Here is a 143,494-nt window from a genome sequence, read left to right on the forward strand (position 1 = left end):
TTTTCCTTCATCAGTGCCAGGGGGACAGGGATGGGGTCACTGCTAGTAACCACTATAGCCAATTACCCTCTTCCTCATCCCTCTGTTTACTTCCTATCTAGCGCTTATCAGTGTTATGGTTGCTTTATTTACTTATTGTTATTTATCTTTGCTAACTCACAACACCCAACATAGTACCTGGTATAGTTACATGCCGGAAGGGTATGTGCAACTGCCCAACATGTTGCTGACACCCCACGACCTGACAGTGCACCCCCCGTCTGTGACCTGTGCACTCATCCGCAGTTGACTGGCTCTGTCTGGCTTCCCGTAACCCCTGGTTTCATCTTCTTACTTCTACCCGAGCTGCCACAGAAGCCCATTGCAGGGATCCTGGGTGCCCAGGTCCCAGGTGACTCCTCAACTGCCACACACCTGGGCTTGCTGTCTCTACTCACTTCTGACATCTTGTGCGGCATCTCCAGACCCATCCCAAGTCCTTAGCCTAAAAAAACCTTTAAAACTAAGGCACTGTAAGCGAATGCATGTTTTTGTTGTTGTATCAGACCCATTACACACGGCCCTAGATTTGTGCTCCCAGATTTCCTGCTTGAGGACACTGTGACCTCTAGGAAGGTAGCCAGGCAGCGATTAAATTCTCCTGGGCTGCGGAGCGGAGATTTCTCTGCTCCTTGGAGGAAGGTGTGTTGAACTCCATGACTGTCATATGTCGGGTAGTTCCACGGTGACCCGGCAGCTGACAGCACCCCCAGCCAGGGGTTCTCTGATGGCAGAGGTAAAGGGAGCTGTCCTCGTGGGGAGACTTGCTGGCCAGCGAGAGCGCCCGCCCCCCTTGCTGGCAGACGTCTGGAGGAGCGCTGGCCGCAGGGGGCCGCTCAGAGGCTTCCAGGTGACAGACTCCGCCGCTCTCCTGCAGGAGGCGAGGCCACCTTGGGCGGGCATGTCCTGCATTTGTTCTTCCCAACTCACACCATTCTGCTCCCCCTGCCTCGTTCCTGGGGATTCCGTTGTGGACCTGAGCCTCAGCTTCTCTCCCTGGAACTTGGGTGAGCACCTGCTGCTGATTTTGGTAGTGAGGGGTTCTTAAGTGGGACCCTTTGTAAGTAGAGCTTGGGAGTCCACACGCCCTTTTGCTGAGACAGATGGGTCATCATATTGTGGTTACTGCTGAGTGTTGTTGATCAAGAGAGTTTCAAGCCCTTCCCGGAAGGTGAGCTGCGTGTCTTTTAGGTCAGAAGAGTGACCACCTACAATTTCCCAGAGAATCACTTGCTTTCTATCTTGATACGCACATTTCAATGAACAATTACGGAGAAGGCTATCACATTTCTTTCCAAATGAAAGGAAGGAAAGCTGTGGGGGACCTTCTGAGCAGCTCCGGGGAAAGTGATAGAAGTGGGCACATGCAGCGCACCCCCCCCCCCCCCCGCCCCTAACGTATACATTTCCTTTGTTCCACTTGTTGCTTAGTTTCTCTGACAGCGTAGGGGACATGCTGAGGCTAAACCCTCTGTAGTCACACCCATAGATGCACAGACACACTGGCTCAGTGGTGTAGGACTGCTGTGACTAAAAGTAGGACCTGTAATTACATGCTGCTAGCAGTGCATTTGACAAGAAATAAAGGGAAACTGAAAGCTTTGAGTCTGTCTCCGTCTCTAGCGGAAGATAGCTGCCAAACGTGGACCATTCTCAAAAAGAAAGCAAGTGTGTCCCCATCCACACCCTGAGGTAGGCGGCCTCCTGCAGGCTCCACTCCCCGTCTGCACACCCCGTGCGCTCCGGCCCCTGAGAGCAGACCTCTGATTCCTTCTGAAAATTGGACATAGCTACTGGGAGGTTAGGCTACAAAGGACTGGGACGTCCACCCTACTGGCATTTCCGGCCTGGCTTTTGTGCGTATTTGTCCTGATGAAGGGGCTATCTGTCAGGAAACTTAGGGTGTCTTGAAGTCAGCAGCTGTGGAGAGCGAGGGCCTGGGACAAACAGCGTTCAAGAAGCTGAATTTTGCCCACAGGCAGCCACATGAGCAAGCTCGCACATAGCTCACTCCCCACTTGGGCCCCGGAGGAGGCCGAGGCCCCTGTGGTCACTTGCCTGCAGTTCTGTGAGAGATCTTGAAGCAGAGATCCCATCCCCAGATTCCTGACCACAAAAGCTGTGAGATGATAAATGTGCATGTTTAAGCTGCTAACGTGTAGGGCAATTGTTTACAGCAAGAGATAAATGAGACACACATCAAGGGTCTCAACATTTCATGATGTAATAGCAAAAATATACCAAGCAAGCGGACACACAACTATATGAACGAGATGATGGGTGGCCATCCTGAAACATGTCAGAGACAACTGGGTAACTGCGAGCGAGATCATGCCAACCACAGCGAGTCACATGGCTTGACGCCCTGGTTGTGTGAGTTTACATGGAAGATTTTGCCTCTTGGGTTGACTTCCTACTATTTCTGTAAATTAACTGTAAATAAATAGTTTGCTGGACCTGACCTTGTCCTCTCATTTTAACTTAACCTTGTTATGCTGTATACCAAGTGTATTCTTCAGTGGGATACTTGAACTGAATGCAATGTTTACGGACCTGAACTTGCAAAGGAAGGGAAACAGGTGCTTGGCGTTTTGGGAACTTGGTTTGGATGTGCCGCTCTTCCCAGGTCTGGTAGCAAATCAAGAAAACGTACCATTTTGATCTCCTTACATGTGGCACACCCTTTTTGATCTGACGCAAAGCCAGCACAGAGCTCTGAAGGGAACGTGGTGTCCCTGTCGCCTGCATTTTATCATTCTAACCCTTTTTGGATGAATTGATGTCATTTGTATAAAAATACCACAGTTGAAAACAAACATTTCCCAGCCCTGAGCAGAGTGCTTCTGCGGACCGATTCCTGGCCGGGAATGACGCTGCCCTTTCTTCCCACTGTCCGGAGAGCAGGAGAGAGCATTCCAGGGCCTTCCCCCTCAGCACTGGGGAGGGACATTTTGGACCAAATAACGACTTGTCCTGGGGCTTCCGTGCGAGCAGGCTGTGTAGTGGTGCCTTCAGGTCGTGACATCCCAACTCCCCGAGGGAAGTCTCCCAGGTTGAGGTCCATTCACATATCATCCCCTGAGAGTTTGCCTCCACTCTGATCTGACAACCAAGAATAGCAATGGCTATAACCCAACAAATGCATCCACAATTGTATTATTTATTATGCATGTTGTCTATAGGTTTTTCTGAGAATTCATATTTCTTCTTTAGGGGCAAGGGTAGTGTGTTTATCATATTTTGAGTTAGTATTTCAAGCAAAAAACAATAAACAAAAATTTGGAATATAACTTCAGTGAAGGAGATACAGAAGTCTCTTTATAAAATGATATTTTAGGTCTTTTACAAAGTTTCAAGAATCCCATGTTCCATGCCCACGGGAGGCAGAAGTCTGCCTGTGCTGCTGGCTGGCAGGAGCGCGTCTGGGGGGCCTCGTGCAGGAACTGGGTTCCATCCGACTGAAATCATTGCTTGGCTGGAGGATGGTTTTCACATTATAGCTTTAAAAACTTAAAAATTTAAGCCATTGCCATTTAATAGTTAAGTAAACAGATATAGGTAAACAAAAATCGATGTGTAGTACATTTCTCCCCAGTTTTTCGTTCTTCACTTAGTTCATTTTTGGTTTGCAGAATCAATGTATACTCTAAGGAATTTTGCCTTTTCTGGTTTGCCGTGTGCAAGTTTTGTAAGATTTGTCACGAAGAAGACATGGGGGTAATGGAAAAACACGGGCTTCCACGTCACCAGACCTGGAACACACTACTCGACTCCCCTATCTGTGAAATGGGACAGTACCGCCTTCCTCCATGTTCCTGGGGCCTTAATGGAGGCCCAGCCTTTGCGAGGTCACCTCTGACCTTGCCATGCTTTTGTTTTGGTGGTAAAAACCACTTTTAAGAGAATAGGGCAGCATTGTTGGTTATATGCCTAGGGTTGTACAGCAGATCTCTAGAATGTATCCACCCTGCATGGCTGAAACTCTGCAACCCACTGAACAACAGCATCCCTTCCCCCAGGCAACCACCATTCCACTCTCTGCTTTACGAGTCCAAGTACTACTCTAAGTGCCTCAGATAAGTGGAATCTTGCAGTATTTGCCCTTTTGTGACTGGTTTATTTCATTTGACATAATGTCCTCAAAGTTCATCCATGTTGTAGCAAGTGGCACTATTTCGTTCCTTTTTAAGGCTGAATAATATTCCATTGTATGTACACCCCACATTTTGTTTATCCACTCATCCATAGAGGGACACCTGTGTTGTTTCCCCATCTTGCCTATTGTGAATGAGGGAGATAAGAACATGGGCATGCAAATATCTCTTTGAGACCCTGGTTTCAACTCTTTTGGATAAAATACCCAGCTTTGTCTTACTTTTAAATTTCATAGTCTTCTGAACATAATTTAATGATAGAATCTCCTCTAATGCTTTTTTAATAAGTCTCTCATGAACTGAGCGTGGCCCGAGGTCAGGGCCTGTGTCTCACGCATCTCTGTGTCCCCAGCACCGAGTGGTGGTCAGTACAGAACATTGCATGCCTGACAAGTTGGACCAAGAAAATACGCAACCGATGAATGTCAATGGAGATCTTGGCACAGAGGAGGCATTCAATGAACATAACGTTTTCTCCCGCTACAACCTAAGATGGTGAATACAGGATTGCAACAAATACAATACACAGGCATCATTCACTAATGTGTTCTCCACAACATGTAGGCTACAGAGACCTCCTGTGTCTGAATATGAGGGTTTAAAACATAGCAAGCCATATTCTGGTAAAAAGACCACTTCTGTTTAAAGATTGCATGATGATGGTCTTTTTCTCTCAGCACTTCAATCGGATAGTAAACAAGGGGGGAGCAGTTCGAACACCAATGTTTAGTTAAAGCAAGACAGGCCACGCGCTGAGGTGGGGTGTGCCCGACCAGCCGAGAGGAAGCTCCTGGCAGCGCCTCTCCCACAGACACAGGGCTGAGGTCCCAATGCAGACGTCCTCAGAGAGCTGGGGACCCGCCTCTCCTTCTCAGTATTCACTCGCCCACGCACCAGGCAAACGTTTGTCCAGCACCGCCCACACACTTTTCCCAGCCGCTGTGCCTTCACAGCATTAAATGTCAGGGGGATGTCCAGATGATTTCCAGATGTCTTACGCAACAGGAATTGATTTCTTCTCTGAATGGAATCCGAGCCAGGTTTTGAGAGAAGGTGGCCTCCACACCCTGCTGTGTCTGTCTCCCTGCCTTTGGTGGTGTATGTACGTGGCACTGCCTGGCACACCGTCAGGCGCTCTGCTGCTGTGGGGTTGATTCCCAATGGCTTAGCCCATTCCTCCAGAAACATTGTCCTGAATTAGCTGTGGCCTCCACCACATGCAATTAGCAGACAGCAGCCCTGGTCTCCATCTGCCCAGAAGCATGGCATGGACCAGCGAGCCTTTGTAATTACAGCCTGGAAACCAGGGAACTGCGCGGGCCTTTGCTGGTGGCGCGGAGCACATGCCGAAGCCTGGTGGGTGCCTCCCGGACAACGGAGGCCCCCGGGGACCCAGGCTGGTAGACTTTGTCGCACCCTCTTAGTAAACATTCTAGAAGCTGGCATGGACTTAACACGTGTCAAAGTGGCTTTCCTATCTCATCCGATGCTCACCACATCCTTAGGAAGTAGGTTCAGATCTCAGAGGAATTAAGTGACTCAGTTTGCACTCTTTTCATACTTGGCTGTGTAGTGTTTGGGCCCAAAATCACCCACCAGGGCAGCCTGTTTGTGACGAGAGCAAGGCCTTTGGCTCAAAACAGACCCGAGTTCCTGTCCCTGTTCAATTGCTCAGTGGCTCTGTAACTCTGGCACTTTCTTAATCTCTCTCTGCTTTAACTTCTTCATCTACAAGTTTGAAATAAAACAGCAAATCTGCAGGGTTTTTTTACTTTGAAATGAAATAACATCCATCAAGTGCCTGCTCCCACTGGGGACTTACCGGTGCTGGCTCTCTGCTGCTCATAAAGGGTGGAGCCAGGACCACCGGGTCCCCTGGTCGAGCCCATTCCTCCAGAAACATTGGCCCCAGTGAGAAATTAAGTGTCTGTTTAATAAGTAATGTTGTTTTTCTGGTCAAGATGACAGAGCAAGAAACCACTTTGTTTGCCTCTTCCTATGACTGCATCAAAATTACAAATAAATTATCAAACAACCGCTCTTGGATGCCACCTGAAGACTAGCTGAAGAGAACTCCTACAACATGATATAAAGCAGAAGCCACGTTGAGACTGGAAAGAGGGACAAAGACGAACAATAGCTGGTCCCCCACACACCTGTGGCAGGTAAGAATTGGGAGGGATATTCCAGCTGTGAAGGTCCCCACTGAGGAGCGAGGGGTTTCAGCCCCAAATCAAACTCCCCAGCCCATAGTGTCAGAGTCCCTGTCGTGAAAATCAGCAGGGACTAAGTCCCGGTGAGATGGAGGGCTGCTATAGGCCCAGGCATCCTCCTAAAGGACTTGAGCACAGATACACTTGCTCACCAAAACTCGTCCAAATTCCAGCAAAGGGTCAGGAGTTTGAAAGGCACCAGGGACATGTGGGGAGGGACTGAATGTTCTGGCTTTAGGGAAAGGGTTGGTGGACTAAAGTGATGGCAGGAGCCATTGTTCCTTTGTAGGTCCTTTCCCTCACTCCCCCCCCCCCCACCCCCCAACATATACACAGCCTGCAGTTGAAGGCCGGTGTCAAATGTGAGTCTCCATTAACCTGCATAGCGCAGCTCTCATCCCACACTGGTGATTCTCTTGCCCCACCCAATTCGTAGGCCTGCCAGAATCTCTTTCAGAAGTTAACCCACACAACCTGGGCCCACACTATGCAGTTTTCTAAAATCTATCACAAGTTCATAAATCCCAAACAAGTAACAGCAGATAGCAGCAGGCCCTGTACCTTTTGCTAAGCAGCCCTAGAAGTAGCCAGCCTCGGTTCACAGCATAACCACTCCCAGGTGCCGCTAAACCCAGCACAGGCAGCAACCAACCACAGATCATGTTGCATTGCCAACCACGTGGCCCCAGGCCAAACACAAATAGGGGCTGACCTGAGTCTGCACCAGAACCCCTCCCAAGAGGCTTTAATATCAATATGCCTGGTGGCTGTCTTCAGACCACACTGAAAGGAAAAAAGAAACACCAAAAGGTGAACATGGCAGGCACCAGCCATGCTCAAATGAATCCTACTCACATTCCACACAACAGCTTATAGCGATGACAAGTCTTCACAAGCAGTAACCCTGAGGGTCAGTTCCACCGACTCATGTGCCAACAGCAATCAGGGCTCAACTACAACAGGAGAGCACACGAAATCCACACATGGGACACCCCTGGGGATTTGCTTAGGAAATCAGGAAGCCTGTGCCACTGGGCCTCACAGGACACCTACTACATACGGCTACTCTGCCAAGATGGGAGACATAGCAGATCTACCCAATACATAGAAAGAAACACAGGGTGGCAACCAAAATGAAGAGAAAAAGAAATATGTCCCAAATGAAAGAACAGGACAAAACTCCAGAAAGAGAACTCAACAATGGGGACAAGCAATCTACCAGATGCAGATTTCAAAACACTGCTCATAAATATGCTCAGCAAACTTAGGGAAAGAATAGATGATCTCAGTGAGAACTTTAACAAAGAGATAGGAAATGTAAAAAGGAGATAGAAAACATAAATGAGAACCAGTCAGAATACATAGGAATCAATCAACAACAGATTAGATGAAACCTGAGGACTGAATCAATGTTATGGAAGTCAAAATAACAGAACACACCCAAAGAGAAAAGGAAAAAAGAACTTCCCCCTAAAATGTGGGTGGTTTCAGGGACCTCTGGGGCAACATGAAGTGTAACAACATTGACACCACAAGGGTAAAAGAAGGAGAAGAGAGTCAATGGATTGAAAACCTACTTGCAGAAATTACAACGGAAAACTTCCCTAACCTGAAGGAAATAGACATACAAATCCAGGAAATGCAGAGTCTCGCCCCCCCCCCCCCCCCAAATGAACCAAATGAGACCCACCCCAAGACACATCATATAATTAGCATGCCAAATGTTGAAGACAGAGAATCTGAAAAGCACATTGAGAGAAAAGCAGTTAGTTATGTAAAACAGAGCTCCCATAAGACCATCAGCTGATTTCTCAACAGAAACTTTGCAGGCCAGAAGGGGTTGACACAAATATTCAAAGTGACAAATACCAAGGACCCACAATCAAGATTACCCAGCAAGGCTATCATTTAGAATCAAAGGAAAGATATAGAGCTTCCCAGACAAGAACAAGCTGAAAGAGTTCATCACCAACAAACCAATATTATGAGAAATGATAAAGAGGCTTCTTTAATAATAATAATAAGAAAAAAAGAGGTAAAAATATGAATAATAAAATGGCAACTACATACCTATCAATAACCCTAACTCATAAATACAGAGAACAAAATGATGGCTGCCTGTTGGGAGAGGGGTTGCATGGAGTGGATGAAAATGGTGAATGGATTAAAAAGCACAAATTGACATTTATGAAACAGTCATGGGCATGTAAAGTACAGCTTAGGAAATACAGTCAATAATCCTATCTAATGAAAGAGTAATATGCAGATTGACCATCACTCCAACACACAAGATGGCTGCCCCCATGTGGTCAAAGATCCTGCTCCCATGTGGACACAAGATGGCCACCACAATATGGCCAGCAGGGGAGGGCAGTTAGGGGTGACCAGGCTGGCAGAGGAGGGAAGTTGGGGGTGACCGGGCCTGCAGGAAAGGGCAGTTGGGGGGGGACCCGGACCTGCGGGGGAGAGCAGTTGGGGGGACCTGGTCTGCAGGGGAGGGCAGTTAGGGGTGACCAGGCCTCTAGGGGAGGGCAGTTAGGGGCAAACAGGCTGGCAGGGGAGCAGTTAGGCATTAATCAGGCTGGCAGGGGAGTGGTTAGGGGGTGATCAGGAAGGCAGGCAGGTGATCAGTTGGGAGCCAGCAGTCCTGGATTGAAGAGGGATGTCCGACTGCCCCTAAACGGGCAGTCGGACAGGGCAGTCGGACATCCCCCGAGGGGTCCCAGATTGGAGAGGGTGCAGGCTGGGCTGAGGGACACCACCTCCCCATGCACGAATTTCGTGCCCTGGGCCTCTAGTATTGTAATAACTAAATATGTTGTCAGGTGGGTGCAGCACTTCCCAGAAGGATCACTTTGTAGGTTACAGAAATGTCTAACCACTATGTAATACACCTGAAAGTAATATAATATCGAATATCAACTGTAATCGAAAAATGTTTAAGTTAAAAATGAACAAAATAAATAAATACTGTTGTTTAAATCACTCAGTCTGTGGTATTTAGTATAGCAGCCTGAGCAGATGAAGGCATAGAGAATACATAAGATGGTACAATATACATATCTTTGGCGTTGTGAGAGTAGAGACAGGAGAAGATGAGGAGATGCAACATTGAAAAGATGATACTATGTTCGAGAGTTGAAGAAGAATGTGTATTGTCAGTTAATGAAGCAAAAGAGATCACGAGGCGGATAGAGGATTTTTTAACCTGAAACTAGCTACACTTCTTAAAACAGTAGAATTCAAAAGACAATCTTAAAATCAGTGAGCAAGTAAGATGATCACCTACAAAGTAAGGATTATTAAAATGATGGCATGATTTTCAATAGCAATTACAAAAAGCATATGACATGCAATAATTTTTAAGGCCCTTAAGTGGAAAACCTTTGCATCTAGAACTGATTATTCTGTAACATTATAATTCATAAAAACTCAACAATATTATAAATTATTTTGAATGTGTACTTAAAATGCAAAATTATGAATAATTCAAAAGTTAAATGACATCTAAAATATATCACTTTTATTACCCTGAAGTCAGAAAGACTAAGGCAATATAAAAACTTATACAATATGACACTACTAGAGGCCCAGTGCACAAATTTGTGCACCAGTGGGATCTGTCGGCCTGGCCTGCAGGATCGGACTGAAACCAGCTCTCTGACATCCCCTGAGGGGTCCCAGATTGTGAGAAGGCGTAGTCCAGGCTGAGGGACCCCACTGGTGCACAATCGGAGCCGGGGAGGGATGCGGGAGGTTGGCCAGCCAGGGAGGAACTGCAGGAGGGCTCCAGGGCATGTGTGGCTGGTCTCACTCAGTCCTGATCGGCTGGACCCCAGCAGCAAGCTAACCTACAGGTCGGAGCGTCTGTCCCCTGGTGGTCAGTACATGTCATAGTGAGCGGCTGAGCAGCCTTAACATATCATTAGCATATTATGCTTTTGGTTGGTTGAACGAACGACTGGATGGTGACACTTAGCATATTAGGCTTTTATTATATAGGATATATAACCCCCAAAATTATCACTATGTATAACTTTGATTACCCACATCTGTAATAACAACATAAACACTTTTATAAGATGTACATACACCAAGTTGGAATTTTCTCAAAAAATTAAAAATATAACTACCATGTGATGCCACAATCCACTTCTGGATATGTATCCAAAAGAATTCAAAGCAGGATCTAAAAGAGATATTTCCTGGGTTTGATTCCTGTCAAAGGCATGTACCTCGGTTGCAGGCTCCTCCCTGGCCTGACCCTGTCCGGGGCTCATGAAGGAGGCAACCAATCTATGTGTTTCTCTCATATTGATATTTTTCTCTGTCTTTCCTCGCTCTTCCACTCTCTCTAGAAATCAATGGTAAAATATCCTTGGGTGAGGATTAAAAATAAATAAATAAATAAAATGAGATATTTGCACACCCACATTCATTGCTACATTTTTTTTGCAATAGCTAAGAGAAACCCCAATGTCCATCAGCAGATGAAAAGATAAAGAAATGTGGTCTATACATACCAAGAGCCTTGAAAACAAGGAAAGTGAGTCGCAAGGAGGATGAACCTTAGGACATTATGTTAAGTGAAATAAGCAAGACACAAAAGGACAAATACTGTGTGATTCCACTCATACTAAATATTGAAAGTAGCCAAAGTCAAAGGTAGAACATAGAAGGATGGTTGTCAAGGTCTGGGGAAGAAGGTGGGAGAATTAGTGTCTAATCTGTGTAGAGATCCAGGGTTGAAAAATGACGATTTTCTGGAAATCTGTGGCACAGCAATGCAAATATAGTTGACACCACTGAAGGGTACATATAAAAATAGTAAAGATGGTTTAAAAAAGGAAGAATCATAAGCATACATTTCCATGACATAGATTGTCAACAGATTTGTAGATATAACACCAAACACAAAAGCAACACAAGAACAAAATAAATAAATTGGGCTTCATTAAAAGGTAAGACTTTTTTCCTTCCAAAGACACTCTCAAGAAAGTAAAGAACAACCCACAAAATGGGAGAATTTTGTGGAAACCTTATCTCTGGAAAGACACTTTTACCTAGAATATATAAAGAACTCTTACAATTCAATGATAAAAGCCAAACCAACCAAACGGTGGCAAATGGTGAGGACACATTGCTCCAAAGAAGATGCACTCATGGCCAGAAGCATACGAAAAGATGCTCAACGTCAGGGAAACGCAATCTCCATCCGCAATGAGATGCCGCTCCCGGGCCACGAGGGTGGTGACCGGACTTGCTCCTATGTCCTGGCATTTCCCCAGGATGCCAGGGCTTCCTCCCGGGGATTTATTCCTCCTGGAGGAGCAGGAAGTCTCTGCAGCCAAACCTGCGTGGTGCCTCCCAGGCTGTCCCAGTTCCTGGAGTGTGACCTGCCCTCAGTCCCCTGACCTCCCCAACCCCACTTTCCCCACAGAAAAACGGGGGAAAGGAACGAACTCCTAGGCTCTGTGTGCGCCCGCCCCCCCACCCCCACCCCACCCCCGGGAGCTACAAGGAAGTGGAGCAGCAGGGAGCGCTGAGCACACAGGGACACAGGGAGCACCTTCTCCGGTTGAGCATCGTGATTTCCCTGGAGGAGTGATGGGAGGGCATTGCCCTTCCCACAGATTCCACTTCAGTCACTAGGAGCCCGTCCTGCTTCCCGCCTGACGCACTGCCCTCCAGGGTGTCCTGTCAAGTTTATTTTCCGGTGATAAAGAGGGTTGGCTGCAGGGGAATAGGGAACACTTCTTCCCTCTTCTTCCCATTGCACCCAGCTTAGATTTTACAGACGCTAATGTGCCAATCTCTCCAGGACTCCACGGAGCCGTGGACTTGGCCTCGCCCACGATTGAAGCAGCGATGGGCCTCCAGTCAGCCCCCCTGTACAGGTTCCAGGGAGATTTCGGGGTTCCCAGGGCTCCGAGGTGGGGGCAGCCCAGGCTCTGCCTCCCCCTGGGACCTGTTCATCCAAACAATGACTCAAAGGCAGACACAGCAGGCAAGTGAGGACGGGCGCAGAGACACCCGGGCCAGGTGTGAACCTGATGATGGGGAAGGCACACAGGGCGGAGCAAGTGTGTTCCCTTCAAACACACTCAGTGTTCCTGACAACCTGGTGGTGGGGGTGTGGGGGGTGGTTAACCTGTTTCACCACCGAGACCCTGAAAGCAGAGAAGTCGCAGGACTAATTCGCACCAGTGAACGAGGGTCCAGGCTCTGTCCCTCAGCCACACACTGGCATCCAGGGCCGGCCACCCCAGCACATCGGGTGCACATGGGGAGGATGCTGACCCGGGAGGGCTGGCAGCTTCTGGACCAGCCCACGACACACACAGAGTCTGGCACAACCGCCGAGCCCGTTTCTCTGTGTTGAGGCCCAGCTGGGCAGGGAGGGGGCAGCGGCCGGGAAAGACGGGCCCAGGTGAGAAGTCTCCTTCACAAAGTGCCCAGGGGGCCGGGAGAGTGGGTGCTGCCCGCCGCAGGGACAAGGGAAGGCAGCGGAGGAGGAGGTGAGGGCTGACCTGCGATTTTGTGGGAGGGGGAGGCCCTGACATGAGTCCATTCCCGCCCGAGCTCTGTGTGGGGGCAGCAGAGGGCCAGGCCTCCTTTGGGACTGCCCGGCCTCAGCCCTCCCATCGCTGCTGCGGGGCCACCGCCCGGGCCACAGCTCTGCATGCTGGGTGGGCTGGGGCCCTGCTCGGGAGCCTCAGCCTTCCCACCCAACCTGAGCCCGGGACGGAATCAGAACTTGAACATGGGGAAGAGACATTGGCAGGAGGCAGGGGGTGAGGGCCAGGGCTTGCATCCTCCCTTCCTCTGAGGTCCCCTCTCCAAGGAGCAGCGCAGACCCGAGTATGGACACAGCAGCCCCAGAGCATTTTCAAACAAAATTATCTTTATTCATAACTGACCCACAATGCCCCAAAGGTGCTAGTCCTAACCCCCCAGGCCCACCCCCACCCTAATGGTTCTGCCCTACCTCCTACCCCCCCCCCCAGGCCCACCCCCGCCCTAAGGGTCCTGCCCTCCCTCCTACCCCCCTAGGCCCATCCCCGCCCTAAGGGTCCTGCCCTCCCTCCTACCCCCCCAGGCCCACCCCCGCCATAACAGTCCTGCCCTCCCTCCTGCCCCACCCCAGCCCACCCCCACCCTAAGGGTCCTGCCCTCCCTCCCTGCCTCCCATCCTCCCATGTCAGTGGAACAGCAGGATCAGCCCTGCGATGACAAGGAGCCCTTGGCTCCTCTGGGGGACAGCCAGGTCCCATGGAGTCTGGGCCCCTCGGGGCGCTGGCAGTGGGGGGCACCCCCCTCCGCTCCATACTGGCTGCAGTGCCGCTTCCTCCAGCTCCCTGGGTCAGACGGGTCACACTTTCTCTTGTGAGGCTGTGAGGAGGGAACCAGCCCCGGAGCCAGTGCTGGCCTCCCCCAGACCCCGAGCTCGGCCCCTGGGCGGGGGGTCTTCTCCGCATGGGCGGGGCCTCCCCCCAGAGCGCGCTTCCCAGACTGGCCAGCTGCAGGGGGAGCGCGGCTGAGGCCTGGTCTCTGCAGGGACCGGGACCGGGCAGCGCCCCGGGGCCCCCGACCTCCAGGGCAGGCCAGGCCCGAGGCAGGGACAGGACTCAGAGAGAGCGCGCAGGGCAGCAGGCGGCCGGGAGAGGCCCAGAGGAAGGCCAGGCTGGCGAGGTCCTCCTCGTCCCCACGGGGCCTGTCCGCTGGCCCGAGCGGCTCCCTGGCCAGAGAGGCCTCTCTGGGGACGCAGGCGCCCCTGGGTCCCCGTGCACAGTCAGCAGGCCCGTGGCCCTGGGGAGCAGCGGGGGGGCACCGAGCCCGGAGCGGTGGGTGCTCCTCACGTCCCGAAGAGACAGCAGCAGCCGGGGGCCTGGAGCGGGGGGCGTGTGCGGGGCCGCGCCTCTGCCCGTCCGGGAAGCCAGTCTCTGGCGGGCAGGCTGTGTCACTGACCCCCAGCTGGGGGCCGGGCTCACGCCTCCGGGCATCTGGGCTGCTCGCAGACTCAGAAGGACTGGAGTCCCACCGGGGAGCACCGTGACTCGGGGGTGCCTGCACGCCCCCCTCCTCGGAGGCCAGGAGTCGCTCCTCTGCCAGCTGGAGGAAGAAGGGGACAGTGACTGGCGCTGCACACGTGTGAGAGGAGGAGGTGGGTGATGGGACAGTGGCACTGGGGGGAGGAGCGGAGGAGGGGACACCGTGACTCGAATCCACGACAGTCATGTGGCTCTGCTCCGTCCCCTGTGCCATATTCCCAGCTTTGTGCCCTGCCCTTCGGGGCTCCCATCCCTCCTCCTCTCTGTTGTCCTCTCCTTCTTGTCCCGGCTGCTCCCACCCAGGGCTGGCCCCTCGGCATGCGCTGCCTGCAGGCAGGGGTGGCGTGGACACAGGCATGTGCGCCCTGGTTCTGGGTTGCTCCCTGCCCTGGTTTACGTGGGTGCTCCCTCTCATGGCTCCCTGAACCCCCAATCTACCTGGAGTTCCTCCCTCCCTGACTCACTAGGGCTTGTCCCTCCTCTAATTCTCCTGGGGTCCCTGGTCCTATGGCTCACTTGGGGTCCCCCCCCATCTCCCTAAGGTCCCACCCTCCCCTGGCTCACCTGGGCAGCAGTGAGCCCTTCTTCCTGCTCCAACTCCTCAGCCAGGGCCAAGGGGTCCTGCTGAGCGTCTGGGGAATTCATTTGCTTCAGGAACTGGGGGTCAATGACCTCCTCCACCTGGGACAGAAGGGAGCGGCCGTGAGCCCCTTGGCAGGGAGTGAACTGGGAGTCAGCGGGGCCTGGAGGACAAGTGGGAAAGCCAAGACCCACCCCGTCCTCCGGCACAGGTGGGTGTTTCACTCCATCACGGTCATCAGGTACACACACACACACACACACACACACACACACACACGCGCACGCGCGCTCACAGACACACACTCTCACTCGCCCAGCTCAGCAGCAAAGAGCAGAGCCCAATCCCATCAGCCTGGGGGAACCCGGGTCTGGGTGCAGCAGCGCCACCCTCTGGGACCTTGTGGGCCCCGAGCTGTGAGCCAGCCCACCTGGGTGACAAAGTCTTCCTGGGAGCACAGCTGGTCCAGGTAGCTCAGGAGACCCTCATCCTGCAGCCACTCCTTCACTTCATCTTCCCATCCTCCACCGGGCGCCCCCAAGGGCAGCTCATCCATGATGTCCATGTCCTCTTGCTCGGCCTCAGGGGGGATCCCGTCGCGTGACTCGGTCTCCCAGGGCGGCTGGGGTGTGTCGGTGCACTGGGCGCTGGGTACAGCCTTCCTGGGGGTGGGCGCTGGGCAGAGAGGGAAGAGGAGGGAGCGTGAGGGGATAAAGCTCCCACCTCCAGGGCATGCGATGCTGAGGGCAGTGTTGGGGCATTAATAGGGGTGCGGCTGGGTCGGGGCCACTGACGCCTTGTGAGTGTGTGAGGAGAGCCCAGAGGGGAGCACCCAGGAGAGTCAGCTGTGAGGACGAGTGGAGCCACCGACTCTCCAAGGGAACCCGCAGCCAGCCCGCTTCTCAGCAGACTTCATGTGGGGCCTTGACAGGGAGCGGGGCGAGGGGATGAGAGGGTGGACCCGGTCCAGACCCCATGGGGACACAGGGCCGCTGAGGCCCGGCTCTCAGGGCTGTTTCCCTTGAAAGACCAAAGCCCCCTGAGGAGAAGGCTGATGTGGGGGGACAGTGGCCTGCGCTAGGCCCTGTTGCCTTTGGCCATGGGCTCCCCTGGAAACGTGCTGGCTTACCTGGCTGCGTGTCCACCACTGGGGCTGGGGGCCCCCGAGGATCAGGTCTCGGTGGGGCAGGAGGAGGCTGGGTCTGCGCCCCCTTCTTCAACTGCAACTTCTGAACCTGCATCTGCTCCTCCGCCTCAAACGCCATGAACCTGGGGGTGAGGGCACAGGCTGTGCTGAGAAGGAGGCCGCCCGGAGCCCCGCAAAGGCAGCAGCGGATGGAGGATGGAGAGCAAGGGCCTTGGGGCTGCCAGGGCCCGGACACCGGGGAGGCAGGAGGCTGGCTGAGCACATTGCTGCACAGCCCCTCTGGCTGGAGTCTGGCCCCCTGGGCGGGCACCTCCTCCCCAGCCTGTCCTGAGCCTTCATGTCCCGCCCAGGACGGGTCAGCGTCAGAGGAGGGGGAGCTCCCGGGGAGGTGGGACAGGAGCACCCACACTCTGAAGCTGAGGAAGAGACGCCCCCAGGAGGAAGCGCCTCTGGGCTGCGGGGACCCCGTGCTGACACCCTCCCACCCCCCTCCTCTCTGATGAGCCCTCACAGCTGGACCCTGCCCCGCAGGCAGCCCCCCCGCCCCCAGCTGTGGGGACCCAGGACCCTGACTCACTTTTCTGCCATCTCGAAATAGACCCTCCGGTCACAGGTGCTCTTGCGCTGCCATTCCTGCATGGCCAGCCCTATTCCCTCCTCCAGCGTCATGGTGGGCTTCAGGCGGGACAGGGGCCGGAGCGCTGGCCTGTAATGCCTCAGGGTCAGTCACGGCCCAGCCTGGCCTCCACCCGCCTGGCCACCCCAGCTCAGTGGAGCCAGTCCCACCCCCACCCGGCAGGACTGAGCACCCACAGGTGAGGGAGGAGGCGTCTGTGTGCAAAGACACGCCTTCCAGCTGCTGCTGTCACGGCCTCACATCCACACCAGCCTGGGAACCAGGACTGGAGGTGACCCCGCACTCGCACCCATAGCTGGGACCCCACCCTCAGGCCTTCCCGCCAGCGCCCCAGGATCAGCCAGCCTGCAGGCCCTCCCACCTCCTCTGGGATGGGAGAGCTCCGGGCGCCCCCTGCCCTGCCCAGTGCACTCACATGAGGAAGCAGCAAAGAGCTGCCGCATCAGGACTCTGGGGAAGGTGCCCCCGGGCCAGGGCCTTGAAGCGCTGCCAACGACGGAAGTCCTCGGACACACTCTTGGGGTTAGAGGCGTCCTCCAGCGAGGCCCTGGACTGGGAGGCGGCCAGGCCACCCTCCCTGGAAGCCCCATGTGGCCGTGTTCCAGGGTCCACTCGGAGGACGACGGGGGCCAGCTGGGCAGCTGGCGGTGGAGCTTGAGGAGGAAGGCCGGGACACCAGCCTCCATTGCCGGCCTGGGTGCCCCCAAAAGCCAAGGCGGGCATAATCGTCTCCACAGCAGTAGCTTCCAAGAAGAGGGGTGCAGGACACACAGCACCCCCACAGATGGCACCTGGAGCACTGCCGTAGAGGGGGGCCTGAGTCAGGACAATGGTCTGAGTCTGGGAGGGCTGTGGTCCTCTCCCTTCTGACCTGACCTGGTCCATGATGTTGTCAGCCCCAGTCCCAACGGGGCCTTGACCAGCATCTCCTGCCATCAGAGGTGTCCTGGGCCAAGCCGGCAGCACCAGGGGGCGGCCAGGAGGGAAGGACGGGGTCCTGGGGGGCAGCAGGTGCTGCTCCCCAGGGGGCCGGTGTGCGGGGCCAGAAGAGGGCGGGGGACAGGGCTGGGCCATGGAAGGAGTCATGGAGGCACCGGGCTTCAGGCTCACATCCGCTCCCCGCGCTGCAGATGCTGTTGAGACAAAGGAAAGGGGGAATGGAGGAGGGGAACCAGCACACAGCACTGAGGCGCTCTGGGCCTCTTCAGCCACTGGGGAACCAGGGCCGTGAGTCTCACCAGGGAGGGCCATTTGGATGGGCAAACTGCAGAGGTGGCAAATGTCCTCAGGTTATTGTCACGCTCTGACCTCCAGTTGGGAATTATTCCACTGGAGAGCTTGCTCCCCGTTCACCAAGGCTCCCTGACCACTGTCTGCGAAAAGCAACAGCCCCAGCCAGCGCTGACCCTGAGAGCCTCCTAAGGATTCCCCGGCACCGGCCCTGCCAGCCTCAGAGGCATGGCCCTGGGCAGACGTCTGCTCTGGGGCAACGACCCTAGGCAGACCCACTAGCGGTAGTGACCTTGGAACTTACATCTCCGAGGTAAGTTCTAGGCACCAAAGGGCCTCTGAGAACAGGCCGTGTCTAACATATTAGGGCCCATCTGCTCCTCAGTACCAATCACCCCCTTTCTGTCCCGGGCTTGCACAACAACACAGAAACACTGGAGTAATGTCTCTCCACAAGAAGGCACAGGAGCCCTGATCTAACCCTTCAACACACCGCCCAGCATGCACATGTGTGCCGGAACCAACAGTGAACACTTAACACGGGCCAGGTCCTGCCACTCGGCCCCAGCGCTCAGACTGATGGCCACCCTCAGGAGCTCTGTTGTTTCACAGCCAGCAATGGCTGCAGCGTTAGAGGAGGGCCACGGAATGGGGCAAAGTGGGGCTGGCGGTAGGGGTTTCCAGAAACTTCCAGAGCTGCTGTCCTGTTAGATGGGTCCTGGGACTGCAGACGGGGTGAGGCCCTTCCCCCTCCAGCTCCCAACAGTGGGAAGTGAAGGCACAGGAGGAAGCAGGTGTGAGCGGTGACAGTGGGACACAGTTGTCTGAACACGTCCCCGCTCAGAGGGACTGGAGCAGACCTCGTCCAGGAGAGCACGCTGCACACCGCGCCCTCATTACTCAGGACAGGCGGCCTTGGCCGTTTACTACTGACACCGACCATGGTCTTCCTGCCCCTGTGCTCCCTCCCCCTTTAAAAAGGAATCCGCCTTCGCACACGTTCCACGGAACACCACCCACCTCCACATCTGTTTTCTGTCCCTGAAGCAGGGACGTGGACTCTCAGCAAAACCCTCATCTCAAAGGTAAAGGGCGGGGCAGAGGGTGCGCCATGAGATGCGGGACAAGAGGGAGTCGGTCTGCAGACCTGGGTGGCACGGGGGGACAATTCGGGACAGCTCAGGGAACCGGCCCCATCTCGGTGGGAGTTTCCGGGCCGCCCTGCCCGTGTGGATTCCCAGCCAACAAGCAGCTCCCTGGGCTGAGGAGCAGTGCGCTCTGGGCTGGCAGCAGGGGAGAAGCTCTGGGCTGCAGCAGGCGGAGGACCTTCCAGCCCAGCCCTCGGGCGGACATTTCATTGTGGACGTGGCCACACACAGCCCCACTGGACAGCTTTCTGGCTAAGACCACCCTCCCATTGCCCCATTCGCTCTGGTGCACTCAGCTCAATCCCTTAGAAGGATGCTGCGGGGCCAGCTCCAGGCGCCCGAAGAACAGCCCACAGGACTGGGCTTTCCCGTGACCACCCTGTGCCACCCCCACGACATCGCCCACCACTCCCCCCACACACGTGGAAGTGGCTCGTCTCCCCTCTGGGAAGAGCCCACGTGCCTGCTGCCGTCCTTTCTCCACACCCAGGCATGTCCCTGAGCCACCCTGACCCCCTCTGAGGAGCCCTCCTGGCCAGTGCCGTCACAGGTTCCCACTGGCTCCCAGCCGCCCCGGGGACAGGTCCTTGGAGGTCCAGTGCTCTCTCCCCCTACTTCACTCAAACCGAGTTTCCCCAGTGTCACATTTCAATCCCAAGTTTTGAGGGACAGCTCAGTGTTTAAACCATCCCCCCCCTCCAATCTATAGGCTTACCTCCCACTGAAGCCATCGCCGCAGGCTCATTCACTGACCACCGCTGCCTAGGAGCCTCCACAACGAGAAAAGTCAAGTCGAGGATCCAGAGAGTGACCTGCTCCAACAGCTGCTCAGCATCCAGTGGAGGGAAGGTTTGGATTTGAACGGTAGAATGTGGGACTCCAGACATTCTGCAGCGGGGGAGGGGCAGAGGACCATAGGCTGGGGTTGGGTGGGGGGCATTCCATGGAGGGCTCTGATAGGTAGGCAAGAACCAGCAGTTCCTTTCAAATTTAAAGTCACAAATTTAAAGACACACTAGCAGTAATGACCTTCTCCAAGGTAAGTTCTTGGCACCCAGTCATTGATGTGCCCTTTATTTCAGTTCTTGATCCATAACCCTAGTTCTGGGTCCCTCAGCCTGCTTCCTATCTGGTCTTGGTTTACTTCAACACAGGCTACACTTTCTGAAAATTCAGAACATGTGGCCTGAAGAAATAATGGGAACTTATGGCTCACGGATCCCAGTGTTTGAAATTAGGATTGACCCCGCCGAGGCAGCATGCTCGGTGGCTGTGTGCACCTCATTCCTTAGGAAGCAGTCCTGTGGCCCCTAGTCCCGCCCAGTGCTGGGAGCCCTGCAGATGCAGCCGGCCCAGCCTTACAACCCATCCCCTTTGCCCCAGTCCATCAGGGCAAGGCCCTGCAGCCTACAGGGCAAGGCCAGAAATGACCACTTTTTGTTTCTCAGAGTATTGGGTTGTTCAATGTCTAATCTTTTACCTGTTGAGTGATTTTAATGTAATGTTTTAAACAAGTAATGCCTTTGCATAGTTCACAAATTGTGCAAAATGGTAAATGCAGTGATGCGTCTTTCTCCTGCCTCTTTCCTCTCTTGCAAATGACCAGAAAGGGGATCAGATTATTTCAGTTTCTTTGGAAAGTATGACAAACTCAAGTTAGTAAGTTGATTCTGCTACTATAAATATGTTTTATTGACGACTGAAATTCTGCAATATAATACAAAAATGGAGGGCGGGCAGGGTGATATTGTTCCCATGCTACCTGCCCTGTCAATGGAACCTGGCTCAGACAGTCACGTTTTGATCAATGTTTGAACAACAACCTTGCAACGGAAACATCTGTGAAGCAACATTTATTGAAAAGCCTCCACGTAATAAATAAATACAGGAGGAACGGGGTCAGGGGCAAGTGTCTCTTAGGGTGTGTCCGAGGTCTAAAATTCTTGGCCAGAATTGTGCGATGGAACGCCCAGACTTCTAGGAGGAAGGACTGCTCTTCAGAAACCACGGAAATGCAGTCCAAGGGTATGGAGGCATTGCCCCTCCGAGGACAGTGCTTCAGGCCCGCCTCTCCCAACCTCTGTCCCGAGGGGCAGCTAAGTGCATGGCCTGCACGTTTGCAGCTTTAAAACCCAAGTGCTCCCTGCACACGCGCTGGGAGGTTCTGAGGAGGAGGGCCTGCAGGAGGCTTCCCAGGCGCCCCCTCCCTCCACCTCCTTCCTCTGCTGCAGGGACAGCCTGGGCCTCTTCCCAGGGGGCCTCGCGGCAGGACGCAGGAGCACGCCCACTGGGGGCGGGGCTCTGTCTTACAACTGCTCCCAGCGTCCGTTGCGGCGGTTGGCTCCCAGAGGCGCGCGCATGCGCTAACGGCAGGGAGGGTCCCCAACTGCCGCCCAGGCTGCGCGTGGGGCCTGGCATGGCGGCCTCCGGAGTCCGTTAGGTGAACAGGGAGGTAAGGGGCGCGCGGCCTCCTCACCCCTCAGGGGTCCCCCTCTTCTCCGCTGTTCACCACGTGGGCTGTTTGCCCCCAGGTCTGTGTTCACCCCCACACCGCTCACTTCCGGTGGTGTTTCCCCTGGGAATGGATTGTCACTGGCTGTGCTGGGGCGGGGCGGTCAGGGATGCGGGGCCTCCACTGGGCCCAGTGATGCCTGTGAGCTGTCCCCTCGGGCCCCCGTGAGGCCACTATTGCGCACTGTCCACTGGGGCTGAGGGTCTTCATCCCAAAGGGGGGGCCAGGGTGGCCAGTTGCTTGTGGGAGACACCGTGGGAGCGAGGACAGCCGCCTGCCGCAGACCTCGGCCCTGAGGTCCCGACCACGTCCGCGCTGGGAGCCGGACAGACACGATGCCTCTGCCGAGTCCCTGTGACAGGTGTTCCCGACTCGGGCAGAGGAGCGTCGTCATGAAGGTCAAAACCTGGAAAGAAGATCTGGACGTGTCTGGGCACGCGCGGGAAGTGTTCAGACGGAGAAGCTGCTCCGTTGGGTGCCGTGGACCTGGGATGGCCGGCCGCAGAACCGGGCCTGATCTGCCCCGTCCAGCCCCGCCTGTGGCGCGGAGCTCCCTGACTGCGTGAGTCCTCCTCCAATGTCCTTCCTGGGAGCGGGGTGAGAGCAGCGACTCCTGCTGGTCTAAAGCCCAGGGAGCTACCGGAACGTGAGGTGCTGCGAGGCCCACAGGTCAGAAGGCGGCTGCCATGGAAAGGACAGCTGGTCCAGCTCAGGACTGGCCATGTGAGTAACCGCAGTGGGCGCTGGGCACAGGGGTCGTCCTCGTCCGGTATCTGTCCCCGGGGTGCCGGGGCGGGTGGACAGTGGACCAGCGTGCGAGAGCTGACGGAGGAGGTGGGTGTGCGGCTCCGGATGAGCCGGTTTGATGTGAGGGGTGTGTTTCCAGGCAGAGCCACATCCTCTCCTCTCTCTGGAATTGGCTCCTGGGAGGGGCAGTCCGTCCAGAGTCAGAAAGGCTCCGGATGTGGCAGCGTCAGAAATACAGGAAACAAAACACATGGTCAATGCACTGGCCAAGTCTTTATATCATTTTTGCAAAACCATCCAGAGTGGGTCGCCTTGCCATTGTCACCATGGGGCTTCGTAAGCATCAGATCATCAGAGGGCATCTCCACTGGGCCTTTCTGGGGCACACGTGGTTGGTTTAAGGGTTCCACATGCGGCTGACTTAGCAGCCAACATCGTAGGGGCCCCTCTGGGACGGAGGCTCAGCCGAGCATCGCGTTGGGGCCTGGTGGCAGATTCTGACGTTTTAGATTTAATTGAGTTTTGGTCAAAGCAGTGAGCTATATAAAACATGTCACATGCACTCTGATTTCAGAAGCATCTGTGTGTCTGTTTTATGAAGATATTAAATTATTTTTTAAACTAAGATTTTTCTTTGAAAGCCTTCTCATGACTTTGTTAATCCAGAGCTGACTTTTAATTTTTTCCTTTTTTTTTTAAGAGCAGAAGAGCAATGACAGGACCTGCATAGTAAATATTTTAAAATACTAATTAGGCACAATTCAGATAATCAAAAAGTATTCAAGAAAAATACACAGTTTTTTTTCTCCTCATCTAAAATTAATACTATCTGGGGCTTTCCCCTTAGTGTTCAGGTTGGGTTTCCCTGTGTGGCCGGGCTCTCGCCATGCAGTTACACAGCAAGCCTGCTCTTTGCTCACGCAGTGGTCCGCGGAGCACACCAGTCACGGCAGCGCATGGTCTTCTCAGGTGACACACAGCCAAGGGCCCGGGAGCTAAACTGCTTCTTGGGACAGGATATGAACAAATGATGAAATGTGAAATTCAGAATTCTACTCCTGTGTTTATCAAAACTCTTCATATATATTTTAAAAGATAATTTAAAAAATTGACTAGACAATTCATTTTATAATAAAAACTCCTTAAAATTAATTATTTTGACCAGACTGACAGAAATCTCTGAATCAAATTTGACTTCTAAATTGTATCTTCTTTAATACTTCCAAGATATGGTTTATTTAAGTGATAATCACCAGGATGCCACCTGAAAACTCAGAGCAAGGACCAACACACTCTCCGAGCTGGAGGAATCTTTCCTCATTCTGCTCCAGATCCTCTTCTGCGGGAACCCGACTTGCCTTCCTCCCCTCCTCTACTTTTCTCCAACCAAGAAACATTTATCGAGCACCTACTACATGCCAAGGCCTCATTACTTGAGGAGTTGGGGATACAGCATTAAACAAGGCAAACACAAGTCCTGACCTCATGTAACTCAGAGTCAAGGGAGAGAAAGGCAATTATGCAAGCAGTTTCAGTCTATTCACCACAGTCAGTGTCAGGTGTAGGACAGTACATTGTTCAAACTAGGGAATACATGGCGTTATCTGTTGTGGACTTTTTGGAACTCAAGTTATTGCTCATCAATGGTCAGTGACTTATGGCCCCACCAGAGGGAAGCCCTGTTCTTTTGTGAAATATTTAAAAAGAAAGACGCTGAACCACTGGACACGATAAGGGAGTGTGTATCCCTGGTTTGCTGGCACCATTCTACCACCATGACGGGAGAGAAAGTGAAACGGGAAGTGGGGGTGGGCCGAGAGAGGGCAGGCATGGCATTAGATCAGTGGGAGGGTTGGGCTGATGTGACTTAGGGAAGAGGAAGAGTTGCCTCCTTGGGTTTCACTGATAATTGAATACAGGAGATAATTAGTTTTGGACAAAACAAGGTGGATTCTTTTGGGGATGTTTCAATTGGGGTGCTTATCAGACATTCCAGAGGACATGCATATGTGGTTCTGGAGCTCATGAGAGCTCTTCCTCAAGGATAGACTTGGATTGGAAGTCATTAGCATATATACTAACAGTTAAAGCAGAGCGTAGGTGAGGAGCCTGAGGAAGGGAGAAGATAAACAGCACTGTGAGATGAAACGTGTAAAGTATTGGCACTTAGGGAACAAGGAGGAGGAAGAGGCACCCCAAAGAAGATGGAGATAAAGAAAAACAGGAAGATGCCATATCATGGAAGGAAAGAGATGCTTCAAGAAGAAGGAAGTGGCCGGTGGGGGTGTGTGCTGAAGATGGTTAAGGAAGACAAGAACCACCGCGCCTGCTGAGTTGGGAGCATGGACACACTGTTGTTGCTGGCAGAGCATGGTGGAGGAAATGTACAGTCAGGATTCTAACTCCTTCCCTCCCTCCCTTCCTCTTTTCTCCCCTCACACCCCACCTCCCATCTTTCATCCCACTTGTCTTTATTAAACACTTGCTGTGTGTCAGCCATATCTTATTAATATTGTGGGGAAGATAGAGAATAATCAGGTAAACCAATATATGTGCTAATGATCCTATGGTAATTCTCAAATGCATTTAAGGTAGAGAAGACAAATTCACATTCTTTTATGTTCATTGCTCTTCATTTCACAATGCTGTCATCTTCTCCCCCTGCAGATTTTCCTTAAGATACCTCACCTACTCTCTGGCTTTATCTATCAGCATATATGCTGATAGAAAAATCAGAAAACCAAACACTTCTGAAACTCATTTGGTGGCAAAAACTATAGTAACATACTGTATTACCCTCTTAAATTCTGAAAGCTTCTGAATTCTTTTTTTTTAATCTTTATGGCTGAAAGTATTACATATGTTCCCCTTTCCCCCCACATTGACCCCTTCTAACCTGCCCCGCCCCCCCAGGCCTTCACCACACTGTATCCGTGGGTTATGCTTATCCTATCTAATAAAAGGGTAAATGCAAATTAACCGTCACTCCGTCACAAAGATGGCAGTGCCCATAGCCACAAGATGGCAGCACCCAGTCCTCTCAGCCCTGCCGGAGTACCCAAGTCCCAGGGGCGGCCGCTGAGAGTAGGCAGCGTGAGTGGCCTGGTGGAATACTTGCTTCGTCACCGTGATGACTAGGCAAGCGTTCCGCGCCTGGCCGCGGATGGGCCTCTGGGCTGCGGAGAGCCTCTGGGCAGCGGGCGCGGAGTGGCCAGTCCCCGCAGAGAGCTACTGGCGCATGGATTCGTGCGCAGGGCTACTAGTGTGCATATAAGTTATTTGATCGATCTCTTCCCACTCACCCAGCCACTTCCGCCTTCCCTCTGAGATACTACAGTTTGTTCTATGTTCTATGTCTCTGGATCTATTTTGTTCATCAGTTTACTTTGTTCATTAGATTCCACATATGAGTGAGATCATGTGATACTTGTCTTTCTCTGACTGATTTCACTTAGCATAATATTTCCCAGGTCCCTCCATGCTGTCTCAAAGGGTAAGAGATCCTTCTTTTTTATTGCTGCATAGTATTCCATGGTATAAATGGCCACAGGATTTTAATCCACTCATCTGCTGATGGGCACTTGGGCTGTTTCCAGATCTTAGCTATTGTAAATTGTGCTGCTATGAACATAGGGGTGCATACATTCTTTCTGATTGGTGTTTCCGGTTTCTTAAGATATATTTCTAGAAGTGGGATCACTGGGTCAAATGGCAGTTCTGTATTTAATTTTTTGAGGAAATTCCATACTGTTTTCCATAATGGCTGTACCAGTCTGCATTTCCACCAGCAGTGCACTAGGGTTCATTTTCTCCACATCCTCGCCAGCACTTGTCATTTGTTGATTTGTTGATGGTGGCCATTCTGACAGATGTAAGGTGATACTCATTGTCATTTTAATTTGCATCTCTCTGATGATCAGTGACTTTGAGAATTTTTTCATATTTCTCTTGACCATTTGTATGTCCTGTTTGGAGCAGTGTCTATTTAAGTCTTCTGCCCATTTTTAAATTGGATTGTTTGATTTCCTTTTGTTGAGTTGTTTGAGTACTTTATATATTTTGGATATTAACCCCTTATCAGATATATCATAAGCAAATATGTTCTCCCATAGAGTGGGATCTTGTTTCATTTTGTCAATGGTCACTTTTGCTGTGCAGAAGCTTTTTACTTTGATGCAGTCCTATTTGCTTATTTTCTCCTTAGTTTCCTTTGCCCTATGTATCTGTAAATATATTGCTATGAGAGATGCCTGACATTTTGCTGTCTTTGGTTTCTTCTAGGATTTTTATGGTTTCACGTCTTACATTTAAGTCTCTTACCCATTTTGAGTTTATTCTTGTGTATGGTGTAAGTTGGTGGTCTATATTTTTTTGAATGTATCTGTTCAATTTTACCAACACAATTTATTGAAGAGACTGTCTTGATTCCATTGTATGCTCTTGCCTCTTTTGTCAAATATTAATTGAGCATAATGGCTTAGATCGGCTCATGGGGTCTCAGTTCTATTCCATTGATCAATATGCCTGTTCTTGTGCCAGTACCAGACTGTTTTGATTACAGTGCCTTTGTAATTTAACTTGATATCTGGTATTGTGATCCCTCCAACTTTGTTCTTCTTTCTCAGGCTTGCTGTGGCTAATTGGGGACATTTTTGGTTCCATATACAGTTTTGGATTATTTGTTCTAGATCTGTGAAATATGCTGATGGTATTTTAATAGGGATTACATTGAATCTGTAGATTGCTTTGGGTAGTATGGACATTTTAATGATGTTAGTTCTACCAATCCGTGAAGATTGGTATATTCTTCCATGATATATTTTCCTCTATCTCTTTATTCAACGTCCTGTAATTTTCCAAGTACAAGTCTTTTATCTCCTTTGTTAAGTTTATTCCTAAGTATCTTAATTTTTTTTTTTTTTGCTATGGTAAATGGTATTTTTTTGGTTTTTTGGTGTGTGTTTGTGTGTGTGTGTGTGTGTGTGTGTGTGTGTGTGTGTGTGTTTTAGTTTCTCTTTCTGAAAGCTCAATATTGGTGTATCAAAATTGATTTATGGGTGTCAATTTTGTATCTTGCTACATTGCTGAATTCACTTATTAAATCTAGTAGATTTTTGGTGGAGTCTTTAGGATTTTCTATGTACACTATCATGTTATCTGCAAATAATGACAGTTTTATTTCCTCCTTTCCAATTTGGATGCCTTTTATTTTTTTATCTTGTCTGATTGCTGTGGCTAGGACTTCCAGTACTATCCACACTAATAAAAGAGAAAGATGAAAATTGACCATACCTCCGCGACACCCACCAGCCAATCAGGAGTGAGTTTGCAAATTAACCCAACAAAGATGTTGGGTTAATTTGCATACGCAGGCACGGAACAAAGACTGCAGGCTCCGCTGCGCCAGAGCCAAGCCTGAAAGCTGAAGACTGAAGGCTCCGCTGTGACCAGAGCCAAGCCTAAAGGCTGAAGACTTGGCTCCACTGCGGTCCGGGTCCCAGGTGCCAGAGGAAAACTGGTGCCAGCAGCCAGGGGAAGGAAGGCCTATTGCATGAATCTTCATGCAACGGCCCTCTAGTGTTGAATAAGACTGGTAAAAGCGGACATCCTGTCTTGTTCCTATTCTTAGGAGAAATGGTTTAATTTTTGCCCATTGAGTATGATGTTGGCTGTAGGTTTGTCATATATAGCCTTTATTATGTTGATGTATGATCCCTCTATTCCCACTTTGCTAAGAGTTTTAAAACAAAAATGGGTGTTGAATTTTGTTGAATGCTTTTTCTGTGTCTATTGATATGATCATGTGATTTTTATCTTTCAATTTATGTGATGTATCCCATTTATTGATTTGCAAATATACCAGCCTTGCATCCCTGGAGTAAATCCCACCTGGTTATGGTATATGATCGTTTCATAATATATCCTATATAATAAAAGCCTAGGTGGCGTTGTGCGACACCCTCGCCTGATGTCATCACAATATGGCCACCACAAGATGGCCTCCCTCATGTCGTCACAAGATGGCTGCCACAAAATGGCTGCCACAAGATGACTACCACAAGATGGTCACCACAAGATGGTCAGCAGGGGAGGGCAGTTTGGTGCAACCAGGCCCGCAGGGGAGGGCAGTTAGGGGCAACCAGGCCTGCAGGGGAGGGCAGCTGGGAATGAGATCAGGCTGGCAGGGGGAGGGCAGTTGGGGGCGATCAGGCCAGCAGGGGAGGACAGTTGGGGGCGATCGGGCTGGCAGGGGAGCAGTTAGGCATCAGTCAGGCTGGCAGGGGAGCAGTTAGGAGCGATCAGGCTGGCAGGCAGAAGCGGTTAGAGGCAATGAGGCAGAAGAGAGATTAGGAGCCAGCAGTTCCAGATGGTGAGAGGGATGTCCAACTGCTGGTTTAAACCGGCAGTCAGACATCCCCCAAGGGGTCCCAGATTGGAAAGGGTGCAGGCCAGGCTGAGGGACACCCCCCCCCATGCATGAATTTTGTGAACTGGGCCTCTAGTATATATATTATATATATTATTGATTTCAGAGAGGAAGGGAGAGGGAGAGAGAGATAGAAATATCAGTGATGAGAGAGAATCATTGATCAGCTGCCTCCTGCACGCCCCCACTGGGGATAGAGCCCACAACCCAAGCATGTACCCTGACCAGGAACCGAATCGTGGCCTCCCGGTTCTTAGGTAGGCACTCAACCACTTAGCCACGCTGGCCAGGCTGTGATCTTTTTAATATATTGCTGGATCCAATTTGATAATATTTTGTTGAGGATTTTAGCATCTCTGTTTTCAGGGATGTTGGCCTGTAATTCTCTTTCTTTGTAGTATCTTTATCTGGTTTTGGAATTAGGATAATGCTGGCCTTATAAAAAGAGCTTGGAAGTTTTCCTTCCTCTTCGATTTTTTGGAATAGTTTGAGGAAGATAGATGTTAGTGCTTCCTTGAATGTTTGGTAAAAGTCTCCTGTGAAGCCGTTTGGCCAGTTCTCTTGTTTGTGGGAAGTTTTTTCATTACTGCTTCAATTTCATCAATTGTTATTGGCCTATTGAGGTTTTCTGATTCAATTTTAGAAGATTACATTTTTCTAGGAATTTGTCCATTTCATCCACATTGTTTAGCCTGCTGGCATAAATTTGTTCATAATATTTTCTTACAAGTCTTTGTATTTCTGTGGTGTCAGTTGTTCTCTCCTTCTGTTTTTGATTTTATTTATTTGGGTCTTCTGTGTTTCTTGATGAGTCTGGCTAAGGGTTCATCAATCTTGTTTATATTTTCAAAGAACCAGCTCTTTGGTTTCCTTGATTTTTTTTTTTTTTTTTTTTTTTTTTTTTTTTTTTTTAGTCTCGTGTCATTTATTTCTGCTCTAATTTCTGTTATCTCCTTCCTTATATTTACTCTGGGATTTTATGGTTGTTCTCTTTCTAATTCTTTAAGTTGCAGGGCTACATAGTACTTCCCTCTCAAGATTGCTTTTGCTTTGTCCCAGATATTTTGGGAGGTTGTGTATTCATTTTCATTTGTTTGAAGGAAGTTTTTGATTTTTTTTCTTGATCTCATTGGTAACCCATTCATTGTTTAATAACATGCAATTTAGCCTCCAGGTGTTTGAATGTTTTTGAGTGTTTTTACTGTAGTTGATTTCTAATTTCATTCCATTGTGATTTGAGAAGATGCTAGATATGATTTCAATCTTCTTGAATTTGTAGAGACTTGTTTTGTGTCCTAACATGTGGTTTATCTTTGAAAATGACCCATGTGCACTGAGAAGAATGTATATTCTGAAGCTTTGGATGAAATGTTCTGTAAATGTCAATTTAACAATCTGATCCAGTGTGTCATTTAGAGTCACTGTTTCCTTGTTAATTTTTTTGTCTGGAAGATCTATATAGTGAAGTCAGTGGGGTGTTTAAGTTCCATATTATGAATGTATTGCTGTCTATCTCTCCCTTAAAGTTCTCCAGAAGTTTTTAAAATATATTTTGGTGCTTCTAATTAGATGCATATATGTTTACTAGGGTTATATCCTCTTGATGGATTGATCTCTTTAGTATGATGTAGTGCCCTTTATTGTCTCTTGTGATGGCCTTCATTTTGAAGTTTATTTTGTCAGATATGAGTATTACTACCCCAGATTTATTTTTCGTTTCCATGTGCTTGGAAAATTTTTTCCCATCCCTTCATTCTCATCCTGTGTGAGTCTTTTGTTCTGAGGTGGGCCTCTTGTAGACAACCTAAATTTGGGTCATATTTTTATATCCATTCAGTTACCCTATGTCTTTTGATTGGAACATTTAATCCATTTACATTTAAGGTTATTGATAGGTACTTATTGCCATTTTATTTCTTTAAGCATACGTTTCTCTCTCTCTCGCTCGCTACTTCTTCTCATTAGTATTTCTTGCAGTGCTGGTTTGGTGGTGTTAAACTCCTCTAGCCCCCCTTTTTTTTAAAATCTGGGAAGCTCTTTATTTCATGATTTTTTTGAATGATAGCCTTGCTGGATATAGTAATCTTGGTTTCAGATCCTTGCTTTTCATGATCTTGAATACTTCATTCTATTCCCTTCTGCACTGTAGAGTTTCTGATGAAAAATCAGCTGACAGCATTATGGGAGCTCTTTTGTAGGTAACAAATTGCTTTTCTCTTTCTGCCTTTAAGATTCGTTGTCTTTAATTTTAATTATGATGTGTCTGTGCATGGGCCTGTTGGATTCTTCTTACTTTGGACTCTCTGTGCCTCCTAAACTTTTAGACTTTTTTCTTCACCAGGTTAGGGAAGTTTTTTGCAATTACTTCTTCAAATGGCTTCTCTCTCTCTTGCTCACTTTCTTCACCTTCTGGCATTCCTATAATGTGAATATTGTTATGTTTCATGTTGTCCCACAGCTCCCATAAGCTATCCTCCTTTTTTTTTTTAATTGTTACTTTCTTGTTGGATTTCTGTTTGAATGACTCTTTCTACCCTGTCTTCTAATTCACTAATCCATTTTAGGCTTCTTCTAATCTACTGTGTATTCCTTCTAATGTGTTCTTTATTAGTGCTATGTTATTATTTCCAACTGGTCATTTTTTATTGTTTCTATATCTTTTCTCATGTTCTTGAGCATCCTTGAAATTATTATTCTGAACTCTATATCTGATAAATTTCTTACCTCTCTTTTATTTAGTTTTTCTTCTGGAAAATTTTCTTGTTCTTTCACTTGGGGCTTGTTTTTCTCTCTCCCCATTTTGGGTGACTTTTTGGGTTTGTCTATGTATTTGTAGATCTGCTATGACTCCCAGTTTCTAGTGCAGGCCATTGTCTATCTTCTGAATTCTTAACAAATCCATGGGTAAGAGATCATGGACATATACTGTCTTCATTTTACATATGAGGAAATAAGACACAAGAGGATTAAATAACTTCATGTTCACATAGCCACATCAGACTCCCACACCAGCTGACTCCCTAGTGGGATATCGAATATCAAATAAAGTAATACATCTTTTTATTCATGCATATATCCATGCACCCACTTTTCCATACATAAATCCATGCATGCACCCATCTATTAACCTATGCATCTATTCATGCATCTATCTATCTATCTATCTATCTATCTATCTATCCATCCATCCATCCATCCATCCATCCATCATCCATCCACCCATCTATATCAGAACATCTACTTGAGGCTCCAACATATCTCAAGCTCTAAAACAGTGGTTCATATTACTAAATATTATTTTTTCTAATAATAAAAAAATATTATTTCCATAGATGTTATTCAAGGTCTCTAGGAACTCAAGGCATGATATAAATGCTGAGATGAGTCTTCTCAGGCATTTGAGGTATTAATTAACATTCCTTTCACCATTTACTCAAGGGCAGGGACCATATCTCATTTCTTATATCCATTGTGTTATCCCCACAAGGCCTCTTTTAGTGTCTGGATATTGTGGTCTCTAAAAAAATGACAGGGAAAAATTTGATGATTCATATATTTTGTGTTGCAGGAGGCAGCAGGATAAAAACAGAATAATCCAAATGCATTTCCTACGAGCCTCCAAAGGTATCACAGAAATGTTTTCTGAAAAACAGAATAAGAGAAAGGATGCCTTAAAATTTCATTAGAGAAAACTGCTCAGAGGGAAAGGAAAGGCTGTGGGAAAAATATATAAAAATAGTCTAACTGAGTATCCTTGCAGTGTGGGGCCATTAGGAAAAGTATATCTAAGCATTACAGAGCTGACAATGAACTCACGTAGTTCTAGCATTGTATCAGGAGATGCACATCACTGGCTGTGTTCTGAGAAACACATCCCTGAGTGCATGAAGGGGACAGCAGATAAGAATATTTAATGCAGAAATGAGGGCGGGGTGAAATTGCCACCCAAGACAGAACAGAATGCCATCCACTAGAGGGATGGGCACAGATTCTGATGCCTGGGAAGTACCCATACCATTTCTGGGAACTTGGGCTGAATCCTGTGTGGAGACTTGAAACTGAAACTTCCCACAGCTGTTGCCTGGGAGGATGGTATGTTTTAGACTTGACTCTTAGAATAACTTCGTGACATTTGTTTAACCTGCCTGTTCTTAAGAGGTCGGGAATTTTGTAAGAGCACATGCGAGCCATTGTTAGAGGAGATGGCTTTAGATAGACTCTAGTGCTGGCACCTTGTCCATTTTTTGACTCCTGACCAGCAATGCCCCACACATCTGCCTCTGGAACATGCCCTGCTTCCAAGTCAGGGCCTCCTGCCCACATTGGGCCCTGTGTTCTTTCAGGGCCCTTCTGGTGAGCTCACAGCTGCCTCTGGCTCTTGGTTCAGGGTTTCTGCCTGGCCATGATAGTGCACCCCATGTTCTGATCTGTGGACATAAAGGAACCCTGAACCTCAGGGCTTTCATTGAGGAACTTTTACAGAGAAAGAGATTGTTACTTTGAACTTTTTTTTTTTTAAAATTAGCAGGACCTTCTTCCCACCCCTCACAAACAAACTCTAGTGCCCAACCACAATCCTTCAAACAACCCTCGTGGTGGAGGCTGAACTGTAAAAGGTGGGAAGGAATGAGTGGAACCCCACCCACTCAGCTTTCCAGCACAGGGGCCTGAGGATGCGGCCACCTGGTAGGTTACTTTTTTGTTGACTCATGGGTGCTTCATTTTGTGAAAATACATCAAGGGTATTCTTTTATGATATATGTACAGACTTAGGGTACATACATGCGTTTGAGATACATGTATTGTTCTATACTGTAGATTATCTACACTAATAAAAGAGAAACATGAAAATTAACCATCACTCCGTATGCCAAGCCACACCCACCAGCCAATCAGGAGCAAGTATGCAAATTAACCCAACCAAGATGGCGGCTGGCCACAGAGCTGGAGCAAGCAAGAGGCTTGGGTTGCCTCGGCGATGGAGGAAGCCAAGCTTTCCACCGCCCTGGCCGGCCCTGGCCTCCGCTCAAGGCTACAAAGTTTCAATTATAGAAGATAAATAAATCCCAACAAAATGGCAGTGGCCATGGAGCTGAAGCAAGCAGGAGGCTTGGGTTGTCCCCGCCGCTTAAAAAAAAAAAGAAGAAAAGGAGGGGTTGGGACCTTGGGTCGTGGGGGGGTGATCAGGCCAGGATGGGACGGCAGGGGCCATTGGAGGTAAGCAGACCAGCAGAGGGGCCAGTTGGGGGTGAGTAGGCCATCAGTGGGGGTCAGTTGGAGGTGATCGGGACAGTGGAGTGGGGGCAGTTTGGAGTGAGCAGGCCAGCAGGGGGACAGTTGGGGGTGAGCAGGCCAGTGGGGAGGGAAGGTGGGGACAAGCAGGCCAGCAGGGGGTGCAGTTGGGGGTGATGAGGCTGAAGGGGGGGCATTTGGGGGTGAGCAGGCCGGCGACGGGGGGCAGTTGGGGGCGAGCAGGCCGGCAGGCAGAGTGGTTAGGGGCAATCAGGCAGGCAGGCAGGCAGGCAGGTGAGCAGCTGGAGCCAGCAGTTCCGGATTGTCCGACTGCCGGTTTAGGCCCAATCCCTGTAAACCTGCAGTAGGACATCCTTCGAGGGGTCCCAGATTGGAGAGGGTGCAGGCCGGGCTGAGGAACACCCCCCGCCCCCATGCACAAATTTCATGCACTGGGCCACTAGTACTTCCATAAAAGATTGAAAAATTTCATTGATTAAAAGAGAAAACAAAGAAAGAGATCATGAATATGTACTGTGTAGCTGAAAAATTTATAATCTGGGTTTTCAGTATTGTTTCAGATCACACTCTACTTAGAGACATTAGAATCATAAAGTTGAACCTAATCAATTTGTGTCTGAAAACATTATTTTAAAAATCATGTCGCATTTCTCTCAATTCTGTAACTATTCTAATGAACTAAAATGAACTCTAGAGACCACCCTCCCCCACTTTAGAATAGTTGTTGAAGGGATTGTTTAAGAACTCACCATTTACAGTCACCACTTGTCTGCTTTCACCATTTTTCCTTACTGAGCGTGAGAAATGAAGCTTTATAGATGGAGGCAAGAGACTCAAAGGAAGACTGCAGAGACCACAAATCCAAATCCAGAAGATAAATCCTCACCGCGTATTCCCATTTTACATCACTCAAGGGGAAGGAGTAGGTGCACAGTTGGAACAGACATGCACAAACCCTCACAAGACTGCTGCAGGCTCCTGGGTGTTAGTAGTGTCACAGATCCCCAGGAGCAGAACATTCCTGGTGCTTACTTAGTGCCTGCCAGAGAGTGAGGAGGTGTTATAAAGTGATTAACAACCTTCCTCCTTCCCTCTTTACAAACCACTTGTAACTGGGACACCCAGATCCTGCTCCCCCATGAGGCCATGCCAGGAGAACATGCTTAGTCATGGTGGGCTTGCCATCTCATGGGTGCCACAGCTGGATTTTGAGGGCGCACGCATGCTAAAAGAACTTGCTTTTTTTCTGTAGTATTGCCAGGTTATAGGAAACATGGATTCTGTGCCTATTAAAAGAAAACAAAGTCTTTACTGCGCTAAGACTTTTATGTGGCATAAAATGTCATTCCACTGACTTCTGTTTCCATTGTCTGTCCTGAGAAATCAGCTATGTGTCTTATTGTTGCCCCTTTGAAGTTTATATGTCTTTTAATTTTTTTCTGGCTACTCTAAAGTCTCTTCTCTTTGTTGTTGGTTTTTGGTAGTTTACCCTGATGTTCCCTAGATATGGTTTTCTGTGTATTTCACCTGCTTGGGGTTCATGGAACTTCTTGAATTCGTGGGTATCATGACTTTTGAGAAACTGTCTTCAAATATGGCTTCCATCATAAGAGAAATGCTTTAGAATTGTATCCAACTTTTCCAATGAGACATCAGCAGGCTAGGCTGCTACAAATAGACAGAGCCAAAAGAAGAAGTTTTCATAGCCATCTCCCAGCACTGCTTTCTCCCCAATTAACCTCCTTTCTTTTCCTCTTTTTCTCTTGAATACACAAATTCTGCTAGAATATATCTTCCAATGCAAAGCTTTCCAAAGTGAAAATCAAATGCCTAGCATTCTGCTAAAGGCGAGGCTTCCTAAACAGGACCTGCCCACCCTGCCCTGCCAGCTTCCAAGGGAGGACCAAGATGGGCTTTGCTGGGAACAGACACAGGAGTTCTCACATCAACAGCTGCATTCTTGGCTTTTGTTACACTTGCTTTAAAGATTTTGAAGCTAACCTTAAGCTCATCTCCATGTTATACAACTTTGAGAGCTAGAGTGAGTCCAAAGTTACTTGTTTATTATCTCTAGAATGTTCTTTCCATTCTAAAACCCCTCCCAGTATGACAGTGACCATTCTTGCTGTCCAGGTCAACACTTAAATATTCGTAGACAAGCAGTGATCTCTGGTTCAGGCCAGGGAGCATGACCATGACTTAGTGTTACGCTACACTTGACAAAAGCTAAGTGGAGAATGAGGATGTGGTTCCGCTTTTCTCCTAGTCACTGAATCTTGGAAGTGGCATCCGTTCCTTTTGCTGTATGTTATTCATTAGAGGCAAGTCACTAAGTCCAGTCTATACCCAAGGGCAGAGGATCCCCCAGGGCATGGATAGCAGGATGCACGGGTCAGTGGAGCCATCGTGGCGCTGCCCAGCTCACCTCCTAACATGCAAAGCTGAGTTGGCTCTACGGAAAACACTGTGGTAGCTGCAGGCTTCCCGAGGCAGCTGGGAGGGGCCTGCGGCCACAGCACCAGGCGCACCCTCTCGCCTCAGCTGGATAAACTCCATCCCCATCTGTGCTTTTCGAGAAGGAAGAAAACGGATTCCTCTTACGTTCATCTTTTCTTTGTCCCAGACGAACTTATCCAAAAAGTGTGAAATGGGAAAATTTCGCCAGAGTAAAGTACACTCCAGGACTTGCTCCCTGATTAGTTTACAGTTGGCCACAGCTGCACTGCAATGAGTAGAAACAATGAGAACGGTTAGCACTCATGACTACAGGTCAAGCGCTGCTCAGAGAACTTACTTGATTAACTTACTTATTCTTAGAACACCCTGTGCACTTGTTGCTCTCAGGTCACAGAGGCTGCGCAGAGAGGAGGGCTGGGAGCCGCGCTGGGGGCCTGCGTGTGGCCTCCGGCCCCTGGGCGCAGGCAGGTAACTGCTGGAACCGGGCCTGCCTTCTGCCTTCACAGCGTCCCGCACAGCACCTCCTGAAACAGCTTTTGTCGACGACTTTAGGCAACACGTGGCATTGTAAGAGAAAGGGCGGAAACACGAGTAACAAGTTGAAATATTTTTAACGTGTTTTGGTATTTCATGAATTTGATGATATGAGGAGATTTTGTGTTGTTTATTTTACATCGTCCCCTAAGTAGTCCTTTTGGAACAAGGACATTAAAAAAAAAATAAGTTCCTTTGGACACAATATTCTGGTGTAGGAGGATTTTTCCAGAAAGTTTTCAAACTCATTTTTTTTTTCTTTCTGAAAAATATAAACAAGAAGAGTTGCTGGGAACTGACCTCCATTGGAAAGTTCTGCCATCAGTGGTCTGTACAGGGTGACCAACTTTCCTTATCTTGTTCTTTTTCATTCATCTTAGCAGCTGTAATTATATTTTTGGGATCCAGTCAGGTAATTTCCAGCCGAAGGAGTGACAGTGAGACGGGCTGCTGTGGGTTCAGAAACCCCCTTACATCGGGGCCAGCCGGGGGCCCGCAGAGAGAGGCTGTCTTCTGAGGGTTCCCAGGCAAGCGGTCACTCTTGGGGAGAAAGTTGGAGAAATGCATATGCCCATTGCTAACTCCAGATTTCTACAACCCAGTAGCCTTGACTCCTTTCCCAACCCAAATTCGAAACCAATTACCATTAAGATGACTTCAGTGTGGTCTGGGAGGAAATTCATGCTTCCTTGTTGAGTATTAGCCTGCACATTTTTCAGAGAAGAATGTCTCAGAAAGATCTAGGTCTTTGATAACAGCACCGCGTGGGCTCAATTATTCCAAAACCCAGTTTTGTCCTTTGGGCTGGGAGCACCAGGATTTTCTGGCATTTGCAGCTGCACAGTCTCAGCTTTTAGACAAAAGTTTCTCCTACTGGGTATTACATTTTATGTATCCCACTGTGCCCCACCCAATCCAAATGTTGTAATGTCTGCGTTATTAATGGTGAATGATTTCAGCTAATTATCCCTTCTTTTACCGAACCATAAACGGGAGAAAACCAAACCACACTTGTCCCTCTCGAAGTAGCGTGAGTGCAGACAGCCTCATCAGAATCCAAGTGGCCCCTGTAGCAGTGAAGTCCGGCTCGCTGCTCTCCTTCCTCAGGCAGGGGGTTTATTGTCCCCGCAACACGTTTTTCAAGGGGCTTTAGGACGCTCATTTTATCAGGGACCAGACAGGCACTTTGCCTGGGGAGCCTCAGGCCAGGCAGCCCGGCTTTCCTGCGATGACTCAGCACTTGCTTGAGTCTCATCTTTCTCTTTCTGATGGCAGTACCCCAAGGGCTCAAAGGCCAGCCTTGTCTGAAGCACTATTCCCCTCTTGACCATCTTGGCCTTTCCTCGCCCTCCCACCTCTTAGTGGTGCTCTCTGTGGAAAGGGATCTGCTAAAACCTGTTTTTAAAAAAGTAGATTCTGCCCTAGCTGGTTTGGCTCAGCGGATAGAGCATCGGCCTGCAGACTGAAGGGTCCCAGGTTCGATTCTAGTCAAGGGCACATGCCAGAGTTGTGGGCTCAATCCCCAATGGGGGTTGTGCAGGAGACAGCCAATCAATGATTCTCTCTTATCAGTGATGTTTCTATCTCTCTCTCCCTTCCTCTCTGAAATCAATAAAAATATATTTTAAAAAATTAGATTCTTACATACCTCACTGTGCTTTGAAAAGTGACTCTTGTGAATCATGAGAAGAAAAATAAGAGAGACACCTCTAAGAAGGGCTCCTGATGGCCAACTGGGCGCAAATCAAAAAAAGCAGAGCTTAGCGCCCATTTCTGCACAGGGGCCTCTCACACCAACTGCACTCTGTGGAGAAGCTCAGCGCTGGACTGCCTGGCTGCCTCTGCCCCTCTAACCTGCCCTCTGCACTCTTTCTGCCTTGGGAACTAGCCCTTACAAAGGTTTCCTGGAATCCTATTTCAACCAATAGGACTGAAGCTTTCCCCATCCAATCAGAATTGTGCAATTCTGACCAATCAGAGTGGCTCAATTCTGACCAAGCAGACAGTGTTTTTGGACCAATTAAATTGTGAGGATTCACACCCTCATTTATATGAGACAGACCAATCAGGGACCAGGGACCAGGGACCAGGGACCAGGGACCAGGACTTCTGTTCGTATAAGCCAGCTCCCTTCTGGCTGGGGAAGCATTTTCCAACAGAGACGGCGTACTGTGTATTCCTGTCTCTGGTGGCCACACAGTCTAGCTGTTCCGCAGCAGTGCTCTTCTTAGGCTGTGCTATCGTTGAGCTGCTTTCACCGAATAAAGTCATCACACCCCAAACTGGAGATTCCTGTTGGCATTGAATTGGTGCTAAGGACCTTCTGTTGACACCCATAATGTCTGTACGTCCCAGTTTACAAAGCACAGTAATCCCCACTCAAACTAGTGAAGTCAAGGTCAACCCCTCCTCTAGAAATAAGGAGAATTGTCCAGAGATGTGTCCCTTGGATGCGGCAAAGGCATCGATGGTAAACAAGCGCAGTCCACTGCACACAAGCCATGTTCAGGAAGCAGAACTCACTCGGCCCGGGTTTTACCTGCTGGCTGAGTCGTTGCTGCTCCTGTGTCTGTGGGTCTCGCTGCAGCGCTGCCTCTGCCGTCACTCCTGCCTGCTCCCTCCCCACCGCTGCCGTGTCCAGGGCCCCGCAGTCCTGCTTCTGGCCATCCCATGTGGGAGGCGTGGCAGCTCTGGGACCTGTTCTTGTGCCAGAGGTGAAGGGCCAGAGGGATGGAATGGGGCGCTGGCTGTAACTAGCAGAGCTGTAACAGCTATATAAATGCGAACTTACATAAGAAAGTTGACGTAGAGTGAGAAAAGAAGTCACAGCAGATTACACATTTTTGAAAGTTGACCAACGCCATACATGTCATAATATCGTAAACTAGCATATTTTTAATAAGTTGACACTGTGAGCCGTCTCAGGAGTTTTACTGCTTGGGTAGCAACTTGTACGTTTCCTCCGGGGCTGCCTGCTTCCCGAGGGTAAGAGCGGCACACCCTCCCGTCTGCGGGGCGATGCGCTGTGACTCCGCAGGCAGCTATTTGCGGAACTGCTCCTGTTTTGCCAGACAAAACAGTTGTAAGTTCCATTGCACATGGTTTTCATCAAAATGAGAGAAAAATGCATGTTACATTTGTAGTACAATGTACTGCATTGTAAACATTGTGCTGATGAGGGAACACGTCTCTTCAGTGGAAGCTGCGCTTACGGGAGTTTTCAGAGGCGAGCTCGGCTCCGGCTCCGGCTCCGGCTCCGGCCTTTCACACCGTGTTTCTCCCTCTGCTCCCTCACAGCTCTGCAGGGAGCGATCCACCTCTTGTCAAGGCGCCAGGGCTGGGCACAGTGTGGTCATTCCAGCACCGGAATGCTTAGCAGTAAGCTAGCCATACACAGAGGTGACTAAAACCACAACAACATTGTCACCGAGGCTCCAATTAAACAGCTCCCAAGTCACTTCCCATGGGCTGGACCCCCGATCACAGCTACACAGAGGCCTCCCACCCAGCGGCAGCGAGCGGAGCCTGGGAGAGCTGTCATACTGGTTGCCACTACAATGACCTTCCTTTCAAATCTTAGGGAAGCATGACCGTGAACACATTGCCTGGGGGCATGTACATGTCCTGGGCTCCACAACCTTGCCTCCAGGGGGACAGTGGGGGCCTGAAGGGACACGCTGGACAGTGTCATTGGTGGGGTCGGGGTCATTGCTCGGGTGTCTCCCCAAAATGTTGAAGCCCTAACCTGAGTACCTCGGAATGTGATTGTGCCGGAAATGGGGCCTTTAAAGAGCTAATTAGGGTTAAGTGAGTCCTTATGAGGGCCTAATCCAGGCGTCCTCAAACTACGGCCCGCGGGCCACATGTGGGTGCTTTTGCCGTTTCGTTTTTTTACTTCAAAATAAGATATGTGCAGTGTGCATAGGAATTTGTTCATAGTTTTTTTAAACTATAGTCCGGCCCTCCAACGGTCTGAGGAACAGTGAACTGGCCCCCTGTTTAAAAAGTTTGAGGACCCCTGGCCTAATCCAACCTGACTGCTGTCCTTATAAGAAGAGAGTAGGCCACACGCACCGAGGGAAGCCCACGTGAGGACACGGGGAGAAGATGACCACCGGCAAGCCAGGGAGAGAGGCTCGGGAGGGACCAGCCCCGCCGACCGCGACTCAGACTCCCAGCCTCCAGGACTGTGAGGTGGGTGTCTGTGGTTTAAGCCCTTGAGGCTGGTGCTTGCTGCGGCAGCAGAGCTAACATCCGGTGGGCCACCTGGGTGTGACCGCAGTGCTCCGGTTGGAGTGGATCGTGCTCATTGAGTGTGGTGCCTCCAGAGTGTGCACTGAGTGGCTGCTGTCCACACTGTTCTAAGTGCCAGCCATGGAGCAGATGCAGCACTGAGAAATCATTGCCTCCCGCTTTAACGTATGGTGCAGTGGGAGGACATAGATACACGTAGAGCAAAGGCATAATTTCAAGTAAAATGGGTTTGCAACACATTGACGGCCCTAGAGCGTGGGGACGGAGACCATCTGCAGCGAAGGCTCTCTACGCTGGTGCCAGGACACCTCTGCAGGTCTGAGGGCCGAGGCAGGCAAGCATCCACATCCCTGAGCGACACTGTCCACCGGCCCTTTCCGCCTGGCTGTGACCCCGGCATCTGCAGGACCAGGAGCTGTGGGGCCGGTTTGCACGCTGGACATGGAGGTAAGTGAAGCTTTTGTTAAGCTAGAGTCAGCCACGCGAAACTGGTAGTTTTCTGGGACCTGGCACGGTGAGGATAGCAATTTTGCTATAGTATCAAGTTCATATGAAACTGCTCATTTTTCCTCTTTCATGATCAGAAACACAGTTTTAGTGCCAAAAGCCATTCAAATGCTAACCTCGTGGATGTTGTAGTCGCCGTGGATTATGGTTTCATGGGGTTTCAGGGGTCTTTTTTGAGAGTAATGATTTCTAAAAAGAAAAAAAGAATAATGATTTCCTTTAGGAAAAAATGACAAATTGAGTTTACCAACAGTGCTTTTTGTTCTTTTATTAGGTGCTTTCCATATTCTTCACATTGTATTTACTAAACATGGCTAATTTTTATCATCAGAGTAAAAGGAAGTTTAAGTGAAAAGGGTGTTAGATTGCGTAAATAGGAGACATGCCTGTTTGGCCATTCGTTACTTTCAAAATTCCATCCGGGGAATTTGAATTTTTGTTTAATGCAATAAAGCAACAATGCTCTTGCTTTTGACACGTTTCCATAATGTAATAGAGAGTAATGAAAGTAAAACAAAACAAAACAAAACAACGAGGCTCTTAACTAGTAGGAAACTACTAGTTATAAATTCTGTCTGGGCAAAGCAGCCTTTGTTTGAGTTTAGACAATTTAAAAGAGCAAGACAGTTTTTTTTGTGTTTTTTTTTTAAAGAAAGGGTGAATAGAAACATGGGCCCTGAAGATCCTTCAGAGGCCGCGGCACAGGGGCGCGGGGGGCGCTGTTTGCCGGGCAGCGAGGGCTGTGCTGGTCTGGGAGCCGCATGTTTGATTTGTTTGCAAACCTGCCCCAAGGAGACAAGGAGGCCCTCTCCTCTCGGTTTTCCAAAGCCACCTGTGTCTTAGGAAGGAAGCGGGACCGCACGCTGTGCCCGTCACTGCTGGCATTGAGGTGGCACACCCCATCAAGCTTGGGGGGTGATGGCAGAGTCCCTGGCAGCCCCCCCATCCTGGGTGGGTGCAGCTCGCAGAGAGGGACCCCCGGGGTTGGGGTGACTGCCTCCGGGAAGGGTCTCCGGACTCCGAAGGACCGCTGCGGCCCTCGGTCAGACAAGAGGAGTCAGACGCTGGCTCTCACTCTGCGGGCACTGCAGGCCGGCCATCTGCTGCAGCGCCCCGAACTAACACGGTTCTGCGTGCAGCTCCTTCCCGCCCTTGCAGCGGTGCTGGGTGTACCGCGAGCGCTCCAGGCCGGCATTCGGAGGGGCGGGTCCTGAAGCGGAGTGGACACCCCTTGCCCCACACAGGGCCGCCCTCTGCCTCACGTGTGTCCTCGGCTGCCGCAGAAGCTGGGACGGCAGAGCGGCAGGGCGCCTGAAAGCAGACTGATTGAATCTTTGCAATTTAATTTTTCTTAAAAGCTTGTTGCAAAAGCTTAATGGTTATGTTTTATTTGTGCTTTCCTATTCAATGGGGAAACTGCACTGGGCAAATGTCACCTCTGAATTCAGGTCTGGCCTGTCCAGGGATTGAGACCTTAAAACGAGAGATGCAAGTTGCATTACTTTCAGGTCAGCTGAGCGGGCGTGGCTGACTCCACTGGCGATCCCCAGGGAGGTAGAGGTCGCCTTTGCAAAGCGGCGACAGTGTATTCACTGCAAGCACGGGGTCCCGGAGATTGCCAGCTGGCCCAAGGCCACCCAGCTGGGCCCCTGGCGTGCTTGCATCCCTATGGATATTCTTTATGCTGCACTGAGCTGACTGATCATAGAGATCGTCCAGAAACGCATTTCTAACATTTCAAGTAGAAGTTGCCAGATATTTCCGTGTCACAGAAGAATGCAGCTAATGGATGAAATCGAGGCTCAGACCTAAGGTTGGGAAGAGACTGCTGAGCCTGAGCAGCCATAAAGGACTCAAGTGTAGCGCTCTGCATTCCAGCGCAGCCCAGCCCCCGCTGGCCACATCTGGCCTCCATTAGGCCGCAGAGCTACAGAAATCCACGTATGGTTTATAGGGTGAGGAGGCCCTATCGACACAGCCGGACTTGGTTTTGTGGGCCCGGCAGACGGGGCCCGGAGGCTGCTTGACAGCCCCAGGCCGTGCCCTCCCGAGGGACGGGGCTCTGTTCCCCTCGTGCAGCGGGGCAGGAATGTATCTGTCTGCTACGTGTCCATCTGTCCCAGCTGCCTGCAATCAGGTCGAACACAACCGATACCCAGCTTTTCAATAGAAGTGATCTCACATGTGGAATCAAAATAAACCGATGAATGGAGTGGATCCAGAGACATGGAAGCATGGAACAGCGTGCGGAATCTTGGAGGGGAGATGGGGGGGGGGTGTGCATAGGTGGGAGGTAATCAACCAAGGACCTTGTATGCATGGCCCATGGACACAGACAATGGGGCAGTGAGAGCCTGGGGCAGGGGCAGGGGGCAGGGGCGGGCTGGAGGGGGTCAATGGGGGAGAAAGGGGAACACCTGTAATACTTTGAACAATAAAGAATTATTTTTTAAAAAAAGAAGTGATGCTGGTGGCGTTCCAGAAGCTAGAGAAGAACACAATGCTTTAATGATCCTGTGGGCCTCACCCATCCACCTGTCCGTACATTTGTCTGTCTGTCTGTCGGTCTGCTCATCCACTCACACACCCATCACACCCATGCACTCACCCATCTTCTCATCACCCCCCTAGTCAGTGAATACAAGCTCTTGGCACAGGGAGCCTGTCATGAGCTGGCCCTTGTGCCACATCCAGAGTGAGAGGGGGACATTAATGATTCCAGCGTGCCGATCCTCTGCGGGAGAATCCCGGGTGCTCCAAGGGGGTGTCAGGGAGACGCCTCCTCCCTGAGGGGCCAGAAAGGACTTCCAGGAGCCGGAGGACGTGCCGTGGGCAGCCTGGGCCGGCTGAGGCCCGGTTTGACTTGGGCCCCTGGGTCTTTGGAAGGTTGGTTTGCTTCCTCCCAGTCCTACTGGTCTGACTGTCAACTCTCCCCAACAGAAACCTCCATCACCAGACTAGCCCCTCTCTGGGCAAAACCATCAAACCTTCCCAGCATCACTTCCCCGGAATCCAACTGAAGGACCGAGTCTCATACAAGCAAAGTCCCTTGTACCCAGCAGAGGAGGGGCGAAGCCAGGATTCCGGGCCTCACTGTCGGGCAAGGCCTTCGTCCTTCGTCCTGAAGCTCCAGCTGGGCCGAAGGCACGGGCCCTGGCCACGGAGCTGCTGCCACAGGGGCCATGGCCACGGAGCTGCTGCCACAGCTCTGTGAGGGTTCTGCTTTATAAAAGGGTGAGCACCCAGATCTTCACTCCCACCCTCCCCTGCTTCCTGCACAGAGCCCTCGCCTGTGGGAGGTGTTTCCTCCTGGTTTCACTCTGATTTCACAGCTGCTGCGTGCTGTCCTGACCCAGAAAGTCACAGAGCTCCTGGCTGTGGAAGCCCTGTTCCTACACAAACTCCACACGCTGGCCGCCCTGGCCTCCGGCTCGCGCCCCTCCGTAAAGGGCCGGGCGTGAGGAGCCTGGCGGCCCGGCCCCCTGCCCTGCAGGGAGTCCCATGCTGCTTCTGTGGCTCCCCTGGCTCTGCGGCCTCTCGGCGGGGCGGCCTCTGGTTTTGGGCTACAGTGCAATTTGTTTGTAGGGACAGGGCTTTCGGCGACTCCCAAACTGCTACCTGTCAGCCTGGCCGCTCATTTCCTCTGAGCACAGGGTAACAATTACACAGCCCGAGGGGAGGGCGGCCGCTGGCCTCTGCTCTCTGCCCTGTGCATCTTGGGAGATGGAGGAGAAGCCCTCTGTCTGCTGGAAACAACTCTTAAAATAAGGACAGCAGAGTCCTCCAGGTTGCGGTGTGGGACGAGGGAAGTCCCCGAGGCCACGAGGAGCGAGGCGAAGGGCAGCCTCGGGTTGGTCCGCAGGGAGGTGCCAGGGCCGCTCCCAGCCAGGCACCAGGGGAGCCCCCACCGGCGTGTAAAGCTCCACCAGAAACGACTTCGTGCAGGTGTGTGCCTGGAGGCGTCTGCAGGACCTGGGGTCCCAGCACCCGCTGGAGCCGGCCGGGGCCTGCCGTAAGAGAAAGTGGGTGGGAAGGCACTTGGGCCCCCACCCTGGTTGAGAGGGAGGGGCTGAAGGCCGTGAGTCAGCTGATGGTCCCATGTGATGGGTCCCACCCCCAGGCCCAGCACCCCTCTGCCCTCCTCGCAGGTGGGCTGCTCGGCTCAGCCCCAGGGGGCACTGTGGCTGGAAGCCTGAGGGCGGGACGAGCCTGGCTCTTCTCTTCCTGCCCAATGGCTCACCCGAGGGGCAGCCTTCCTCAGTGTCCCCTGGGGCCTGCGGGGTGGGGGCTGCGGGGGGCTTGGCTGTGCTTGCTCTGGGGGTTGCGGGGGGCTTGGCTGTGCTTGCTCTGGGGGTCGCGGGGGCTTGGCTGTGTTTGCTCTGGGGGTTGCGGGGGGCTTGGCTGCGCTTGCTCTGGGGGTCGCGGTGACCAGTTGGGAAACGAGTCCCTGTGGCTGTCCGGCGCGGAGCGTGTCCTCGGCCGGTGAGCGCGATGAGAGTGGGACCCAGGAAGGCTCTGCTCCCGGGAGGAGCAGGCAGCAGCCGGGCCTCAGTGTATTCACAGCTCTGTCTGCTTCTTCTCAGGGCAGCGTAGTGAACGTGCCTTTGAACCCTCAGCTCTCTCTCCTCCTGGTCCTTCCCTCTCGGCCTCGATACCCTGTGCACGGCAACATTCGCTGCGTTCCCTGGCCTTTCTGAAACTGCAGAGACTGTCATGAAAAGGAGCCACATATTCCTCCATCAGTTGGGACTCCCCCATCTCTGGGTAAATGCCAGTTACTTCCCCGGCAAAGGAAAGGCATGCACATAGCCATTGCTTAAACCCAGCACTCGTTTTGTATCTGGATACTGACGGTCAACTTTATCTTTTCTTCACGGTGCCCTTTGGGTTGACTTCCCACATCTCCATGTCGCACTCCACGCCGCCATCGGTCAGCGCTGCCTCAGCCCACGCCTGGTTTTGCGGGGCCTCAGGTCTCCACTGGCCCAGCGGGCGCCGGGCTTTCTGAGAGACGCCGCGGGCTGAGCGCTGGGCTGCTTCACCCCCTTCTGAGCGCCAGGGCCTCAGCCGGGAAGGCTCTCCCCCTGGCTCCGCCTCCAGGACCAGCCAGGGAGAGATGGAAGGAGAGAGAGAAAAGAAAACCGGTCTTGACCCAGGACTCAGGCAGGGACACTCGTCCAAGGGTGTGCAGGCCGACCTTGAGAGGGAGCCCCTTGGAGAAGAGGGCTGAGGCAGCGTTTGGCCGTGCAGTGCTCCAGCCAAGTTCAGAGCAGTCCCACCGTAACCTCCAGCCATGACCTGGGCAGTGGGCCAGGCCTTCTGAATCCCAGGCGCCAGCACTTGCTCCAGGTGTTGAGCCATAAGTGACACGCAGCCCTGCGCCATCGTACCTTCCATCGGCCGTGAGGGTGACCGCGGGAAGCTCAGGCACCAAGGTCAGCGATGTGTACAAGGGCGACGCCGACGACCACGCTGATGCTTATCACCATCGCCAGTTCCTAAGAGAAAGGACAGTGTATTGAATGCCCCACATTTCAGGAAGTTCATAATCTCGGAACGATGAGTAGTCTGTACGTAGATAAATGTGTCTGTGAAAAGCTAAGATGCTGTTCAGACTTTTCTGGTGTTGTTATGGAGGCGTAGAAATTCGTGCCGGCCCTGCCCGGACCACTGGCCTGAGCCAGGCGTGTGGAGGGGTCTCAAGTTCAGTGCTAATTCCAGGCGATGGCCAGTTGCGGACGGCACACCGCGTGGAGGACTCGGAAGTAGGCCAGGCGCTTCCTTGCTAATTAGCAACATTTGACCAGGACAGTGTGGGGACTTCCAGACTGTCCACAGTCCTTTCCGCCTCTCGTTGGAAGGTGGGATCTGCTCCCCTCCCCGAGCGGGGGCCCGAGCCACGGGCTCCTGACAAGCAGAACGTGGCCTTGGACAGGGACACGCAGCGCTTCCTGGGGTTGGCGCCCGAGAACCCAGCCTGGGGCGAAGTTCCCAAGTTCCGAGAGCGTCAGCACTTAGACGGGAAGAGTACCACAGCCAGACCCGCGGCCACTCAGCCTGACCTTGTAGAGGCGGCTCAGCCCCGCGTGAGCCGTCCTGCTCTCTGCGGCCACCCTGCCCTCTGGGAGCCGTGTCCAGCGGCATGAGATGACCTCTTGGGTGTTTACTGACTCGGTCAAGTCAGACCGGGCCTGGGCCAGGTGTTGCTTGGTGAGGGCGCCGAGGCAGAGGCCCGTGGCCAGGGCACAGGGCAGACGGTCAGACGGTCAGACATGAGCCGCCCGGGTGAGTGTGCGGTGGGGAACCAGGGAGAGCGTGCATCTGGGTGCCTTTCTACCTGATGCGGCAGGTCTGACAGGCGCCGGGGAGGGTGGGGACAGAGGCCGGCAGCTGCTCGGTGCAGCCAGGGTAGGGACGGCCAGGAGGCTGACCAGGCCAGAGCAGGCTGTAGAGAGGCTGCCGGGCCGGGAAGAGGGGCTGCGGATTCCGGGCGCCCCCCGTTTCCTGCTGGACTCCCACTCCCAGCCCGGGGCTCTGAGAGGAGGGCTGGCAGCTGCGAAGGGAAGAGCCCCAATGCGCTCAGCATTTGTTGGCGGATGGACGTTGAACCTCTTAGTCCAAATTTCTTATTTTATTTTTCCCATCATCACTTATCCCCCATGCCCACTCCCACTGCTCCCCCCGCCCCCCGCCCCCCGTAGTCCAGCTTGCAAAGCCCTCCCAGCCTGAGTCCATGGTGAGGCAGCTGTGGGGTGAGGACTGGGGGACCCCCAGTGCCCAAGCTCGCTCCTGAGTCCCTTGGCCGTCTGATAGAGATGAGGCCGTGACTGCACCCCCCAACCCTCTTCCTTCAGCGCATGCTCAGGTCTGAGGTCAAAGGTCACATCTTTAGGGCTTTCCTCCTGGATGCCCCCGGGCACACATCCCAAATAAATTGTAATTAAAGTTAGTGTTCTACTTAACCGTTCCCTCTGAATCTCAGCTCTGAGGAGACGCCTGGCGCGCTGGAGCAGCTCGGTCGGAAGGGCCCGGAGAGATCTCTGCTCGGCACCCTTTAGAGCACGCACCCTCCTCGGTGAGGGGCCGCCGCCCTGCAGACCCCTTGGTCTCTGTGTCCCAGCCCCTGTGCGGCCAGCGCCGGGGGGCCCAGCAGACGCTCCCTGAGGACAGTCACTGGTGTCCTAGCCTTGGTGGCTAGAAGAGGGGTCACAGCAAAACCCGGTGGCTGGAAACACCAACATCATTCTGCCCACGGCCCTGCCCTCTGTACACTAGACGGGGTGGGAAAAATGGGTCCCTGCTCAGGCTGCCGAGGAGGCGGGCGGGTGTGGGGGGGCACATCCAGATACGGGGCTTTCGGTCAGGTCAGAACAACTGGCATGTGCCTTGCACTTCCTCAGGCTGCCACAAGGGCGGGTTCCAATGTGAGTGTGGAGACAAATTGGGGGGAGGGGGGAAGAAAGAGGGAGAGGTACAAGGAGGGGAGAGGAGAGGAGAGGAGAGGAGAGGGAGAGAGAGAGGGAGAGGGTGAGGAGAGGGAGAGGGAGAGGGAGAGGGGGAAGAGAGGGAGAGGGAGAGGGGGAAGAGAGGGAGAGGGAGAGGGAGAGGGAGAGGGAGGGGAGAGAGGGGGGCGAACTCAGTGGCATTAGTACATTCACACTGTTGTATGACCATCACAACCAAGTTCTCCAAAACCCTTTCCTCTTCCCAAACTGAAACTCTCTGTCCATTAGACACCAGTTTCCTGTTTCCTTGGCCTTGGCCTCCCCTGGAGCAGGGAGCTGGGAGGTTCTGGAAGCAGAGTGGGACGGGGCTGGAGCTACCACTCTGGACAAGGTTGTGAGATGCAGGCTGCCTCATTGGACCCGTTCCCCGAGCGGTCGCTCCCTCAGTGGGCCCTGCTGTCTTGTGGGGCAGAATGGGACGTATGGGTCCTCGTTCTTGGTGCCATGGCCCATGCCAGGCTCTGAGGACTGTGATGCTCAGGCATTTCGTCCTTTGAAAGAAGATAACGTCTCACCCTCCTGGTCATAACATTCCAGGCTCTCCTTCCCATCCCATCCCAAACGGCAGCACATTCTGGGAGTATGTTTTGCTCTTAATTTCCTTATCGGAGAGCCTAAGGCCACTCTCCCATTGAGAACCATTTTCAGAGGTTTGTGTTCATTAAAATGCTTAACACTTTGCACTCGCTTGCTTTTTTCTCGATTCTTTAATTCTAATGTTAACCGTGTCAAGTCACTCTCGACATACGAGTGCAAAAGGTTAAAGCAAACATTCCGGGCAGGTGCTGTAGGCCTCTGGAACTACACACTCATTTCCGATGCTGGCTGTGAGGTCCCCTCCCCTGCCTGGCCAGGTGTGTGCCGGCCAGAGCCTTGCCATCCTCGGGAAGGTTGCTGTGGACCATAGGCTGAGCCATCCTGCAGAGGGAGGACCCTGTGGAGGAGAGACCCTGCAGAGGGGAGACACTGCAGAGGAGAGACCCTGCAGAGGGGGGACCCTGCGGAGGAGAGACCCTGCGGAGGGGAGACCCTGCGGAGGGGAGACCCTGTAGAGGGGAAACCTTGCAGAGGGGGGACGCTGCTGTGGAGAGACCCTGCAGAGGGGAGACCCTGCGAAGGGGAGATGCTGTGGAGAGGAGACCCTGAAGAGGGGAGACCCAGGGAGGAGAGACCCTGCTGAGGGTAGACCCAACGGAGGCGGTACCCTGCAGAGGGAGACCCTGCAGAGGGGAAACCTTGCAGAGGGGGTACCCTGAAGTGGAGAGACCTTGCAGAGTGGAGACCCTGCGAAGGGGAGACGCTGCGGAGAGGAGACGCTGAAGAGGGGAGACCCTGCAGAGAGGAGACCCGGCAGAGGAGAGACCCTGCGGAGGGGAGACCCTGCGGAGGAGAGACCCTGCGGAGGGGATTCCCTGCGGAGGAGAGACCCTGCGGAGGGGAGACCCTGCGGTGGAGAGACCCTGTGGAGAGGAGACCCTTAAGAGGGGAGACCCTGCGGAGGAGAGACCCAACAAAGGGGAGACCCTGTAGAGGGAGACCCTGCAAAGGGGTGACCCTGCGGAGGGGAGTCCCTGGGGAGGGGGGACCCTGCGGAGGGGAGACCCTGCGGAGGGGAGACCCTGTGGTGGAGAGACCCTGTGGTCGAGAGACCCAGCAGAGGAGAGAACCTGCGGAGGGGAGACCCTGCAGAGAGGAGACCCGCGGAGTAGAGACCCTGCGGAGGGGAGACCCTGTGGAGTGGGGACCCTGCGAGTGGAGGCCCTGCGGTGGGGAGACCCTGCGGAGGGGAGAACCTCCATAGAGGAGAATCTGAAGAGGAGAGACCCTGCGGAGGGGAGACACTGCGGAGGAGAGACCTAGCGGAGGGGAGACCCTGCGAAGGGGAGACTCTGCGGAGGAGAGCCCCTGCGGTGGAGAGACCCTGCAGAGAGGAGACCCGCGGAGTAGAGACCCAGCGGAGTGTAGTTCCTGGGGAGGGGGGGCCCTGAGGAGGGGAGACTCTGCAGAGGGGAGACGCTGGGAGGGGAGACCCAATGGAGGGGAGACCCTGCGGTGGAGAGACCCTGTGGAGAGGAGACCCTTAAGAGGGGAGACCCTGCAGAGATGAGACCAGGCGGAGGAGAGATCCTGCGGAGGAGAGACCCTGCAGTGAGGAGACCACAGGAGTAGAGACCCAGCGGAGGGGAGTTCCTGGGGAGGGGGGGCCCTGCAGAGGGGAGACCCTGCGGTGGGGAGACCCTGCGGTTTAGAGACCCTGCAGAGATGAGACACTGAAGAGGGTAGACACTCCCGAGAGGAGACCCTGAAGAGGAGAGACCCTGCAGAGAGGAGACCCTGTGGAGGAGAGACCCTTGGAGGGGAGACCCTGCAGAGGAGAGAACCTGCGGAGGAGACCCCCTGTGGAGGGGAGACCCTGCGGAGGGGAGACTCTGCAGAGGGGAGACGCTGGGAGGGGAGACCCAATGGAGGGGAGATCCTGCGGTGGAGAGACCCTGTGGAGAGGAGACCCTTAAGAGGGGAGACCCTGCAGAGACGAGACCAGGCGGAGGAGAGATCCTGCGGAGGAGAGACCCTGCGGAGGGGAGTCTCTTCAGAAGGTGGACCCTGCAGAGGAGAGACCCAGGGAGGATAGACCCTGTTGAGGGGAGATCCAACGGAGGGGGTACCCTGCAGAGGGGAGACCCTGCAGAGGGGAAACCTTGCAGAGGTGGTACCCTGCTGTGGAGAGACCCTGCAGAGGGGAGACCCTGCGAAGGGGAGACACTGCGGAGAGGAGACCAGGCGGAGGAGAGACCCTGCAGAGGGGAGAAACTACAGCGGGGAGACACTCCGGAGGAGAGACCCTGCGGAGGAGATACCCTGCAGAGAGGAGACCCGTGGAGTAGAGACCCAGCGGAGGGGAGTCCCTGGGGAGGGGAGACCCCGCGGAGGGGAGACGCTGTGGAGTGGGGACCCTGCGAGGGGAGACCCTGCGGGGGGAGACCCTGCGGAGGAGAGACCCTGCAGAGGGGAGACCCTGTAGAGAGGAGACACTGAAGAGGAGAGACCCTGCAGAGAGGAGACCCTGCGGAGGAGAGACCCACCGGAGGGGAGACCCTGCGGGGGAGAGACCCTGTGGAGTGGAGACCCTGCGGAGGGGAGACTCTGCGGAGGGGAGACGCTGGGAGGGGAGACCCAATGGAGGGGAGACCCTGCGGTGGAGAGACCCTGTGGAGAGACCCTTAAGAGGGGAGACTCTGCAGAGACGAGACCAGGCGGAGGAGAGATTCTGCGGAGGAGAGACCCTGCGGAGGGGAGTCCCTTCAGAAGGTGGACCCTGCAGAGGAGAGACCCTGCTGAAGGGAGACCCAACGGAGGGGGTACCCTGCAGAGGGGAGACCCTGCAAAGGGGAGACGCTGCGGAGAGGAGACCCTGAAGAGGGGAGACCCTGCAGAGAGGAGACACTGCGGATGGGAGACCCTGCAGTGGAGAGACCCTGCAGAGGAGAGACCCAGCAGAGGAGACAACCACCGGAGGGGAGACACTGTGGTGGAGAGAACCTGTGGAGGGGAGACCCTGTGGAGGGGAGACCATGCGTAGGGGAGACACTGCGGAGGGGAGACCCTGCGGTGGAGGGACCCTGCAGAGGGTGGACACTGCTGAGGGGAGTCCCTGCAGAGGGGAACCTTGCAGGGGGGGACCCTGCTCTGGAGAGAACCCTGCAGAGAGGATACCCTGCGGAGGGTAGAACCTGCGTAGGGGAGTCCCTGCAGATGGGAGACCCTGCGGTGGAGAGGCCCAGCGGAGGGGAGACATTGCAGAGGGGGGACGCTGTGGAGGGGAGACCCTGCCGTGGGGAGACCCTGCAGAGAGGAGACCCTGAAGAGGGGAGACCCTCCTGAGAGGAGACCCTGAAGAGGAGAGACCCTGCAGAGAGGAGACCCTGCGGAGGAGAGACCCACCGGAGGGGGGACCCTGCGCGGGAGAGACCCTGTGGAGGGGAGACCCTGCAGAGGGGAGATTCTGCGGAGGGGAGAACCTACAGACGGGAGACACTGCAGAGGAGAGACACTGCGGAGGGGAGACCCTGTGGAGAGGAGACCCAGCGGAGGGGAGACCCTGCGTTGGAGAGACCCTGCAAGGGGGGACCCTGCGGAGGGATGACCCTTCAGAGAGGAGACCCTGCAGAGGGGAGACCCAGCGGAGAGACCCACTGGAGGGGAGACCCTGCAGAGGAGAGACCCTGCGGTGGGGAGACTTGCAGTGGAGAGACCCTGCAGTAGGGAGACCCTGCAGAGAGGAGACCCGCGGAAGGGGGACCTTGCGGAGGGGAGACCCTGCAGAGGGGAGACCCTGCAGAGGGGAGACCCTGCAGTGGAGAGACCCTGCGGAGGGGAGACCCTGCGGAGGGGAGACCCTCAGTGGAGAGACCCTGCAGAGAGGAGAGGCCCAGCGGAGGGGAGACCCTGGAGAGGGGAGACCCTGCGGAGGGGCTACCCTGCGGAGGAGATACCCTGCGGAGGAGAGCCCCTGCAGAGAGGAGACCGTGCAGAGGGGAGACCTTCCAGAGAGGAGACCCTCAAGAGTAGAGACCCTACGGAGAGGAGACCCTGCGGAGGAGAGACCCACCGGAGGGGAGACCCTGCGGGGGAGAGACCCTGTGGAGGGGAGACCTGCAGAGGAGAGACCCTGCAGAGGATAGACCCTGCGGAGGAGAGACCCAACAAAGGGGAGACCCTGCAGAGGGGAGACCCGGTGGAGGGGAGACCCTGCGGTGGGGAGACCCTGCGGTGAGGAGACCCTGTGGAGGATTGACCCTGCGGAGGGGAGACCCTGCGGACGGGAGACCCTGCAGAGGGGAGACCCGGCGGAGGGGAGACCCTGCGGTGGGGAGACCCTGCGGTGAGGAGACCCTGTGGAGGATTGACCCTGCGGAGGGGAGACCCTGCGGACGGGAGACCCTGCAGAGGGGAGACCCGGCGGAGGAGAGACCCACTGGAGGGGAGACCCTGCAGAGGAGAGACCCTGCGGTGGGGAGACTTGCGGTGGAGAGACCCTGCAGAGAGGAGACCCTGCAGAGGGGAGACCTTCCAGAGAGGAGACCCTCAAGAGTAGAGACCCTACGGAGAGGAGACCCTGCGGAGGAGAGACCCACCGGAGGGGAGACCCTGCGGGGGAGAGACCCTGTGGAGGGGAGACCCTGCAGAGGAGAGACCCTGCAGAGGATAGACCCTGCGGAGGAGAGACCCAACAAAGGGGAGACCCTGTAGAGGAGAGACCCAACAAAGGGGAGACCCTGTAGAGGAGAGACCCAACAAAGGGGAGACCCTGCGGAGGGGAGACCCTGCGGAGGGGACACCCTATAGAGGGGAGACGCTGCTGAGGAGAGACCCTGTTGTCGAGAGACCCTGCGGAGGAGAGACCCTTCAGAGGGGGGACCCTGTAGAGGAGAGACCCAGGGAGGAGAGATCCTGCTGAGGAGAGACCCTGCGGAGGGAGACGCTGCAGAGGGGAGACCCTGCAGAGGGGAAACCCTGCGAAGGGGAGACGCTGCGGAGCGGAGACCCAATGGAGGGGAGACCCTAAGGTGGAGACACCCTGCAGAGAGGAGACCTGAAGAGGGGAGACCCTGAAGAGAGACCAGGCAGAGGAGAGACCCTGCGGAGGAGAGACCCTGCAGAGAGAGATCCTGCGGAGGGGAGACACTGCGGAGGGGAGACCCAGCGGTGGAGAGACCCTGTGGTGGGGAGACCCTGCAGAAGGTATACCCTGCAGAGAGGAGACCCTGCTGAGTAGAGACCCAGCGGAGGGGAGACCCTGGGGATGGAAGACACTGCAGAGGGGAGACCCAGCGAAGGAGAGACCCTGCAGAGGGGAGACCCTGCGGAGGGGAGACCCTGCGGTGGAGGGACCCTGCGGAGGGGGGACCCTGCAGAGGGGAGACCCTGCGGAGGGGAGACCCTGCGGTGGAGGGACCCTGCGGAGGGGAGACCCTGCGGAGGGGAGACCCTGCGGTGGAGGGACCCTGCGGAGGGGAGACCCTACGGAGGGAGACCCTGCGGTGGAGGGACCCTGCGGAGGGGAAACCCTGCGGAGGGGAGACCCGGCGGAGGGGAGACCCGGCGGAGTGGAGACCCTGCAGAGGGGAGACCCGGCGGAGGGGAGACCCGGCGGAGTGGAGACCCTGCAGAGGGGAGACCCGGCGGAGGGGAGACCCGGCGGAGTGGAGACCCTGCGGTGAGGAGACCCTGTGGAGGATTGACCCTGCGGAGGGGAGTCCCTGTGGAGGATTGACCCTGCGGACGGGAGACCCTGCAGAGGGGAGACCCGGCGGAGTGGAGACCCTGCAGAGGGGAGACCCGGCGGAGGGGAGACCCGGCGGAGTGGAGATCCTGCGGACGGGAGACCCTGCGGAGGGGAGACCCGGCGGAGGGGAGACCCTGCAGAGGGGAGACCCGGCGGAGGGGAGACCCGGCGGAGTGGAGACCCTGCAGAGGGGAGACCCGGCGGAGGGGAGACCCGGCGGAGTGGAGACCCTGCAGAGGGGAGACCCGGCGGAGGGGAGACCCTGCGGTGGGGAGACCCTGCGGTGAGGAGACCCTGTGGAGGATTGACCCTGCGGAGGGGAGACCCTGCGGACGGGAGACCCTGCAGAGGGGAGATCCTGTGGAGGGGAGACCCTGTGGAGGGGAGACCCTGTGGAGGGGAGTCCCTGTGGAGGGGAGACCCTGCAGAGGGAGGACCCTGCAGAAGGGAAACCCTGCGGTGGAGAGACCCTGAAGAGAGGGGACCCTGTAGGAGACAGATAAACAAGGCAGGTCCCCAGGGTGGGAGGCCCGATGTACATCACTGAGGCCTGCCGGGCAATCGCTCTCCTTTTTGGAGCCACCGAGGAAATTGGCGTGTTTTTCTGCTCTTTGTCCAATGGTCCCTTGTTTGCTAAAATCCACATGAAATCACCATCTTTTAGAAATAAATATCAAACTTTCTTTAAAACAAATTAACCATGCTTTAAAACCGTTAACATGAAAAACTGCATTAATATGAAGAGACATAACATGTTGAACACGTCTCATTTCTGAATCAAATACCTGTCCTGCTGAAAACCAGCCCAGAGGCAGCCCGCCACAAAGAAATAAAAAGAGAGTGAAATGTTCACCTTAAAATCAGGAGAGTTAGAATGTTCACCAGCTGTCTGAGTTAGTGGGCTGTTTCCCTGACTTTGAAAGGGAAAAGAGGACTTTCCTTAAACGTTTATTATTTTTCATACTCAGTCTCCGTGACCCAGCATCCTGTTCTGTATTTATTTTTCTAAAGGGAGCCCTCCGTGCAGCTGGGGATGAAAGCGGAGTAGCTGGCCGAGCTGGGAGAGCAGATTTATTACCCTCGGCTTTAGGGGGCTGGGCCCTCCCTGAGGGGTAACTGCAGAGGGACCGAGTTGAATGAAGGAGCCTCATGTGAAGACACACGCTTTCCAGGTTGGCGACAGCCTCTCAGAACCTGACTGTCCACCCCTTTAGGAGGGGAGGGGCAAAGCAAGCCCCGTCTCAGGACTCTGCCACTCCACCCAAAATGAAGCTGCAAGAAACCCAGCCCAGCCCTCAGGCCTCATTGCCCTGAGCTATAAACCCGACCTGACGGGATCCAGCCGCCGCCTCCCACCCTGCCTGGCTTCAGCGGCTGCCTGTGGACCTGCCTGGGTCTGAGAGGCAGAGTGAGGGGGCTGGGGCGGCTGGTAAAAGGTCGACGTTCTTAAGTCCCCTGGATCAGGAAACATAAACATTGCAAAATAAGAACGTTTTTTAGAAAGATGGTTTCCGTCATTTTCCCAGCTGTCTGAGTTAATGGGCTGTTTCTCTGAGAACTGGCGAGATTAGCCGTAGCAGGAGACACAGATGGCCAAGTGTGACCCAGGGGACCGCGTGGGGCCCGCCAGCAGCTGTTTCCTGGCTCACTTTGCCTCTTCAGTAAACACTGTTGGGAGCTGCTGGGCTGGGAGCAGAGCCGGGCCCAGGAAACCCTTTGAAGTGCAAGGAGAAGACGCTCTATGGAGACGTCAGTGAATGCAAAACCAGATCCAGAACCTTCTGCAACCCCCTGAACTCCAGGGTTTAAAACTAAGCAGGACAGCAAGCCTGCAGCTGCAATGAGAGCCTGGGATTTCGTGTGGGAAGATCCCAAACGCGGCCTCCATCCCGCCTCATTCTTGGCCAAATATTGTGAGCCCAAGGAGTAGGTGGTTTATTTGGGACCAGTATTAATGGGGACATTTGCATTCCTGGTTTCCATAATTATAGGTCCGGCTTTCCCTACAAGCCTGGAAGTTGAAACATTCCCACGCAGGGATAGAAATCTACCCGTGAAAAGGGATCTCGGAAGTGCCTGGGAGCCAGGCCCTGCCACAGGAGTGAATGGGGGTGGCTCCCTGCAGGCCCATCCGCTGCTGGGAAGTGGAAAGCGGGGTCCTGGCGAATCGGCCTCTGGCTCCAGTGAAGGCGGGCGTCGGAGCATGCTGTGACCCAGACCGGACCGGGACGTCTGCGGACCTGATTCAGGCGCATTCCGTCTCCAGGCAGTGTGTGCGTGGAAGCAGGGCAGCCTGGGCTTTGAGACTTAGTCCCCTGGGGGTGGGAGTGCCAGGTGGCACCTGCAAACCCGGGGGCAGGTGAGAGTTGCCTGGTAGAGCTGCAGAGAGCATGGCACACGTGAGTGCAAAGCACCTCCTAAGTACCACGCAGCCAGTACCGGCGATGGCGGGCCCTCCTGCGGCTTCCATCCCCTGTGTAGAGGGCCGACAGGGAAGACACATGGGCACTTTCCTTTAATTATCGTCAGCTGAACTCAGGGCGTAGGCAGAGCCATGCCCTGGGAACATGCTTCCCCAATGAGGCTGGACTTCATAGCAGCCCAGGTGTCGGTAGGGGCGGGACTAGATATGTAAATCTAGGCCTATAAAATAAACGCGCTGCATGGCTCGGGTCATCGTCGTCTTCCTGTCTCTCCATTCAGAGAGAATGGCGGCGTCCCACCCAGCTCCCAGCTTTAAATCTATCTCTGTGTCGGCTCTCTTTATTTCTGTTATTTCTCAATCCCTGGCCGCCTCCATTTAGAACCGGTTCTTTCATCTCTCTTTCCACGCGGGACGCAGAAAAGGGAGATCCCCGCCATGTTTGGCCCCTGCCATATCAGGCCCCCGCATTATGGCGCCCAACGTGGGGTACGAAAGAGGCAACAAGAGATATGGGTCAAGGGATCACTCCAAGAATTGCGCGCCACAGATTTAAGAAAGCGTAAGGTAAGGGGAGTGTATTGTGAACTGAATTGATTAGCCGGGTGTAAAACATGGGTAATCCTTCTAAATGCTTTAAACTATGCTCATAACTCAAAGATGCTGTTAAGCATAGTCAGATTCTTGATTTCTTTCTTAAGTTTTGTTGATGAAACCTGGGGAAAGGTTAGAAAGCAGTTGTGCGACCTATACCCAACAGAAGGTCCAGAGAAAATTCCTATTCCTACTTTAATCCTTGATTCAGCACAGGAGAGTTTAAGAATGTCTAAGTGGGGTGCCACGGCCTTACAGCCTGCAGTGGAAGAGTGCAAATCTCTAAGAATACCATCTGTACCTCCTCCGCCTCCACGTGTCCTTCCTGCGATCGAAGACTTGTAACCAAGTAGAAAAGGATTAAAGGAATTTCTCAGCAACTGCCAATAATTCTTTATCTTAAAAAATCTTTTTCTTTCCTTAAAAATAAAAATAAATAAAAATTGGAAAAAAAAATAAAATAAAAATAGTAGAAGACAGACCATCACTGAATCTTCCCGCTAAGAGAGAAGGAGGTGGGGGAAGTGAGACACGTGGTGATCCAATATGGACACCACTCCCCAAAAAAGCCATTTAAAAAGGCCTCATCTTCGCTATGTTTTACAGCCTTAAAGATGGTGGATACAGGTGGGCTTCCCAAGGCTCTTTTGAAATTTCCCGCCCAGGGGCAAGTAACCACCAGGAAGTAGAAAGCAAGTTTACATGTGAATAGCTATGGGTTTGTTTCTTGACTTCCCCAGCAGGAAAATTCTTTTAAAAGTTAGCAGTTGTGCCAGGCCTATTGGCTGGAAACTTAAAACTTTTAAGTTCACTGATATAAATGTATTGAAATTTATAATACTGAAATGTTGATCTGAGTATGCCTAGTATGAAGTCTAGATGATACAAGTTAATCTATTAATTGAATATGCCTTATATTTTATTTGAAATGTATCCTTAAAAATGTAAAAGTATTATTGATTTGAGAAATGCTAAGTATTTAATTTTGCTACCTAAAATTTGAAGCTCTGAAAGTTTAAGGTCTCTTTTCTTGCCATGAAGAGGTTTTAAAGCTACACCCTTTTTAACGGAGGAAGGGGTAGACCCTTCCCCCAGAAGAACAGGTAATCCAATTCCCGCCAGCAGCCATATTTAAAGAATGTGTTAAGTTGAATTTAAATGGCTACACCTTTTGCCAGCTGACCTTCCCAGAAAAGGTCAAGTGGCTAGGCCAAAACGTTTTTCCTGCAAAAGTGGCTCCTTTAACCTACAAGTTTGCTTCACAGTTTCCCCGGGGCAGAAAAAACATGGTTTAAAGTTGATTATTAGATTTTTAAAATTTATTCTTAAGAATATAAAGGTGTTATTAATCTAAGAACTGCTAATATTTGACTTACAAGCTCTGAAAGTTTAAGGTTCAAATTGAATTGGGAGAAATTATATAAATGTGGTAATAATACCTAAAATATAAAAACGTGTTTTTTGAGAAAATAAAATGTGTTTTCTCTTAAATAATTAGAAATTCAAAAATGTTACTTATTGGTCTGATTTAAAAAAGAGGATTAATTCTGTGATCCAGATTAAATGTAATTGATATTCTTTAAGATAATTTAAGTATATAATCTTTAAATCATATATATAAATATATAAATGTATATATTTGATCTTTCCAAGTGTATTTCAAGGTTTTGAGAGTAGCTTTTAGACATTTCACAGGCCCCGAAATGTTTCAAAAGTCTGTTTCTCTCTTAAAAGAAATATATTTTTAATTAAACCAATTGATACTTAAAATCTCATGGAAAGTTTATCAAATAAAAATTAATTCGTATATTTTACTTATATACATATATATTAAATGTTATGAAAGTTTTTGCCTCTAAGAAGGGCAAAAACAATATATTTCTTAAATATAGCCAAAATTTTCAACAGCAGTAGAATTTCAAGAAAGACAAGCCCCAAGCAGCCTCCATTTTAAATGGGCTGGAGGTGGGACAGTGTTTATGCTTTTGGATCAGACCAATAAAGTATCAAACCTATAAGTTTTACTGAATAAGTTTCTTTGCTTTTTTAATTAAAGATACCTACTTAAGTTACCTTATAAATTAGATTTTTTAAATATAATCAAGGTCTCATATAAATTAAGTTACATAAGAAGCCAATGTTTAAATATTTGAATCCAAATAAAATCTAGGAACAGATTAGAAGCCACCATTGTAGCTGCCTGCATTCTTAATTAAGCTAGAGGAGGGGCAACATTTGAGACTTGTGAGACAGCTGCCATCTGGCCTGCCCCTCTGGCCACGTGGCTTATTGCCCACCATCTTGAAATAATAAAGGCCAATCCCCTTCCTTTGAAATAAGTCAATGTCTTTGTAAGCAATTTAAATAAGTTTTTTAAGGAAGCTACTGAAGCCTTCCCATGATCCTTCTGTATATGCAAATAAGCCTAAGAGGATACTTTAAAAATATAATTATAATTTTAATAAAAAAGGAGAAAATTTAAAATTTTGAAATCTCTTTCACTGGTATTACAGGATAAACTGAGGTTTGTTATTAAAATATTAAATCTAATGCATACTAGTGGTCACCATAACCTTAAGAGAAATTGTTTCATGTGGCAAAGATTTTTAAATGAAACTCTGTAGCCTGAAAATTATTTTGGAAGGAAATAGAGGTTTCCTTCAAATATCGTAGGGATTGTAATTGATAACCAATGCATTAGGCCTCAGAAGGTGGAGATAAGAAGATTGTCTTAAAATTTTAAATGACTTTCAGAAATTATTAGGGGACATTAATTGGTTAAGACCTTGTCTATACAAAAAGAAATTGACAGCCAGTTTGAAATTGAATTGGCCATGGCCTAGAGCAAAGAATATCCTTACATGATATTATTCTACAATTTCATTATAATTTTTGATATTTTACAACAGCATATTGTACAATTATCCCAAACAAACTTACAAACTAATTCTTTGAATGTTTTGCAGCAATTTAAAAGCACATGAAAGGATTTAATCCCTTCCACAGTGTGGAAGGCCCCCTGGGGAGGCACTTGAGCATTCTATATTGGCCCTTCTAGCCCCTTTTGCCAAGAGGGACCCACTTCTCACAATCCAATTGCCCACAGCTGTTGCCTGAGCTCTCTGTTCCTGCTGAGGTTGAAGCCTCTTGGTGGCTGGTACCATGGATCTGTCTCTCGCACAATGGTGTGAACTGGGTCCTCCCTAAAGAAGAAACCTGGGTTCCCCAAGATATGAGATCAGTGCCTGGGACCCTGCCAGCAGGCGAGGGGATCCCAAGGCAGGTGCTGGGCATGGAGGCCACGGGGGCATAGGTTACCAAGGAGATAGAACTGAACCTCACATCACCCTGCTTGGCCCCGGAGGATGGCTGGTTATCCAGAGACGGGTAAGATTCCTCAAGGAAGGAACAACCTAAGATAGGCACAGTCGCAGAGGGGCCATCAGGAGAGAACTTGGGGGTCAACAGAGGTGGGGCACAGACTCACTCCCCCAACATTGCAGGGGCTTGAACCTTCGCCCCTTCTGAGGGAGGTGTCCTGCCCCATGACTGCTTTGCTTCCCACACCCAGCTCAGATCAGGACCCAGGCAACAGACAGAGACTTGGCCCAGCTCAAATCGGGACCAAGGAACAGAGACTTGGCCGACAGCAGCTGCCCTATATCTAAATCCAGCCTAGCACCAGGAATGCTCAGGGCCTACCCAAGAATGCAAATAATCCTTTCCACTAATATTTACAGGGTAAACTAAGATTGTTGTTAGAGTATTAAATTTGACAGTAAAATAGTAATCAAGTTTTCAGATTAATTTAATTGGCTAATTGAAATAAGTGAATATTCAAGAAAATTTAATTGTACTAGACAAAAAGCTGTTCCTAAAGCATTAACTAAAATTTCTCTTGGTAGTTCATCTCATGGTAAAATTGCTTAACATGTGATGAACCTATTTTTGTGCAAAAAATTAAATTTTAAAGTTATCAAGACTGCATTAAAAATTTTTTTTACAAAAGTCTCATAATAATATTAAATAAAAAAAGGATAGTAGAATAATATATTGTAAGAAATATCCTGTAATTAAATAGCATCATGCCTTAATTGCTTTAAAAATTTACTCTAAAATTAATTTTCATTTATAATGCTGATAACAAGGTACCCATGAAAAATCTTATGGTGTCAAAATAAACCAAAGAAAAATCATTTGGACAAAAATCAAAAGGATCCCAAGTCTAATTTATAGAAAAGATTTCTTTATTAACCTTTGGTCGAGAATATGTTTATATTTCCAGAAAACTCCAAGATCATATGGATTCCTGCAACAACGGATCCCAGAGAGGACCTGATAGAACTAACTGTTCCAGCCACAGAATAAGCAGTAGCCCACAAGAACAGAGGAGAAATAGTCCATAAATAAAAATAGTGAAGATGCCTTGCCATGCTAGCAGTCAGCACCTGTGCATTGCTTCAGGATGCTCAGAAACAAGGGCAAGGAAGGTCGGTGAGCACGCTTACAGACCATGTGTGCACACCCTTCTGCATAGAAGTCAATGTTTGATATTTTGTGTTCTACCAGGACCCCTGGCTTGGGTGCTTGCCTTATTTTAACACAGGGAATAGTATTAGCTGCCACATTAAAAGAAATGTTATACCTCAGGCATTAACCATTTTCACAGATGGATCCAGTTCTGGAAAGGCTGGATCTACTGCAGCAGGGAAGTAAAGGTCCTTCAAACCCCTTATATTTCAGTAGAAACACAAGCTCTTATTTATGCCTTAACAGATTTTGCTACGGAGCCCATCAACCTATAGTAATAGTGCTTATGTGGTAAGTATGGCCAAATTTATTGAAACAGCTACTATAGGGCACACTAATTCAGAGGAAACTTTTCATTTAATTTTCAGCCTTTAAAATGTTATTTGAGAACAACAATTTCTATATTTTATTGGAAGCAATGTCCTCAATGTATTATCCACCTCTCTGTGCCAACTTTAGGGGTAAATCCCTCAGGACTTAAACCTAATCAAATCTGACAAAATGAGTGTCACTCAATTGTGGAAAGAGCCAATCGTACTCTTAAAATCATTTACTAAAAACAAAAGGGGGAGACAGGTGTTATGTGTCACCTCAAGAGAAGCTCAGTCATGCTTTTTATACTTTAAAAATTTTTGAATTGTGATGCAGAGGATCGTACAGCAGGTGAAAGGCATCAGGCCTCCTGTACAATAGCTTCCACCGAGTCAGCTAGGTGGGAGGAAGCACAAAACCAGACAAAAGTTTTATCAGATTCAGTAATAATGTGGGGAAGAGGTTGTTTTTTTTTATATCTTTCCAGAAGGAGCAATGCAACTAATTTGGGTGCCAGAGCATTATGTCCGTCACCACAATGGACCCAGAGAAGCTCCTGTGTCCCTTCACTCAAAAGGACTGAGAGTTGCCCAATGACAGCAAATGGGAAGAAGAAAAAAACTGAAGGCTACACAAGGGACTGAGGTGCCAATATGGAGTCATCTGAAGAAGTTAATGACTGAAGCACAGCAGATTGTGGAAAAGCAAGAAGTGGAAGCTACTTCCTCAACCATGTTCCTGCTCATGCTAGCATCTGTTAGCTGCCAGTCTTCTGCAAAGTCTTCCGCAGCCAAGTCCAAGGACTCTGAGTAAATATACACCAGCAGCAAAAGATACTTTCTTTCATTTAGTAGCTAAAAATGTTAACATGTCCATAGTTCTGATTTCTTTTATTGTTGTTTTGCATTGGCATTGTTTTGCTATTATTTAACCGCCAGAGTTTTGCCCTTGACGTTCAAGTTTTAAAATGATAACATGTATGTAGTTTAGTTTTGCATTGGCATTGTTTGCAATTGTTTTAATATTAGAGCTTTATTCTTAATGTTTAAATTTTACTTTTATTATAGTAGCTTAAAAAACAAAAAAGGGTGAGCTGTAGAGGACCGCCAGGGAAGACACATGGGCATTTTCCTTTAATTATCGTCAGCTGAACTCAGGGCTTTCAAAGTAGCATGAACACCCTGGAAACATGCTTCCCCAATAAGGCTGGACTTCATAGCAGCCCAGGTGTCGGTAGGGGCGGGACTAGATATGTAAATCTAGGCCTATAAAATAAACACGCTGCGTGGCTTGGGTCATCGTAGTCTTCCTGTCTCTCCATTCAGAGAGAATGGCGGCATCCCACCCAGCTCCCAGCTTTAAATCTATCTCTGTGTCTTCTTTCTTTATTTCTATTATTTCTCAATCCCTGGCCGCCTCCATTTAGAACCGGTTCGTTCATCTCTCTTTCCACACGGGACGCAGAAAAGGGAGATCCCTGCCATGTTTGGTCCCCACCACATCAGCCCCCCGCACCCCTGTGTCTGATGGGCGTCAGATATAACTTAGTGTAAACACGCAGAGAACAGCACAATTTCCTGCTCTTTATTTTGCCTTCTTGTATCGGAGTCTCCAGAGCATTTTCTTATTCCCGAATCTGCTGTGAAATATCAATGAACCATCCTACTATCCAGGGGCTGTGGCGCCTCTGCCAGCCCAGAGGAGTGGACACTTATCCTGCTTTCTAGCAAGCAGCCTAGAGCCCCAGCACTGGCGGGCAGTGCAGAGGCCCCCCCCCCCCAGCCACACAGCAGCGCATCCACCAGCCGAGGACCTCCCATGGTGGGAGGACCCTAATTTCTGTGATTGAAGCACTTCCATTTTCCTTATGCAGACAGTCATGTCTAAGGACTTAACTGCCCACATGAAAGAAGCAGCCCAGGTCCTTCCTAAATGCTCATGCCCTCTCTCACCTCCACACCCACTCTCACCTCTGTACCCATTGCACACCCAGCTTTGGATTCTGCGTGGAAGGCCAAGAAGGCAGCCCTCACCCACCTTATCCCTTTCCCTGGTGAGTGGGCCCTGAGACCAGGAAGGTGCTCTGGTTCTTCACTCAAGGAAATACTGGGGAGCTGCTTCAGCAGAGCATGAGGGAGGGAAGGTGCTGCCCCGGGGATGCCTTCATCCATGAAGGCAGTCTGTGGGCTTGACCTGCCACCCCTTTGCCTGTGTACAATGCCAACAGAGATGGGCAGGCAGCACCAACCCTGCTTCTCTGCTTCACGGGGTAACTTGTGTGTGGTCAGGTGTATCACCCCAATACCTGCCTAGCGTGGCCAGCGGGGAAGGAGCAGGACCTCTGAGGGGTAGCTCTAGGGTCTGCAGAAATGGCAAGACAGATCTATAGGGGAAACTGGTGCCCATAAAAGCTCAACACTGATTCAAACATCAATCCTGACAAAACAGTTCCAACAAATACAAAACTGGGAAAAATAGATATCTCTGCCCTCAAAATGTAAACTACCACAAGAAGCCCAATTCAACAATTTGTAGTCATTTTTAGAACAGAGTTTCCATTTCAATTAAACTTATGGGATATTGGAATGGGGGGGGGGCTTTTAATTTTGAAATAATTCCAGGTTCACAGGAAGTTACAAACACAGTACAGAGATGCCCATGGACCCTTCACCTCACTTCCCTCCAAGGCTATATCTTATGAAACCTTTCATACCACACTGTATGGTCTCAAACCAGGAAGCTGACATGGGTACAGTGTGCATGTCCAGTCCTGACTATTTCATTCCCGGGTGGATTCCTGTGACACCATCACCATCAAGACACAGGGCTGAAGCCACCAGAGACCTTGTGCCGCCTTTGTCATTACACCCGCCATTCCCACCCCCACCCCATCCCGACACCACCAGCCTGCTCTCCCTCTCTATCATTTTGTCATTTGAGAATGTTTTTTAAATGGAATGATACAGCATGTAATGTTTTGCCCAGCACGATGTCCTTGAGATCTCTCCACACCGTGTGACACGGTTCATTTCTTTTTACTGCGGAGTAGTATTCTGTGGTCTGGATGTACCACAGTTGTTTACTCAACGCTTCTTAAGGTTGTTTTCAGTTTTGGGTTATCACAAATAAAGCTGTTATAATATTCATGATGAGGTTCAACTGTGGAGATTAATTTTTATTTCCCTGGAATTAATGCCCTGGAGTGGGATTGATAAATTGTATGGTAACTGTGTTTAGGTTTTTAAGAAACTGCCATACTAGTTTCCAGAGTGGCCATACCATTTTACATTCACAACAGCAGTGTATGAGGAACCGAATATCTCCCCATCCTTATCAGCATTTGATATTTTCACTAATTTTGAAATATTTTTTAAAAATATAGTTTTATTGATTTCAGAGAGGAAGGGAGAGGGAGAGAGAGAGAAACATCAATGATGAGAGAGAATCATCAATCTGCTGCCTCCTGCACGCCCCACACTGGGGATCAAGCCAGCAACCCAGTCATGTGTCCTGACGGGGAACTGAACCATGACCTCCTGGCTCATAGGTCTATGCTCAACCACTGAGATACGCTGGCCAGTCTTCACTAATTTTTATTTTAGCTGTTGTAATAGGTGATATATACATGAAATATTATCTTTTCATCCTCTTCATCTGGGCTTTCTCAGACCAAAAGTCTTTCATGTTGATGAGATTAAACTTACTGCTTTTCTGTCTTTGATGGATCATGCTTTTGATGTCCTGTCTATTCACCAACGCTGGGCCCTGAAGATCTTCTCCTATGGTTCTTTAAAAAAAGTTTCATAGCTTTATGGTTCATATGTCAATCTATGACCTATTTTGAATTGATTTTATATAATGTGTGAGGTTTAGATAAAATTTAAAAAAAGTTTTGTTTTTTTTTTTGTCTATGGATTTCCAATTGCTCCAGCACCATTTGCTGAAAAGACCAGGAAATAGACTTTTAAAAAATTGTTTTAATGTCATTTCATGTATGACTACATGTGTGGACTTACATTTCTTTGAGGTAGGTTTTGGCAGTGACTAACTCCTTTGGGAAGACTTTAGACCAGTGGTTCTCAATCTTTTTAATGCTTCAACCCTTTAATACAGTTCCTCATGTTGTGGTGACCCCCAACCATAAAATTATTTTCGTTGCTACTTCATAACTGTAATTTTGCTACTGTTATGAATCATATTGTAAATATCTGTGTTTTCCGGTGGTCTTAAGCAACCCTGCTAGCAGTTCTCAACCTGTGGGTCGCGACCCACAGGTTGAGAACCGCTGCTGTAGAGCCTAAGACCATCGGAAAACACAGATATTTTTTCCGAGGCTGGTTGGTGCCAGAATAAAAGCTCACCCAGTGCTCAATGCCACCATGCAGGGCTCCGAACCTGCCTGGCATTTATGGAGCAGGTGCACCAGGACATGTCTGAGGCAGGGGTTCCAGTGGCTGACATTTGACGCACTGGGCCGTGTCCCCAGAGAGTGGAACCATTTTTAAAATAAACACACGGAGGGGTGAATTGATGGCCAATAGTTGAAACTTTGTTTGTTTGGATCTTTTCCAGGATATGGCTTAAGTTTATAAGGTAGCGCCTTCCACTGCCTTCTTTATAAGGAGATTTAACTTCAGTTCACTTTTTCTCTTTAACCAAGATTGGTGCTCGCTCCTGCTGTGAGGCACTGGGTCGGGTACTCATTGTGTACTTGGGCTTGGTCGATGGAAAGTAGCAAGAACAGGGGCTTACTTCCCTGTCCCCCCAGGCTCTCCGGCTCTCACCTCCGAGGGCGAGGTTCTCTTTACTTGGCCACACACATGCTGATCTGATTACTCAGCCCAGTTGTTTTGTTTTGACATTTCTGCCCTTTGGGGCTTGTAGTCTTCTTCTGGGAACTGAATTAGATGAGCTTCAGAGTAGAGCCCTTCTGACCTGCATTCGGGCTCTGGACTCCATCTGATGTCCACGTTAGGCCCTAGCAGAACATGCAGGGAAGACCTGGAGTACCGTCCCTGCTTGGGGTGTGGACTTGGGTACAAGACACCCAGAGAGGACCTTCGGAATACACTGACACTGAGTCTTCTCAGCAAGTCACTCGGTTAATGTTCAGAGCATGCGTGCACTCTGCCTGGCCCTGCCAGAGACCACTGGGGGATAGCAAATGAGCAGTGCGAAACCTTCCCCCATTCCGCCCGCCGCCCCAGTGCTCGCTGCAGCCAGGGAATAGCATGGATGCCTATTACTCGTCTGAACTGCGGGATCACAAGGACATTGCAAACGGACTTTTCCCATCTCCTAATCCCCCTTTTCAACCTCAATACCTAACAGAGTACTGAGAACCTAGAGGACCTTTAGTGGGTGGTTTTTAATGTTCAATTACCAAAACAAGTGGAATAAATGAATATTGCAGAACGTCAGAGAAAGGCAGGGGCACTTCCGTGGGTCTTGAAGGGAACGTGCAATTAAATGCCGAGTCCCCTTTTCCTTGGAGCCCTTGCAAGTGCCAGAGGCTTCTTCACAGCGCTGGCCCTGGATGATAGGGTATGTGAGCCAACACACAAGGGTTAAATAGCAGAAAGCCTGATGGTATAAAATGAGTTCCATATTTAGGATGAAACCTGAGTTGATACATCCCAGGCTCCATTCCCTGGGAAAATAAAGAGAAGAGTGAATTCCATCTGGTGGTGCCAGACAAGGTCCCCCAGAGGGAGGCCAGCACAGAGAGAGGGGATGGGGGTGCACAGAGCAGTCCTCACCGTGTGTTTCAAGCTCGCAGCTCCAGCTCCAGAGCAGATGGAAAGTGTTAAGTTGCGTTTCTGAGCTGGATTATAAGTGGAAGTAATCAGCACCAGGTAGCCTTGGCATTTCCTGAGAACTCCATGGGAGCCTCAATGGCGCATTAAACATTCCACTGCAAAGAACCGTAACACACCCTGCTGTTTGGAGAATTAAAATAAAAATCAGAGATTGTAGAGTGGATTAAAAAAAATGACCCACCTTGAGCAAGTGGGATTTTTTCCGGGGATACAAGGCTGGTAAAATATTTACAAATCAATAAACATGATGTATCACATGAACAAAATGAAGGGTAAAAATCACATGATCATATCAACAGATGCAGAAAAAGCATTCAACAAAATCCAGTACCCATTTAAAAAATATGTATTTTTATTGATTTCAGAGAGGAAGAGAGAGAGAAAGAGAGAGAGAGGGAGAAAGAGAGAGAAACAATAATGATGAGACAGAATCATTGATCGGCTGCCTCCTGCACACCACCACTGGGAATCAAGCTCACAACCCGGACATGTGCCATGACAGGGAATCAAACCGTGACCTCCTGGTTCATAGGTTGATGCTCAACCACTGAGCCACTGCCGCCAGGCCCAGCACCCATAAAAAAAAGGTATGTTTTTAAAAATTATGTTTTTATTGATTTCAGACAAAGGAAGGGAGAGAGAGAGAGGTAGAAACATTAATGATGAGAGAGAATCATTGATTGGCTGGGGAATGGCTAAAGGGCATTTCCCCAAACCTGAAAAGGATACATAAATTGATTGCTTGCTGCCAGACAGCTCAGGGCATCTTAATCTACATGTTATTTCCTCCTCCTGGCCAAACACCTAAACAGCTGGAGGTAACTCCACCAATCTGACAATGGATTTGAGTACGAAACCCTGGCCTATGATGTGTATATCTCTGCCTTGCCTTAGGACAAATCTACACTAATAAAAGAGTAACATGCTAATTGACTGTACCTTCACCATGCCAACCAGCCAATCAGGAGTGAGTATGCAAATTAACCCAACAAAGATGGCGTTCCGCACCACCCCAACTGCTCCGAGCCTCTGGGCAGAGTGGGAATGCAGAAAGGTGGCTCCGGGGCCAGAGTGGAAAGGTGGCTCCAGCCAGAGTGAAGGTGGTGCCGGCAGCCAGGGGAAGGAAGGCCCATTCTTGCATGAATCTTTGTGCATCGGGCCTCTAGTTGTGTTAATAAAAAGCAAGGGGTCCTGAGACAAGGGAGAACTTAGTTCCTTTAGTTAAGCTCCTCTGGCCCCCATAATGCCTTCCAAAATTATGTTTTGTCTCTGGACTCTTTATTAATTTATGCACAGCACCTTCCCCAGGTTGCTGAACCCTTCTAGATGCCGGATCAAGACCACCGGCATTAGTATACTTTCATGATCTCTCTTTTTAAAAAATTATCTTTATTGTTGGAAGTATTACAAATGTCCTTTTTTTAATAATTCCCGTTGACCCCTTACACACTACACCTGCCCTCCCAGGCCTTCACCACACTATTATTTGTGTCCATGGGCTATGCATATATGCATATAAGTTCCCCAATTAAACTCTCCCCACCCACTACCTGACCCTCAACTTCCTTCTGAGATCCTTCAGTCTGTTTTATGCTCCTATGTCTCTGGATCTACTTTGTTCATCAGTGTACTTTCTTCATTAGATTCCACATATGAGTGAGATCATGTGATACTTTGTTTTCTCTGACTGGTTTCTTTCACTTAGCATAATGCTCTCCAGGTCCCTCCATGCTGTCTGAAATGGTAAGAGATCCTTCTTTTTTACAGCTGCATAGTATTCTATGCTGTAAATGCACCACAGCCTTTTATCCACTCATCTACTGATGGGCACTGGGGCTATTTTTAGATCTTAGCTATTATAAATTGTGCTGCTATGAACATAGGGGTGCATACATTCTTTCTGGTTGGTATTTCGGGTTTCTTGGGATATGTTCCTAGAAGTGGGATCACTGGGTCAAATGGCAGTTCCATTTTTAATTATTTTTAGGCAACTCCATACCGTTTTCCACAGTGGCTGCACCAGTCTGCATTCCCACCAGCAATGCACGAGGGTTCCCTTTTCTCCACATCTTTGCTAGTACTTGTCATTTGTTGATTTGTTGATGGTAGCCATTCTGACAGGTATGAGATGATACTTCATTGTCATTTTAATTTGCATCTCTCTGATAATCAGTGACTTTGAAGCATTTTTTTCATATGTCTCTTGAACATCTGTATGTCCAATTTAGAGAAGTTCTATGGGTATCAAAAATGTAATGTATTTGTGATTACAGAATCATGCAGAGCAGTTTCCTCACTCAAAAATCACCATTTCCCATATGTCTAAACCCCTCTTTCCCCTTGATCCCTTGTTAGTCACTGATCTTTATCATCTTTATGGTTTTGCCTTTTCCAGAATATCTTATAATTGGAATTATGCAGCGTGTAGCTTTATGAGACTAGCTCCTATCATTTAGCAATATGCATTTAAGATTTGTCTATATCTTTTTGGGACTTAATCCTCATTTCTTTTTAGCATTGAATAATATTCCATTTTATCGATGTACCAGAGTTTGTTTTTCCATTTACCCATTGAAGGACATCTTGGTTGCTTCCAGTTTTTGGTGTTTATAAATAAATATTCACATGCAGGTTTCATATAAATGTAAATTTTCAAATCCATTGAGTAAAATGGTGTAGATCAATGCATGCAGTTGATCCTATGCATCTATGGACTCCGTCCTGCTGATCGAGGACAGTACAGTTTTCACTGAAAAAAAAAAATCTGCATATGAGTGGACCAGAGTGGTTCAAACCCATGTTGTTCAGAGGTTACCTGTACTTGCTTATTATTTCAGGAGTATTTTTGTTGATTTTTTTGGCATTTTATACATAGATAATGTTTTTTGCAAAAAAGTCATTTCTTTCCCTTCCTTTTCAATCTGTATTCTTTATTTCCTTTTCTGGCCTTCTGTTGAATAGCAGTATTAGTAGAGGACATCCATATTTTGTTCCCAATCTTTGGGGGGAAAAGGATCCAGTTCTCATAATTAAATATGATATTAGCTGTAGTTTTTTCCTCTATTTTTTTGTGTCAATATCTTTGATTTCTGCTCCAATATTTATTATATCTTCCTTTCCCCTTGAATTAGACTTTAGTTATTCTTCTTTCTCTAGTTTTCTAAGCTGGAAGCTTAGGGTATTGATTTTACATTTTCCCTTGTTCCTAATATGTGTTTGATGCTATAAAAGCCTTCTAAGCACTGATTTCACTGCATCCCACAGTTTGATATGCTGTATTTTCATTTCTTCAAAATATTTTTAAACTTCTCTTGAAATTTTGTCTTTTACTGTGAATTATTTAGAAGTATGTTGTTTAATTTCCAAATATTGGGGATTTGCCACATTCTTTTCTGTGACTGATTTCTAATTTAATTCCACTGTTATCTGAAAACATACTTTATATGAATTCTATTTTAAATTAGTTAAAGTGTGTCTTATGGCTCAGAATGTGTTCTATTTTGGTGACTATTCCATCTTCAGAGAACAAATAATAAAATGGTAGGTATAACCCCTAATGAATGAATCTTAAATATAAATGGTCTAAATGCATTCATTAAAAGATAGAGGTTGGTACGATAGATTTTAAAATGAACAACCCATATATGTAATGTTCACAAGAAGCTCACTTTAAATTCAATGACATAGGTAGGTTGAAAATAAAAGAAAAAATATACCTTCCAAATATTAATGAAAAAGCAGGAGTGATTGTTTTAATATCTAATAATGTAGACTTCAGAGCAAAGAAAGTGACTAAAGGCAAAGAGGGACGTAATGTAATGATAAAAGGATTAATCCACCAGAAAGACATAACAAAACTAACTGAAGACACAAAAAACAACAAAGTCTCAAAATCCTATCTAATGAAACAGTAATATGCAAATTAACCATCACTCCACGACAAAATGGCGGCGCCCATGGCCACAAGATGGCGGCACCCAGTCCTCTCATCCCAGCCGGAGTCCCCCAGTCCGCCCAGCCTTGGCAGCGCAGGTTGTCCAGCTTGGAGGCGCCTGCGCCACCACACCACGATTCAGGCCCAGCTTTGGCAGCCTGGGCTGGGGTCTCAGAGTGCAAGGGGCGTGCGATCCCCCTCCCAGCAGCCATAGCCTGGGCTGGGGTCTCAGAATGCGAGGGGCGCGCACCTCCACGGCGTGATCTCCCTCCCAGCAGCCATAGCCTGGGCTGGGGTCTCAGTTGCGAGGGGTGCACACCCCCACAACGCAATACCCCTCCCAGCAGACATAGCCTGGGCTGGGGTCTCAGCATGTGAGGGGCATGCACCCCCACGGCGCGATCCCCCTCGTAGTGGCCATAGCCTGGGCTCAGTCTAAGCCTGCGAGGGGTGTGCACCCCAATGGCCATAGCCTGGGCTGAGTCTAAGCCTGCAAGGGGCGCACACCCCCATGGCATGATCCCCATCCCAGTGGTGGCAGCCTGTGGTCTCAACCACTGAGTCACACCAGCCAGGCAGATATGGAGAAGTCTTAAATGTTTCTTTTTTTGTTACATATATTTTATTGATTTTTTACAGAGAGGAAGGGAAAGGGCTAGAGAGCTAGAAACATCTATGAGAGAGAGACATTGATCAGCTGCCTCCTGCACACTCCCCACTGGGTATGTGCCCCTAACCAAGGTACATGTCCTTGACAAGAATCGAACTTGGGACCCTTAAGTCTGCAGGCCGATGCTCCATCCACTGAGCCAAACCAATTAGGGCTGTCCAATATGTTAAAGAAAAAACCCTATCTAATAAAGAGGGAATATGCAGGGGAGGGCATTTGGGGGTGACCGGGTTGTCAGGGGAGGGCAGTTGGGGATGATCTGGCTGGCAGGGGAGCAGTTAGGCATTGATCAGGCTTGCAGGGGAGTGGTTAGGGGGTTATCAGGTTTGCCGGCAGAAGCGGTGAGGGGCAATTAGGCAGGCAGGCAAGCAGTTGGGAGCCAGCAGTTCCGGATTGTGAAAGGGATCCCAGATTGGAGAGGGTGCAGGTTGGGCTGAAGGACACCCTCTTCCCCAGTGCACGAATTTCGTGCACTGGGCCTCTAGTATGTATAATAAAAATGATAGCACTAAAAGGAAAAATGGATATATCCACAATTATGGACATAATTATTGACTGCAAACTTCAAGACTCCTCAACATCCAATAATTAACAGAACTATTAGATAGAAAATTAGCAGGGATATAGAAGATCTGAAGAACCACTCAGCCAATAGAATCTAATTGGCATTTCTAGAACATTCCACACACAATATTACAATACACATTTTTTTCAAGCACTTGTGGAACATTCGCCAAGATTGGCCACATAAAACAAACATAATTTAAAAAAAAACACACCTGAAATCATAGTGTTCTCTGACTACAATAGAGTTAAATTAGAGGTCAATAATAGATAATCTCTAAATACTTGGAAATGAAACAACACATTTCTAAATAATCCATGGGTCAAAGAATAAGTCTTGAAACAAATAAAAAAAACCAGAACTGAATTATGAGTAAAAATGAAAATAGAAAATATCAAACCTACATAGAATGGAACTAAAGAAGTACCAAGAGGGAAAATTATAGCAATAAATGCTTACATCATAAATGGGGAAAGATCCCAAAACAATAATCTAAGTTCCTACTTCAAGAGATTAAAAAGAAGAACAAAATAAACCCAAAACAGATGAAGGAAGTGGAAAGAAAATATATGAAACAAAAGCTGGTTCCTTAAAAAAAATCAATAAAATTAATAAATCTCTAGCAAGATTAACAAAAATAAAAAGAGAAGACACAAATCATCCATGTCAAGAATGAAATATATCATTATAGGTCCTGACATCATTAAAAGAGTACTATGAATAACTTTATGCTTATACATTTGATAACTTAAAAAAAAGAATCAGTTATTCAAAAATCACACTACCAAAATTCAACTGAATTGAAATAATCTAAATAGTCCTGTTCAACTAAAGGATTAAATTTGTGATTGAAAATCTCCTAAAAATAAAATTACCCTTAAGTGGGTAATTTTTCTGGGGCAAAGAGTCTCAGATTCTGACCGTAGCTTTTTCCAGGTAAGTTAAGGAAATAGGGCTTCCAGTTGACCACGTTTTACACTGATGAGTGTATTTCATTCATAAACATAGCGATGGATGTCTAAAGAGATATGAAAGCCATAATTCACATTTCCATTCATAGTAACAGTTTCCCCTCCTGCCCTTATTTATCTACACTGTGTAAATAGAACATGCTATTTTTAATTTCATTTTTTTTCTCAATGATAATTTAGCAGATTTTTTTTTCATCACCCACTGTCTTCATTCTACACACGACTTTTCTGTGGCACTTTCTCTACCTCCTCTTCAGGCAAAAATAAGTGCTCCTTATCCAGGTCTCCAGAGCACAAAGTGCACAGTGTGAGAACTACTTGTTTTCAGGATGCCTTTACTTACCTTGAATATCCTTGTGTCAAAGGGACAATGTCTTAGCCATAAGCCTTTGTAGACCTCATACATTCCCAATGTCTGGGACCTGGCAGGACCTCAATAATTTTTGCTGACTTGAATTCCAAATCAAGAAAATTGCTTGGGTCCTAGCCAGTTTGGCTCAGTGGATAGAGCATCAGCCTGTGGACTGAAGTGTCTCGGGTTTGATTCTCGTCAAGAGCACATGCCTGGGTTGTGGGATCCAACGGCCATAGGGGGCGTGCAGGAGGCAGCCGATCAATGGTTCTCTTTCATCATTGATGTTTCTATCTCTCCCTCTCCCTTCCTCTCTGAAATCAATAAAAATATATATATAAAAAGAAAATTGCTTGGGACTAAACCACTGAGAATAAAAAGTGTCACTGTCTCATGATCTTCACCAAATTGGCTTCAGATTATCAGCAGATCAAATGAATAGCATGCTTTTCAAAATCGATTTGGGAATAAAGGGTACCGATCTCCATAACAATAAAAGCGTTTGTTTTGAGAGGTCAATGAAGTATTTTGTGAGTAGGTTTACCCCTAGTAAGATAAAAGTGATTGATTTCCTGTGGGATGTACATGTGTTACCCCTTCCACTGCTCCCCCCGTCACTGGACTCTGTCCTCCATTCACCTGCAGCCATCCTCAAGGGCGGTGTCCCAGGTGCTGACTAGCCGGACACGCAGGTGTGACGGTGCCCCGCCCTAGCCCTCACGGGCTGGCCCTGGTCCTCACGGGCTGGCCGGTGGCCGACCGCGGGTGGCAAGTCTCTGGAAGGTCCCTCTTCCAATGCGCCGTGTTCCCTGTACTCCAGCCCCTGCGGGGCCCACGGCAGCGGGGTGCGGGCCTCCAGGCCTGGCGCTGCCGCCTCGGAGGCCCCTTCGCTGAGCAGGGCTGTGAGAGGAAACATGCCGCCGGTGGATGGAGCACAGGGGGGCGGGCATCTCAGGGAAGAAGTGGGCAGGAAACCCGAGCCCGTGGGAAGGGCGGCGGAGCGCGCCCAGGAGACAGGGCGCTGGTGCGTGTGCGTGTGCGTGTGTGAATGCATGTCCTTGGGGACACAATGCAACCGATAAAGCATCAGGGAACATCCTTGGGCTTCTTGATTCAAGAACTTGTTTTTTAAAGTAATTTTTATTATAATTGTACAAAAAGAAAATTCCTACTTTTGTGAAGTATTCTTGACAGCCACTTCCTGTCTTCTGAGACGGCTTAGGTGCACCAGGGGCTCGTGCTTTGTCTTTCTCTGATTCTCTCTCTTAGGGTTTTAAGACTGTCTTTGAACATTTTTTATTAAAAAAGTTTTATTGGTTGATTGATTTTAGGGAGAGAGGGGGGGGGATTAAAAAATAAATGTAAAGAGACATGGATTTGTTGCTCCCCTTATTGATGCCGTCATTGGTTGAGTCTCGTATGTGCCCTGACCGGGATCAAACCCACAACCTTGATGTGTCGACACTAACCGCCGAGCTACCTGGCAGGGCAAGGCTGTCTTTTAACAGGGCCACAGCGGATCGCAGGCCCTTTTGTGCTTTGTCACTGTTTCTCCTCCGGGATTCTGGGCCGCAGCCCTCGGAGCCCCACATGATGGAGTGCAGGTCGCTGTGCAGAGAATACTGAGCGCAGGTCCCAAGAGGCAAAATCGGAGACCGGAAGGTAAGAAGGGGAGCAGCCAAGAGACCCAGAAGACAAGTTCAACCGGATGGACAGTCATTTCCTGTTCTTGAAATTCTTTAGGGTCTGCTGCCCGGCCAGCTGCGTGGGGAGAAGCTGGGGGGGAAGAGCGTGGCGGGGTCAGGGGCTGGGCTGGCGGCTCACAGGGGGGCTGGGAGGCCTCTGGGCCTTGTCTTCAAGCCTGTGATGGACGGGCCTGTGTCTGCCGTGCTTCAACCTTGCAGACAAGGAGAAGGGATGGGGGGGTGGGGGTGGGAGCAGGAACTGGGAGCCGGCGGGCAGTGGTGTGTGCATGTGTGTGTGGCTGTGTGAGAGCCTGTTAAAATGTGAAAGGGTGTGTGAGTGTATGAATGTGAGTGTGTGAACGTTTTTGAGCATCTGAGTATACTGGTGTGTGAAAGTGAGATGTGTATGCACGTGTGTGTGTGCATGTTGGTGTGTGTGAGAATGTATGAGTGTGCATGTATACGTAAGCATGTGTCAGTGTTTGAGTGTGTCAAGAGAGCATGTGCGTGTGTGTAAGTGAATGAGTGCATGAATGTATTGTGTGCATGTCATTGTGTGTAGGTGTGTAAATAGAAAACTATACATTTACAATGTATCGCTGGCAGGTGTGGCTCAGTTGGTTGAAATGTCATCCCGTGCACCAAATGGTTGTGGTTTGATTCCCAGTCGGGCACATGCCTAGGTATCAGGTTCGATCCTCAGTTGGGAAGTGTATGGAATGTAACTGATGGATATTTCTCTCTCTCTCTCTCCCTTCCCCTGTCTCTAAAATATCAGTAAAACAGCCCTAGCCAGTTTGGCTCAGTGGCTAGAGCGTCAGCCTTCGGACTGAAGGGTCCCAGGTTCAATTCTGGTCAAAGGCACATGCCTGAGTTGTGGGCTCGATCCCCAGTAGGGGGCATACAGAAGGCAGCCAATCAATGGTTCTCTCTCATTGTTGATGTTTCTATCTCTCTCCCCTCTCCCTTCCTCTCTGAAATCAATAAAAATACATTTAAAAATCAGTAAAACATATCCTCCGGTGAGGATTAAAACATAAATGTAAAGACTATGTTTAGAAAACATAATCAAAGTACCATTATTATATTTAAAGGTTACCAATAATTTCTTGGTACCATCAACATGTAGTCAGTATTCACCGTGCAGCCAGTGACTGGGGAGCAGTGGCCCGAGGCAGCAGCAGCGGCAGCGGCACCGCCCACGGGTTTCCGGCGGGCCAGGGAGCGACAGCCCCCAGAGCCTGCAGGTGCCGGAAATGAAAAAAGAAAAAGGCACTTTTGCAGACTGAGCTTGGCCGGCGGTAGAACATAGCTTTGTAATGCGACAGCTGTGTGTGTCCCGCATGCTACTAGGAATACTGGACATATTTCACGAAAATCATTATGGGGAGGATTCTTGAAAATTTGTACAGATGGACAGGTCTGATTAAAGAGTCGGCCCTCCCTCATTTGAGCGGCTCTGTACCCAGGATTCTGTTATCACCAGGAGGGGAGCCCAAGGTGTCATCCCTGCCTGCGGGGGCTCACACTCCAATGGGCTGTGCTGTGCCCGGGGAGGTGACTGTGACCAAGATGCTTGGAAGTCAAGCCAGTCAGTAACATGAATAGTACAATTACGGCCAGGTCCTTTCTCCTCACCTCCAGACCTTTCTTAAGAAACTAAACAAAGGAGAAGATACCAACACTTGAAATCAAGAAAGTAAGCCCCGCGGCTCAGAGGTGACAGAAGGGGCCGCCTGTGAGAGTGCTCTGAGCCATGCCTGGGACTCAGCTCTGAAGCAGCCATTGCACACTCAGCCAGCCCTCAGGGGCGGACCCCAGGGCGCCCTGGTCCTGTCCTCACGGACCCACCACCCACCTGCTGCCCCGAGCTCGGAATTGGGCAGACAGGGTGAGAGTAAGAGTGGGTGCTGTGTCTGCTGCCACCGGACTAAGGAGAAACTGAGAAAGCCAGCTGTAGGACCACCTCAAATATTTCTGATACTGAGCTGAGCCTGGTCGCCCTTCCTCAGTACTTTACTGCGGCTGCTTGGTTTACCACAACCTCCTCTTCTCCCAGGAGGCTGCCTGCCTCCGCTCCTTCCAGCCAGGCTGACCCCTGACCGATCCCTTCGACACGTTCAAGTCTGTTACCACGGTCAGGCCTCCATCCAAGCAGGACAACAGTGGCAAGATTCTGTATCTTCCCCCAAGTTCATTTGCATGTCTGAGCTACATTTAAAAATCTCTGAACCTAAACTCTGTTGTACATGTTGATGTGCGTTCGCTCCCCCTCTAATGTGGCCTTTGGCCTGACCTCCTGGTGGAGGGAGACGTCTTTGGAAAGTCCAGGGAAGCCCTGTCCTCACTGTTGACTTATCTCCAACTGGCACTGGGGACGCGTTTCAGAGAAGTGGAGGCGCCTGAGCACCGGCCTCGGCTGCAGCCGAGCAGAGTGCGAGGACACGGCCGTGGGGAAGCCAGCATGGCCGCTGGGCTCCGGTCCTCCGCTCAATCTGACAGTGCCTGGCGCAGCTCTAATGGCAGCGCCAATGCGAGCCGCGCCTGGCTGCAGAGCGGCTTCACGTAGGATGGGATTGCGGAGACCCTGCCCAGACTAAGGAAGCATTGTTTCAAAAATCAAAGAGAATTTTTATGTAGTTAGTCCGTATGAGAACGACAGGGCTTGCTGTGGTCTCCCTAGCGATCATGCCACATTCTGTGCGGTTAATCCACGCTGATGGGAATGGCAGTCTCTCTGGGGGCTTCTTACGGTCAAGCTTCAGCTGCACCAGCCAAGCCTCTGACTGAGGCTTTATTGTTTTTCCCGAGGAGAAGCCTGTGGCCTCAGGGAGTGGGAAAACTGCCCTCGGTTCCAGAGCTGGTTAGTGAGTGGAGCTCCGCGGACTTACAGCATGGGGGGGCTGACGATGTTTCCGACTCGGTTTTACTTTGCTTACATCTGTTCATCTGTTGTCTCCACTTTTCTCTCCTCTCCCCTCCATCTGGGCTTAGGAGACTGTTGCATCAGTTAAGTAATCCCAGCCTTGCTCAGTGCTATTTGATAGCAAGTCATGTGCATGTAGCCCGTTTTGTCATCCTCATGAAAGATCGGGAACGCTTTGTGTTATAGTAATAGTGATAAGAATAATATAGAATAAGTATCAAAGTGTGGAATTACAGTGTGATATTAAAGTGTGATATTAAAAAGTATTGAATGTAATGTAAACAGGTTGATAAACACCCTTGAGTGGCCTGTATGTAGAAAATAGATAAAGTGATCTGTTCCCCATATGTAAAACCAGATATGCAAGGCTCCTGGGACCCGCTGATAAGACACACTGAAGACGCCCATCTAGGCACATAAAAGAGGAAGCACAGGAGGAAGATGAGAGAGGCCTGCTCTGCTCCTCCACAGACGGTCACTCTCCACCCCCCTTCCTGCATCTGCCCGAGCTCTGCCGTGGACTGTGAGTCCAAACAGTGAGCCGGAAACTGAGGCCTCAAACAAGACGCCGAGCCGCAGCTGCAACGTCCAACGTCCAGTGTGTGTGTCTGTCGGCGCGGATCCCCGGGTGGCCTGCCGAGGTCTGGAAACCACCAGGACTCTGTAAATAAACCGTGTGTGATTCGTGCATTGCATGTCTACCTCCTGTGTAATTTATGCTCGGTCAATATTAAGTAAGTGCCTTGGGTCGTACGTGTCAGTGTCTGTTTAGAGACTGGCTGAGGCACCCTTGGTCACCTGTGCTTACGTCCCTGAAGGAGAAATCGGGACACTTTGAAAGGAGACTGCCCATGCACGCTGCCAGGTGCTGCACGGAGCATGGCGATGGGGTGGAGGGAGTGGGATCTCCGGAGCCTGTTCCCGCGATGAGACAGTGTATGTCGCCAACACCAGGGCTGGCCCTGTGCCCTGAGCCTGCAGTGACCGGCAGCCACCTCAGGCAGGTCACTTACAAGTGGACAGCTGGTCGGCCGAGGAGTGGTCTTTAACCAGGAATCCCAGACCGCCAATCCTCCGAATCTTACATTCATGAGAGGTAATTTTTGGTGACCAAGTGTAAGCTAGAAAATTCCATGGTTTATGAGCTCCAAGTCCTATTTCAACCAAATTTTTTTCCGGAAAAATTAAGAATGCTAAAGAATTGGTTATCGATGACGTGACAGTACTTTTCTGGGTTGTTTTCTAGAGAACGAGAATAACATTGCTGAAGGGTTTGTCAGAGATTTCTTATGTGGTTTTGTCTAAAAGATACAGGGTTGAGATGAAAGAAGCCTTTACTAGTTCCATCTTGGACAATTTGAGCATCAGAATAAATAAGGGCCATGGATTACAGCCCCTTGAGTAAAGTGGGCTTCCGAGAGTCCACGCCGATACAAGCAAATGAGTGGGGGCAAGGGAGGGTCCTCCCTAGAGCAGAGGGCCCACTGATGCCTGTGAAGGGATGCTGGGAGGGGGCGTTACCTGTGGGAAGCATCGTAAGGGCGATTCGGGCAGGAGTCGGCACTAGGTGCTGTGCCGGTGGGAGGAACGAGGTGGGAAAAGGGTGCGAGTTGTAGTCTCAGAACATCTTCCGCAAAATACTGATCAATCACAAACGAGGGAGCGGTGACTTCGCAGTGGGGGCGGCACTCTGCAGCGGTGAGAACCCCGACTCTGTGTGCGCTGAGCACGGAGTCACTCCTGTGGCGGAGGCCTGTCCATCACACCTCATTCTTTCTATGCTTGTCAAGAACATGAGAGACGGGAGGAAACGGGAAAGACATGGCAACTACATGCAATGCTTGATCCTGGGCAGAATCATGGACCAGAAAGGAATAGCGGCCGCATTGGGAAAGTTGGCAAACTTTGAGTGGGACCTGTGGGCCGGAGGCTAAGGTATCGGTGTGGATTTCTTGATCAGGAGGGTTGTACAGTGTTTATGCACATACAGTCTTCGGGGGAAAGCACACTGCAATACTGAGGTGTTTCTGCAGCTTGTTCACAAAGAGTTCCAAAAAAGACGAATGGTTTAATGATCAGAGGTAGATAGACTGTATGACAGAGAGAACATGCTAACACTTGAACCACTTCCAGGAGATATGGAATTTTTTTATACTGTTCTGGCAACTTTTCTGTACGTTTGATATATTTTAAAATTAATCACTAAAAGGAAAGTGGAGAAATTCCAGAAGAAATAGTATCCTTATAAAACAGTATTCAACTAGTCAAAAATGAATTAGCTCTCAGCATACTCTCCATTCTCAGGTGAATTATAGTGGAAATATCCAACAAGTGGGAATGATAGTCATTCAGTTTTAAATCAGGAGGCACGTGATAAGCCCTCCATCACCACAGTGGAGCAGTGCCTACTCTCCAAGAATTTCCCAGGGACACCCAAAGATTGTAACGCCTTTATTTTATCTGTTTTTAATTTTTGAAAGAAGATTCCTGCCCTGGCCAGTTTGTCTCAGCGGTTAGAGCGTTGGCCCGTGGTCTGAAGGGTCATAGGTTCTATTCCCTGTCAAGGGCATGTGTCTCAGTTGCAGGCTCGATCCCTGGATGGGTGCAGGAGGCAACCAATTGATGTATCTCTCTCACATCGGTGTTCTCTCTCTCTCTCTCTCTCTCTCTCTCTCTCTCTCTCTTTCTCTCTCTTTCTCTCTTTCTCTTCCCTTCTTCCCTCTCCTCCACTCTCTCTAAAAAAAAAAAACCACAAGAAACAAAAAAACAAACAATGGAAAGAATATTCTCAGGTAAGAATTAAAAAAAAAAGATGCTTTCATTTTGAACTTCCCTAAATTTTTTTTCAAAAATATTAAAAAGTAGAAAACACAATAAAAATCTAACTATGGCCATTGTTAATATTTTTGGTCCATTTCTGCCCATGTTTTCTAAAGCGGACTTTCGTTTTGTTTGAGGTGAATCTAATCATATTATGTACACTTAGATCCTCAGGGCCTCGCTCCTATCATCTCTAGTATTTTCCCACGTTGCCACATGACAGCCTTAGTGGCTAACAATGCTGCAGCCTGTAGGTACCTGCTCCGGGCAGTCAGCCTGTGGATGGCAGCCCCTAACCTCGGAAGCCCCTGCCCGGGCGGGGCTCTGCGTGCTCCGTGCTCCGGGACAGTCCTCCTGTCCCTCCCCCCATCCTGCCTGCGCACTGCTCTCTGTGGGAAACCTTTCAGCTTACAATACTTGGGGTGATTTCTGTGTCCTACCCTGACCTCTGATCACACACTCCCCCAGCACTGTGGGGTGCGGGGGCTTCTGTTTGCCCTGGGTGCCCGGGGGCTGCTCTTTGCAGTCTGATGGGTGGAAAATGGCCCATTAGTGCCATTTCGACTTTCCTCACACTGAGCATCGTTTCATGTGTATGGACCGCTGGGTCTCCCTCTGTAATATAGGTATGTCTTTATGTTTTGGCATATTATACTAGTCAGGCTAACTAACCCCGCCTACTGCAACAAAACCCTAAATCGTGGTAACTTAGCACCATAAAGGTTGGTTTTGCTCACTGCATGTCTGATCTGACCCGCGGGCTTCGTTCCACTGAGTGATCAGCCATTGGTTCCAGTTACCCTGTGTTCCCGCCCACAGCCCCTGGGAGGGCCCTCGCCTTTTTGAGGACGAGCTCTCTGCTCCACTGGTGTTGATGATGTGACACCCAGGAAGCTCGTCCTGTCCCTGTCATTGGCCACACGAGAGACGTGTGGGGAGCAATGTGGGCGCTCGTCTTGGGAACGGACGGCCTTTGAAGCCTACATCTTGTTCTTCGGACTGTTCTGGGCTTTGATTGCTACGCAGCAAACACCCCAAAGGTTAGTAGTTTAAGCAGAAACCCTTTATTTAGCTTACAAACCGGCAACATGGGCGGGGCCAGCGGCACCACCCGAGGTGGCTCACGGGGAGCGGAAGGACCCGCTTCCAAAGGGCTCAGGCCCGGGGCTGGCAGGCGGGCGCCCCGGAGTCTCTCCAGGACACCAGGCTTCCTCAGGGTGGTGGCTGAGTTCCCTGAGCAAACGTCCCACAAGAACCAGGTACAAAACACATCCCCCTCGACGGCCTGGCCATGGAGCTCCCAGAACGGCAGTCCCCCCGCGGCCCCAGGCCCACGGCAGGGGAACCAGCCCAGTTCCGGCCCTTGAAGGCAGGTGGAGGGGTCACAGTGCAGAAGAGCACGGGGGTGGGGGGAGAGCTGTGGCCAGCTTGGGAAATGCAATCGCCACAGAGGCACCGCAGTCCACGTTCCTGTCCCATTAATGTTCCTTTGACGACGTGATTGCCTCAGGAGCTAGGTGGGCTTCTTGTCTCTTCGCTTCCGGTCAGCGCCACACCCCGTGCCGCTCCCAGAGTTGTTTCCCTTCCCTGAATGGAGAGGCCTGTTTCCTTGTCACTGTTTTCTCACCTCCTGCCTCCGGCCCGGGGCGCGCAGGCTCCGTGGGCCAAAGGTTTGACAATCTGTGGCTATGGCTTTTGATCTGGAAGCCTCTTGGCTTTTCTGATCCTGCGTGCTCGGAATTTGTGGATTTTTTTTTCTATTTATTCATTTTTTGTTTCTTGTTAATCGTTACCTGAGGATATTTTTTCCATTGCTTTTTTAGAGAGAGTGGAAGGGAGCAAGGGAGGGGGGGGGAGAGAAAAACATCAATGGAGAGAGACACATTGACTGGTTACCTCCCACATGTGCTCCGACAGGGGTGTTGTGGGGGGGGGGGGGGGGCGGGCAGGGAGCAAACCCACAACCAGGTACATGCCCTTGATCAAGAATGGAACCCAAGACCCTTTGGTGCACAGACCGAGGCTCTAACCACTGAGTACCAGTCAGGGCAGTTTATTCTTATTGACATGTAGGACTAGTTCCTTTAGTTTACTAGTAACTGCTCTTAATCATCTCAGAACCAACAGGCACAGAGTCACAAGGCATTGAGCCCACAAAGGGAGGACGGCCAGCTGGAAGGGGGAAATGCCTGTCTGTGGGGATGCCCGGGGCAGGAGAAGGACCGTCCCCCAGCCCTGGCCACCCCTAGAGTCTGTATTTCTAGTTAGTGTGACAAACGAGTCTGGGTGAGCAAGGGGCAGAAGCTCCCTTGACTTTGCTCCTTTGAGTCTAAGAGAAAGGGAGCGGCCTGACAGGCCAGCAGCCAGGACGGGGTGGGACTCCGTGGGCAGCTGTGCGTACTCAGGGCAGGGCTTCTTCCACAGGGAGCGTCTCCCGAAGGTTCGCTCAGGAGTGTGCGTGGTGTCTCCAGGAAGCACTGGACAACCACTCAGAAGACCTCGGGAGCAGGCAGTTAGCGGCAAGCACACCTCTGTCGGGAGCCCACGTGCTCCTCACCCTGGCCTGCAGGAGCAGGCTGAGTGCCCTTACAAGGCCCACCTGCCTCTGGGGTGGCCGCTGGCAAAAGGGCCGCTGCCTCCCCGCGTCAGGGGATTGCAGGAGACGCGCACAGGCATCCCTCCCTCCACTAGACTCACGGGTCCCAAGCCAGTCCTCATGTCGCTCCAACAAACAGCTTCGCACGCAGCCTCCATGCCTCACGGGATCAGCTGGGCTGATGCTCTGACATTTGGGGTCTTGCTGACCCTGGAGGGACCCCCAGGGTGAGCCAAGTTTAGAGAGAGCGAACAACTCACCAGCCAGCATGATGCTCTTCAAATACAAGCCAACCAATCCAGAGCCCACACTGCCGCGCCTCCCCTGCAGCTCTCACGCTTGGTCACTGTCTCTCTAGCCACTCCAGGGCCAGGTACCAGACAGGCAGGATGGCCCCTGTGCCCTGAGCCCGCCGGAATGACTCACACGGGCTAATCCTGGGCCTGCCCACCCTGCCTCGCCCATCCTTCCCTCGGGAACCACAGTAAAGGCTCTTGCCCAGGTTCCCCCTCCCCCTGCCTCCTGATGGATGCTGGTGCCTCCCCACGGGGCCCTGCTCGGTGAGGAGTGTCCTGTCCTCTGGGGAACGGTGCGGAACAAATGACCTATTCGCTGGCAGTCACATCCTGACCCGCTGGCCTCACTGTCCCTCCGGTTTTCACTAGGACACTATCGTTGTGAAACATGGGTGCAGTGACCATTGCCCTCACACAGATTTCAGCTTTCCGCCACACTTCCTGGGGCGGCGGCGGGGGTGGGGGGGGTGGGGGGGGGGCTCACAGGTTCAAATGGCAAAATTTCTCCATCGAGTGGGAAGCTGTGGTTCTTTCCATGTCTCCACAACCCAAGAGATACACATCAGCCCAGAGTTTGGGTACGGAGTTGTTTATTATTCTTGGAAGCATAAGGAGAGAGGAGGCGAGCCTCACACCAGCGTGCTTGTCCCTGGAGAGCTGTGAGCGTGGCCCTGGCCCCCCGAAGAGGCCGCCTGGTGCACGGAGCAGCTTCCCCTCTGCGCTGCCATGGGCCCAGCAGGGATGGCAGGAGGCAGGCAGCTGTGCCCGGACCGGACCGGGAGCTCGCCTGCTCGAATGCTACTGCCCTTAGGGACATGCTCCTCTGGCCCTAAACAATTCAAAACTCATCCAGTCCCGGGTAATGGGGCTCTGCTTGACTCGCCCCAGTTTGGAAAGATAAGATTTAAGAGGATAAAGTTCAAACATGAGCCAGCCAGTCCTGTCAGCTTCATCTCTGCACATATTTAAGTCAACAACCAACATGAACTTGTATGAACTGCTAGGAACAGAACCCAAAGGAAGTTTCCCCTCCTTGATCCCATTCATTTTTCTTCGTTAGCACAGTCAGTACATTGTGCATCTTTATTACCTGGTCTCTAACCAAGGTCAAGTTCCAAACACAGCAAGCTTCCACAATGCATTTGAGACGCTGTTGACTTGGGAGCAACACCAGAAAACAATGAATTAAATGCAGAAAAGTTGCTCATAAGTTGCTTGCTTGCTGCCATGATATGGACTCAGAGAGGAAGGGTGAATTTTATGGATCTTGAAAAATAGTCTTGTGTCACTTTAACCAGAGCATGATGGTGAAACACAAGCATGACCGGAGTTTTTCCACGCCTGGCATCCTTGGGAGCTGTAAGGACAGCCACGAGCCAGCGCTGTGGGAACAGGGCTCCCCGCAGCCCCCTCCACCACCTGCCTACCAGGGTCAGAGAGCTCGTGATGCTGTGTAAACTCAACTGGAAACCACAGCAACACACAGGCCCTCCCTTTCTGCCCTTCAGGGAAAGGAATCTACATACAAAGGCAGCCGAGTGCAGTTGGCCCACCTTGCCCGCAGGCTGGCACCCCTCTCCAGGGCAGTCTCCCAGCAAAGACAAGCAGGACGATTTGCTCTCCAAGCCCCGATGCCTCTACACCCACACTCCTTAGCCTCTCTCCCAGCCTTCCCAGTGGCCTCCAGTGAGGAAATAGCTGGCTGGCTGCCTGCCCAGCATTTGCTGTTCCTTTAGGCCGTAACAGGAGTCTAATTTATTTGGGAGTGCTAGTTTCCAAGCTATAAAAGGAGACTTTCCATCCCGCATTGCAGCTAGGAGTCTACACGAGGAGATATATAGGGACACAATTGATTCTATTGGTGTTTTATCCTTTTTCTTTCCTCCCCCCCAACCCCCGCCCCTTTTGAACCAGGAATATAGATAAGATGTTTGGAGGGCAGCAGTCATTTGAGATGATGAGAAAAATCTGAGGATAGATGAGATGAGATAACCCTGAGGGTGAAAGCGAGGTCCAAAAATGAAGAGATCTTGAGGGAGGAGGCCATGCCCAAGAATGAGGGGACCCTGACAGTGGGGGCCAAGGATGAGGGGACCCTGACAGTGGGGGCCATGCCCACAGATGAGGGGACCCTGAGAGTAGGAGCCATGCCCACGGATGAGGGGACCCTGACAGTAAGGGCCATGCCCAAGGATGAGGGGACCCTGACAGTGGGGGTCACATCCAAGGATGAGGGGACGCTGAGGTGGGCTCTCAGAGGGCAGGGGATAATGTCAGCCATGGACGGGGGCACTGAGGCACCATGGAATCCTGCGCCAGACCTGGGCTGCCTTCTGAGTTCAGGTTGCGTGGGTGGAACAAGCCTCTAATGAATAACGCTCAGCCTGCGTGCTAACAGCACTGGGCCTTCACTGGCCCCACCCCGCCCGCCTGAATACAGACATAGCAGGAACTCGTGCTGACAGAACTGGGCTTCAGACCTGTGTTCACTCAGTTTTCTCTTCTCGTTTTTTATGACAAGTGACCCTTTGGCGGTGGCAACCCATTCTTAAGTAAGAAACTGTGTTGGTAGGGAAATGCGTACTGAGGTCTCCTAAACCAGACACACTTTGCACCCCTCACTGGATGGCCTCCCGCAGGGTCTCTCACACCGTGAGGGTCTTAGCCTCAGCACAGGGACACCTCCTCTGAAAGCCCCTGAGCTGCCCAGGTGGGACCCGCCTCCTCCTCTGGGCTTTCCATGGCTCCTCCAAAGGCCAACACTGGGGAGTGGCCGCTACCTGCTGGTCGCCCTTGGGCTTGGGACGGTCAGGAGCAGGTCGCTCAGCCAGCCTCCACCCAATCCCTGGCTCTCCAACAAATGTTTGTTGAATGAACAACTGAGTGGTTGTAGAATGCATGTCAACTTTAGCTGGATGGCTATGCTGTGACCTTATAAAGTACTGGAGGCCCAGCCTCGCCCCGCCCCGCCTGCCGGGAGAGCAGCTGCTCGTTTGGGCGTCACGACCACAGGCCGTTTATGATATAGATTTTGTTAGATACCCGAAGAAAACCCAAGTCCTGCCCTGGCCCAATGGGAGGGCACAGTAGACAATGCCAATGCCATCTGCAGCTGAGTGACTGAGCCCTCGGAGCGAGATAGCAGACGCTGCAGTCAGCGCACCCACAGGTGACACTCCGGAGCTGCTGTAAGCCACTCGGTTCTGGAATGGTGTGTGTAGAGCAGATATTTGATGCAAGGTTTTTTCTCCCTAATTCTGTCTTCCCCGACTAACGGGGCACCCTGAGCACTCCGGGCACCCTGGAAGGGAGCACAGAGACCAAAGTGTGGAATGGGGTCCCAGCCCTGGCCCAGCGGGTCCCTGCAGAGCGACGGGCCAGGCCCAGCCATCCCTCTGGAGGTGGCAGAGTGCAGGCCTCTCTGGGCCGCGGTCTCCTCCGTCCTGAGCAGCCTGAGTGAGCACAGTGGTTGTCAGGTTGAGAAATGGGGTCTCCAGCACGGTGCTGTGGGGGCAAGGCCAAGAGCAGCCCTGTAACCTGGGCTGGGAGACCCTCACTTTCTGTTGGAGAATTGCTCCTCTGTGGGTTTCATATATTGGGCCTCCATAGAAAGTTTTATAAAATGTCTTTGTCTCCCGGCCGGCGTGGCTCAGTGGTTGAGCATCAACCTATGAACCAGGAGGTCACAGTTCGATTTCCGCTCAGAGATATGCCCAGGTTGTGGGCTCAATCCCCAGTGTGGGGCGTGCAGGAGGCAGCGGATCAATGATTCTCTCTCATCACTGATATTTCTATCTCTCTTCCTTCCCCTTCCTTTCTGAAATAAATAAAAATATATTTTAAGAAATAAAATGCCATTGTCTTCGTCTCTCTGAAGGTACGTACAGACTCTTAGAAAACACCTGTGGGGCCTGGGAAAATTCCAGCAGGCGTCTTACTTCTTTTAAACCCTTGATGGAAGAACCTGGTTAATGTCAAATTTCCAAAACCCTGGGGTCGTTTTAAGTCTCAGAACACAGTCTACACTCAGTAAGTTCTGTTTCCAACTCATTTTAAATACCTCCCGTAGTTCCTTCCCCCAGAAGGCACCCTGGGCGGCTGGCCAGCGTGCACCCCCCCATGGCCCAGGAGGGACGGAATGCCCGCTAAAGCTGGGAGGAGACACCCGGGGGGGGGGGGGATTCTTACACAGCCTGCCCTGGGCCTGGGAAGTGCCTCCCGCTGCTCTCACAGGGCGTCCCCTGGCTCACAGGCTCCCTTCCCTGCGGGCCTCTGGCCTCTAGCCCCTTCGCCTGGTCCGTTCACTTCCTGCTGTCCTGCTCCTGCTGCTTCCTCCTGAAGCTGGGGTCAGCTCCAGGCTCTCCTCAGCGACCATGGCCCTGGGCACTGGCTGCCTCTGCAGGAGGCCCACGGCTGGCCAGCGGCGTCCCACCCGTAAAGCAGCCTCGGAGCCACTGACCACCCGCACGGCCAGCGGCCGTTCAGCCTCCTGCTCTTACACAGGCAGGCGGGGCTCGCTCTGCTGCCTTGAGCTTAAAAAGAAAACCCCTCTATCCCTGCCGGGGCCAGTGTTCACATAACCACCCTCCCAACGTTATCCCCCTTACGATGATGTCCCCATGGGAAGCCTGGATGGGCTTGAACATGTCCTAAAGTTGAAAGGCTAATTTTTAACTAATTCCTTTGTAAATTTTGCGTGAGATTCTGCACGCACCCTGTTTGAAATGCAGCCATTGGGAGGTGACGTCAGCAAGAGGTGGAATAGGAGGTTCCAGTCTGCACCCCCTCACGGAAACACTGGGAGAAAATATTTGCTAAGAGGTTAATATCCAAAATATATAAGGATTAATGCAACTCAATAGCAAAACCCCCACAAAAATTGGATTTAAAAAATGGCTGGCTGGCTGGCTGCATTGGAGTGTCGTCCCATACACCAAAAGTTCATAGGTTCGATTCCTGGTCAGGTCGTCAGATCAATGTTTATCCTCCCTCTCCCTCCCTCCCTCCCTCCCTCCCTCCCTCCCTCCCTCCCTCCCTCCCCCCGCCCCCTCTCTCTCAATAGGTAAGGATTTTTAAAAAATGGACAAAGGAACTAAATAGACACCTTGCCATAGAAGACATGCAGATGGCTAATGGGTACTTGAAAAGGTGCTGGCTATCACTAATCACCAGGGAAATGCAAATCAAAACCCAATGCGCTGTCACCTCCCACCGGTTAGAATGGCTCTCATCAGGAAGACAGCAGATAAGTGCTGGGGCAGCTGTGAAGAGAAGAGGACCCTTGTAAATGCTGGGTGGGAATGTAAATTCATGCAGCCACGCCGGGAAACAGTATGGAGGTTCCTCAAATAATAAAAAATGGAACTACCATATCATCCAGCAATCCCACTTCTGGGTATCTATCCAAAGGAATTTAAGTTAGAATCTTGAAGAAATACCCGAATTCCCAAGTTTTTGCAGCATTATTCACAATAGCCAAGACATAAAACAACCTAAATGCCCTTAGATGGATGAATGGATAAGGAAAATGTGGTACATGTATGCAATGGAGTACCACTCAAGCATAAAAAGAAGAAATCATGCCAATTGGGACAAAATGGATGGGCCTGGAGTTTATTATGCTAAGTGAAATAAGCCAGACACTTAAAGACAAATACAGTATAATCTTACATGTGGGATCTAAAATGGTCAAATTCATAGAAGCAGAGATTAGAATAGTGACTGCCAGGGTCTGGAGAGAGGGGACCTGCACAGGCGATGACTGGAGGGTCCAAGTTTCAGCTAAGCAAAACGAATACCTTCCGGAGATCTGCACGGCAGCGTGCCTGTGGCCAACGGTACTGCATTGTCCACTTAAAATGTTCTGAGGCGGTGGATCTTATGTGAAGTGTTAGCACGCACGCACACACACGCGCACATGCACACATTCACACACACACACACACACACACACACACACACACTAATGAAGGAGGTGAGATACCTTGGGAGGTGATGGGCTTGCTATGGCTTTGTGATGGTGATAGGTGTGTACTTACCCAGCTCATCGGGCTGTGTACACTAATACATGCAGCTTTTCACTTGCCAGTCATACTCAGTCAAGTGGCTTTAGAAGACAAAGAATGCAGCATTAGCGTGCCACTGGTTCAGGCTGCAGCTCATCCTAACACCCGGGTGCACACACTGTCCTCTCTCTTTATGTCTGGAAATGAGTTATTTCAATAGAAAGTATTAGTGATATGAAGCAATGAGATGTAGAATTCTCTTTAACAAGCAAAACAACCGGAGTGTGTAAACCTCTGGAAACAGGAGTAGAGCCGTTTCCAGCTCTGAGCCCGGGGGTGAGCGGGTGAACGCAGCCTCCACCCTGTCTCAGCCCCTGCCCTGCCGCCTCACTGCTCTGTTGGAGCGGTCCCTGCTCGGGGCCTTCTCTGGCGACCTAATGACCATATTCTTACAAAGAAGCGGTCGGCTTTTAAATTTAGGTGAAAAATATTCAAAACCTAGTACATCAGAAACAAGTGATCCCAACCCTTGTCCGTGATCTTGGAGTAGGTCTAAATGACCCCCCGTAGTTTGTTCCCTGCAAATGTAGTTTTAATTCAGAGCAATGGATTCGGCCGACTCACGCCTTGGGGCCATTCCTATGATGGTCTGTCCCCTGGTGCTGACGGCAGGTGCGGCCCGCAGTGCTCACTGAGGCTGGGCCTACCTTGTCACCTGACACCTGGCCCACAGAGCGCAATTTCCCCGCACTCAGATTGGGAAGGAACCCTGAGGAGGCCCCATGGAGGCCCCGCAGCCCTGGGACAGCCCTGAGGGTGGCATTGGGAGGAAATTGCCACCACCTGGCCATCATTAGTTCTCCCCTCACAGGAATTCCCACGGCTCCCTCCTGTGAGCTGGGACTGCTCTGAGCAGGCTCTCAGCCCCACTCCCAGTCTGCTCTTTCCTCCTTCACAGGGTCCCAGCTCTGTCAGGTGGAGGAGGAAGACACGCCCGGATAGAAGGCTGGGCCTGCCCTTGGCATCGTGATTGGCGGCAGGGCAATGAGCTGACCTCTCCCAGGACGCTGGGTGTGTGGCGCCACGGGGAGAACAGTGCCGGAAAACGCGTCCACAGCGGTGCCTTTTACCTGGGACTTTACCTGGAGAAGAAACGCTTGCGAGGAGCTAACACATGCATTAAAGTCATGAAAGAAGGGCCACTTCGTGTACAAGAGTGGAGTCATATTCGAAAACGATAATTTTTAAAACCAGGACAATGGCCAAGGAATGGGTAGATAGATGAGTAAAACAGACAAATTCCAGGAACGGATTGAAATATCTATCAAATTTTAATATAGGAGAAGGAAAGCATTTCAAAAATATTTTTTTTTATTTAAAAAGGGGTAATTGGGAAATTTACTAACCATTTTGAAAAAAATGTTAATGACCTTATACTAGCAGATAAATGCCAATACACAGGCACTACTGTGACTGAAGGAAATCACAAACGGAAATGCAGATTAAAGCATGAGCGTTCGTTTTCCCCTTTCTAACGGGCAGAGATCATGTACTTTTGTCACAGCCTCAGAACATATACCAACTGCAGACTCGATAAATAAGGGGGAAACATAGCTAACTGCTTGGCTCCATCTTCCGTTGGACCCGGGCTGGTACCGGACCCACAGGACTGGGCTGCGTGGAGGAAGGACAGCTGCCCAGCAGAGGTGCTGGGGCCAGGACGCCCGCGGTGGAAGTTTAATACCAGAATCATTGGCGATAATAAAAGAATGACCGCAGGACACACAGGCCTCTCTAAGCTATCCTACGCCTGAAGAGAAACCAGGGCAGGACAACATGGAGAGGGTGTGGTGTGGCCACACCAGCAGAGGGGCTCGCTGGAGCAGCAGACGGGAGTGGCTGGTGCGCAGGCTGCCTCTAGCGTGTGGACAGGGGCAGGCCGTTTGCAATCAGCGGTGGGCACGCAGGAAGGACGTCTGCATGCAGGGAGGACCTCGGTGCCCAGGTGCGCAGGTCCCTGCACCCGCAGGACGTGGACAGGATGCGGTGGCTGAGGGTCTCTCCGGACAGGGTCACCGTGGAGTGGCCTTGAGTGTGGAGATGGCAGGGTGGTCTCCAGGGGCATCGAGGGCTACTGGGGACCAGGCCCCCAGGTCCCTGGTGCAAGGGGAGGAGGAGGAACCAGTCCCCAGGTGGGGGATCCCCACACCTCTCTGACAACCCAAGGGGGAGATCAGAGCGGCAGAGATGAGTGGGGGGGAAAACTGGCTCTTCCTCTGAGCCACCCGGGAGCGGCAGGATCTCAGATTCAGGGGCTGACGCCCCGGTGATGCCCTGCTCCAAGCCGCTCCTCCTGCTGCACGTGAGGGAGGCTCTTCGGGAGACAGGGGTTGTGGGGTGCAACCTTGCAGTGTGTACATAACTGAAACCACGCAGGTACAAAACCAAACCAAACAAGCCAGGCTTTCCCAGGAAGGCTGGGTCAGCGCAGGAGGCGTGGTACTGTCCCAGGCGCACTCGCCCACCCTCCTGAAGGACAGGTGCACTCCCCAGGCGAGAGCAGCGAGGGGCTCCCATAAGCCCTTGTTCTGTAGAGTGAGAGCAGAAGGGATTGCACAGGCACTGGCTAGGTTATAGGCTGTGGCTACTTTTGTTTTTCAGAAAAGTGTATGTTGGCAAAATAAGGATTTGGGAGCCACAATCTAAGAAGGAAACACTGGCTCCCCCACTGCCAGGCTGCCCGAGGGGTGTGGGCCCTGGGGTGCGGGGCCCAGCGCTGGCTGGAGCACCCGCAGCCCTTCCAAGAGGAGCGCCTGGACACTCCCCTGATTCTCTCTGAGCCACGGGCTCCTAAGAGGCTGGAGAGCGCAGCAAAGGCCTCGGAGGAGCGCTGGGGGGGAGACAGGGCGCAGGGGCAGCGCTGAGACACGCCCGCCTGCTCACTGGCCCAGCAAACACTCCCTGGTGCTGGTAGGTGTCTGCTGGGCTCGCAGGCTCCGGAGGTGCAGGTGCGGGGCACACGCGGACGGGACCGGGGCCTGCGGGTGGAGTGCGCAGAGGCGGGTCCCACGTGAACTTGCGGAGGGATTTCACCGGGTCGGGCTGTGACTGAGCCGCCAGGCGGCGGACAGGACCCAGCAAGGAGCAGCGTGGGGCTTCAGAGGTCTTTTCAAGGCAAACGAGCCTGTCCTCAGTGGACAGGTGGAGAGCTGGGGTGCCGCGCGGGCAGCACAGATGCAGGGCCACGCGGCCACGCGGGGGTGTGTGTGTGAGTGTGTGAGTGTGTGTGTGTGTGTGAGTGTGTGAGTGTGTGAGTGTGTGTGAGTGTGTGTGAGTGTGTGTGAGTGTGTGTGTGAGTGTGTGTGAGTGTGTGTGAGTGTGTGTGTGTGAATGTGTGTGAGTGTGTGAATGTGTGTGAGTGTGTGTGAGTGTGTGTGAGTGTGTGTGTGTGTGAGTGTGTGAGTGTGTGTGAGTGTGTGTGAGTGTGTGTGAGTGTGTGTGAGTGTGAGTGTGTGTGTGAGTGTGTGTGTGAGTGTGTGTGAGAGTGTGAGTGTGTGTGTGTGTGAGTGTGTGTGTGTGTGTGAGTGTGTGTGTGAGTGTGTGTGTGAGTGTGTGTGTGTGTGAGTGTGTGTGAGTGTGTGTGTGAGTGTGTGTGTGAGTGTGAGTGTGTGAGTGTGTGTGAGTATGTGAGTGTGTGTGTGTGAGTGTGTGTGTGTGTGTGAGAGTGTGTGTGTGTGTGTGAGTGTGTGTGTGAGTGTGTGTGTGTGAGTGTGTGTGTGTGTGAGAGTGTGAGTGTGTGTGTGTGAGTGTGTGTGAGTGTGTGTGTGAGTGTGTGAGTGTGTGTGTGAGTGTGTGTGTGAGTGTGAGTGTGTGTGTGAGTGTGTGTGAGTGTGTGTGTGAGTGTGTGAGTGTGTGTGTGAGTGTGTGTGAGTGTGTGAGTGTGTGTGTGAGTGTGTGTGTGTGAGTATGTGAGTGTGTGTGAGTGTGAGTGTGTGTGTGAGTGTGTGAGTGTGTGTGTGAGTGTGTGTGTGAGTGTGTGTGTGAGAGTGTGTGTGTGTGAGTGTGTGTGAGAGTGTGTGTGTGAGTGTGAGTGTGTGTGAGTGTGTGTGAGTGTGAGTGTGAGAGTGTGAGTGTGTGTGTGAGTGTGTGTGAGAGTGTGTGTGAGTGTGTGTGTGAGAGTGTGTGTGTGAGTGTGAGTGTGTGTGAGAGTGTGAGTGTGTGTGTGAGTGTGTGTGAGAGTGTGTGTGTGTGAGTGTGTGTGTGTGAGAGTGTGTGTGTGAGTGTGTGTGAGTGTGTGTGAGTGTGAGTGTGAGTGTGTGAGTGTGTGTGAGTGTGTGTGTGTGTGAGTGTGAGTGTGTGTGAGTGTGTGTGTGAGTGTGTGTGTGTGTGAGAGTGTGTGAGTGTGTGAGTGTGAGTGTGTGCGTGTGTGCCAAGCTTGCGCGGGGCTCGCCAGGCCCGGGGTGGGGGGTGGTGGCACAGCAGCAGCACACACAGGCCTCCACCTCCTGTTAGGGAGCGGGCCCTCCATCTGCGGTGGCAGGAGGCTCGTGAGGGTCTGCGGGGTGCGTGTGCGGGGCGGGAGGCTGGTGGAGGCCGTGCCCAGCATCTGGGAGACGTGATGGTCTTGGGAGAGACGTGAGGAGTCCAAGCTGAGCAGGTTCCCACTCCGGTGGCAGTGGGCAGTGAGCGCGGCGGAGGGGCAGAGGCGGTGCTGCTGGCGCCTGAGGGTGCGGGCCCTGCAGCCCAGGGGCGGGCTGGAGAGGCAGGAACGGGGCTCCCCATGCAAACACGCTCGCCAGGGAGGGCTCAGGAGGAGAGCGGGCGGCAAGGTGGGGACCCTGAGTGCCCCGGTGAGGCTGCAGTGGGGAAGGTGAGGGCCCTGCGGGAGGCAGCGCGGGAGGGGGCCTGGAGGGGCGGCGGGACCACACCTCAGGGGGAATCCGCCCGCAGAGGCCAGTGCTGTGGGCGGGAGCCCAGGAGGCGACTCCGTGGATAGTTTCCGAGAAACAGGAAGGGAGGCGGAGAGGAGGGGTCAGAGCTCAGGGGCAAGTCTGGCTCCCCTGGAGCAAGGAACCTCCTGGAGACCAGACAGGACTTGGCGAGCATCACTTCGAATTTCTTGCTCAGAAGGAGGCAAGCCGGCCAGTCCAGGGCGTGACGTCACAGAGAGGCGCCTGGACGCACCGTGGGGTGCACTGCCCCGTGACGGGAGGGCTCCCTCTTCTCACAGGGCGCCCTGGGCCAGGGACCTCGGGCTGAGGGGACGGGAAGGCCAGGCGGGGCCGCGCAGAGGACTGACAGGAGGGAGACGGGGAGGGCGAGGCCTGCAAGCAGCACCAGCGTTGCCTCCCTCGTTCCCTCTTCCCCAGTGACTGTTCCAGCCTAGGGTTTGTCCAAGAGGCCGGTTCGAGGCAAACTCCCCTCCGGACAGAAAGTAACACACGAACCCTTGCGTGGGTCTGCACTTTGGTCATAAACATGCTGCTTGTATAAAACCTGACAAGCTCGCTTGGTTTTTCAAAAAAAGATCAAAATGAAGTATTTTATTCCCTCGGTACTTCAAATACTCAGCAAGCCATTTCCTTTTAAAATTAATGCCAGATGTGTGCGAAGTGCGGAGGAAATGCAGGTCCTGGCAGCGCGTGATTAACTCCAGCCCAGCAGGACTCCTCTCCGCCCCGCCGCCAGCAGGTGCGGGCCTGCGGGGCCATTTAACCGGTGGGAGCGCCTGGACCCGGTGCAGCCCGGCTCCGCTGGAGCAGGGATTCCAGCCTCCGGACTCCCGCGGGGAGGGAAACGGCCCAGGCGCACACTGTGGCTTCCGCTAAAATCCACGGCCCCCGGGGAATAGGGCATCGCAGACTGTGCTTGGGCTCGCAGCCAGGCTGCCCAGGACTGCTGTGGGCTTCAGTGACGGGCTCAGTGCTCCGCATAGTGGGTCACGCCTGGAGCTGATGCCTCTTCAGATGCGATCATGCCTTCGAGGCTACAGCGCAGCCTGGCACAGAGGTCAATACCTATTAGCCATGATATTAGCTATTTCCCCTTAGCATTTTCCAATCTGTGATGTCATTATTGCTAAAATGAAAACTTCACAAAACCCAAGTCGCTGCTGGGGAATGACATGGGGGTCCGGGACCTGAAATCCAACCCTAGCCCAGGCAGGTGTGGACACTGGACCTATGAGGGCCTAACAGCAGCTTCAGGAGGATGGACTGAGGCAATAAACACAGACACACTTCATCCTCCATCGGGCCGCACGCGTGCACACGGGGCACACATTCCCCCTGGAGTGGGAAACACCGCCCAGGACTAGTGACGGGCTTTCCTCTAGTTCACGGACGTGTCAGCAATGAGACCCTGAAACATACAGTCACCACAGAACTAGGAGGGAGGGAGCACTCGCAGCCTGGACAGTGCTGGCCTGCCTGCACCCCTGGGCACGCTCTGAATATCCTCCAAGCACAGTCCCCTGCTTGGGACTTTGTGTGCAGGGACTCTTATCACCTGTCTCTAGTGCACTCAGAACGCTCCCCAAGCTCCCCCAGGATCACCTGCTCGAAGGCCAAACTGCTCTTCCCCCTTCTCACTAATGGAGGTGAGCACAGGAGAAGGACTCGGGGGTCCTGGGCCACCTCCTCTCCATCACTAATGGAGGTGAGCACAGGAGAAGGACTCAGGGGTCCTGGGCCATCTCCCCTCCATCACTAATGGAGGTGAGCACAGGAGAAGGACTCGGGGGTCCTGGGCCATCTCCTCTCCATCACTAATGGAGGTGAGCACAGGAGAAGGACTCGGGGGTCCTGGGCCATCTCCTCTCCATCACTAATGGAGGTGACCACAGGAGAAGGACTCGGGGGTCCTGGGCCATCTCTCCTCCATCACTAATGGAGGTGAGCACAGGAGAAGGACTCGGGAGTCCTGGGCCATCTCCTCTCATCACTAATGGAGGTGAGCACAGGAGAAGGACTCGGGAGTCCTGGGCCATCTCCTCTCATCACTAATGGAGGTGAGCACAGGAGAAGGACTCGGGGGTCCTGGGCCACCTCCCCTCCATCACTAATGTAGGTGCCCACAGGAGAAGGACTCGGGGGTCCTGGGCCACCTCCTCTCCATCACTAATGGAGGTGACCACAGGAGAAGGACTCGGGGGTCCTGGGCCATCTCTCCTCCATCACTAATGGAGGTGAGCACAGGAGAAGGACTCGGGAGTCCTGGGCCATCTCCTCTCATCACTAATGGAGGTGAGCACAGGAGAAGGACTCGGGAGTCCTGGGCCATCTCCTCTCATCACTAATGGAGGTGAGCACAGGAGAAGGACTCGGGAGTCCTGGGCCATCTCCTCTCATCACTAATGGAGGTGAGCACAGGAGAAGGACTCGGGGGTCCTGGGCCACCTCCCCTCCATCACTAATGTAGGTGCCCACAGGAGAAGGACTCGGGGGTCCTGGGCCACCTCCTCTCCATCACTAATGGAGGTGACCACAGGAGAAGGACTCGGGGGTCCTGGGCCATCTCTCCTCCATCACTAATGGAGGTGAGCACAGGAGAAGGACTCGGGAGTCCTGGGCCATCTCCTCTCATCACTAATGGAGGTGAGCACAGGAGAAGGACTCGGGAGTCCTGGGCCATCTCCTCTCATCACTAATGGAGGTGAGCACAGGAGAAGGACTCGGGAGTCCTGGGCCATCTCCTCTCATCACTAATGGAGGTGAGCACAGGAGAAGGACTCGGGGGTCCTGGGCCACCTCCTCTCCATCACTAATGGAGGTGAGCACAGGAGAAGGACTCGGGAGTCCTGGGCCATCTCCTCTCCATCACTAATGGATGTTCACAGGAGAAGGACTGAGGGGTTCTTGGCCATCTCTATTTCCAGATCTCTTTTCTTGGTCAGGAAATAAGCAACATCAAGCATTTATTTCTCTTGTGGAATGTAAGGCACAATAACAGGAATGCATACTTGATTGTCTCAGCAATGCATACTTGATACCCTGATTCTGGTCGAACCATGTGTAAGACTGTGCCTGGGAGCTGGTACTGTGCCTGGCCCCCAAGTGCAGGCATACACTGTTTCCTTTTCCTGTGTTTGTTCTCATCTCCATGCCGTGCCCAAACCTCATCTTCCTTTCTGCGTCCTCCAATCTCTTCTCCCTTGGCCTCTGTTCAGGCTGGGCAAATGCTTCTAGGCTTCTTCCTTCTCATCACTGTCCTAGCAATGACACGCCTGCCTTCCCTTCCCAGTAGATCCCTGAGCCTCCTTACCTGCCTCTTCCTCTGGGACCTCTCCAAGAATCCTGCTGTGTGGTGTCTGTGCCCATCACTCCTTACGTGGCCACGTGGCGTGGCACCCACATTGGGAGCTGTGGTGCTGGAGCCAGAACCCTAGGAGGGGAAGTCAGAGCTGGGCTGTGATCCCAGCCCCGCCATACGGCAGTCATTATGTGACTTGGTTATTGTCTTCAGGGCTCTCATGCGTTGAGATTTTGCAACACTGAGCCTACTTTTTGAAGAGGTCCTTTTGTCTTCAAGTCACCAGGGACCTTGCAGGTTGCAGACCTTGCGAATAGCATTGCTGAGTTCACACCCACACAGCAGGCCAGAGCCAGCGCCCCAGGCCCCCTGGGTGCCTCTGTTTGGCAGTTCCTGTGTGAATGGGGCTGCTACTGCTGCTCAGTGCTGTCATGGGTGAATGCTCACCTGCGCCACTGCTCCGGGTGGATGAGAGACGCACATCTGTCCTCTGCATCTCTCTTGCACTAAACCAGGCCTGATACCTAGAGCAGGTGCAACAAACATTTATTTGAGTCAGTCATACACCTGGCAAAAGATGGCCACTCCAGGAGCCAGAGTAATACACATGCTCCAGCGCTGTTCACCTCTCTTCCCCTTCACCAGCCCTCTCACAGTCAGGTCCTCAGTGCCCAGCATGGAGCCTGCCTCACCTTGTCACTCACACTCCCTCTCTGTGCTGCTGAGGAGCGTGGTGGCCAGTAGAAGACAGAAGGGGCACGCCAGCCCTCAAACACAGAGGCACGGAGCCGGCGGGTCCACACGGCAAAAGCAAAACATTTACTTAGTGCTTACTGACTGTTAGATGACGTCAATCTATTTTCTCACAAAAAAACTAAGGGCTTGGTTCTCTTGGTCTGCCCACTGTGCAGATGAAGAAACTGGGGCCTCGGGCAATTAAGTCCCCACAGGAACAAGAATTAAATGTCTAACGCACAGCAAACACTAATAAATGTTTTGGTCTTATTTATTTGGAAAGGTCATTTGCCCTCACCCAATGGGCCATGTAGCCACGGAGGGAGCAAAGTCATTCCCCCCGGTGGGCAGCAGGCCGCCCCCACACACCCTCTCTAAATTCTCCTCCACACTAAGCGACTCCTGAGAACAGCCCGAAGGAGGTTGTATTTACTGCGCTGAAAGAGAGAACAAAGAACATCTGAGGTTCTCCCTCCTTTCCAAGCACAGCACAGGCTGCAAGTTCTCTTTCCTTTTTTAAAAATTTAGTAAGAGAAAAATATCCCCCACTAAATTCCTAGGGAAAGTCGAAAGATAGTTATTCCCATCCTGTTTTGAGGAAATCTTGAATCCTACATTGGAGGTTATCAGATTCTCAGAAGGTGACTGACCTTCTGCAAAAGCCATTAAAACAGCATCATCTCCAAGAGATTAAAAATGGCTGCAGAGTACGAGGATGCTGCACGGACACGCTCCCAGGAACAAGCTGGAATTACAACTGAAATGTGGAAAGGATTCCTGAATAGTCAATGGAAAACTCACAGGAGAGAACCCTGATACCCAAGGACTGAAGGTGGAGACCACATAGAGACTGGTAGGAGGGGCGGAGGCACGAAAGGGCTGGCTGGGCACCCACAGACGGCAACTGAAGTCCCGGAGAGATATCTCAGCTATTGGGTGTTGCCACTGACAACTCTGGGATCTAATCCTGAAGCTGGGCTCACCAGGAGAGAGCACCAAACTGAGGAGGGTACTCACATAACAACTGGCTGTGAAAAGCAGTGGGGTGCTGTCTGCCAGGGAGTGGCAGCTGAAAGTTTGGGCGCCTTCTTGAAGGGTCAATGCACAAAATTCCCTGTGGAGCCACCCACCTTGTGCTCTGGCAGAGGGAGGGTGAAGCGGACTGGAGTTGTGAGAGCAGAAGCCAGGACTGGTGACTCCGGGGATAGAGCTCAGAAGGCAGACACCCCAAGTTTCCTGGGCTGAGTCATTGCCTCATGCATCGGAGGACATCTTTCCCACATAGACATCTGCCTTGCCTGGGGAAAAGATAGTTGACACACCCTATTGGAAAACTCCTTGCCCTGAGGTCACTTAAGAGATTAAAAGTGACAATTTGCCTCCAGGCAGAAGCAACTGCCCCACCCTGTTGAAAAAACTCTCACTACACAAGTCGGAATCCTATTAGTTTGTAGACAGAGGCGGTCTCTGGAGGCTTTGAGTCTTTGTCTGATCCAATTAGTCAGAAACAGCCTTTAACACTGTCCTGCACTAGAGATTGAGAGGTGTACCTAAAACATAGTCACAGACCCAAGCAGACAACCAAGGTGAGGAAACAAAGAAACAACCCCCACCTCAGTTACAGGTTCAATCCCAGGCCCAATCAGGAGGCAACAAATCAATGTGTCTCTAGCACATCCATGTCTCTCTCTCACTTTCCTTCTTCTTAGTCCTTTCTACTCTCTCTGAAAATCAATGGAAAAAATAGCCTCACTTGTGGGGTGAGGATTTAAAAAAGAAAAATATATTACATTTCTGTAAGCTACATGCCCAATAATGCAATTATATCAACACCAGAGGCCCGGTGCATGAACCTAGGTAGGTTCCCTAGGCCTGGCAGGAGATCAGGGCTTATTGGAGCCTTCTGGCTGCTGGCTGGGGTCTCCTTTCCCCAGAACCAGCCAGGGTCTTCCTTCATTCCACGCCGCCCCCTGGTGGTCAGCACATGTCATAGTGAGAGATCAAACTCCTGGTCTCCCAGTCGAACTCCCGAGGGGACACTTTGTATATTAGCATTTTATATACATAGATGGTTTTTCATCAAATTTGAAACATTTTCAGCCATACTTCTTTGAATATTTTCTATGATCCTTTCTTTCCTCTACTATACACACATTAGAATGTTTAATGGTGTTCCACATTTCTTGAGGCTCTGTTTATTTTTCTTGCTTCTTTGTTCTCTCTGTTCTTCAGATTACATAATATCTACCAATATATCTTCAAGTTCACTGATTATTTCTTATGCCATTTCAAATTTATTGTTGAGTCCCTCTAGTGAGGTGTTCATGTCAGTTTCAGAACTGACCTGAAGTTCTTTTTCTAGTTTCTGTCTCTTACTTTGATCTTTTGATCTCTCTGTCTTTATTTGGTGATACATTGTTATCATACCTTTCATTACTTCTTTATGTAAGATTTTCTTTAGTCTTTAAAGGTAATTAGGTAATCATAAAATGCAGTATAAATGCATTTGTCTTTTCTTCTGTCAATTTATTTAAGAAAAAATAGCATATAAGACTATGTAATGAAGTATAAATACATGTTACAATATAAATGAACCTTAAAAATATTATGTTAAGTGCAAGAAGCCAGTAACAAAGGTCTACATATTATACAATTCCATTTCTCTAAAAAATTCAAGATAGCCCAATCTATACAGATTCATCTGCTAAATTTGACATGGATCAATTTCTGGGTTCTCTGTTCTGCTTTTTGTGCCAGGACCAGGCTGTTTTGATCACAACAGCTTTGTAGTATAAATTTGATATATTGTGATCCCTCCAAGTTCTTCTTTCTCAACATTGCTGTGACTATTTGGTGGTGTGTTTTTTTGTTTGTTTTTTTTGTTTTGTTTTGTTTTATTTTTGGTTCACATCAATTTTGGGAGTATTTGGTCTATATCTGTGAAATATGCCATTGGTATTTTAATAGGGATTGCATTGGATCTACAGATTGCTTTGGATAATATGGAATTTTTAATTATGTTAATTCTACCAATCCATGAACATGGTATATTCTTCCACTTACGTATATCTTATGTTTTATTGAGGATTTTCACAATTGTGTTCATCAGGAATATTGGTCTGTAATTCTTTCTTTGTAGTGTCTTTCTTTGGTTTTGGAATTAGGATAATGCTGCCCTAGGAAAAAGAGTTTGGAAGTGTTCCTTCCTCCTGGATTTCTTGGAATATTTTGAGGAGGATTGGTATTAGTTCTTCTTTGAATGTTTGGTAAAATTCCCCTGTGAAGCCATCCAGACCAGGGCTTTTATTTGCTAGGAGTTTATTTTTTAATTTTAAAAATTATTATTACTGTTTCATTTTCATCAGTTGGTATTGGCCTATTCAGGATTTTGATTATTGCTGATTTCATTTTGGAAGACTGTCTTTTTCTAGGAATTTGTCCATTTCATTCCAGTTGTCCATCTTGTTAGCATATCATTATTCATAGTATTTTCTTACAATCCTTTGCATTTCTGTGGTGTCAGTTGTTACTTCACCTCTTTGGCTTTTTATTTTATTTATTTTCCTCTCTTTGTTTCTTGATGAGTCTGGCTAAAGATTCATTAAACTTATTTGTCTTTTCAAAGAACCAGCTCTTACATTTATTGATCTTTTGTATTTTTTTAGTCTCTATGTCATGTATTTCTGTTCTGATCTTTATTATTTCCTTCTGTCTACTTACTCTGGACTTTTCTTATTGTTCTCTTTCTAATTCCTTTAGTTGTAGTTTTAGATAGTTTATTAGAGTTTTTCCTTTTTTCTTGATGTAGGCCTTTAAGGATATGAATGTCCCTCTCAAGACTCCTTTCCCTGTGTCCCATAGATTTTTAGGTTGTTGTGTATTCACTTTTGTTTGTTTCCAGGAAGTTTTTTTCATTTCTTCTTTGATTTCATTGGTAACCCATTCGTCCTATGTAATAAAAGCCTAATATGACGTGCACTGACCATCAGGGGGTGGTGCGGACCATGGTGGGCATCGGTGATGTGGCACTCGCAGCAGGCAGCAGTGGAGACGATTCTAGCCCCAATGGCTGGCATGGGGGGGCAGTTGTGGCCCCGACTACAGTGGAACCATAGTGGGATGGTGGAGCAGGTGAGTGGGTGGCGCCAGGCCAAGGCAGGGGACCCAATTGCCCCATCAATCATTCTGCAGATGGTGACCAGCAATGGCAGTGGGTGTTGGAGCCGTTGCCTGGCTCCCAGGCGCTAAGGGAGCCTGGTGGGGGGCCTGGCCCTGATTGATCACCCCACAGGTGAGATGGTGAAGCAGGTGAGGGGGTGGTGCCAGGCCAAGGTGAGGTGCCAGGCGGGGCTGCGGGCCTGTGAGGCTGGGGGTACGAGCTGTGGCCCAAACTCTGCAGGCCACCCCAAGGGACCCCACCCATGCACAAATTTGTGCACCAGGCCTCTAGTTGTTTAATAATGTATAATTTAGCCTCTGTGTGTTTGAATATATTTGAGTGTTTTTATTGTAGTTGATTTCTAATTTCATGCCATTGTGATCTGAGAAGATGCTTGATATGATTTCAATCTCTTGAACTTGTAAAGACTCAGTTTGGGTCCTCACATGTGGTCTATCCTTGAAAATATTCCATATGCGCTTGAGAAGAATGTATGTTCTGTGTTTTGGGGTGGAATCTATATATAAAAAAGCCTAAGCGACCATCGCAACCCAATGGACGACCGAACAGGCTGTGTAGGGTGACTAGGCTGGCAGGGGGGGTTAGTGAGGGGCGACCAAATGACCGAGCAGCAGGCTGCGTGGGGCGACTAGGCCCGCAGTGGGGGCAGTTGGGGGCTACCAGGCCGGCAGGGGTGGGGTAGTGAGGGGTGACCAGGCTGGCGGAGGGGGGGCTACTTGGGGGTGACCAGGATGGCAGGGGGGACAGTAAGGGGTGACCAGGCTGGTGGGGGGCAGTTAGGGCAACCAGGTCGGTGGCGGGGGGGGGTAGTTAGAGTCAACTAGGCCAGCAGGGGGGGCAGTTGGGGTTGACCAGGCCAGCAGGGGGGGCATAGGGGCGATCAGGCAGGCAGGCAGATGAGCAGTTGGGAGCCAGTGGTCCTGGATTGTGAGAGAGATGTCTGACTGCCGGTTTTGGCCCAATCTCTAGGATCGGGCCTAAACCGGCAGTTTGATACCCCCCAAGGGGTCCCAGATTGGAGAGGGTGCAGGCTGGGCTGAGGGGACCCCCCTCCCCCCATGTACAAATTTTGTGCACTGGGCCTCTAGTCTATAATAATAAAAGCGTAATATGCTAATTAGACAGGATGACCTTCTGGACGAAGCCAGGGCTGCGAGGGAAGCCTGGGTCCCCGGTGCCAGAGGGAAGCGGTGCGGCAGCCAGGGGAAGGAAGGCCTGCTCTTGCACAAGTTTTGTGCATTGGCCTCTAGTGTTCTATAAATGTCAATATATCCATCTGATCTAGTGTGTCATTTAGGGTCACTGTTTCCTTGTTAAGTTTTTGTCTGGAAGATCTATCCGGTGATGTCAGTGGGGTGTTAAGGTCTCCTCCTATGACTCTATCACTGTCGATCTGTCCTTGAAGTCCTCAGGAGCTTTTGCATATGTTTAGGTGCTGCTGTATTGGGTGCACAGCCAGGGGCTTGGCCCTGCTGCTGTCTCCTCGGCAAAGGTTAAGGTGCAGGTGTGGCAAGCAGGGATCCTGAGGGTCCGTGTGCTGTATCGCCTTGGGGGTGTGGGGGGGAGGTGTAGGTTTCCTTTTCCTGAGCTGTGGCTTCTGGGAGGGGCCGGCGGTTCTCAGGGAAAATGGTAATTTCTATCTGCGGGTGTCTGAATGAATGCAGGTCTCCCTGCTGCTCCTTTTCCACCTCCTCCCCAAAGCCTCCCCCCAGCCTTTCCTTAGGCACCAGCGTCCACACCGCCCGCCCTCCACTGAAGCCTGGGTTGAGGAGCTGCAAACGAAAACCCTGTGCTCTGGTTTTTTTTAAAAACAAAACAAAACAAAATCTGAGGCATTATCTCAGACCGGCTCTGGACTCCCAGGCTGCCAGAAGCCCTGCGCCTTTCAGGGCTGGATGTTACCTGGGCGCTGGGCTGGGCTCTGGGCCTCCATCCCCGGGGAAAGACCCTCCGTAGCCCGGAGGTCCCTCTTCACCCTCGCCTGCGGGAGTCAGGTCAGCCCCTCTGGCGGCCTCGCCCTCCCTACGGGTCTGCAGGTGTTCCCGGCCTTCCGTGCTAGGTCTCCTCCTCAGCTGGACCGCGGTGGCTAATTCTGGGCAGATGTTCCCCGATTTAGTTTTACTTCCAGCCTGGCCCTCAGAGGAGGTGCAAGAAAGGTCTGGCTGTTCGGCTGCCATTTTCTCCATGTCCCTCTCAGGTCTCTTTAAAGCGAACTTTCTCTGTTGTTATCACCCAGTTATTATGCTAATAATTTAATCATTTCATTGCCAGCTGATTGCTGTATTGCCTTCCAGAATATTCTGAGGCAGCGTTCTCTACTGTCTGAAATGTTTCCCTTCAGGCTCCGTGCAGGGCGGCTGTGAGGCGGACGGTGACATTGGTCCTGGCCTTGGGAGAGCCTCCCTCGCTGTCTCTTCCTCGGGCCCCTGTGACTTAGATGGCGCTGGCTTTGCTCGCTGCGCTCCTGAGCTGCCAGTCTCTTCTTCAGGCTCACTGTCACCGTCGCCACTGTATTCCCAAGGTCCCTGAGGCTTGAACTTCCCCCACATTCTGCTCCCAATCAATCAGCTTCTGTGACGAGTGCTGGAATTCTGTCCTATAGCTGCCTCTTCTGCTGAGCAAAACCTTCGAGTCCTTGCCCTGGAACTGGTTGCGAGGCAGGGCCCTGGGCGGAGTTGTGGCCTGTGGTTTTCTCCACGTGCTCACGCCTGCATGGAGCCGGCCCTAGTGGCAAACTGCTCTGAGGGCCACAGGAATCTGTGTCCTTTCCCTCAGGCTTGGAGTAGAGCGTCACCCTCTAAGGGGAGGATGGGCTGGGAGACGAGCTAGTGACCTCTTAGCTGCGCTCACCGGGAATTTAACCTCTGAGACACAGAGCTCCGGGAAGACGTGTAGTGCTGGTGCCCTCCCCGCTCTCCCCGAAAAACAGCAGCGTTTTTGCCGGGAGGACAGAGGGGGTGGAGCCCTGTTTCCCTCCCGGCAAGGAAAGCTTTCGTCCTGCTGCCGTGGGCGCGGGAGGCAGCACACGTGCCACAGCCCCTTTCCGCTCCGCCAAAACCTGCTGGGCTTCTTGCATGAATATGTCTTCATTTCTGTGTGCCTTTTGGAAAATTTCCAGTCTTTAAGTGGTTGAGTTTTTCCAATACTTTTCATCCGTTAAGGCTGTTCTAGAGCAGGCCTGCAGAGCTCGGCGTACTAGTATTCTGGAATGAAAGCTGTCAGTTATTTTAAAGTTCACCCAAGTGTGTTGGGGGCTCTCCCAGAAGAGAGAGAAATAAGGAAAATAAGAGAGAGGAGACAAAAGACCTGGAGGATAAATCTGGGGGATCAAACACCAAGTAACAAGAGTTCTAGATGAAAAGAGCAGAAAAAGAGTAAGGGGGAAGTTATAAACACACACACACACACACACACACACACACACACACACACACGAGGATTTCTGGGAACTGCAGAACGTGCGTCTCTAGTTTGAACACACCTTCCAGAAGGTCAGCACAATAAATTTAAAAAGCAAAGACAGGCAAAGGTACACAATTATGGAACTTTAGGACATAAATTCATAAAGAAAGTGTTTAAAAGTAAAGAACGGATAGATTTTTGTGCTGATTATTTTACAATATATACAAGTATTGAGTCATTATGTTGTCCACCTGAAATGAATATAATATATATCAGTTTTACCTCAAAATTAAAAACATTTTAATTAAAAAAACAAACAGAAAAACATACCACGTTGAAAGGAACCCCACTGCGAAGGGCATTTGCCTGGATGTTGCCGGCAGCAGAGCAATGCCTACAGCATTCTGCGGGTGTGCCGTCTGAACATGGAATTCTCATGCTCACACGTGGTCCGTGCTCTGACGGAATCAGAACATCTTAGACAAGCAAGGACTTAACAAGTGTATTTCCCTGGAGATGCTTACGGATGTGCTCCTCTAACTGACGCCAAATAGAGCAGAAAGCCTCCTGGGAACTGGGGGCGGGATCCGGGGGAAGAGTGAGGCCAGGAAGGCCCAGGACGCAGCGGCTCAGGGTCCCTGCAGCACCCCGCCAGGTCGGGGCAGGAGCTCGGGGTCCCTGCAGGCACCCCGCCAGGTCGGGGCAGGAGCTCGGGGGGTCCCTGCAGGCACCCCGCCAGGTCGGGGCAGGAGTTCGGGGGTTCCTGCAGGCACCCCGCCAGGTCGGGGCAGGAGTTCGGGGGTTCCTGCAGGCACCCCGCCAGGTCGGGGCAGGAGTTCGGGGGTTCCTGCAGGCACCCCGCCAGGTCGGGGCAGGAGCTTGGGGTCCCTGCAGGCACCCCGCCAGGTCAGGGCAGGAGCTCGGGGTCCCTGCAGGCACCCCGCCAGGTCGGGGCAGGAGCTCGGGGTCCCTGCAGGCACCCCGCCAGGTCGGGGCAGGAGTTTGGAACTCGGAGGAATTCCAGGAAGGAACGGAGACCCTGAAGCTGGGGGAGGGGAGCCAGAGTGAGGACATGAGGGAGAGCACATCGTTAGGTTAAAAAGGAACCTAGGAACCCAGACTCAACGAAAGGGCGGTTGCGGTGAACGGGTTCCACCGAGGACAGTGAGCCTCTTAGCGGAGGGCAGCCCAGGGGGTGAGCGGGGGCGGAGACCGCACTCCTCAACGATCACCAGTTAAATTACGTAGAAAGCTGTGAGTGTTGGGGGTTGGGGGTGGTAAGAGATCAACCGAAGGATTGTACGCATGCGTATAAGCACAACCCATGGACACAGACACTGGGGGGTGAGGTGAGGGCATGGGCCAGCGGGTAGGGGAGGCCGGAAGAAGGTCAGTGGGAATAAAAAGGAGACGTATGTACTACTATTTGTGATACTTTAAGCAATGATAATAATAATAAAAAGACAACGTAAGCACAGCATTTAGAGTTATGGGGGTGGCTCAAAGAAACAGCTAAAAACCTTAAAAGAGCGCTTGCCGCTGAGCAAGGATGGGTTTCTTTGGCAGGATTTTCTTTTTACAAGACTTTTGGGATAACAATATTTAAATCATTTATCATTTGATTTAAAATAGCTTTTAAAATTTACTTTAAAATGCTTGTGAGTTAGCTCAGATCTTTACTCTCCATTATTTTATTTCAGAAGCAAATACAAAAGCCAGCACACCCAAGTCGATCATCCCTGGGCTTCCCGGAGGTACGGACAGGCCTGTGGGCTTGCCGGCGCGAACCCAGTGAAACGGTGTTCCTTTCCAGATGCAATGATCTCATCTTCAGGCTGCGCCTGGCCATTTACCCCAGACTTAGCTTTCTTCCTTCTTTTTGTGGTCTCTGAGCCAAAACCACCAGCCCCTAGCCGCCTGTGTCCTTCCCGCTGCCTCCCCTGTAGACCAGGCTCCGGAATTCTCCCCAACAGCAGGCCTTCCTCCGAAGTGAGTGGGACAGAAAGAAGGCCAGTCAGACCGGAAGGAAATCATCCCCTTTGGGAATTTTGAACAACATTTTCTAAAGCCTAAATATGCCCCACAATTTGTTTTCATTCATTCATTCTGCATTCCTTTGTTCAACATTGTTGGAGCATCTGTCCTGTGACTTGCACTTTGGTAGCAATAAGGCTAGTGATGTGAGAAAAGCCTCTTTTCTCTGCTTCCCCCTTTACAGGGAGAAGCTCCCCCACGTCTCCTCGTGGGGACCCCTGTACCGCTCCCACCTCCCACCTCCCACCAAGCCACGCCCCTCTGCTGAAGGGGGCTTTTGCTTTAAGATTTTAAACTTCCAAATTCCCAATTGCTTTACCTCATGTTCAAAAAGTACGCAGTAAAAAGCAGTGAAGACACTTCCACTAGTAATAAATTTCTTCTCATTAGTCAATTACAAATGCAAGAAATAGAAATTACTGAAAGTTGTCAGATTCCACATAAGTATGTAGTTTAGATAAAATGTCAAGAACACAACCATCACCACGAATCTTGAGGCTAATTCCCAGTTTAACCAATCCATAACCAGAGCTTAGAATCAGTTTCGAGTTTTTAAGTGAAATATTTATTGACTAAAGGTGGCTAACCAAAAGATTGAAGTTATATTTCTTCCATTTTTGAGCAAAGACCATACTTCTTTTTAGGTTTGGTGTGCTGGAGTCTTCTTACTGATGCTTTTGAAAGAGTCTAGCCAAGTGGACACCCGACCTGGACAACTTCCAGAATTTTAAAATGTTCTAGTGTATGCAGGAAACGTAAAGATTCATCGCAAAATTCACACAAGCTGTGAAGTCTTGGGAAGCTTTCCCCACGAACAAAGCAATGCAGTAAGTGTTTGGGGCTATCATACTTATGCCGTAAGCCATTACAGCTACACATCGCATAGTCTTCACCAGCGCACGCCAACAAACACCAAGCTCAGTGCCGCCCATGGAAACAGTTAGTGACCCGGGCTCCAGTGCCCTGTTCCAGGGGGAAGACTGGCAAGATTAGGCCACGTATTTTGTGGGAAGAGCTTCCCAACCTCCTTTTTATCAACACCATCCTTTGACATGTTATCCACAGGAAGAGAATTCTAACCATGATATTTGTGGCTAAGCCGCAGCATTCAGCAAGCAACTCATTCCACAGAAGTTTCTCCAGGCCAGCCTGTGTCTTCAGTGACAATGTCTAAGAAGCTATGTAAAAGGAACAAAAAATCATAGTTTTCTTTTTATATCTGAAAGGATTTATCTTGGCATAGAGTGTGCTGGGATTATGAAAAGCAAGGAAACAGAGTAGAAATGCCAGATTCCTTTTCTCTCATTTATCCATTTTCTTAGAAAGTAATTACTGAATACATCACCTGTGCCATGGCCGTGCTGAGAGCTGGGGGTACCGTGGTGAGCAGTAAACAGTTGTGGTCTCATATTGCCTCCTGTGTAGGACTCTTCCCAGTCACTTATTTGTGCTTCTTGATCTGCAAAATATGTGAAGTATACAGGGAGCAAATGACTTTTCTTCTAAAGAAATGTTCTCTGCACTCGTCCTGTGAATCATTTAAAAAGGGAGACAACAGAAGTTCAAGTGTTACGAGCACCAGACCTTCAATTCATTGTTCGTGTAAACTCTTAAGATTCTTTTTATAAGCCAAAAGCTTACTAGCAGATGAGAAGATCAAATTTTTTGTTTGGAAAGTTTTTGTTTGCTGGAAAGTCATGGAACAGAAGAAGAAATCCCCTGGCATCGACCGTCTGTACTGGCCGACTTACGGTGACTTACAGCCGCAGAAACCGCGCCGTAGCATTGCACATAGAGGTCACGCAGGAGCACGTAGATCCCTCTCTTCAGGTTAAGGCAAAGGCTTCTGAAGGAAATGCTAAAAGTGCTCCTGCGGTTGCCAAGGTAGAGAGTCTCTTGGTGGGAAACTTCTGAGAGGTCGAGCAGCAACTTCAAATAGGATCGTCTCCTTAGAGCGCTCACCACGACGTGTGCTCTGCAGGACGGTGAAGTCAGGGCCTGCTGCGTGGGCCAGAAGCCAACTACACTGAGCCCCACAGCTGGTTTCTTTCCTCCGTTCTGTCCTGGAGAAGTTCTGGTTGTTAAAGCTGGAAATGGTGAGCTCCTGGAGGGTGGGCAGTGTGTTTCCTTCAGCGCTGCCTCTCAGTGCCCGCCATGTAGCCAGTGCTCAACAAGCTAAAGGGAGGCAAGAAACGCTTTAGCGTTTGACAAGGAAAACTCAAATCACTTATATGTGCAACCTTTTCCCTTCCCACCTCTGTGGGACACACTTTGTTTATTCCTCATCATCAAGTTTCTGTTTGGCAAAGAAGTGAATAGGGGCTCCTATGGCAGAAACGGCTGGGCACCTGGGAGGGAATGAGACGTGGGGGCTGAAGGAGCGAGTTGAGAAGGGGTGGTCACAGGCCGGTGCAGAGTGGAGGAGGCGGGGCCAGGGATAGAGCAATGAGGCCTTGAGACAGAAGTGCCCAAAGAGGATTTCTGGGTGCTTTGCTCTGTTCTGTGTCCTTGATGCCCTCAGAAGAAGCCTGGGCTGGAGGCCCACAGTAAGCGCAGGCTCTGGCGTGGAGGGCTGAGTGCTAGTGAGGGGTGGGTGCTGAGTGCTAGTGAGGGGTGGGTGCTCGGAGACTGTTCTGAAAATGGGAGAAGGATGTTGGGTATTACCATCCAAAGTCCACGTGCTGATACTTTGATCGGCCACCGCTGAAAATGTCCGAATTTGGAGTAAGGAAAGGTTTATTGATCGAGAAGATGGGAGACTTAAAGGTGCCTCAAATCCATCCTCCAAAAGTACAGGGTTCAGGCTTCTTTAATGTCAGGGAAGGGAAATAGGAGGGGCGGTTTCTGTAAAATTCCCGCCACAGCAGGATCCCCACGTTTATGCAAAACTAAGCAGGAGCTACTAGCCCGAGGCATGGGGAAGGCAGGCTTGGGCCGAGGGAGTGAGAGAGGTGAGTGTTTCACTCTGTTACATGAGTCCCAGGTGTTTTAATCTTACAATGCTTCACATTTGCCATCTCAGATGGGTGGCCCTGTCATCGTCAAAGCTGACACTCTGTCAGAAAGTAATTAGTGATTACAAAAAAAATCTGGAGTCCCGTGATAATCATAATCATCATCATAATTTATCTCCACGATTCCAGGTGGTGATCATTTTGGTATCTAAGGCAAGAGTCCCTCCCACATGGAATGCAATGATGGTGTTTTGTTCAGAATTGATTGACTCTTGATAAATAATCAAAGAAGCCCACTCGTTGTCCTGCATTGATGGAAAGGACCCCCTGGAACAGCAGCAAAGGCTCGTGGTAGGCAAGAATTTATTTTGTGGAAAATATGATAGGACCTGTTTTAAATGCCAGACCCTTGCTTTGACCAATATCACAAACCTGAGACATGTCCATTTATATTGATTAGTATTTATTTAATGTCTACACAAAACCATGTTCTAGCGAATTCAATAGGCCTCTATTTTGAATTCTTCTAAAGACCACAGTTACTGCATTTCACATTTCATTTCTCTTTACACAGATAACCAGAGAGAACATATTTTACTTTCCCACATGTGCAGAGTTCTCTTGTTTCCCTGCACATTTTGGTCTCGGGAGATAGACCTCAACCTGAGTCAGATCCCCGGATTATTTTGCTAATGAACTCAGGCTGTGGCTGTCGGAGTGCTCTTTCCAGAAGCAAACCAGGGCTTTGAGTCTGAGCACCAGCCCAGTACACATTCACTAGTCCTTGTCTCAGATGTTTTCCTGCCTCAGAGCCTGGTTTCCTTCCCAGGCCCGGAGCCACACAGCTGCTGCCGGAGCTCCGTGAAGAGTCTCACAGAGGCATTCTTCTGTCTGTGGTCCCTGGGCAGGCAGTTACAAAATGCCGCGTCTTTCTTTTCCCAGAAATAAAATAGTGTCCTTTCCCTGACCAGGAAGCCCTGGTGGTTTTCTCAGTTTGCACCCAAGAAGTTGGCAATCACCAATCTCTGGTAAAGTCATCAACAGATTGTAAGCAAATAAGTAATTATTTTAAAGCAGGCACACCTTTAGGGAAACGCAGGCAGCTTGCATTCAATTTCATTTCAGAATTCTACCAAAGACCGTTATATCTAAGGAAAATAATGCCACATGATAGTTCCTGAAATAAACATATTTACCACAACCAGGTGTGCGGGTGTGTTTTGCACAGTCATGCCAATACTGTATTTCTGTCGGATAAACTACCAAGAAGTGGAGTTACTGGGAAAAAGGCCACACATATTTAAGATTTTGAAAGGTGTTGCTAAATGGCTTTCCAACGAAGGTGATACCAGTTGACATTCTCACTAAAAAGGTTGCCCTCTTGCCAGCACTGACTAACATCACACTTTAATCTGATAGGAAATGGCATCTCATCCTTATTTACATTTGCATTTTATAAATTAGTGATGAAGCTGAGCCTCAATTCATATATTTATGTTATTGCAATTTCCTTTTCTGTGACCTACTCGTCCAAGTCCTTTGCAGGTCACTTTCGGTTGGATTGTTCATCTTTTCCTTTTCACTGTTTTGTTGCTGGTGGAAGTGGGGTCCTTTCACGGGGTTGTGATAAAAGCATTTCTGGGGGCCCACATGGGAGGATAAAATTTAGCGGTAAGATTTTTATTGAGGTTGAAATAAATGGCTGCCCCCAGGTCCTGATATCTCCTTTTTGTCTGTCCCACTGTGGGAAAGCCCGCCTTGTCTTCATCAGGCCCAATGCAAAGGCCAGTGTCCAAAAGTTCTGTGCCATGCCGAAGCCAGGCCAGGTTGGTCCAGGCCTGTCCCTGTTGGCTACGTAGTCTGCTCCTGGCTGTGCTCCAGCCGCTGCCGTGTCCAGGCCGGCTCTGGGAGTCCATGCTACCCGTGCTTGGAGCCTGCAGGCTGGCTGGGCCCCAGGCAGCTGCCAGGCCCACCGGGCTGCTATGGAGGGACATGTATGGGGTGAACAGCTGCTACTGAGAGGGAGAGGGAGGAAGGGAGAGAGGAGCTATGGTAAACTGGGATTATATGACCTCAGGCTTGGGAAGGACCAGGTGCTTCTTCAAACTAACCAGTCATTTTCCCAATCTTTCAGGGGCTGGTTGTTGGGTCCACCCCCTAACCAATCCTTTTCCAAGATCTTCTGGGTTACCTGTCTCTTATCCAATCTGATCCTTTTCCCAGGCTAGGCCCCGCCCCTCATGGTCACCTTCTTAGTTCCTACTGCGCATGTCTCACAGTAGAAGCCCCTCCCCTGCACCCTCTTGGCTTCTGCGCCTGCGCCCTGCAGAGGGATTTCTCCTGTTTCTATTCCTCCCAGTAAGGATCCTTCCTACCGCTTGGGGTTAGGTCCTGGAGGCAGGATGCGGCGGTCCCCTAGGGAGTGTGTGAAGCTGTAGCTTTCTAGTGAAGTGGGGGTGACATTGGATTCAGCTCCCTAGTTACCATGCTCAAGGTCTGATTTCCTTTGCTCCCTTTCTTCATTAATGTCTACCTGCCTATGCTAACAGTTTGGGCCTTTTATATATTAAGGAATTCTCTTTTTGTTTTGCATAATGCAAGTGGTTTTTACTTCATGGGGACATGGCAAACTGTGATGTTCAGGAATAAAACTTGGGCCACCTTCTATCTATTATGATTGTATTGTCATAATAGTATTGTAATATATTGTACCTAACAGATATGGCTAGACTCACATCATTTATTTTTCCCTTATAATTTTCTGGCTAGTCCCACATATCCCTTAGTACATTTTACTACCATCATCTTCATTATTATCTTTGCCAAACCACTGGGGACTACACAGTGGCCAGCACTGTTTTCCAGACATAAAGTCACCAAAATTAATTATATTTATTTTATATTTTAACGTTCACTTTAGTCTTATTTTTATTTTTTACTAGAGGCCCAGTGCACGAAATTTGTGCATGGGGGTGGGGGTCCTTCAGCCCTGCCTGCACCCTCTTGCAATCCGGGACCCCTCAGGGGATGTCTGACTGCCAATTAGGAGCAATCAGGGGCGAGTGGTTAGGCGTGATCCCTCTCGCAATCCAGGCAGTCAGAAATCCCTCTCTCAATACAGGACTGCTGGCTCCTAATCACTTGCCTACCTGATTGCCCCTAACCACTTGCCTGCCTGTCTGATCGCCCCTAACCACTTGCCTGCCTCCCTGATCATCCCTAACTCCGCTGCCTGCCTGTGTGATTGCCCCTAACCACTCACCTGCTTGCCTGATCACCCCTAACCACTCTGTCTGCCTCCCTGATCTCCCCTAACCACTCGCCTGCCTCCCTGATCGCCCCTAACCACTTGTCTGCCTGCCTGATCGCCCCTAATCACTCTGCCTGCCTGCCTGATTGCCCCTAACTGCCTCTGCCTTGGCCCCCGCTGCTGTGGCTTTGTCTGGAACGACATCCAGAATGACATCCAGAAGGTCGTTTGGCTGTCCGGTCTAATTAGCATATTACACTTTTATTATCCTATCTAATAAAAAAGTAATATGCAAATTGACCATACCTCCGCTACACCCACAAGCCACGCCCACCAGCTACGCCCACCAACTAATCAGGAGCAAATATGCAAATAAACCCAACCAAGATGGCTGAGGCCACAGAGAGCAGGAGGGAGGCTTGGGTTTCCCTGGCGATGGAGGAAGCCAAGCTTTCCACCTGCCCTTGCTGGCCCAGGCCTCCGCTTAAGGCTACAAAGTTTCAATTATAGAAGGTAAATAAATCCCAACAGAAATGGCTGCGGCCACAGAGCGAGCAGAAAGCTTGGCTCCGCTCCAGGCTACAAAGTTTCAATTGTAGAAGATAAATAAACCCCAGATACCAGGGCCTCCACTTGGGTCTCTGGGGGGCATGGCCAGCCTGCAAACCACCACAGGCCCCTCGCCCAGGCTGCCCCACGCCCCAAGGGAACCCCCACCCTGATCCGGGACACCCTTCAGGGCAAACCAGCTGGCTCCCACCCATGCACCAGGCCTCTATCCTATCTAATAAAAGAGTAATATGCAGATTGACCATCACTCCAACACACAAGATGGCTGCCCCCATGTGGTCAAAGATCCTGCCCCCATGTGGACACAAGATGGCCACCACAATATGGCCAGCAGGGGAGGGCAGTTGGGAGGGACCAGGCCTGCAAGGGAGGGCAGTTATGGGCAATCAGGCCAGCAGGGGAGGGCAGTTGGGAGGGACGAGGCCTTCAAGGGAGGGCAGTTGTGGGCGACCAGGCCTGCAGGGAAGGGCAGTTGGGGGCGACCAGGCCTGCAGGGAAGGGCAGTTGGGGGGGACCCAGGCCTGCAGGGGAGAGCAGTTGGGGGGGACCAGGCCTGCAGGGGAGGACAGTTAGGGGTGACCAGGCCTGCAAGGGAGGGCAGTTAGGGGTGACCAGGCCTGTAGGGGAGGGCAGTTAGGGGCAAATAGGCTGGCAGGGGAGCAGTTAGGCATCAATCATGCTGGCAGGGGAGTGGTTAGGGGCAATCAGGAAGGCAGGCAGGTGAGCAGTTGGGAGCCAGCAGTCCTGGATTGTGAGAGGGAAGTCTGAATGCCCGTTTAGGCCCAATCCCACTAGGATCAGGCCTAAACGGGCAGTCAGACATCCCTCAAGGGGTCCCAGATTGGAGAGGGTGCAGGCTGGGCTGAGGGACACACCCCCCCGTGCACGAATTTTGTGCACTGGGCCTCTAGTTATAGATAAAAGGTCAATCACCAAGAATACAGTAATCTTAAATATCTATGCACTAAACAAGAAGCAGGAAAATATGTGAAGATAAAACATGAATTAAAAGAAATTTTAAATTAAAAAAACAGAAAGGAGAAATGGAAAAGCCCACAATTATCATTAGAGACTTCAACACCCCGCCCCCCCCTCTTTTTTTTTTTTTTTTACCTCACTTGCAGGCTGGATCCCTGGACCTGCTTGGGGCAACCACATCCATGTGTCTCTCACATCAATGTTTCTCTCTCTCTGCATCTCCCCCTCCTTTCCACTCTGTCTAAAAATCAATGGAAAAAAATATCTTCTGGTGAGGATTATCAAAAATATAAATAAAAATCATAGTTAAGTTTGATTTATGCAAATCTGATGGCAAATGTTGAAGAAAACAGAGAAAGGTGATTCAACTCTGTTATTCCTCACAATAAGTATATATCACAGGCAATGCAGAGTATTGTGCAGATGGTCCTACAAAGTGGGTTGGAATGGCCTTGTCTTAAAGAAGTAAGCAGCAGAAATAATTATGACACACAGAGAAACAGTGATAGAGTTAGAGGAACTGATAATATCAGCTGCAGAAGATACTATTAATATTTATGAATGATTTAACCTTTTGCACTCGGATGTCGAGTGTGACGCGACATGGTTAGCATCGGTAGCAGCTCGTATGTCGAATTGTATTGAATGTATCAATAATTTGAAATATTAAAAAATCCAAATAAATAAGTTTGTATGAAAAGAAACTCCAGTTTTTTATTCTACTGCCGCGCTCTGTAAAATCTGGGGTATTTAAAAAATTAAATCCTGAGTAGAATAAAGGAATCGAGAAAAAAGCAAGCGAGTGCAAAGGGTTAAGACAATGTTTTCAAACTATGGGTTATGATCCACTAGTGGATTGTGAGATCAATTTATAAATAATCAACATTTAAAAAAAGTAGAATGGTATAGAATAGAACAGAATATTGTCTTTTGTTTTAGTAGTTAACTTTTAGAATCCAACATTTGGGTAAAAAAATGTTTACCAGAGTAAACACTAACAATAATTCAACCTCACAGAAGTAAGTAGGTATAAAGCAAGATACTGAGACAGGCTAGTAAGACAAGAAAAGTGGAAATCAATACCCCTCTCTTAACAATTAGTATTAGACATAAAATCAGCAATTATATAGAGGAATTCAACAACACCATCAATCAACAGTATCTAATTGACATTATAAGACACTCCACCCAACAACACAGAATACAGATTTTATTTAAGCACCCATGGACCACATACTCAGGCAGGTCATATCCTGGGCCATAAAACAAACCTTGAAAAATTTAAAAATATTGAAATTATACAGAGTGTGTTTTCTGTCCTTAGAAATCATTAATAGAAAGATAATAAGAAAATCTTCAAACACTTAGAAACTAAGCAAACTTCCTCAAAGAGGAAATTTGAAGGAAAATAAAAGAATACATATAATTGAATGAAAATAAAATATGCAACATATCAAGAACTCAGTTAAGTGTACTACAGTCAAAGCAGTTGTGAGAGGAAATGTTATAGCACTAAATGCATACATTAGAAAAGAGGAATTGCCTCCTACCTTGAAAACATAGCAAAAGAAGAGCCAAATAAGCTCTAAGCAAGCAGAAGAAAAGCAATAAACAGATAAGAACAGAAATTAGTTCAATTGAAAACAGTAAAATGGTAAGACTATCAGTAAAAAAATGGTTGATTTTTACAAAGATCAATACATTTAACACAGAAAAAGCCTTTAAGCAAAATGCAACATCCATTCAGGATAAAATACCTCACAATCTGGAAAGAAAGGGAGCTTCCTCTACTTGACAGAGGACGTCAATGATAAACGATAGTGAATGACTGGATGCCTCTTACCCAAGCAAGACGCCCTTTTCCCAGGACCAGCACACTGCCCTTAGCAGGGGCTTCTGACACATCTGCCAATACGAAAAGCACAGGACCATTCAGATAAGGGACCTGTGTTTTATCTCCTTTGTTTGTTTGTTTGTTTGTTAACCCTCACCCAAGGATATTTTTCCATTGATTTTTAGAGAGTGGAAGGGAGGGGGAGGGGAAGAGACAGGGAGAGAGAAGCATTGATGTGAGAGAGACACATCAATTGGTTGCCTCTTGTTCTCACCCCAACCAGGGCTGCTGGAGGCTAATTCCAGCAGGTCATAAATGCAAGAAGTTCATCATAAGGTTGATGAACCTCGGGGCTTCAGTAGGGCTGAAGATCTACATATTATTGCCTGCTGCCAGACAGCTGAGGGCAATTCCCCCAATGTGATGGTCCTTTACTGTTTACCAAACCTTACCTTTGATATGTATATCTGCTTTGCTATAGGGAAAAATGTGTGAATAAAAAGCCCTGGGTGCAGAGATTCGAGGAGCTTAGTCACTAGAACTAACTTTCCGTCTGGCTTTCCCCCATGCCTTCCAAATTCACATTTCTTCTCTAGCCTCTTCATTCATTTATGCACAGCCCCTTCTCCAAATTCCTGAACCCTTGTAGATGTGGAAAACACCCTGGCACAGTGAAAGATGAAACAGAGGGCCGGAGACCAGGAGACCAGGACACAGGCTTTATTAGAGGAGAAGACCCCTGCCGGGCTACCTTCCAAGAAAGAAAGAGCACATGTGCAGGGGTGAAGGCGCCTTTTGAGGGGAGGAAAGGGAAGGGATGGGGCTTAGGTACTTCGCACATGCTGATTGGTGGTTTCATATAAGGCACATGATTAGGGACTTAGGAATCGGGGGCTTAGGGTATTTGGCAGGTGCTGATTGGTGGTTCAATGTACAGTCCATATAAGGTGCCTGGTTAGGTGCTCAGGAATGTTCAGGCCGCAGGTGCAGTTTACGTCATTCTCCGTCCATCAGTTGGGGGAAGGGAGGATCTATCACACAGGGCCAGGGATCCAGCCAGCAGCTGAGGTACGTGCCTTTGACCAGAATTGAACCTGAGACCCTTCAGTCCCCAGGAGGACCCTCTATCCACTGAGCCAAATCGACTATGGCATCATCTTCTTCTCCTCCAGATTCAGGTAACAGATTTTAATAATGTTCTATTATAACCATATATTAAATGCAAATTGTTTTCTTGATAAATGGTTTATGTTATGCAAACATGTACAGTAGGAGAAATGCCTTTACAAAGAATGTGTTTTTTTTATAAGTTCCTAGGTTCAGGAAAATGATTGGTTTTGATGTGGAGTAAATCCAAGGGTTTGGGAAAGATCAAATGTGATCATTCTGTTGATGGTAAATTCTAAGTGAACTAAGATAATGGGTCACTTTACTTTGCTCTGCCTAAGGTCTTCCTTCTGGAGCCATCTAAAAGTCAAGAGGTATCCTGTATGCTTGGATTAAGAAAAAAAATAAAAAAGAGGAAACCTGGCAAAAGTGGTAAATGTCATAATTCAATCTGTCCAATAAGCCCACCTGAGAGTCGTGTGATGTTTTAGGGAATGATAATTGGCACACTTACTGTTTACTAGTATGTCCTGCCAGACTTTGTAAGGTTAGATGTTAATTACATACGAGATGGATGAATTCCCAATGATTTCTGTCCAAGAGAGTTGAAAACACTCTCTCTGTGTTGGAAACGAGACACCAGAGGCGACCTTATTTTTTGCTAGAGGCCCAGTGCACGAAATTCGTGCACAGGGGTGGGGGTCCCTCAGCCCGGCCTGCACCCTCTCACAATCCCGGAACCCTCGGGGGATGTCCGACTGCTGGTTAGGGGTGATCAGGGTCGAGCGGTTAGGGGTGATCCCTCTCGCAATCCAGTCAGTCGGACATCCCTCTTGCAATCCAGGACTGCTGGCTCCCAATAGCTCACCTGCCTGCCTGCCTGATTGCCCCTAACCACTTGCCTGCCTGCCCACCGATGTGCGTGCATGCTATGCTCCCTCAGATCCTCTCTTCTCTCGCTTCTCCTTATTGGGTGCTGTAGCTCAGCCCATGCTCAGAGCTGTCATTGCAGTGTTGGTTGTTTCAATGGTAAGATCCTGTGTGGGTTTCTCTTCCCGTTGCTTCTCCTAATGCCAGCAGGCAGCGGCCAGTGCACAGCTCTGATCCGTGGGCTTGAACTGGCGTTGTTCGTTATCTGTAGGGTCAGGAACGGGTCTGACACCAGCCAGGACCAATGGCATGTGGTCTGTGTGCAGGAGAGACACTGATGCTGATGGAAACAGGTTTCCAGACAGCTGCCTCCTCAGGGGTTAGGCACGCTAAGCCCCAATCTAGGGCCTTGAGGATTTTAAAAAATAACACAACGTGTGAGTTTTGTTTTGTTTTTAATAAATTGCTGTTGACGTGAATAAAATTAAACTGAGGTGAGAACTAGCCCCTGCGCATGGCTTGGCTCCAGAGTCCACTGCAGACACAGGAGGCCTGAAATCCCACCCCGCCTCCATTTCCTGAATCATCGTTTGCTGCTGGAACTGCGTGAGCAGCCCAAGACTCTTGGGTAGCAACGTTTCTAATGTCAGGGTGGGGGCGCAGACAAACCTCTGCCTGCTGCCTGGGAAAGGCTGCGCAGAGCCGAATGGCGGGCTTTGTGAATGAAAGCAAACCCATCCGTCTGGAACATGGGGCCGGGCGGGATACTCACGTCCGCAGTAACTTGCACCCGTCCTGTCCAGCACTTGAAGTGCATGGAAGTCCCCTCCAGGTTTTTAGTCCATATTTTAAAACTCCGGCTTCAAGAGAAGAATGCCGTCCTTCAGGCGTGACAGCCGTTATCTCTAAGTTGCCAGCAGTCGCTCGCCCGGCACACAGACTGCCTCCAGCAGTGCCTGCGTCCTGGCAGACAGACCCTGGTTCGGCCTTCAGCACCCAGGGAAGCACTTCCTCCTTCCTCGCTGCCAGACTGAGTGGAAAACCCAGCTCCACTGGTGAGGGAGAGGCGGGGTGGGCGGCCTGTGGGAACCCACGGCACTCTCCATGGGGCGGGCTGGGCCCCGCCGGTGTCGGGGAGCAGCGGCCCAGGGCCTCTCGATGGCTCTCACGTGGCCTAAGGCCCTGAACACACGTTTACTGCCGATCAGTTCCCTTTTTCTAGAGACATTTGGAGTTTTTGAATTCAGGCTTTCAGAATGTAGTAGAATGCATGTTGTGAAATAACTCGTCTAAAGAGCCAAGTCAGTAATTCAGGAAAAACTTTCCCATTTCATTTTCCGCACGAGATTTTATACACATAATCACATATATAGCACACATCTTATGTGTCCTCCTATTTATATTACACACTTCAGGTGTAGATGTACATGCACACTCATCTACAAGAATAGGTTGAGTCCAGTGATTCTAAGCTGCCCCAGCCCTTGTTTTATTTATTTATTATTTATTTATTTATTAATTATTTGTTAATCCTCACCCGAGGATATTTTCCCACTGATTTTTAGAGAGAGGGAGAGACAGAGAGAGACATCGATGTGAGAGAAACACATCGATTGGTTGCCTCCTGCCCGCCCAACCAGGGCCCGGGCTCGGGAGGAGCCTGCAGCTGAGGTACATGCCCTAGACCTGAATCGAACCCGGGACCCTTCGGGTCAATGCTCTATCCACTGAGCCAAACCGGCCAGGGCCCAGCCCTGTTTTAAAAGCCGTGTCGCTAACCACAGTGCAGCAGCTCTAGGCGGAGACCAAGGCCTCTGCGGCTTCACAGAGCACCACCCGGAGCAGGAGCGGCCGAGGAATGCGCCCTGATCCTGACTCAGGAACATGCGTTTCTCCTCCCTCGGCTGGAATCCCAGACCTCAGTGGTCATGACCGTGTGAGAAGCTGGGACCTGCCGAAGCTGCAGGGGCCTGCGCGGCCACGGAACCCGACCCTCCTGCAGCCCGGCGCCCGGCGGAGGGGCAGCCTGGCTTTCCCTTCGCTGAGCTGTGAGCTGGCACTCAGACAAGCCTCCTGCTGTCACCGCATTCCCTCGTGTTCCCTCGGGAGGGGAGACAGGAGGAAGTTTCCCTCCTCCCAGGGACAACCCGCACAGGGTCTGCTACCCCCTCTCCCCCCATCCCCCCCTCCCGCCCGCGCGTCTCGTCCACGCACCAAATGAGGCCTTTTTGAATGAAGAGCCCACTCCGCTCAACCCCCAGCCTGACCCCAAGCCCGGATTTGGATTGAAGTGCAGTCTTGCCCGTGAAAGGAGGAGTTCGGCTTTTTTAGCTGCAGCGGCTACAAAGGCGGCTTTTCTTTCTCACCCAGATGCCCTCGCTGTTGACGTTTGCATCTGCTCAGAGATTCTCAGCCAGAAAAGTCAGGCGGCCAAATGAGGCAGGGAATTCCTCTGAGGGCTCCTGAATTCAGTGTCCATCTACTCTGGTGCGGAAAATGCAATTCCTCCCGCCGCTGCCCCTGCAGCATTCCAGAGCCGCCCGGGCTCAGAGCACCGCCGCCTGCTCTGCACAGGCTCAGGGGACTCAGAAGTCGGTGACCGGACAGCTGAGCTTCTCTTATTTCACTCTTTGTTATCGATAATACGTTTGAGTCAAGCAAATAAGTAAAAACTATGAAAACTGTCTCTTTGCACTTTCCTTTCTCCAGTCTCACCCCATCGGCCCTTTCAAATGTCAGCCCCAATTCTTGTCCCCAACCTGGACCTGATACAATGTGACGTTCTCAGGGTCTGGAATGTGGTCTTTAGAGCTGGGCCTGCTCCCCAGTCCTCAGTGACCTTTCACTACTCTCCTCCCCACCCTTGTCTGAGCTCCCAGAGACTGAGAGACAGAGAGGAGGGTGGGAGGAAGGTGGGGGGCGGGGGGAGGGAGGGAGGGGGAGAGAGAGAGAGAGAGAGAGAGAGAGAGAGAGAGAGAGAGAGAGAGAGAGAGAGCGCCCAGCAGGAGCAGAACAGAGCCCATTCAGGAGGTCTTAGTCATTCGGGATGCTGGTTCACGGCTGAAGAGCTCTTTGTTCTCTCTGTTCTGCGTGTGTGGGAGCAAGGCGCTCTGGGAGGCCGGTTAGGATGTCCGTTCTTTAATGAGGAATGTGGGAGCTGCTGTCACCTCAGGGGTAGCAGAGGCACTCAGGAATGAAGTGGAAGGCATGAACCCCAAGTCTGTCCTTACCGTAGTTTGTTATGAATGGATAATAGTTTTCTAATTAATGTGCTGTTGGTTTTCGGCGCTGACTCAGGAGCAGCGAAGGGCCTTCAGGGTGGGCACCCCCCGGGCCTTGCCCGGGCACAGGGCCAGGAGCTGATGGGCAACTACAGTCAGTCACGCCGCTTTCCCAGGCTCGGACCGTGTCTCTCGCAAGGGGCCCGTTTTGTCACCACAAAGGGCCGGATGTAGAGCAGGTGGAAGGATCACCCGTAATGAGCTCTCTTCCGGGGCAGGAGCAACCAGAAGTGCAAGTTGGAAACTGCCTGTGAGTGCCGGGCATTGCTGGTCAGGAGGGGACGTTGCCATGGTGACCGAGAGCCCAGATGTCTGTGGGTGCCCTCTGCCAACAGGGGCGTCTCCTCCGAGGCTATTTGCTGTTTCAAGGCCCTATTCCCTTTGGGGGGAAGAGCTTACCTTTTAGACTGGACTCTGTCTCCGGTCTCAGCCCACACAGAGACTGAGGCCCAAGGCGGCCCGAGGCGGCCTGAGGTCCTGTTTGCACCCTAAAAACCCGGGGGAGTTTTACTCTGGGTCGGGGGACGCCCTGACAATGACGTCACCAGTTCCACTGCTCACAAGTCAGTGACTCACAGAAGCCTCCCGGCTCCGATTCCACCGGCACAGTAACAGGTCTCCTCCTGCCTTCGGTGCCCTGGGTTAAGAGGAGCCTGGGACACTTTAAAACCACTCACGGCGGGAGGGTAGTTACCACAGCACCCCGCCAGTGAGTCACAGGCCCCTGAGCAAGACGGCTGCCCGCGGAGTGAGCAAGACAGCGCTTGCTCCTGCTGCCCCCTCCTGCTGCCCCCTCCTGCTGCCCCCTCCTGCTGACCCCTCCTGCTGACCCCTCCTGCTGGTCCCTCCTGCTGACCCCTCCTGCTGGTTCCTCCTGCTGCCCCCTCCTGCTGCCCCTCCTGCTGCCCCGTCCTGCTGCCCCCTCCTGCTGACCCCTCCTGCTGACCCCTCCTGCTGGTCCCTCCTGCTGACCCCTCCTGCTGACCCCTCCTGCTGACCCCTCCTGCTGGTCCCTCCTGCTGGTCCCTCCTGCTGACCCCTCCTGCTGACCCCTCCTGCTGGTCCCTCCTGCTGGTCCCTCCTGCTGACCCCTCCTGCTGACCCCTCCTGCTGGTCCCTCCTGCTGCCCCCTCCTGCTGCCCCCTCCTGCTGCCCCCTCCTGCTGCCCCCTCCTGCTGCCCCCTCCTGCTGGTCCCTCCTGCTGACCCCTCCTGCTGACCCCTCCTGCTGACCCCTCCTGCTGACCCCTCCTGCTGGTCCCTCCTGCTGGTCCCTCCTGCTGACCCCTCCTGCTGACCCCTCCTGCTGGTCCCTCCTGCTGGTCCCTTCTGCTGACCCCTCCTGCTGACCCCTCCTGCTGGTCCCTCCTGCTGACCCCTCCTGCTGACCCCTCCTGCTGGTCCCTCCTGCTGGTCCCTCCTGCTGGTCCCTCCTGCTGGTCCCTCCTGCTGACCCCTCCTGCTGGTCCTTTCTGCTGACCCCTCCTGCTGACCCCTCCTGCTGGTTCCTCCTGCTGGTCCCTCCTGCTGACCCCTCCTGCTGACCCCTCCTGCTGACCCCTCCTGCTGGTCCCTTCTGCTGACCCCTCCTGCTGGTCCCTTCTGCTGACCCCTCCTGCTGACCCCTCCTGCTGGTCCCTCCTGCTGACCCCTCCTGCTGACCCCTCCTGCTGGTCCCTCCTGCTGACCCCTCCTGCTGACCCCTCCTGCTGATCCCTCCTGCTGACCCCTCCTGCTGACCCCTCCTGCTGACCCCTCCTGCTGGTCCCTCCTGCTGACCCCTCCTGCTGACCCCTCCTGCTGGTCCCTCCTGCTGGTCCCTTCTGCTGACCCCTCCTGCTGACCCCTCCTGCTGGTCCCTCCTGCTGACCCCTCCTGCTGACCCCTCCTGCTGACCCCTCCTGCTGGTCCCTCCTGCTGGTCCCTCCTGCTGGTCCCTCCTGCTGACCCCTCCTGCTGGTCCTTTCTGCTGACCCCTCCTGCTGACCCCTCCTGCTGGTTCCTCCTGCTGGTCCCTTCTGCTGACCCCTCCTGCTGACCCCTCCTGCTGACCCCTCCTGCTTGTCCCTCCTGCTGACCCCTCCTGCTGACCCCTCCTGCTGGTCCCTCCTGCTGGTCCCTCCTGCTGGTCCCTCCTGCTGACCCCTCCTGCTGGTCCTTTCTGCTGACCCCTCCTGCTGACCCCTCCTGCTGGTTCCTCCTGCTGGTCCCTTCTGCTGACCCCTCCTGCTGACCCCTCCTGCTGACCCCTCCTGCTGGTCCCTCCTGCTGACCCCTCCTGCTGACCCCTCCTGCTGGTCCCTCCTGATGGCCCCTCCTGCTGACCCCTCCTGCTGGTCCTTTCTGCTGACCCCTCCTGCTGACCCCTCCTGCTGGTCCCTCCTGCTGGTTCCTCCTGCTGGTCCCTTCTGCTGACCCCTCCTGCTGACCCCTCCTGCTGACCCCTCCTGCTGGTCCCTTCTGCTGACCCCTCCTGCTGGTCCCTTCTGCTGACCCCTCCTGCTGACCCCTCCTGCTGGTCCCTCCTGCTGACCCCTCCTGCTGACCCCTCCTGCTGGTCCCTCCTGCTGGTCCCTCCTGCTGGTCCCTTCTGCTGACCCCTCCTGCTGGTCCCTTCTGCTGACCCCTCCTGCTGACCCCTCCTGCTGACCCCTCCTGCTGGTCCCTTCTGCTGACCCCTCCTGCTGGTCCCTTCTGCTGACCCCTCCTGCTGACCCCTCCTGCTGGTCCCTCCTGCTGGTCCCTTCTGCTGACCCCTCCTGCTGACCCCTCCTGCTGGTCCCTCCTGCTGGTTCCTCCTGCTGGTCCCTTCTGCTGACCCCTCCTGCTGACCCCTCCTGCTGACCCCTCCTGCTGGTCCCTTCTGCTGACCCCTCCTGCTGACCCCTCCTGCTGGTCCCTCCTGCTGACCCCTCCTGCTGACCCCTCCTGCTGGTCCCTCCTGCTGACCCCTCCTGCTGACCCCTCCTGCTGGTCCCTCCTGCTGACCCCTCCTGCTGGTCCCTCCTGCTGACCCCTCCTGCTGATCCCTCCTGCTGACCCCTCCTGCTGACCCCTCCTGCTGGTCCCTCCTGCTGACCCCTCCTGCTGACCCCTCCTGCTGGTCCCTTCTGCTGACCCCTTCTGCTGGTCCCTTCTGCTGACCCCTCCTGCTGACCCCTCCTGCTGGTCCCTCCTGCTGACCCCTCCTGCTGACCCCTCCTGCTGGTCCCTCCTGCTGACCCCTCCTGCTGACCTCTCCACCTCGCTGCTACCCTCCACCTGCTGCCCTGCCCAGGCCACTGCTGTTCTGCTTTGTCCCTGAGTCGGTCTGCACTTGCTCGGATTTTATGTCAGGAAAGGGCACATGGTATGCAGCCTCCGGTGACCTGGCTCCTCGCACTCAGCGCCATGGCTGAGTCTCCGCACTGGGCATCTGTGAGGAGGCGGTTTGGCCTTCTGGTGTGAGCATTACCCATCAGGTGGCAAACCTCCTTTTGTTAGTCCTCCCGCCTGTGGTGGACATGGGGCGGTCCCAGTTTTAGGATACTACGAACAAAGCTGCTGTGAACATTGTGTATGAGGGTGTGTAGACATTTCCCATGGATAGAACCTACTAATAGGATGGCTGGGTTACTTGTCACCGTTTAGTTAAATTCCCAAGAAAGTCCCTGTTTCCCAGGGCGGCTGCAGGGTCCAGCCGGCCTCCGTCTTTGCCAGGACTCGGTGCAGCCTTTTCTTTCCTCACCCTGTGAGTGTGGGCAGCCTCTCACCCTGACTTTGATCCTCACCCGAGGATATTTTTCCATTGGTTTTTAGAGAGCGTGGAAGGGGGAGAGACACAGAGAGAGAAACATCAAAGTGAGAGAGACACATCAGTTGGTTGTGTCCTGCACCAGCCCCGACCAGGATGGGTCAGGGCAGCAGGAATCAGGTGTCATGGCGTGGCAGCAAGCGGAACTGCGGCAAAGGTGTCTGCCCTTGGTCCCCAGTCCTCCCCCGTTCACTCCCCTGTCCCAGAAAGCTGCAGGCCCGTGACCCGAGCTTGGCTTCTATTATGGGCTGAGGTGTTCCCCAAAATCTATCTGTTGAAGTTGTAACCCCAGCACCTCAGAATGGCACTGGAGTTGGAGATGAGGTCATTAGAGTGGGCCCTACTCCAACATGACGGGTGTCCTTACAAGAGCGGCGGTTAGGACACTGACAGATCAGAGATGACCTCCGAAGGACACAGGGAGAAGATGGCCATCTACAAGCCAGGAGGGCGCTTCGGAGGAGACCTACCCTGCGGCACGCTGATCTCGGACTTCCAGCCTCCAGACGGAGACAGTAAATTCTTATTGTCTAAGATGCCCATGTGTGGTGTTTGTTACGGCAGCCTGCGCTGACTGATACATCTTCCCAAGCATGAGCTTTAGGCACTGGTCCTCACCCCAAGCTTTGCCCCAGGCCTGCTCAGCACCAGCCTCCTGCCCTGGCTACTCCCCTGCCTCTCGCTGAAAAAGCCCCTCCATCCTTCTCGTTCCTTAAATGCCTCCTCATGACTTACCTCCGGGGTCACCCCAACTCATCCATTCCCTCCGCTGTTTCCTCAGCAGGAAATACATTATGACCTGCCCCCACCGAGGAAACCACACCTGGAACTTAGTAAGTGGTGCCCCTTTGCAGTGGTCACCTGGAGGCCACGCTTTGTCCAGAAGGCTGCCACTGCTCCAAACGTCTTCTGGAAGGTCTCAACAGAATGGTGTCACCTCCCTCGAACTACCTGAGCGACAGGAATCCGCCTTGAGGTGCCTGACAGTGAGAAGCAGGATCACTGCTTTGTGGAGTGAACTGTGCTTGGAAGAGGCCCTGGCGTTGGGGGATGTGGTGAGAACCAGAAGTGCCTCTGACAGTCATGGGGAGCCCTCTCACCAGGACCTTCGAAACCCCGAGTTTCCTAGTCCCACAAACGAGGGACACCAGTAAATCTCTGTCATAGAAGAGGGTCTGGTGTGTTTAAAATGGCGACTCCTGCCTTACAGGTGAGGCCACAGGGCTCAGAAAGCTGGAAGAGCCAGCCCAGCAATGCCAGTCACCGTTCCAGTTCCTATTCCCTCGCCACCAGCCAGCCACGCACCACGTGATCTAGTGACACCGCCCACTTCACCCTCCCAGGGACCCACTGAGCAGAAAATTTCTTTGTTGTTGTTGCAGCTCTACACACAAGGACACTGATTTCTGGGGAGGTGAAGCCATCACCCCAAAGCCACACCTAACAGGCTGCAAATCAGGGCCGACCCTGGCCCTTCCGCTGCGAGTACCACCCCATCCAGTGCCTTTCCTCCCCCCCTTTCCTCTCCCCCTTTCCTCTCCCCCTTTCCTCTGTCCCCTTTCCTCTCCCCCTTTCCTCTCCCCCTTTCCTCTGTCCCCCTTTCCTCTGTCCCTTTCCTCTGTCCCCCTTTCCTCTCCCCTTTCCTCTGTCCCTTTCCTCTCCCCCTTTCCTCTGTCCCCCTTTCCTCTCCCCCTTTCCTCTCCCCCTTTCCTCTCCCTCTTTCCTCTCCCCCCTTTCCTCTGTCCCTTTCCTCTCCCCCTTTCCTCTGTCCCCCTTTCCTCTCCCCCTTTCCTCTCCCCCTTTCCTCTCCCCCTTTCCTCTCCCCCTTTCCTCTGTCCCCTTTCCTCTGTCCCCTTTCCTCCCCCCTTTCCTCTCCCCCTTTCCTCTCCCCCTTTCCTCTCCCCCTTTCCTCTGTCCCCTTTCCTCTGTCCCCTTTCCTCCCCCCTTTCCTCTCCCCCTTTCCTCTGTCCCTTTCCTCTCCCCCTTTCCTCTGTCCCCTTTCCTCTGTCCCCTTTCCTCCCCCCTTTCCTCTCCCCCTTTCCTCTCCCCCTTTCCTCTGTCCCCTTTCCTCCCCCCTTTCCTCTCCCCCTTTCCTCTCCCCCTTTCCTCTGTCCCCTTTCCTCTGTCCCCTTTCCTCCCCCCTTTCCTCTCCCCCTTTCCTCTCCCCCTTTCCTCTCCCCCTTTCCTCTGTCCCCTTTCCTCCCCCCTTTCCTCCCCCCTTTCCTCTCCCCCTTTCCTCTGTCCCCCTTTCCTCTCCCCCTTTCCTCTCCCCCTTTCCTCTGTCCCCTTTCCTCTGTCCCCTTTCCTCCCCCCTTTCCTCTCCCCCTTTCCTCTGTCCCTTTCCTCTCCCCCTTTCCTCTGTCCCCTTTCCTCTGTCCCCTTTCCTCCCCCCTTTCCTCTCCCCCTTTCCTCTCCCCCTTTCCTCTCCCCCTTTCCTCTCCCCCTTTCCTCTCCCCCTTTCCTCTCCCCCTTTCCTCTCCCCCTTTCCTCTGTCCCCTTTCCTCTGTCCCCTTTCCTCCCCCCTTTCCTCTCCCCCTTTCCTCTCCCCCTTTCCTCTCCCCCTTTCCTCTGTCCCCTTTCCTCTGTCCCCTTTCCTCCCCCCTTTCCTCTCCCCCTTTCCTCTCCCCCTTTCCTCTGTCCCCCTTTCCTCTCCCCCTTTCCTCTCCCCCTTTCCTCCCCCCTTTCCTCCCCCCTTTCCTCTCCCCCTTTCCTCTCCCCCTTTCCTCTCCCCCTTTCCTCTGTCCCCTTTCCTCTGTCCCCTTTCCTCTCCCCCTTTCCTCTCCCCCTTTCCTCTGTCCCCTTTCCTCCCCCCTTTCCTCTCCCCCTTTCCTCTCCCCCTTTCCTCTGTCCCCCTTTCCTCTCCCCCTTTCCTCTGTCCCCTTTCCTCTGTCCCTTTCCTCTCCCCCTTTCCTCTGTCCCCCTTTCCTCTCCCCCTTTCCTCTCCCTCTTTCATCTCCCTCCTTTCCTCTCCCCCTTTCCTCTCCCCCTTTCCTCTGTCCCCCTTTCCTCTGTCCCCCTTTCCTCTGTCCCCCTTTCCTCTCCCCCTTTCCTCTCCCCCTTTCCTCTCCCCCTTTCCTCTGTCCCCTTTCCTCCCCCCCTTTCCTCTGTCCCCTTTCCTCCCCCCTTTCCTCTGTCCCTTTCCTCTGTCCCCTTTCCTCCCCCCTTTCCTCTGTCCCTTTCCTCTGTCCCCTTTCCTCCCCCCTTTCCTCTGTCCCCTTTCCAACCCCCCTTTCCTCTGTCCCCTTTTCCTCTCCCTCCTTTCCTCTCCCCCTTTCCAACCCCCTTCCCTCTCTCCCTTTCCTCTCCCCCTTTCCTCTCCCCTTTCCTCTGTCCCCTTTCCTCTCCCCCTTTCCAACCCCCCTTTCCTCTGTCCCCTTTCCTCCCCCCTTTCCTCTGTCCCCTTTCCTCCCCCCTTTCCCCTCCCCCTTTCCTCTCCCCCTTTCCTCCCCCCTTTCCCATTCCCCCTTTCTCCTCCCCCTTTCCCCTCCTCTTTCCTCTCCCCCCTTTCCCCTCCCCCCTTTCCTCTGCCCCCTTTCCTCACCCCCTTTCCTCTCCCCCTTTCCTCTGTCCCCCTTTCCTCTGTCCCCCTTTCCTCTGTCCCCCTTTCCTCTGTCCCCCTTTCCTCTCCCCCTTTCCTCTCCCCCTTTCCTCTGTCCCTTTCCTCTGTCCCCTTTCCTCCCCCCCTTTCCTCTGTCCCCTTTCCAACCCCCCTTTCCTCTGTCCCCTTTTCCTCTCCCTCCTTTCCTCTCCCCCTTTCCTCACCCCCTTCCCTCTCTCCCTTTCCTCTCCCTCTTTCCTCTCCCTCCTTTCCTCTCCCCCTTTCCTCCCCCCTTTCCCATCCCCCCTTTCTCCTCCCCCTTTCCCCTCCTCTTTCCTCTCCCCCTTTCCCCTCCCCCCTTTCCTCTGCCCCCTTTCCTCTCCCCCCTTTCCTCTGTCCCCTTTCCTCCCCCCCTTTCCTCTGTCCCCTTTCCAACCCCCCTTTCCTCTGTCCCCTTTTCCTCTCCCTCCTTTCCTCTCCCCCTTTCCTCACCCCCTTCCCTCTCTCCCTTTCCTCTCCCTCTTTCCTCTCCCTCCTTTCCTCTCCCCTTTTCCTCTGTCCCCTTTCCTCTGTCCCCTTTCCTCTGTCCCCTTTCCTCCCCCCTTTCCTCTCCCCCTTTCCTCTCCCTCCTTTCCTCTCCCCTTTTCCTCTGTCCCCTTTCCTCCCCCCTTTCCTCTGTCCCTTTCCCCTCCCCCCTTTCCTCCGCCCCCTTTCCTCCCCCCCTTCCCCCTCCCCCCATTCCCCTCCCCTTTCCTCTCCCTGCTTTCCTCCACCCCCTTTCCTCCATCCCCTTTCCTCTGCCCCTTTCCTCTCCCCCCTTTCCCCTCCCCCTTTCCCCTCCCCCTTTCCCCTCCCTGCTTTAACCCTCCCCCCTTTCCCCTCCTCTTTCCTCTCCCCCCTTTCCCCCCTCCTCTTTCCTCTCCCCCCTTTCCCCTCTCCTCTTTCCTCCGACCCCTTTCCCCTCCCCCCTTTCCTCCCCCCTTTCCTCTCCCCCCTTTCCTCCCCCTTTCCCCTCCCCCTTTCCTCTCCCCCTTTCCTCCCCCCTTTCCCATCCCCCCTTTCTCCTCCCCCTTTCCCCTCCCCCCTTCCCCTCCTCTTTCCTCTCCCCCCTTTCCCCTCCCCCCTTTCCTCTGCCCCCTTTCCTCTCCCCCCTTTCCTCCGTCCCTTTCCCCTCCCCCCTTTCCTCTGCCCCCTCTCCTCTCCCCCCTTTCCTCCGTCCTTTTCCCCTCCCCCCTTTCCTCCCCCTTTGCCCTCCCCCCTTTCCTCTCCCCCCTTTCCTCCCCCCTTTCCCCTCCCCCTTTCCCCTCCCCTTTCCTCTCCCCCCTTTCCTCCGTCCCTTTCCCCTCCCCCCTTTCCTCTGCCCCCTCTCCTCTCCCCCCTTTCCTCCGTCCTTTTCCCCTCCCCCCTTTCCTCCCCCTTTGCCCTCCCCCCTTTCCTCTCCCCCCTTTCCTCCCCCCTTTCCCCTCCTCTTTCCTCTCCCCGCTTTCCTCCGCCCCCTTTCCTCCGCTCCTTTCCTCTCCCCCCTTTCCCCTCCTCCCTTTCCCCTCTCCTTTCTTCTCCCCTCTTTCCCTTCCCCCCTTTCCTCTCCCCGCTTTCCTCTGTCCCCTTTCCTCTGCCTTTCCTCCTCCCCCTTTTCTCTGTACCCTTTCCTCTCCCCTTTTCCTCTCCCACTTTCCTCTCTCCCCTTTCCTCCCCCCTTTTTTCTCCCCCTTTTCCTCCACCCCCCTTTCCTCTCCCCTTTTCCTCCGCCCCCCTTTCCTCTCCCCTTTTCCTCCGCCCCCCTTTCCTCTGCCCCCTTTCCTCTCCCCCTTTCCTTCACCCCTTTTCCTCTCCCCCTTTCCTCTGCCCCCCTTTCCTCTTCCCCTTTCCTATGCCCCCCCCTTCCTCTGCCCCCTTTCCTCTGCCCTCCAAGTGTGCCCTGGCTGTGGCCCACTCCTGCCAGGAGCACAGCCCCCCACCCCCTCCGGCCAGGCCCTCCTCTCTGCCCAGAGGCTGGCTGCTGAGGCTGCTTCTACCTGGGCGGGCTCCTGCAGGAGAGATGGCTCTCCAGGCCCCGTGGCCACCCGCCCACAGTTATGAGGGAACCACTTCGCTCCAAAGACATTCCAAGAGCTTCGAGAAGCTGAGCATTCAGCTTAGAAATGTTTTTATTGTTTCCCAAGAAATATGGCTAAATCCTTAAAAGATGCCAATGCCTCCATGTTTGCTCTCGTTGCAGGAAATGTGCTCACATGTCTCGGCATCGCAGAGCGGACGGGACTGGTCCTGCACCGGGGACTGCAGGCCCCCCCCCCTCCTCTCCCCCCCCCCCCCCACAGGCTGCCGAAGAGCGCCCTGTGCCTGCAAACGCTCCCCAAGCAGAGGCCTCGCTTCCAGCCGCTCCGTGGGCCGCTGCCTGTGAGCCTGGTTCCCGTCTCCTCTCCCCGTACAGCCCGGCTGCGGGAGGCCCACACTGCGTCTCTGTGTTCTCGTCAGCTCAGCGCCAGTGAACTGAGAGGAAATTCTACAGCAGGACCCTCCACAGCACATCGCATGTGAGGCCTGGAGGTGCCCATGTCGCCACACAGATGGCAAACACGTGATGGAGTGAACGGCTGTCCTCACGCGCACATCCTCCCGTGGGTGCATCCTCCCAGGGGCGCATCCTCCCGTGGACACCGTGCAGCCAGCCTCCCCGGTCAGCTGGGCCATAGACACCTTGCAGCCAGCCTCCCCGGTCAACCAGGCCATGGACACTGTGCAGCCAGCCTCCCAGGTCGCGGGGCCATGGACACCGTGCAGCCAGCCTCCCGGGTCAGCCAGGCCATGGACACTGTGCAGCCAGCCTCCCGGGTCGCGGGGCCATGGACACCGTGCAGCCAGTCTCCGGGGTCGCGGGGCGACTGCAGAAGGCCAGCCGTGCCTGGTGAGCTGCAGACGGGTCTGAAGCAGCCGCTGCCGGCGGGCGGGGCCACAGAAACGCACCAGGACAAACCTGTGAGACCCAGGGGGCGGGAAGATGGGGTGCTTTAATGGGGATCCCCAGGGCAAGGGGTGAGTGCCGCAAGCCGGCTGCCTGCCCCACGCACCAGTGCGTGTTGTGGGTGGAATGGCACACCCACCTGAAGGAAGCCCGCCTGCCGGGTGAGCGTGCTGGGGCTCAGACACAACAGCGGAGGGCTGCCCCTCAGGGTGGGCGGGCGGTCCGGAGCTCCTGGGACACTCACAGCCGCCCGGAGCTCTGCTGGCTGCGTGTGGCCGCAGCCTCTGTCCCCTGGCCCCGGGCGGCCCAGCTGGCGGCAAAGCCTGTCCCCGGCTGGGAAGGAGCCGCGCAGCCAAAGCCGGCTGGTGTGCGGCCTGGGAGCTGAACAAGGGTCCCTGACGCCCAAGCAGGATGCGGGGAGGCCCCCTCCTCCCCTGCGTGTGCAGTCACTCCTGGACATCCCCCCCCGCCCCCAACAGGAACCCCCGCGAGCCCTCCGGCACAGCTGGCACTCTGCCCGCACCCACGGGGGCGGGGCCGCCATGGAGCCTGCTGCCGTCCAGTCCCCACTAAGTCATTGCCCGCGGGGCCCGCCTGCACACTGCGGTTCTGGCCCAGTCACTGCACCTGACAAAGCTCCGTTTCCTTGTGTGAGAAGGAAATGAACCCAGCTGGCACCCGCCGGGCGAAGGCTGCCGGAGCCAAAGCAAGCCTCCCCCCGCTTCGGGCACTGAGTGCGGGGGCCAGCGGGAAAGTCCTGGAAGAGACGGTGGCGGGTGGTATGGACAGAGTCCAAGGGTTGGACGTGCTCCCACGCCCTGTCCCTGTGGCTGCTGGGGAGCAGAGCGTGCACCCCCATCCCCCCCAAAGTCAGGTCTCTGGCAGGAACACAGACAAGCAGCCTCCACTCCCCCTTGGACCCGCGTGCTGCGTCGCCATCAGCAGGCACCCGGGCCAGGCGGAGGGCTGGAGAGGGGGTCCCCCTGTGATGCCGGACTCTGCGGGACAGCAAGCGGGGCCTCGGCCCGCCACGCAGACTGCTCCTGAGAGCCGAGCCGGCCAATGGGAGTTGTATGACCCCCCGTCCTGACCCTCGGTGGGGGTCACAGAGCTGCAGGCACAGCAGGACACTTCTGGATGCAACTTTTCACCAGCCATCCCGCCAAATAGGTGCCGCCTGCTAAGACTCTTTGGTTCTTGATTTGTTTTTTATTGTGATTTTAAATGTGGACTGTAGAGCGCTTAGGAAACGCTGAAAGAGAGAAAAGGAATGCAGTGATCAGCCCTGCTCTCAGCACCCACCCGTGGGGCAGGGGCCCCTGCACTTGCCCTCTGCACAGCGTTGCACTGTGGCCTTTGGGCATCCACATGCAGGGACCACGTGCAGGGGCCACGTGCAGGGACCACGTGCAGGGGCCACGTGCAGGGGCAATGTGCAGGGACCACATGCAGGGCCACGTGCAGGAGGGCTGCATTTGGTCTGGGGGAGGAGTCGGCCGGGTTAGGGGTGGGAAAGAACGGAAGAATGGCTTCCCTTCCCACAAGCCCCAGACAGGGCTCTGCTCTTGGCCACAAGTGCTGGGGACCACAGCCCCTTGTCAGTACCCCTCCAGGGTGCTGCAGGGTGGGGGTTCAGGGGTGGGGAGTGGTGCAAGGCCTTGAGCAGGTCAGGGAACTGTGCACCTCCTTCCTGCGGACACACTAGTGCTTCCTGGACACGCCCCAAACCAGTGGGGTAATGAGGCGATCCGGTCGGATACTCCCTCCACAGGGGAGGGCCCCGAGCCACCTTCACTGAGGTGAGAGGAGAGCCTTAGCACCCTCACCGCTCCGCTGGTGAGGTGGAGGACATGCCACTCAACTCTCCGTGCTAGTCACAGGGCTGCTGTGGTTCTTTCACAGAGCTGGGGTTCTTTACACACAGTCTTGAATCCTTTCTCTTGTTTTGAGGTCATGGCTTTATTTTACACTTTCTCTTATGTCCTAAATTGTCTTCGATAAGCATGCATTGCTTTAATAACCAGAAAAAAAAATTGTGCTACTAATGAAAAGAGAGGGCGGATCTGTAACCGAGTGTTTGACTATGTAGACCCAAGGAAGCTTCATTTTGTATGGCTGCGACCACGTCATTCTGGAAAAGGCAAAACTATGGGCACAGCAGAAAGATCCGTGTCTCCAGCAGCTGGGGCTTGGAGGTGGGGATGAGTGGACAGAACAGGAGGCACTGTCCTGTATCAGATGCCACACTGGAGACATGTCCTGGCGTGAGTCAAAACCCAGAGGGTACACACCACCAAGTGAGCCTTAGTGCCAGCCATGGACTTTAGCTAATAACAACACATCCGTTCTCCACCCCATTGGTTACCAGGACTATGCACGTTAAAACCACAATAAGATAACACTATGCCCTCCGGGATGACTAACGTACAACTCCCACCCCCGAGCAGACCAGGTGTCGGTGGGATGCAGAGCAACAAGGAAGGGAGCGCTCTGCCTGAGAGGCCCAACTGTGCAACCACGTCAGACAGCGGCAGCTTCACTAAAGCAGAACCTACACACACCAATGCACACCCACCTGAGATGCACACACACCGGTACATGTATGTGCACCTAAAACATATATGTCAATTTAATAATGCATTATTTGTAAAAGCCAAAAGTTGAAAATAACCCTATTGCCCAAGTAGAGCATGGATAAGTTAAGCATATTTGTGTACTGAAATACTGAAATACTGTGCAATACTACACAGTGATGAAAAATAAACTACCGCTGTTCTACACAGCAATATGGGTCAGTCTCATAGACATATGTTGAGGGAAAGAAGCCAGTCACAAAGACTTCATGTTGGATAATCAGATTTTTATGTATTGAAAAACAAGAGGGACCCAATTTGTTTTAATGAAAATCAGAATAGCAATTATCCTTGTGGTTGTAATGCTTGAGAGGGGGTGGAAGGACGTTTTCATGGTGTTAAATGGTTTATACTTTGATCTGAGTTGTTCGCTTTGTATGGATTTTCTTGGGTGAACACACGATTTGTGTGTGGGGGGTGTGCGTGTACCCTGCAGTAAAGTCGGTATAGAGTTACCAGTGTGATTCTTCATAATTTGTCATTACCTTGGTCCAAATTTGTAATTGCATTTGACATACAATTATTTTGGCAAGGCCATGAGAGAAATGTAGACAGGTTGCTAAGTCTTGAAAGTCATGAAGGACAGAGTTTGTCTCTGGTGAGGGAGGTAGATAAGGATAAACATCACCAGGAGGCCTACGGCGCCCAACCTGAGGGGCAGACAATCAAAACGGAAAAGCAAAAATCCCACAATGTTTTAAGCGCATTTTGCCAATTTGTTGGCATTTGCTCTGCCTCATAGAGTGAGGCCCACTCTGTCTTCTCTCTTATATTTTTTAAGACTACAGAAAAAGAATCAAGAAATAATTTTACCTGTAGTTTCTCAGAAGTGAGGGCATCTGCATTCCTGTAACGTTTTTCAATGAGGAAGCCATGTGTACGAATGGCCAATAGAGACTGGAAAGTCATTACAACAAGCAGCCACGCGAACCCACCACAATGGCTGAGACTGACGACTGACTAGACCACGTGCGGGCGAGGGTGTGAGGCAGCTGCACGCCACAGCTGGTGCGGGAACCCCTTTCTAAGACAAGGAGCGTTTGCCTCACGCAGCAGGAGAAGGCCTCCCTCGGGAGCCAACGCTGGGGGAGCACCAGATTCACCAGGAGATACTTTTCTTTCTCAGTGAAAAAACATCCCTGTCTAACAGCTGACATCTTGGTATTTTGTTTGGTCCATTGAGTTATTCTCTAGTAGGAAATCCTATTATTTCTGAAAAGTGTGGGGACACTCTGTACCGCGAATGAGTGCACCTTTACTGTGGAAAACCCCACACCAATGCCCAGCCCGTTTCCAGCGGGCCTGTGAGGGGCAGACCCCGTGCCCAGACCCCTCTGAGTGCGGCCGCGCTGGAGGTAGCTCGGGCACTGTTAGAGTTCACAGAGCAATGATGCTGGGATGATCCCGAAGCCAGACGCACATGAGATTTTGAGCTTCCTGTGTGAATATTTCACAGGCCCTTGGATAGATCTTGGTTACAAAACTGCTGAGGCTTCTTGACATTCCTCCCCCGGCCTCAGGCAACAAGACATCCTGGGAAGCATTAACCTCCTCACCCCGCAGGCAGTGATTGTGCATGTGCCAAGAAATGGTAACCTTTGCAGGGACGCGTGAGTGCGTTCTCTGAAGAAACGCCGCATTCCGACCTTGGACCTTGCGTCCAAGAGGCAGGCTTTGTGAAACCAACGAAGGGTCACAGCATCACGGCCATCATTAGAAAGAAAAAGCGTTTTCCATAAAACTCAGAGGTAAGAAATGTGCCAGCAAATTTGCAAGTTTACAAGATTATTCCTCACCCTGGCCAGGTGGCTGTCGGTTGAGCCTCATCCCTTGCACCAAAAAGGTCAGGTTCAGTTTCCAGTCAGCGCACGTACCTAGGTTGTGGGTTCGATCCCCAGTCAGGGAGCATATGGGAGTCAACCAATGGATGTTCCTCTCTCACATCGATGTTTCTCTCTTTCCCTTTTTCTCTCTCTCTGTAAAAATCAATAAAAACATACCCTCCAGTGAGGATTTAAAAAAAAAGAATATTCATCCCTGAACATGAATTCTGATTCACATTAACAGCTGCCAGTCAATAGTATTTTATTTTGCAAATGATCTTAAACCTTGATGTTGCATGTATGATATCTTGTAGCTCTTGTTTGAGAAACTGTGAACAATAATCACATTAAACTACACTGGTGTCAGACATGAAAAAACAATTATTTTAACCTAAAAAGGATAATATTATATTGGTTTAAAGAGGTGGTTCCAGATGATAACTTTTAAAGTAATTCAATTATTTGAAAATGCATCGGTGGTTGTATGAAAGAGAAAAGCAGGGTCAGATCCACACCACGACATCAATGAGAAGCAGGTCCAGTGTTATGTCAGAAGCGATCAGCCAGGCAAATTATAGCCTGCCTGTCGCAGCGGGGCTGAGAGGTGGCTAGCAGGGCAGGTGCTGGTTAATTTGACATAGAAGACTTCATGATTTAACAGAAATGCTCTGGATTTTGCTTTTTAAAAAAATATACCCTCAAGATTGTTCCACAATAGGAAGCAAATAATTTCCTTATTCTTTTAAAAGACCAAGTGATACTCCATGACTGTGCATACCACACCTACCAATTAATGCTTTCATTGATCCTGTGCTATGAAAAGCCGCACTATCCTCAACTCATTTCTCATTTTAAAAATGTCAGATTTATTGGTTGTGACCTCTGGAGTCTTTGGTCACACTTTCTGTATTCTACAATAACTTTTCAAAAATTCCTCAGTTCTCCTTCCAGTATTTTTGTTTCATTAGTAGACTTTATATTCTAAAAACACCTTTAGGTTCACAGAAAATTTGGGAGGAAACTAGAAAGGTTTTCCATACACTGTCTGCACACACCACACCCCCTGGCTGCTCCCCACACCGATCCTCCCTGACCATCAACACCCCTCACCAAGGTGGTACATTTGTTATAATCAATTATCCAAAGTCCACCGTGTGCATTAGAGTAACTCCTGGCATGTACATTCCATGAGTTTGGACAAAGGTAACAGGACATGTGAGCTACCATGGTGTTATCATACAGCGCAGTTTCACTGCCCTCAAAGTCCCCTGTGCTCTGACTATTCATCCCTCCCTCGCTGGACCCTTGGCAACCACTCATCTCTTTACTGAGTGCGTAGATTTGCCTTTTCCAGAATGTCGCATAGTTGGAACCCACAGGATGAAGCCTTTCCAGACCGGCTTCTTTCACTTAGTGGTGTACATTCAAGTTTCCTCCATGTGCTTTCACGGCTTCATAGCTCACTTCTTTCTTTAAAATATATTTTTATTGATTTCAGAGAGGAAGAAATAGAAATATCAATGATGAGAGAGAATCATTGATTGGCTGCCTCCTACTGGGGACCTAGCCCACAACCCGGGCATGTGCCCTTGACCAGAATCAAACCCGGGGCCCTTCAATCCACAGGCCGGTGCTCTATCCACTGAGCCACACCAGCTAGGGCAGCTCATTTCTTTTTAGCGCTGAATAATATTCCATTGTCCGGATGGACCAAAGTTTATTTCTCCATTCACCTACTGAAGGACATCTTGGTTGCTTCCAAGTTTGGGCAGTTATGACTAAAGCTACTATAAACATCTGTGTGCAGGTTTTGGTATAGACACATTTTCAACTTATTTGACTAAACACCAAGGAGTGCAAATTGTTTTCCAAAGTGGCTCACCACTGTGCCTTCGTCAGCAGTGAGTGTGAGTCCCTGCTGCTGCGCACTGGTGTCCGAGTTCCGGATTTCAGCATCCCGATGGGTGGAGTGGGGCTTATTATTGCCCTAATTTGTAATTCCCTAGTGATACATGGTATGGAGCACATTTTCATATGCTTAGTTGCCATCTGTATATCTTCTTTAGCGGGGTGTCTGTTTACATCTTTTGCCCGTTTTTAATTTTTTAATTATTGTTTCTTATTGTTGAATTTTAGAGTTCTTTTATATTTTGTGTAACTAATCCTGATCACGTATGTTTTTACAAAGATTTTCTCCCAGTCTTCTAGCCATCTCATTTTCTTAGCAGTGTCTTGAACAAAGCAGTTTTTTCTTTTATATACGGTTTTTTCATGGATCGTGCCTTCAGTGTTGTGCATAAAAAGTCATCACCAAACCCAGATTTACCTAGCTTTCCTCCTATGTTATATTCTAGGAGTTTTATAGAATCTGTGTGTGCAGATTCTGCATTTTACATTTAGATCTCTGGCCCATTTTAAATACATGTTTTGTGAAGGATTGGAGGCCTGTGTCTAGGATCATTTTCACATGCATATGGCCAGTTGTTCCACGATGATTTGTTTAAAAGCCTCTCCTTCCTCCTCGCCTTCGCTCCTTGTCAGAGAACAGATGACTGTATTTGTGTGGGGCTATTTCTGGGCTTTCTGTTCTGACTCATTGACTATTAGTCCTTTCACCAGTACACACTGTCTTGCCTGTTACAGCTTTAAAGTAAGACTTCAAGTCAGTCTGTCAGTCCCCCAACTGTCTTCTCCTTCAACATTGTACTGTCTATGCTAGGTCTCTTGCCTTTACATAAAACAATTACGATGAGTTGTATTGATATCCACAAAGTAACTCATAGGGATTTTTAAAAATATATATATTTTATTGATTTTTCACAGAGAGGAAGGGAGAGGGATAGAGAGTTAGAAACATCGATGAGAGAGAAACATCGATCAGCTGCCTCCTGCACACCCCCTACTGGGGATGTGCCCGCAACCAAGGAACATGCCCTTGACCGGAATCGAACCTGGGACCCTTCAGTCTGCAGGCCAACGCTCTAGCCATTGAGCCAAACCGGTTAGGGAAACTCGTTGTGATTTTGATTGGGATTGCATTGAATCTGTAGATCAATTTGGAAAGAATTAACAATTTTGAGTCTTCCTATCCATGAATATGAAATATCTCTCCATTTATTTACT

The sequence above is a fragment of the Cnephaeus nilssonii genome (assembly GCF_951640355.1).
Source record: "Cnephaeus nilssonii genome assembly, chromosome: 14".
Classification (NCBI taxonomy): domain Eukaryota; kingdom Metazoa; phylum Chordata; class Mammalia; order Chiroptera; family Vespertilionidae; genus Cnephaeus; species Cnephaeus nilssonii.